Source organism: Corvus cornix, chromosome 3, assembly GCF_000738735.6.
Source record: "Corvus cornix cornix isolate S_Up_H32 chromosome 3, ASM73873v5, whole genome shotgun sequence".
NCBI lineage: Eukaryota > Metazoa > Chordata > Aves > Passeriformes > Corvidae > Corvus > Corvus cornix.
In genome coordinates, this window is record NC_047056.1 from 54,612,387 (window position 1) to 54,734,282 (window position 121,896).

The 121,896-nt window shown below is 39.6% G+C and overlaps 3 protein-coding genes across 7 annotated transcripts; 1 reads left to right on the top strand and 2 right to left on the bottom strand.

The window, feature by feature from the left end:
- Positions 1-3,827: 3,827 nt before the first annotated feature.
- On the top strand, positions 3,828-30,625 carry TFB1M (transcription factor B1, mitochondrial). 3 transcript variants are annotated; one of them, XM_039568859.1, is made up of 8 exons: positions 3,828-3,906; positions 4,618-4,775; positions 6,304-6,455; positions 9,989-10,097; positions 11,837-11,988; positions 16,271-16,390; positions 27,209-27,336; positions 29,779-30,625. In XM_039568859.1, the coding sequence occupies exons 2-8, from the start codon at positions 4,643-4,645 to the stop codon at positions 30,038-30,040; spliced, it is 1,056 nt and encodes a 351-aa protein (XP_039424793.1). In that variant the 5' UTR covers positions 3,828-3,906; positions 4,618-4,642; the 3' UTR covers positions 30,041-30,625. The 3 variants fall into 3 exon arrangements, with proteins under 3 accessions (XP_039424793.1, XP_039424795.1, XP_039424794.1); XM_039568861.1 differs by lacking the exon at positions 3,828-3,906 and adding an exon at positions 3,929-3,978; XM_039568860.1 differs by lacking the exon at positions 3,828-3,906 and adding an exon at positions 4,154-4,260.
- CLDN20 (claudin 20) lies at positions 18,138-23,623 on the bottom strand. The gene is made up of 2 exons (XM_010400471.3): positions 23,238-23,623; positions 18,138-21,263 (listed from the first exon to the last, which is right to left on the bottom strand). The coding sequence occupies exon 2, from the start codon at positions 21,177-21,179 to the stop codon at positions 20,520-20,522; it is 660 nt and encodes a 219-aa protein (XP_010398773.1). The 5' UTR covers positions 21,180-21,263; positions 23,238-23,623; the 3' UTR covers positions 18,138-20,519.
- A 2-nt stretch (positions 30,626-30,627) lies between the features above and the next one.
- TIAM2 (TIAM Rac1 associated GEF 2) lies at positions 30,628-119,881 on the bottom strand. Of its 3 annotated transcripts, none has more exons than XM_019287360.3 (26): positions 119,793-119,881; positions 117,528-118,730; positions 110,559-110,994; positions 106,535-106,707; positions 105,316-105,540; positions 95,748-95,933; positions 94,646-94,792; positions 91,113-91,175; positions 86,665-86,829; positions 83,914-84,018; positions 83,417-83,495; positions 82,429-82,521; positions 81,116-81,376; positions 62,158-62,261; positions 43,833-44,012; positions 42,295-42,363; positions 41,796-41,921; positions 40,536-40,644; positions 39,717-39,896; positions 38,238-38,356; positions 36,964-37,072; positions 35,293-35,351; positions 34,352-34,457; positions 33,541-33,628; positions 32,744-32,898; positions 30,628-31,879 (listed from the first exon to the last, which is right to left on the bottom strand). In XM_019287360.3, exons 2-26 carry the CDS (start codon positions 118,722-118,724, stop codon positions 31,236-31,238), a joined length of 5,178 nt encoding a protein of 1,725 aa, XP_019142905.2. In that variant the 5' UTR covers positions 118,725-118,730; positions 119,793-119,881; the 3' UTR covers positions 30,628-31,235. The 3 variants fall into 3 exon arrangements, with proteins under 3 accessions (XP_019142905.2, XP_010398729.2, XP_010398762.2); XM_010400427.4 differs by having other exon boundaries at positions 86,665-86,832; XM_010400460.4 differs by lacking the exons at positions 62,158-62,261; positions 81,116-81,376; positions 82,429-82,521; ... (9 more) ...; positions 117,528-118,730; positions 119,793-119,881 and adding an exon at positions 59,555-59,781.
- Between the last annotated feature and the right edge of the window lie 2,015 nt (positions 119,882-121,896).

Consider the following 121,896-nt stretch of genomic DNA (forward strand, 5'->3'; position numbering starts at 1 on the left):
AGAGGGAGTTATTTTTAACTTATAAAAACCTGAACATAGAACCAGTAAACAATTAGTATCTACGCATGAGCTCAGCAAGTCTGGTGAACTTGCTTAATGATGCTTTTTCATCATTATGGACACAACTTCGATTTCAACCCTTGCAATGCTGGCAGGTGATCCTGAACTGAAGCTGTAGTCAAGTAAAGAACTCCAAGTGATGCCATGATGGTGTCTCTGCAAAACTGTTCTCAGAACCTGATCCTGAGCTTCTTCAAATGCTCAGTTTATCTGCCTCTGGCATCCACCTGATCTGTGGAATATGTGCTGAATGTTTCATTGGCTTCAAAATTAGCAGGCTCTGCATGTAAGGTCAGGACACAATCAAATGATGAGACAAGCAGATGGTGAATGCTGCCATTCTCAAAACATTTCTCCAGCACTTCAAAATTCTGTATTATTTTGTTTATGATTTTGTCAACTGCTCTCACCCTGGAGGAATGAAAAAAAAAAGGACTAAGACCTTCTTTACTAGATTCTTAAGCCAGGTTCTACTATGAAAATGGAGTTGCCCAAAGTCTAACTTATGAGGTCACTGAAGTTTAATTATTGCTATTTATACAAGTTCTCTCCATATTCCATCCTCTTTTTGCACATTTAAGACCTGTCTTGATTGTGTTGCTCATAACCCCTTGTTGTTACACGAGTACCTTTGTGGTAAGTAATCAGAAATATCTTCCAGGGACAGCTCCAGCACATCAAAGTACAAAGAGATGGGAGAGTCCCAGGGTGGGGGTCAGGCATTCACAGGAATGGAAAAATTCCTTCCAGCTTCCTTCTTTCACATCTCTTTTGTGAACTTTGTTAGGACCATAAGAAGGACTGCTCTTCCTGCATGCCTTACCAAACTGGCAAAGGCATGAAAGAGCTGGAATAAGCAGAATGAATAGATGAGAGCTTGGAAGGCTTTTTTTGTCCTACTGCAGAATATGCAAGACTTAGTTGAAGATACCTTCTAGAAATGATCAGTTGTTGCGGTATAAAGCCAGCTGGAAATTAAGCTCCAAGCAGCCATTTCCATTCCCCCCACCCTCCTCCAGTAAGAAAGGGACAAAAGGCAGAGATTATGTGTTGAGATAATAATTTACTGGAAAAGAAGCAAATATGGAAAACAAACAGTAACAGCAATAGCACTAATAACAACAGTGTATCAAATAGTGTGGTTGCACGCAAAAAATTGCCTGCAGAAATCCGACTGATTCAATGTTACCACGGCCAGCAATGTGGTCTGAAAACATTTCACCTGTAAACAAGAATTGTTATTTTAGCAAGTGATTTTTTTACCAGAAAGTTTCTACAGGTAGAAGGATTAGCACAGATTACTGGATTTCATTCAAGTATTTAATTATAAATCTATTAGCGCTTGTTATTATTACAGTAATAGTTATGACCACATGAAATAACTTGGAAACTTCTATGCATGGGCATCTAATGAAAAAAAGTGTGTACTTTTAACCATGACAGAACAATACTTGCATACAAAAACTGAGGAGATTTGAGGTTGTAAGATGAAAAGCTTAGCCTTGGTGACAATCAAGTATGAAATGCATTATTAAAACAATGCTCTGACGTGACATTTCTTAAGTAGAGAAAAACATAAGTTGGCATATTTTTTTGCTTGAGAGATAAAACAGCCTGGATGCCTCAGCTGGTCATAAAGCTGATTGATCCCATGCCATTTTCATACCTGCTCATCCTGAGTCACAGCCCATATTCCTTCAAATTTCTTCAGATTTTAAATAGAAAAAAATCACTATTATATTAATTTCTTGTAAAGCCCTTTTGGAATTGAGCTATTATCATTGGGCTAGTAGCAAATATCATTTGAAATCCCACATTTTCACCAACAGGTGGAGCTTACATTTTATATTTAATTTATAATGACTTTAAATTCAAATAATATATATTAAAACTGACATACAGACTCAAAACTCCAGTGTTTCAGAGAAGACTAGGACCATGAGAGTTTATTCCAACATTCCACTGTATGCAAATAAACCCTAGGCTAGATCCTCTTCTTACTGATACCAATTGCAAAGTTCCCTGAATTTTTAACGACTGAGTAATTAGATCCATTTTTGCTTCTCTGTAAATGTGGTCCCTTCTCATGATATTCTCTCTCCTACTGACACGACCTTCCCCCAGCTCTTTACACGTGTATTATTTATCTCACATGCATAGGTTTCAACTGTGATAAACTTGATTGGTCTCAGAACACAACTGAACCCACACCTATAAAGAGATATTGATGCAGATATTGTGTATCAGCCTTCCTCCATTTAACTCTTCACAGGACAACACTAACAGACATTACAGCATCTGCCGTTATTATTTAACTGGAATAGGCCATTGGTGGTAGAAGCTACACCTAATGCAGAAAACTATTTACAGTTACACCCATTATTTCTCCTTGAGTGAGAAATTATGTTTTGCAAATCCTTTAATGTCTTTATTTCTTTGCATCTACCTAACAATATCCTTTATTACTTCTGGCTTTTTAGTAAGTCTAGCTTTCAGGAAATATCTTCTTAACATTCAGTTGCACTGTCACAGTAACACGGAATGATACGGGCAAAATTGAAAAAGAACCTTAAAATCCAATAGTTGTTTAAAAGTGCTCTGGAGATGGTAACTTGCTTAATCCACCGTGACAAAACATACTGTAGAAATAGTTTGCCATAATGGCTTTTGGTGCTACCAGTATACTTCAGGATGAACAAAACTATAAAACGTCTCAAGAATATATCCATAGATATAAATATACCTGCAAATATATGTAAGCATATGCACTTATATAATGTAATTACTCATATGATTACTATTATTGAATCTGCTTCTTCACTGCTAATTTCCTAGTCTGATCAAGATGTGTGTTGTGTAACTCCAATTGTAAAGTTCAGATATGCAAAAACAGAGAAAAAGATGAACTACAGGTTCTGATCACAGAAATGAGCACACAGATGTGTGCAGTATCCAGACTAGATGAAAAATATCCTATCTATGGCTCACTTAAATCAGAAAACAAAACAAAATAAAGCTCCATTGTAAATATAGAAGACCAATCCCATTCCAGACTGATGTGCAAATCTGTGAACATGTATTTCCATTCAACTCCCATGTTTTTTGGCAAGCATACCTTCCACAGCCTTCCTTATGCCTGTTACTGAAGCCCGCAGGTGACAGGCTACCCCCGTATACAGGGGTATCAGACAAACTGTGCTGCCACAGAAATGGATAAACTACACTTTAATGCACGATGACGAACGTCAACAGGTTTGGGTTTTTATTGCCCAGAATCATCCTTGCCAGGTACCACACTGGCACACCCACAGCAGTGCTATCTCATGGCTGTCCCTGCCAGCAGCGCAATGCAAGGTAAGCCCTCTCACTGTTACTCCAATGGGGCTTCCCGTTAGTTGTAAGTCATAGCTGTGCCAGAAGAGGTTGGACATTAGGACGAATTTTTTCACAAAAAGGATGATTAGACATTGGAATGGGCTGACCAGGGAGATGGTGGAGTCACCGTCCCTGGAGAGATTTTAAGGAAAAGACTAGACGTGGTAGTACTGAGTGCCATGGTGTAACTGACATGGCGGTGTTCAGTCACAGGTTGGCATCGATGATGACAAAGGTCTTGCCCAAACCGATTGATTCCCTGCTCCCTGGCAGCCACGTGAGGAACAGGGAAGGGAAAGCTTTCTGTAAGGTTTATGCAGAGAGCGCAGAAAAGCCCGAGCGGGCACAGGCCCGCGATTATCGCTGGGAGGGGCCGGGAAGCTCCCACACCGCCCGGCCCCGCCCCGGGGCCCACTGCGCATGCGCACCCGGGCGGTGGCGCGGGTCATCGCCTCCCCCGCGCACAGCCAGGTAAGGCGCCGGGACAGCCGCATGCGCAGCGCAGCGCCCCTTTCTCTTCCGGGTTGGCGCCCGCTGCTCCCCGTAAGGAGGCGCCGCGCTGCCCGGGCTCCGCTCCGCAGGGCCCCTTTCCGCTGGGAGAGGCGCGGAGAGAAAGCGCGTGCGGCGGCGGGGCGCCCCCGGTCTGGCCCAGCCCGGTGCGGGCGGCGGCGCCCCGCGATGCCCCGCCCGGCCGCTGCGCTGGGACTGCCCCCGCTGCGCTGCGGCGTGTGCGCCTGCGCACTCGGGGACGCCGCCGCGGACACGCGCGGGGAGGGGTGCGGGCAGGCTGAGGGTGGAGCTCTCCCAGCTTTTCTTAGGGCCACGGTAATTAAATACATTCTGCCTTTGCGTGGTGCCGTGAAGTCATCCTCGTTACTGATTCTTTTCTAAAGTAATGGAAGGTTGACATTGAGTAATTGTGAGAGGGCTTACCTGAGGCTTTGGCAGAGCTGCAAAATGAGACTTGCCCAAATGCCCCGAATTCGTGCCGAGCATAAGCACTGCATCCTGAAGTCAGAATTGCGATGCATGGAGTTTAGTCTTCCTATAGTCCTCCTCTAATGATTTGTAAATCACATCTTGGTTTGTAAGCTTAGTAACGTTTTCAATATTAATTATAACTTATTGTAATTGTATAATTTTTTATACTTAATTAGAATCATCTTTTCGGTGTCTCTCTAGGAGGAAGGACTGAGAGTTTTGTCTTATGGCTGCGCCAGGAAAGGTGGCAGCTTTCCGTCTACCTCCCCTGCCAACTATTGGAGAAATTATTAAACTCTTTCGCCTTAAAGCACTGAAACAACTTTCCCAGAACTTTCTACTGGATTTGCGATTGACAGGTTAAATATTTTATTATAATATTTTTAGCTAATATAGAACACGTATCCCAGTTTTGTCAAAATCCAGAGTATAGCTAAGGAGATGACATTTGCATAATAGCATTTGTCAGACTATAAAATGGCAGCTCAGTGGTAAACCTTTATAATAAAGGTCTCTTTTAAAAGTAGTTTTAGGTTTGACAAATTGCTCTTACTTACTCCTCAAAAATAGGTTTCTTTATAAATTGGAGGGCAATTTTTTGGATAGAAACTATATTCCTATATAAAATATGGGTTGACTAAAATGCAAAAATCTAAACCAAAGTAGTACTTTTACCATTTGGATACTATTTTGGTTTATAAATTGGACTTAAAAATTAGCATTTTTTTCAAATTACTCTGTGTCATATGAAGTATTTAATACATTGAGCAGTTTAGAATTTGCTATGTGCTGTAGTTACGAGAGTCATTTGTCTCAGTTTATCAGAAGGGCTGTAGCTTTTTTGAACCAGTTGCATTGTTCTGAACAATTCAGTTTTTTCCAGCTTCATGTCAGCAGTGGGTGACAAAGCTGGCACTGTTCTGTCAGTCAGGGGTGGGTGTCCTCGCTGGCTGACTTTTGCATTAACAAGTACAGTACAGCTTCATGTAGCTAATGATTTGGTTATGCTTGAAGATTCAGGCTGATAAAGATTCAGAACATGGAACTCAGTTCCACTTTCTGAACAACCAGACGCTTACCCCAGAATAAAAATGTCTGCATGCCTTTTGTAAAACTTTACAAGTCGACAGGTATTTTGGATGTTTTTTATTTTTATTGCATACATAAGAGATCATGGAGTGAGCAGCATAATTTCTATCAGTATCTTCTCTCCATGCTTCCTAAGGATCCCTTTGTTTCATTAGCTACATTTTCTAGTCCCTAATCTGTCTTCTTTCATGTCTATATTACTTTCTAATGTTGTATGCTTTAACTTACATACGGGTATTCCTTCCTCGCTCTTTCAACTGCCTTGTTTTCTAGAGCTACCAGTTGCCTGTGTTCCAGCTCTTCATTTAGTCCAGTTTCTCCCTCATAAAATTGCTCTGTACATAATAGAATCTTGATAGCGCTTCACTGTATCATCCTTACTTCTTAAATTGCTTTGAAATACACGTACTGTAGTGAAATACCTTTATAAGGACAAGTAGTGAGACCTTAGGGTGTTGAACACAAGTGCTTGCTTGCAGCACAGTAGTAGTACTAGTGTACAGATGAGGAGTGATACTCTCTTTTTATTTGTTTCTGTAATGAGCACAATAAATACCAAAGACATAAAACTAAAATTAGGTTTTTTGCAAATAGCTCAGTATATCTTGTAGTATGAAACAAATCTGAATTCTGTGCAGTCTAGCGGGTGTGAGGATTTCACTGGGATGTGTCACTGTTTATGTCTGTTCTGAGATGTTCTGAGATGCTTGTGCTTGTGTAACAGTAAACAATGAGGTTATCTTAGTGAGCTGGATCTCCTGGAAAATAAAGGCTTAGTATGTTCTTTGTGTCTTGCAGACAAGATCGTGAAACAGGCTGGCGAGCTGAAAAATGCCCATGTTTGTGAAGTGGGCCCTGGGCCAGGAGGAATTACCAGATCCATTCTCAGTGCTGGTGTTGAACAACTCCTTTTAATTGAAAAAGATGCTCGATTTATTCCAGGATTGCAGGTACCAACTGGAGAAAAATTTGTGTACATGTAACCACAGCACTGAATAAGAACATTTTGAGAACTTAGAGAGATTCCAAGTGTGTTGTTGGGATCTCAGCACTGACAATAAGTTGGTTCTGTGGCAGAAACCAGAGCTGTAATTTGCTTGCAGATAAAGATACACAGTATCGCAACTCATTGTTCCTGCTTTCTCATAGACCCTCTAGGGACCTGATCCTGCAATGGAATTACTGCCAAGGCTTGTCAGGGTTTGTTTTTAAGACTGAGATATTTCAGGTGTATTTCACCATGATGGTGAAATCATAACTTGAAGGCAGAATGCAATGTCCTTTTATATGGTCTTATCTTTCATTTTAATCCTAGTAATTATGCTTTATTAAATTGAGAAGGTGTATCTCCAGTTAACAGAGTTCAATGTGGGTTAACATCCAGATAAGAATAAAGCAAGCATCTATTTTACATTTTCAAAAAAACACTCTTAAGCTTTTCTTTGTTTCTTTTAAAGTTGGTATAAGTTCACGAGTCATTGTGGCATTTTCAAATGCTATCTACTTGTGTTGCTGGATGTTCATGGAGTTTGGCTGTATAAATCCAACAAGAAAAACAGAGTCCAAAAACCTTAAAATTTGACTGTGTTCTTATGTCTCTACCATCTCAGAGCAATTGAAAGGGCTTTCCTTAAATTGCACTGTGTCTTTTTCAGTAAATCAGCAGCAAAAATGAATAGGTAGTTCACTTGAGAACTGCCACGATCTCTTTATATGATAAAAAAAATGTAAGGTATGAATGAACATGGTCATATGCTTAAAGTTGAATGTGCATGTAATTATGTCTGTAGGCTTAGCCATTAATAACGTATAATATGCCATCTTCATTGTATGAAATGTGAAACTTTCATGTTTTCACTTGAGTGGGGGAAATCAGCATTTTTGCTTTAGATTTTAAGAACTGGTTTGGGACTGGACAAAATTTGAGATTAAATTACACTTGTTTTAGTAAAGAGAGCTTTTTAAATACTTGGATGTTTTTTCTGATCTTCCAAAAGCATCTACTGCAACAGATTTATCTGAATAAAAGTATACTTTTTGGCATCTAGAATGAGCTTTTGGTGTGTAATTATCTTTACTGTTCAAGTGACATAATTTTAGTCATTATTTTTAACTGCCAGTCTCCTCACAGTAGAAGTGAATGTCTGAATGAGGTTAGTGAACATAGAGGTGGTATAACTCAGTAATAGTGGATGTGAATGAGCAAGAAATATGTTGCATCCATTAGTATGGAATGTGGTATTGCTTTTTTCCTATACAAATGAGAAGATATGTAACAGTGTATCTTTCATTTCTGATAATGTGGGTTGTAATACTTTTTCTGGTTTTCCAAACAAACTATCAAAACTCATGCTCATAAAAGGGTTGAGATTTGAATAAGGGAAAATGTTAGAGATTAAAATAACAATTGGGGACTATTACTTAAAATTATGTCTGTTAGATACTTTTAAAATTGCTGCTGTAAAGCATACAGTATTTTTCATTAACTGTTTTTCAAGCTGTGGTCTCTCACAAAACTGAAGTTTTTGAGTTTTTACTGCAAAACTGAAATACAGTGAGGAACGTATGTGTACAGAGTTAAAGTTTACACAAGCTGAGAGTCTGCCAGTTCTCCTCAGTCTTTAAGAATCACAACCTCCCTATGCCATATGCCCTAATAGTTTTTAGGCTGGAAGGACTGATGAGGAGAGAAAGGGAGCGAGAGAATGTATTGAATATAAAATTATTCCAGGAACACCATTTCATGCTTTAAACTATGCCCCTTATGCTTCCTTTGTGCCCTTTTGGTTGTGTGTGAAGAATGAGAGTATCTGTATGATGGAACACTCTTGGCTGACGTCCAGCTCCTGGAGCTGTGTTAGCTGAACACATTTTCCCTTCAAATGGAAAAAGCTTCACTGGGTTTCCAAGTCTTTATTTCAAATTATAAATACAAGGCTATGATTTTGTGGTCACAAATTAAATGCAATTCTCAATTATGTAGAGTGTATTACTCAGCAACCCCTCAGCAACTCCTCTTGATAAGAAAACTGTTATTAACAAACGACACTATTTTCTTACTTTATTGATCTAACATTTTCTTTCATCCTGTTAGAGTATTTATAACAGCTTCAAAGAAAGATTTGACAAACCATGGTGGATTTTGTATGTCATATAATTGCTAGTGTAATGCTGAAAAGTCCATTAAGTGGTTTGGAGTTGAGGTTAGTTTTATTTTTTCTGTTTGGAAATAATTGCACTTAAAACATGCAGGAACACTTAGTTTTTTGTTAAGCTTTTATTGCTCTACATAAAATTTCGCTATTTTGATAATAAAAAACCCCAAACTTTTACTCAAAAAATTTCATGACAACATTTTGTGAGCAGTATGAGAAAGCAGTATTTTCCTTTGGCTCAGAGAATGGTGAAAGTTGTTTGTGCCCCTGAGCATCTAAACATCATTCAGATTGAAGATGGGATTAACAATGGTGAGCAGTTTATTTGTGCAATTAGCCACTGGCACTTAACTGTTAATGGATTTGGATTTCTATGCAAAAGCAAAATTGTTCTTTAAGCCATTTCTCCTTATTCTCTTATAGGATCAATAAATATCCCCAAATATTTTCACCTTTGAAAATGTTACCACTGCTTTTGAATTGTGCTGTTTGTGCATAATTTCATAGCATAGGAGAAAAGATTAGTACGACACTAAAAAAGCTTAACTAAGTTTCATAATGGGAACTGACACCAGAAATAAAAGAATTGTCTGCCAAACTATAACCAGTGCTGAATTTCCATATCAGCCTTTATTAAATACTAGATAAGCTGTGCAGTTGGGCTGCAGAAGCTGACAACGGAGATGATTTTGTAATGTCTGGAAGGATAGAAATTAGTGAGATCTTCCCTACTGCTAGGTACTCACTCCCTCTTTTCAGTGGATTCCTTGTTTTTTAAGGGTACAAGTGTAGACTACTACAGGGAATATTAAGAGAATCTCTTCCACATTTTTCATGTAAAAGCAAAAATTAATATTTCTACAGCCTCGTATCACATATGGCTGAAATTGGATAATAGGCCATAAAGCTGTGGGGGAAACAGAATAAACAACATGAGCCCTCGTTTCCATAGGTAATTGATCTAAAAACCTTTTCAAAACCTTGCTTGCACTACTATTAAATCAGGTGAGGTCCTGCTAGTGACCTGGGGCTTGTTAATTGTTGTTGTTGAAGAGACTCTTACCAGCCTTTTCAAGTTCGAACTCTCTATTAAGAATTCTACATCTGTGAATAGTTAAGTGTTTACAGAATCATACATTAACCTATTTCTAGTGTTTGCTTTTTGAAAGTAAATACTTACTAATAGTGTTCTCAGTTTTAATTCCTACTGTGCTTTGTTGTATATTGAAGGTAAATATATAGCAATGGTTTCATTCTTGCTGTGGCTGAAACTGGAAATCAGTTTGGTTAACACTCACTGTGGATTCTGCTTGCTTGCTTACAAACAGATGCTATCTGAAGCAGCTCCAGGCAAAGTGCGCATCGTTCATGGAGATATCCTGACCTATAAGATGGAGAAAGCTTTTCCAAAGCACTTAAAAAAGGACTGGGAGGATGGTTAGTATTTGCACTTGATTTATTTCATTTTTTAGTGCTTCTGAGTTAGTCTTAAGTAGTGTTAAAATTGAAGCTCATTCAGTGCAAGTGTTACTCTCTTCTGGTACATGTTGAAGATAAAGGGAGAACTTTTTCTTTTCTTTTTTTTTTCCCCCAGAAGGAAACAAAGAACTGTCTTCCTTTTCTAAGACAGAACAGTGGAATTTGTGTGACATTGACCTTAGATAACAGTGAGGAGCTTTGCAGTTATTAACCTTAGAGTTTCTTGACTGTACAAATAGGACTCCTGGACAGCATAAAAGGAGGCCGAATGGTGTACTTCTTGGCTTCTTCCTCTTTTTGAAGAAGTCAGAAATCACCACTGTTGTTGTTCCTCTGAAGAAATTTCTGTAACTTGCTTTGAAACTTCTGTAAAACTTGCCCTCAAAAATTTAGGTTTCGCATTGCTTTGCTTTCAGCTGGATATCTTTGGCAAAAATAGAATCTAATCAGTATTGTGGTTTTTTGCCTTTTTTTTTTTTAAAGTCTGAGGTTGCAATAGGATGCTATTTTCTATTGCAACCTTTTAAAATATGTAATAGTATTAGATAAATCAGAGATGATCTCCCAGTCCCCTTTTCCAAATTTATTAATTTAAGGTAAAGTCACTGTTTGCGGTGCTTCTTTCTGACTTAGGACATAAAAGACCATGGCATATCATGTTTACCTTGAAAAATTGTATATTGTATTTTTCTCACTGCAAAAGGTAAGTGCTTCACAGAACAAACTATGAACAAATGTATTTGTGACAGTGTAATGCAGTTTTAAAAATTTACCTTTCTTGAAGATAGTCACTATTGGGTTTTGAGCTGACTAGTTAGAGGTAAGATACATTTCTTCTGTGTTACTTGCCATATGAAAATCTGAAAGGCTGATGGGTTTCAAAAACCACAGTCTCTGATAAATGTGTAATATCACAGACTAGAAATATCACAGCCTAAAAAGTGCATAATAGGTAAAGTGTGCCAGAAAAATAGCTTGAATTTGATATTGTCATCGCTTATTCATGTTATTAAATATTGTAGTATCTAAGAAACAGCACACTGGCTTTTGGGTTTTGTCCATTTCTGTTTCACTTCTGCCTAGACATAAGGGTCCCTGCTCCCTGTGAAATCCCTGTGTTGTGTTGTACAACACACACACAGATACTGATATGATCCATAACTGAAAACCAGGCATCACTTCTTATGGCTAAGTCTTGTACTTTAATACCTTTTGATTTCAGAGGTCTCTATACAGAAGGAGAACTCGGTCCAGTGTGACTTAGGTGGTTGTTCTGAGGGTTGTTAGGACTCAGTTAAATGCCCCTGGGAGGATGTGTTGGACAGGAGTATGTGTATGACTATTTACTCTGTACCTAATAGTCGTAGTTTGACATTACAAGAACACTGTTGTAGTTTTGCCCTTCTAGAGTAGCTCAGCTGGAATTTACTCATCAGCTGAAAATCATCTGAAAGCTATTGATTTATTCAAATGTAAATGGGAACGAAACCTAACCACTTTTTTCCTAATAAATACTGAGAATAGTAGCACAGTGTGAGTATAAACGGACAGGCATCATTTTGGTGTGGCATGATAAAAACTGTTCTCATATTTTAAGTCTAGGCTGATAGGCCTGTATTTTTATTGTGTTTTATTTCTTCACAAAATCTTGGATAAAACTTCTTGACAGTTGTTTTTCTTCTTCTTAATGTTAACAGAACCACCAGATATACATATCATTGGAAATCTGCCCTTCAGTGTTTCAACTCCTCTAATCATCAAATGGCTTGAGAGCGTTTCGAAAAGGGATGGACCTTTTACTTACGGCAGGACACAGATGACACTGACTTTTCAAAAGGAAGTTGGGGAGGTAAAATTTTAGCATTTTTCCAAAAATTGTACAGATGCTAAATTGAACAAAAAATTGTTTATACGCAATCTTTTATTCAAAACTACAAACCCAGTCTTAGCTGGCTTTGAAAAGAGAGGAAAGGGTTGGGTCAATTTTTAGTTTGTGTGGCTGTAAATTATGAATTTTGATGAGTTAATTTTCTACTCTGATCCTTTGACAAGCACGTAATTTTTTAAAACCTCTTATGGAGGGTTATATTTCCTTGAGGTACTCTGTCCTTTTCTGAAGTCTGATTTCTTTAACATGAATAGATTGCACAGCACTCTTCGGTTTTTAAATATGTTTATTCTCTCACAGTCATTTGTGCAACATGCCATCAGTCTTGTTTCTCCTTAGCTTTCATTCATCTCAAGAAATACACTTATATTTATTTTCTTTATCCTCTTTATTAAAAATAATTTTTTTAAGAAACACCTTCCTTGAAATAAGAAAAAATGGAAGGTTAGCACTATTTCCAGTTGTGATTAAACACTTAAAACACAGGGGGTGTTTGTCGAGACCGTGGAAACTGGCATTGGCTTTCTTGAATGAGACTTGATACCAGAATTATTAATGTATTGCTGCCATTCTTGTGTGTGTAGAAGATCTTAATTGACTTCTGTCACCACAAGTCCAAGAGCAAATTGATATTTTACTTTATATTAATAGTTTCTTAAAGAAGGCCAAACTGATGTGCAGTGTAGTAGTGGTAATGCCAGATCAGTTGATACTCAGTTGGCTTACTCCATGGTGCTTTCAGACTTAAGAGTTTATTTCTGTTGCCATTGCATGAAACATGTAACAACATAGAGAATGGAAGGCTTTTTGTTTTGCAGTTATGGAAGCAGTCTGGCTTTTTTACAAGCATCTCACTTGCTTTTATAAACAAAAAAAGGAGTTGCACATCAGCCTGAAAATGGAATTTCCATCTTATGGCTCCACTGTTTGTAAATACTGTGTTTTCTTTGTGCAGCTTCAATGTGTATGTTGTTTTAATTTTAAGCCTTCAAAGTAAAAATTCGAATAGGAAAATTCTGATTTTTTTTTTTTCTTTTCTGTGAAAATTAGTAGTAAGTATATATGCAAGTGGAATGTCTGCTGTTGTCTTTTGAGTCAAAGAAAACCATATTGTGCTGTCATTGCTCTAGCCTTGCAATCAAGATTAAAGAAGTATTTCCAGTATGTGGCTCTAGAGAACACCAGGGACAAACATTTGGTATGAAATAAACCAGATTTCTTAGTTCAGTTCCGGGCTCATTTGGTTTCAGGCATTAAAGAATCCACATCTGTTTCCCAGAAGGTCTTCATGCCATGTGAGATTAGGCCTTGTTGCAAAATATGGCTAATGGACTGTGATGTGAAAGGCAGAGTGATGGTGGGTAAGATACATGGTTATGTTACAGCAGTGAAAAAATTCTCCTATCACTGTATGGGAGCACTCTGGGCTTTCTGTAGCTGTACCCAGCTGCGCACATCATTGGTGACATGCAGATTATAGTTTTTCTGCACCCAGCATAGCTCAATTAGGTGCAAAATACCATGCACACTTCACTTCTTCTACTTAAAACACTGCTAAGTTAGAAACACTAGGAAATGGAATGTGTTGTTTACAGTCATGCAGTGAATCAGTGTTAGTTGCTGAGTTTGCATTCTGAGATCTCTTGATTCTTGTTCAACACAATTTAAACACAGGTCTTCCTCTAAAGACAAAATTGTTCATGGTTTCTGGTTTGCATTTCCATTATTGATTTGATACCATGAAAAGAAATTGTTTTGAAGGTACTATTTTGTTTTATGATTAGGTGAAAGAACAGTACTTAGGCTCTGTGTCTTTTCTCCTGACCCTCTGGAGTTGCTTAAGGTAACCATTGTAAATAGGTGTATACAGGCTTATTAAGTATTGGGAAAGAGAGAACAGTGTAATGCAGATAATAGTGAGTTGCTGCTGATGTTTTATATATCTCTGAATTTATGGTCTTGATAGGGAAATGTCTTATACTCAAAAATCTGGCGTCGTCCCTGGGTATTTCTAAGGTAAGAGTCTAAATATCAAAGAAAGTCTGTGTGTATGTTATAAGCCCAGCAAAAACATAAGATGTGTCTTGGAATGAAGTGATGTGCTTTATAATTAGTTAGGATAACTTGATGTGAACAGTAAGAAAGTGAAGCAATGTGCTCTCTTCTTTATGGTCAGACTTCATTTTGCCAATATAATAGGGAAGTAAATACATTTGCCTTTCTTGCTGGTTGTATTTTCCTGGTTTTCTGTTTCGTAGCACAGCAATGTTGGTGTGAGTTAGGTCACTACGCATCTACTACTGGCAGCCCACTCTGTTCTGATACGATTTAAGTAAAGTGCTTAAAGCTGATGAGAACCAGCAGTTATTTTATATGCTGAATCTGAGGCCTGTTAAGGATGATAAGGCCAAATATCCACAGCAGTTAAAATAGCACTTTTGTGTGTCAAACAGATAATTTTTTTTCTCTGTAGTCTTAAATTTTTTAATTATTACTCACTTTGTGGGTAAGAACTTTTGCCTTGTCCCAAATTCCTCAGTGCTTCATCTCAAATCTGTCACCTAGGCCAGGTTCTTCCAGCCCGCTTACTCTAAAATCGATCCTCTAGCAGGGCCTGTTGCTACAGAGCAAGGAGTAATGGTTTTAAACCAAAAGAGGGTAGATTTAGATATAAGGAAGAAATTTTTTACAGTGAGGGTGGTGAAACACTGCAGCAGGTTGCCAAGAGACTTGGTGGATGCCCATCCCTGGAAACCTTCAAGATCAGACAGGGCAGGTCTCTGAGCAACCTGACCTAGCTGCAGATGTCCATGCCCATGGCAGGGGGTTTGACTGGCTGGTCTGTATGGGGTGCCATACACAGGTATGTTCCTGCTGCTGTAGTTGAAGTGGTTTAAGATGGTATTATCCAGATGTTAAGTTATCCATTCTGTAACTGAGAAGCAGGAACTTACTGACTGAGACTTGCTAGATGGTTTCTGGGAGAAGTAAAGATAGGTTTGTTTGAATTGGCATTGGAAGTGTTGCTCCTAGTGTTGCCATTAGGTCAGTTTCATTTTTACTGCAGTGGTGAAGGAAGTGCGTGTCTGATTGCATTGTTAGACTTTGCAGTCTGGGTTTTTTCAGAGAATAATAATTTCCTCTGAAACAACAATGAAGGTAGCTTTAAATGCTGGTGTAGGCAAAAAGAGTCACTGAGCATTCTTTCCAAAAAGTCGTTGGAAAGTATTTATTTGCTCCATGCAGAACTGCCTTTTGAAAGAGTTGTTTGAAAAAATGTGAAACTTTGGCAACAGGTTTAGCTTTTATTTTTCAGGGATAGGTTTAATAAGCATGTCAGCATTTCATGAATAGGCTTTTCATATGAAGCTACATGGTGTACAAATATTACCAGATATGCAAATTGGGGGTTAATTTTTATTTTTTATTGAAGCAGTGGTAAATACGAACAGGAAGCATCAAAATTCTGGTTTTGCGTAAGTTAGTGAAATGAGTTCTATAATTTGAAACTTGTTTTACAAGATGCTTTATATGTTTAAATTTTGTTTGTGCAAGCAAAACACAATAAAGTGTGTTTCTTGCCAGGTCACAAAAGTGTAGGAAACCTCTATCCAGGCTAGTATTTTGTAAAAAATTCTTGAGAAAATCAGAGAATACTTAAATTGAGTTTTAAGTATTAAATGCTCTCACTGTTAGGCATTCTAATTTTATGTAAAGTAGATCCAGCTTCCTTGCAAATATTGTAAGTGTAGAGCAGTTAATTATGAAGAGCTTTTGGTTTCTAGCTGATCTTGGGTTTATGGAGCTTTGTTTCATCTTGAAGAAGCAAAAAAGTGGTAATATTTTATACAGAAACAGTGGAAGGAAAGGATTGTGAGAGTACTGTCAGCTGGTGTTAGGTTTGTTTTGAATCCTGCAGTCAGAATAGTTTTAGTTTTCTCTTGTATCCCTACAAAATTCTTTTGGCACTCATTTAGTTCTGCAGAATTTCTAGGAGTTCCTTTTCATGTGCATTTGATTGCAGGATTGAGGTTGTAAATCAGCATGGTATGAAATGAAATGGTATGAAGTGCTGCTGTATTGGTGAAGAAAATTTTAGATGAACTGGGCATACAATTTGATATGAGTTTTTAATGATTAACTGCTGATGTTTTTTTAAATTTGATTATACTGAAAACCAAGCTTTAAGTGATCACTTTGTCAATTCAATATGATTGATGTGCATGTTTTGATTTTCCCATAGAGACTTACAGCTAATCCAGGAAGTAACCAACGTAGCAGACTGTCCATCATGGCTCAGCATCTCTGCACTGTGGAAAACTGTTTCATAATTCCAGGTCAAGCCTTTGTTCCAAAGCCAGAGGTAGGTTTTCCTGTATTTATTTGTGGGTTTTCCTGTATATATTTGTGGGTTTTGTTAATTTGTCAATCAAGCAACATATTTTATTTTGACTAAGGAATGTCGGTGTCTGCTCTATTTGAACATCTCCATATTACAAAGTAGAGGGATGTGAAATTCCTGTAAATGAAGCATGCTTACTCTAAGAAAGTGCTTTTTCTTTTTTGTGTTCCTGAGAACTTGGCTTTGACCTTCAAACCTATCTGCAAATTCAGCATACTTCTTTGGGTGTTCTGGAGAGGGAGATTAGGATTTAATGGCAGGATAGTCTGCTAGGATTGGAGTATTTTTGGAAAGCCTGCTATTTTACAGTTTGCATTTATAAACAGTTTGGGAATTGTGCCTTAAGAACTTGATAGGTCTTTTAAAAGACTGTGATAAGAAAAGCTTTTCATTTGTCACCTTTGTCAAACATCTCTAATTTTACCATGTCTATAATCTGTATGTTTCACCCCAGTCATCTTTAGCATATTTTATTCCCTCCTATTTGCTACAGCACTTTGTCACCTATATCCCACTGATTGTTTAAAAAAGTAACAATCTTTGCTTCCTCTTATATGTTCTTGAGTGAGTAGAGAACAATCTTTGTTGTCCTCTTATCTGCCCCTGATTTTTATTAATAGCCATTATGATTACAGGAATAAAAAATGAAAAAGTTAATCAGTATTTTGGACAAGAAGACTTTTTATTTTGGTTTGTACTTTTTTGTAAAAATTTGTGCCTGACTTTAAGTAAGGTCTGTGTCCCTGAATGCGTGTGCAAATCATAGGATCGCAGAAATATTTGGGTTAGCAGGAAGATCATCTAGTGCCATTTCCATGCAATGAGCAGGAACATCTTCAACTAGATCAGCTTGCTCAGAGCTCTGTCCAGTCTGATCTTGAACGTTTCCAGGGATGGACCATCCACCATCTCTCTGTTAGTGTTTTACCAGCCTCATTGTAAAAAACTTCTTTATATCAAATATAAATCAATCCCCTTGGAGTTTAAAACCATTATCCCTTGTCCTATCAAACTGCTGTTCTGTTTCAGAAATGAACTTGCAGCTTCTGAAAGTCCCTCTTAAACTGGTTGGTTCAGCTCCTCAATACATCTCCCTTCCCATTTATCAGAATCTCCCTCTTGGTCCTTTTTACTTTTCTGGCATATCTCTTGAGAACCTGTGGAAGGTTATTTTCTTGTTTATCTCTATGAATATTAAGGCCTCTATATGGGCATATTTTGATGATAATTTAAAATTCTGTTAGTAGTTTTTGAGCAAGTAACTGTTCAAACATGTTAAATTACTTGTTGTGACAGCAATCTGTTGTGAAAAAAAATGACAATGCTTAAGAAATCCTATTTTTTGCTTTGAGGTTTTGGCCTAGGGTTTTTTTCCCTGTTTCCTAGCTGAATGGAAAATAATTTCAGGATGCCATCTCACTGTCAAGCGTGTGAAATAATTTTAAGTAAGGCTAAAATTCCAGTTTTATGGTGGTGATTTCTCAGTGGTGGGTACAATTTGAGTACTAGTAGAGCTAGTATAGTCAGAAGTCTAGTCCAGACTGTGTCCCAGAATTGGGAAGCTTATAACTGATATTTCCATTTTCCTGTATTGAAAAGGCCATAGTTGACCAAGAGTGAGATAACACACAGAGTTGTGACAAATATCTTAGCATAAGCATGTCCTAGAGTCAGTTGGTGCTCTGTTGAATAAAAAAAGCAGTACAACTAAAGGCAGGAGTATTTTTATTTAATGTATTTTTTGGAGTTAAAAAAAGTATTGCTTATATTGCATAAGCAGAAAGTACAATTTTTTCACCCAGAGCTGGCACCTGTTTTCTGTATATTTTGTTTCCTTTGAACTCCTGTTGTAGACTGATCTTCTGTTTTGTCCTTGTTCTTTTAGCTGTAGACTGACATGGTTTTATATGTTACTGTTTCTCATAGAATCTGTTTACTTGAAGAGCTCTTGCAGTGTACTGTGAATGAAATGGCTCAGTGCTTGATTTTTGTTTCATAGCTATACAAAGTACAGGTACCTTTTTATAAAGTTTCAGGAAAAAGAATTTGCAGCATATGTAACCAATGAGCATCTTGGTTTGCTCATGGTATGCCATTACTACCTTTTTCTTACCCTCTCCTGTAAAAATGCCTCTTGGTTATAATTTTTGCAAACAGATTTATTTCCCATACATGGCAGTGATCATGGCTTAGTGTCATGTCAAACCCCTTTCTAAAGGTGGAGATGCAAGTTTGTGAGAAGGAGTTGTTTACTTCATTTGCTCGATGTATGAATATTATTTCGACATTTCTATGAGTGTTGAGACGTGAAAGACTCTTGGTTAATGGAATGGTGCTGCACAACATTGTGTCTAGGAAAAAAGAAACCAGCTTTTTGGTCATTGTGAAGTCTCTGCAATACCCAGTAACTGCTGATAGTTGCATTAGTATAGTACAAAACAAGCTGCTTGATTAAAACATAGGAAACTCAAAAGAGCTGTGTAACAGTAGAATAAAAGCAAGATGTAATGCTATTCTGTATGTGAAGAATGAAGGCTCTCTATGAATAAAGACTCCTTACATATTAAGTGCATAAAGCAGTCCACTTTCCCAAATGCTGTAACAGATTTTTTTTTTTTCCCAACACACTAAACATGTAATGTTTGGGCTCTTTCACAGTGTTTTAGCAAATTTCAGACTAGTATCATGGGAAATGAAAGTTGTGTATAAATATGCAGAATAAATGGCAGTTGATTTTATTGAAAGGCTCATCCAGCATTATATTCCTAAATTTAAAGGCCTGTATCATACCCCTTTTCATTCATTGATTTGGTTCTCATTTAGAGAGGTATTTAGGTAGAATACTTTGCCAATGACCAATACAAAACAAAATCTGCGTGGTGAAAGAAAAGGTTAAAGGATTTAAGGTAATTATTCAAAATAAGGCAGTTAAAAAAATAAAGAAGCTGTCTCTTTATCACTGTTGTATAGTAGATTTTATAGTAATAGAATACCTGGGAGTGGGCCTGAAACAGACCCTAGAAGAATAACTAACAGGAATTAAAAGGTTCTTTTAGAAGGTCAGAAATGTAGAAGACAGTAAGTGGTTGCTGTGTTATTTGAGCTGTTCATAGCTACTTTTAGCAAGTGTAAGCTAGAATGTTTGCAGATGTTTCTTGAACACAGATAATTTAGTTTCTATCCTGTTTGTTACAGTTTGCAGGTGTTTTCACAGTTATGGTTACATTTCTCTTGTCGTACTGCTCCTCATATCTAGCATTCACTGTGTAGTGATAGATTAGTAGCAGTTGGTGAATGTCCAGCACGCTTTCCTTTAACAATAATAAATGAAACCCTCAGCAGGTGGCAGTTTGGGGCAGGAGAGCTGTGTTTGGCAAGAGCTGAATGGTGCTGCTGATCCTTCAGCCTGATATGCAGAGTATACAGTGCAGCTAAGGTTTGGAGCCTTGAGCTTTTGTTGTGGATTTGTTTTGGTTGGTTGATTTTTTTTGTGTATGTATTTTTTGCTTTGTGGTTTTTTTTTTTTTTTACAAAATCTAGTTACCAAGGCAATTTAGAATTGAAAATGAAAGGCAGATATGTCTGCTTTTTAAAAACCTTTGAATTGCGCTTCTTGGACAAATAGTTTTTGGGTTTTTTACCTTGCATCATAATTAAAATCAAGATAAAAATGTAAAATACACTCTAAATGTTACATGTTATTGAAAGTCTAATTCACTAAACAGAAAGCAGTTAGTTTTTAGTCATCTTTGCTGTAACAAGACATCAATACATCAATTGTACAGTTCGTTATGTTTTTAAAATAGTTCCTTTTTCTTCAAGAAATGTTACTTGGGAAGTCAGGAAGAAGGGTTTGAAAAATCTATAGAATAAAGTACTCTTGTAGCAGACAAGTGTCTTTTCCTACATTTTTCCTTTTCATGGATGCCCCTATAAATTAAATGCCTTGCATGAATATAACTTCAACCCAGATACAGGAAAAGTTAAGTGCTATATTATACATTCTTTAAAATAATCAAACTACACTTAACACACAATCCCCCCCCCCCCTTGAATGGATAGAAATACTTCAATTGATAGAAGTAACTACTTATACATAGTCCTTCAGGTTGTAACCTGCATTGCTCTCCTGCTCTGTGGATGGGAAATGGTGCTGCTTTGGAGGGTAAGTCCATGCTCCATGCTGCCTTTTGAAACAGGAAGAGCAGAAGATCACACCTGCGATAAGCAGAAACCCTGCTGAGATGAATCCTGTATAAACTGCTCCTCCTGGTTCGTGTTTACTACTCTCTGGAATGGTCTGGTCCAGAAAATTTGAAATAATTTCTCTTGTATACCAGCATGTTGGTACTAATCCAAAGATTCCTGCAAGAATGAAGCAGACCCCTCCAGCAAAACAGGCATGATTTTTGCTGTCAGTGTCCCCTCCCAATTTTGTGCATTTCATTCCGACCGTAGTGATGCAGATTCCAAAGGCTGATAGGATACAGGACAGTACCATGGTGGTCCGTGCAGCCTGGATGTAGACAGGGAGAGAGAGAATGGAGTATTTCAGGGTACAGCTGAACATCCCAGTGCTGTACCACGTGCAGTCCATCCAAAGTCCTTGCATCTGTGTAATAGCTGTTATGATATTTGAGCCAACGTCTGCATTTACCTTCCAGTGTGGTAGCAGGGTGGCTGCGATATCTCCAAAAACACCAAACAAAGCCAGAATAAAAGCAAAGAACTGCAGGCTTGCTGATGCCATGATGGTTATCTTCTGTCACCTTTTGTCTGCGTTTTCTCTCCTGGAAATGAGTAACTGGGAGCTTCGTAGCCAAGCTGTGGCCGCCTGTGTAACAGGGAGGAAAGAGGGGGAGGAGAAGTACAAGGGGGAAAGGAAAAGAAATCAGCAAACAAAAAAAGCTTGCGTTTAAAAGTAGAGCTATCTGAATGAATATCTGAATATGACCCTGCAGCAGCTGAGCTGCTGTATGCAAGGTACTTGAACAGAAATGATGGCAAATGGACAGTGCTTTAGAACTGCTTGTAAAATGGAGCTGCTGCCCTTTTGTACATGATTGCAAGCCATCAAGCAAAACTTTTTACTGCAGTCGGTTTTGGTAATAGCACACAGATCGCAGGCTTATTAGATAAATATATATTGTAAATGGAACACTAGAAACTTGCAGAGTAGAAGTCACTGTGGTAGGAAAACACTGTGGTAGAAAATATATTGTACTCTTCAATTACCATGTTTAAGTGTGTTGATAGCTGTAGCCAGCTCCTGTTGACTATTTTATAACAATGGGTGCTGTTATACCATCTTTTATTTAAAGTATGATTAAAGGTAACCCCTTATTTCTGATTTTTAAATATTACCTGTTCATCTTTTTAGTAAGTGTTATAAAATATCTTGGGTTTGGAGGAGAATAAAATGGAATTTACTTTTTGCAGTATTTTCACATTAGTCACATATGACTTTTCTAAATCAATATTTTATTTAATTTTTATTAAAACTTACCAATTTTTTATTTTCAGTGATTTCAGTTCCTTGACTTAGAGCAGTAGATTTAGCAAGTCATAAGAGTGAGTATGATCTGCTTCTGTCTCTAAAACAATGTTTTTAATACCTGGTATGAAACAGCTCATTTGTGAAAGTGCCTTTTTTTAATCAGTCACCTGTCTGAAATAAGTTGCAAAGTCGCCATGAAGTGGCAGTTTAAAAAAATCATTAAAAAGCTCCTTGCTATTCTTTTACAAAAAGTCCAGTTTCATTTGACAGATGGGAACATTTTAGGCAGTATGACATCTGTGCAGCTGGAATGACAGAACTGTTGCTGTTGCATCAGCTGGACTATTGGGATTGCAGATGTAGAACAGGGGTTTGAAACCTCTGAGAGGAGGAATAGAAGGTGGTACCCTGCCTTGCCTTTTGTGTGGGGCTTTGTAGGGGTAGACAAAGGGCAGACTTCTTAGAAAGCATGATCCAGACTTTCTATCTAAATATGAACAATGATATTAAAATTGGTCTTCAGCATTAGAACTTTTTTTGAAAAGCCATAAAAGTAAGCAATGAAATTGAAATAAGTGGAATACAAAATATCTGTGGCATTGTACTCTTGTTTCAGTTCATTATACATAAGACAACAAAGTTTTGATCGATATGTATTCTATCAGTCTTCAGTGGTATTTCTGAAGTAATTAATATATTTATCCTCTATAGTACTGTTATCCTCTATAATATGTAGCATAATTCTCTATATTCTCTATATCATTTGTTTATACTCTAATCTTTTTATATTGTATTTATTTCGGGTAATTGTTCAAGGATGTGCTAATTCTGTCCAGCGTATATATATTAAAAATGCTTAAAGTTAAGGTGAGAATATTAACAGCTACTCATTCTTAAAATCTTACTTCAAAGACCTGCCTATTTCCAAATCCCTTCAGTTTGTTCAGGCTGGGAAGAGATGTTCTGGCAAATACATATCATTTACTGCACAGTCCCATGGGCAAGATGGCTTAACTTCCTTTTACAGAAGGAACTGACAGGTCTGGATAGCTCAAAACTCATTCAAAAAAAACTCATTGATATTCTCATTCCTATTCTGAAGCAGCTAATTAGTACCCTGAATCAGCCTTTTTCACTGCTTCCTTTTTAAAATGTCAGTATACACAAACATGCATAGAACACTGCAAATGGTAGCCATACATTACACTTAATGGGATGAACCAAGTTAAAGGCACGATAAATTCAAGTATAAGCATTACAATTGTAATTAAAAATACAGTTATGTTTCATTCCTGTTTGTGTAGGACTTACTGCTGGATGTGAGGTCTGAGATGTTTTCTTCACTGTAGATATCCTGGAAAATGCAGTTTCTCTTGAATGGAAGTATCCCTTCTCGTATAAAACTGCATTGGCATGTATTAACAAAATTTCTTGGAATGTTGTTTTTTTTCTGTTCTCCACAGCAAGTGCATTACTGCTGTTTGTTCTCTCTCTTAGTTCCATCTACCCGAGAATAAAGGAGTACTTTGTTTAGTGAGTTTTGTTTGAAAAACACTCAGTAAGGGAAAGCAAAGAGATTATGGAATGAAACAGACGGAGGCCCTTAGTCCTAAATACATAATGATACCCAGGTTCTATGATGGAAAGTGTGAGCAGTGATTAAATGGAGTAAAATCTTGAGAATCCAGAAACTGTAGACTTAGGGACTGGGGGGGAATAATTAATTTGCACTGAGAGCCAGAGAGTTTTGTTGCTTGTCAGTTGTTGTTTTTTTTGTCACAGATAATCTTACTAAGAGTTTAAATTTCCTAGAAAAGAACTGTGCAATTTATTTTAATTTGTAATTGGAACAGCAGGACGCTTCTATTCAACTGCAGGCTTTGCTTATCTGTTCCTGATAGCTTTAGCCTTCCGTAGGTTATCCTATAACTTTTTACCTTTATATGAGGCTGTCGAAAAGAATAAGGGAATAAAGCCACTCAATAAGGCTTCTATGGTAAATGCAGCACATTGGAGAAGTGGCCTCAACAAGTTGGTGTGGGAAAACAAGAAGCTGGGAGAAGTCTTGCCATTGCAGCAGTGATATACCCATAGGTTCTGTAGCTGACTTCTGGTCTCTTGTGGTTCTGTTTGTGAGCCTGGTGTGAATGGAGTTACTGCAGAGCTGTTCTTACATAGAAATTATTTCTGTTAGTGCAGGGGCATAGTTACTTTCTGCTGGAAGTAAACTCTCATTGGAACAAGATTGCTATGAGATGCACATATCTGGTGTTAGACCTAACATTTGTTTGTAGGAGACAAACTATTCAGTAGATAAAATGCTACTTAACACTTGGATTGTGAAAGTGCTGGCTTAGAACTATCTCAGTAGGATTTCAAGCAGTCTGTTTTAATGAAGTTGTAATATGTTCTGCTTAGGTTTCAGTTCCCTATGGGTAAATTACAGCTTGAGGAAAGGTTATGTGGGTTTGCTCTTAATACAGCCCTTTTGCAAGGTACACGTACTGCCCATTATGAGACCTTCATTGTCAACATTTAGTAAAAATTGTCTCATTTAAGCTTACTCTGATTTAGAGTGTTGATTTCATTAGCAAGGCTGCAGACTTGTGTGAATTAAATTGTACTCTGTTGTGTTCCTCCTGCCCTACCAGAACATAAACCTTCATTGTACAGATATACTAAAACAGTAAGGGGTGAATAATTACTGTACTATTGACAGTTTGGGGTGTATCAGTTGAATAATTTTCATATTCATTATTTTGTAAGACTTGAGTGTTATTTTGTAAATATGTCTAACATACTTGGTGGGGTGAAAAGTGTTACTAGTAAAATCATCATGAAATCAACTTGTGTATTTTAAGTGCTCTTGTGTTCTCTATTGGCTTTCATAATTCTACTCTCTATCTGATGCATATTAAAAGATATAGGGAAAATAGCATGTATAGTTTTAAAGGAGTGGCCAATTACAAATGAAAAGCTTTCCCCTGTATCTGTTGCTATAGTAACCAAGCAGCTTTCCTGGGGTCCAAAGAAAACAGCATCTGTAATGGAACTGAGGAGTGTTGTGTTTTGTTTCAGAAGCAGAAGTTACTGCCCACTGGCCTTGAGATTGCAAATTGAGCTGTTTGGCTCTGAAGCTGTACACTGCATCTAGATTTTGTTGTCTTTTCCTTCAGAAATTGTTGTTAAAGATGCAGCTCTAACTCCCAAAGAGCCCTCATTTCTCACTTAGGAAAATTTCTGCAAAATTGAGGTGACTTGGTGATGCCACATGGACAATAAGCTTGTTTTATTTCCTGACCAAAATATAGATAAACATATGCATGTGCCCTTAGTATTTCTGTACAAGGAGCTGATTGGACATGAGAATTATGTATTTGCTCTGTTCAAAAAGATTAACTTTTCTTATACTCAGTGTGAACACAAGTTTTTTCTATATCCCTGTGGTCTTCCTGACAGGAGCAACCTGTGGCAAAGGCAGAAGCTCTGAATGCTTGAAAAATTAAAAATGTGGTTTGGGAAATAACTTCTGTGTGTTTCACTGCGGTTTCCATGTGTCAAGTTTTTTTGTCACCTGATTTTTAATTAAGTTCTTGTGCTTCACATTTTAGTAATTTTAAGGGGGTTTTTCTGTCATATTTTTAACTCTAGCTTTCAGAGAAGGTGGACAACTAGAAAAAAACACTCCAGTAATATATACTTGGGATCAGTAGTGCTAACACTGGAAAGTTGCTGTGGGTTTTTTTTTTCATCAGCACCATTAATTGCTGTTTTCTTTCCTTTCTCTAGCCAGTATGTTTGCTCAGCTTTGTAAGTTCTGTCTACGTGAAAAACTTACGTTGTTTGGATTTTACAATTCGTTTGAAATACAGTAATTTGTGTTGTAGAAGCATTTGTACTTGATAGATTACTTGACAGCTGAGCTGTTCCCACGGAAAGAACAAAATGGATAGATGGTACCTTTGTGTCAGAATATGTCCACATCAGAGGTTGCTGTGAGCAGTTTTGGTTGAAGCAGTAGGAAAAACTTTCTTTTTTGAAGTACTCTCGTGCTCTGGGTTATCATGAACAATTGGTACATTGAGAGTGTGCTTCAAGCAGCAGCTGTTCTTTGGTCTGATTGTGTCTCTTATTTCTGTCAGAACTAGCACATGTGATGATAATTCATATTCTGTGAGTGCCAATATTGACTGTCAGATATTTTTAAAAAATTCAGTGATTGTCTATCATATTAGCAGACACTTTTTAATAAGAGACTAAATATTTTTTAAAATCTGGCACTTAGAAATTTTTAATCATTCAGTACCAGTACTTGTACACATTGTACAAATTTTCAATGTGCTTCTCCACAGAAATTTTTCCTTTTTCTTGTTGTTAATATCTAGTTTGGAAGATGAACTGCTTTATATATTGTTGTGCAGAAGGGGAGTTTAAATCCAGCTCGTAATTTTTAATACAGAAGTCTGAATTCAGGAAGTTTTCTATATAATACAGTGTCTCTATAATTGCATGACATATACACATACATATAAAAAACATAAAACGTGAACGTATTGTTTCATTCTCTTTTCAGACACAGGGCAAGTGACTGTTCTGTGAATGAGTCTGATTTGAGAACTATAAAAGAATATATACAAGCTTATCTCTGTGGAATCATTCAAACATAATTTTGGATGAACTGCATAACACAGTGTAAACACAGAGTTGTGTGGTCACTTAAACTGAGTGCACTTATTTCTACCTACCATTCCTTTAAATAGACTAGAAATCTTAATACATTGAAAAGCAATTCCTTGGCTTACAGTTTAGAAAAGCCCTGGAGTAACAGAAAACATATAGGGAATAGGTTTGATTTCTAATTATAATACCAATTTTCTGCAGCTGCCCTTCAGCCTGTATATCAAATATTGTCTAATTTCTGTATTATGTCGGAATTGTCTTGTGGAAGGATCTGAAGACAGAAGTGCTAATTACTTTACAGATTACATGGAAGTTGCTCTAAACGGACAAAGTGCCATGGGGGTAAAAAGTACCGAGTACTAATGGCATGTGAACTAATTGGAAATATGTAGATAACTAAGACTAAAAATCTGTAGGGTCCTGAAAGCTAAGGCAAATTTTTACATTCCATACCATGACATTAGTCACTGCACAGCCGGGTTACCTGCTGCTGTAATGCCTTCCTGTATTGTGCCTGTTTGCTGATGTCTAGCCAGGTAACTTAGAAGTAATGTGTCTCAGAGGAAGATGTCTACTCAAATTTATCTCTCTTTTCCATATAGGTGGATGTGAGTGTGGTGCATTTTACTCCATTGGTGCAACCAAAGATACAGCAGCCATTTGAGCTGGTAGAAAAAGTGGTTCGAAGTGTTTTTCAGTTTAGAAGAAAATACTGCTTCCGTGGAATTGAGTAAGTATTTTCAATGAAAAACTCCCAAGTAATGTTTTTGTAAATGCATCAGCTACTAAATCAGTTAGCTATTCATTTGATTTTATTCTTCCCATTTTGAATTTTTCATCATAGTTCATCAGATCTTTCCATTTCAGAATGGTTTCTGGACACAAAAGGATGAGATTAATATCTAATGTAATTATGAAATAATTATTTGTGCATTTTTGTTAGTGCAGTTGAAGTTGTTAAAATCACTAGGATAAAGTGGTCATCTTTTCAATAGATTGTCTGTCTCAGAAATGAAAAATACCCAGCCCAACCACAAACACTACAGAATGATTGAGTTAAAAACCAAAAGTATCAAAATCCAGAACCAAAGATGGCAGTTGGAGGAGATTTTGGTGGAAGTGTGAGAAGAACATCATCTGTAACAAATTTGACTTATTTGGGGATAGTGTCAAAAGGTCAAATTTTTGTTTCTGTGCTTGCCCTTTTATGGAGTTCTTACTGGCTCTTCAAAAATCCCCATCTCTTACTGAGGGAATTTATTAGCTTATCTGATGTGACAAACCTGAAGTCTCTTCTTCAAGGATCCTGTTAAAACTCCAGCACTGCCACGTGTCTGACTTACTATGGGCAACCCCCAGCATGCAGCACAGTAGAAGGTGTGACAGAGATGCTGTTGGGACGAGAGGCATCTCCTGAAGCCTGGGGTCCCTGAATGTTGCTGGGCATAGTTTTGGCCCTGATGCAGTCTAGAATTAGGGTGGATACCACCTTACTGTACTACAAGCCTTCATTGTCACTGTTTTAAAGGTGAGCAACGAACTTTGCATGTAGTTTTGGTTTGTTGGGGTTTTTCTCCTTGAGGCCATCAGTGCCATTGACGTGTGGGATGCAGACATTGGATCTAAAATGAGTATAGATTTCTCTGTGTTAAAGTTTGAGTATGCATTTGGAAATGTTTAGAAAATGAAGTATCCAAACTCTAGACTGGCTTGTTTTTGACTTACAGGGTAGTAGTGGTTTTCTTTTTTCTTTTCTTTTTTTCTTTTGTGAAGGAATGGTTCCAGTTGACAATGTAAGCAGAAGGCATGTGCGATCAGCATTATCTATGTTATGTACAATATTTTTACCAAAGTTTAAAAAAAACCCCTCCCAACTCCTGTGTAATCTCAAATTGCTAATAACTGCTTTACATTCTTCTGAGGCAAGGAGGGCGAATCTGAACTTTTGGACGTCACGTATTCCCCTAGCAGCTTATCATACTTTAGCCCTAGTGTGCAGCTAAGAAACAAAATCCTCTTATTCTTTAGCTGACCTGAAAAAAATAGCAAATTTTGGTGTATAATAAAGCTGTTAAGTTTGTTATAAGGTTATCTGTCACACAGACTGTATAAAAACAAGGCAATAGAATAATTTTATATTTGTATGAATTCTGGGATTTGAGATGTGAAATATAAGATGGAGCTATGAAGTCCATATTACAGTTTGAGTTGTGGTTCACGGACATTGATAAGATGGTTCACAGTCTGTAAAAAAAAAGGTAATAAAAATAGTTTTTGCTCCAGGTATGTTTTTTTAACTATCGAATCAAAGGAAAGGGGTGTCAAAATAAAAATTGATCCATTTTAACCTTGCTGACCTAGATGCTGAATTAATGGGAACATTTTGTCAAAGGCCTGAAGTAGCACATACTTCAGAATGGGTTTCCCAGAAGTTTCATTTTTCACTTGTAATTTTAAACCCCTTCTTAACTTTGTGTTCTATCCACCCAACGAAACTATCACTTACTTACACAAAGCCATACTATTCATTAAAATTTGGGGAACTTCTGAGAGAAAGGTGCTAATGCATCTGGCCCTAGAGTAAACGTACTGATATGCCTATGAACAGCAATAGAGCTGAAAACAAAATCTAGGACTCCTGCCACATTCTCCCACATTCTAAATATTAAAATGTGAATGGCAATTAAATACTCCTTTCCTGCTTCTTGGCTTTTTTTTGACATTAGAATGAGAGTATTAATGACAAGTGATAACTGTCTTTCCCATTGGAATGAAACAGTCTGAAAGAAAGTCATATGGTTTGGATCTGATCTGTTTTGTGCAGTTTAATCTGTTGTTACTTTCTAAATATGAGGCTAATTCTAAGAAGGCTCTGTGCTTGTATCCACACCCAAAGCTCTTTTTAATGTTAGCAAACATGAACATAGATGTGTTTAGTCTATAATGTAGGTATGTGCTTTCCTATGGTGTCATAATTTGTATTTGCAGTAAAAGGACCCTTATATGTTTCCATTGCTCAGATAATGAGCTATATTAGGAGTGCCAGAGCTAAAATAGTGACATAATTAATATAGGTTTACTATTAAGTAAATTCCATGTTACTCTTAAGGGAAATGTAATTGTCTGTCAGAATTGTTGACATTTGTTTATCTTCACCCCTTTTATCTTTTAGGACCTTGTTTCCTGAAAATGGACGCTTGAAAAGAACAGAACAGCTGATGATGACAGCAAATGTTGATCCAACTCTGCGTCCTTTTCAGCTCTCCATGTCACAGTTTAGAAACCTGTGCAATGCATACAGGAAAATGTGTGATGAAGACCCAAGCCTTTTTGTGTTCAACTACAGAGAAGAACTAAGGCAAAAGAAGATGACAGAAACTTTACTTGGAAGTACTGGTCATCCTGAACAGACTGAAGAGCAAAATCAGCTGTAACAGCACAAGTCTGATTTTTTTTTTATGAGTTTTAACTCCTTGATCTACAGGTGTTGACTCAGTAAAAGAAGGCTTATATGTTCCTACATCTGTGCAGATATGAAAGACCTACTTTAGGGAAAGCGGTAGAGAGGGCATCTCTCTCTATTCCGTTCAGCTGCAGACAAAAGGGAAAAGACAGTCCAGGTTCTTTTTACTTCAGGGAAATGGCCAGAACACATACCAAGAACCAAAGTATGTTGTGAGACAGGTCGTTAAGTTGCAGTACTTCTGACGTAATTGAATTTTGTATGAATGGAAGTGCTTTACTGAAATGGAAGAAAAATACTTTTCAGACTTAAGCGTATAAGATGATATTTGGGGTTTTGTGCTTTTTTGTCCTGGAACATCCTACTGTGCAGAGAAATTTAAAAAACAGTAGCCAAGACTCTTATAAATACACTCAAGTGACTGGCTTACAGGAGGATAAAGTGCACCAATTGCCTCAAGGTCTGTTAATACTCTTCTCATTTATGCAGAAGCAAAGAATTTGGGATTTAAAGCTCCAACTACAGAAAAGCAGCACAATAAAAAGTAGAAAACATGGCTAAGTACAATACTTATTTGTCTTTTACTGTACAGGCTCATAGAGAAAATAAAAAATAAAGTCAAATAAAAGATCACAGGCCAAGCTTTGTTTTTGTATTTACATATATGTATAAAGTATACACAGCATTGAAACATAAAAAAATGAAACGTCTGCACTGTTGTGCACTAAAACACATTAAAATAACTTAATTCTGCTTTAAATAAAGCAAACATGAAAACCAAAGAAATAAAATGCCCAAGGTATTGAAAAATTCAGTTTGCAATGCTACTTTCCATTGTAAACTCCTCTGCCACTCTCACTAGCACCTTTTCCACATTACTTAAAATACTAACAAGGCCATCCCCAAGAACACTACATCATCTTAATAACTGCTTGAAAGGGATGAACTAATTTACAAACCTGGGCCAACTTAATCTATTTTTGATCCACAATAAATTAAAATAACTTAAGAATCCTTTACAGCTGTTTTTGTGGAAAAATGTATTAGTGCACAAAATCAGATAGTAGTTTTCCTGCAGCTTCCATGAATTTACTAATTTTAAAGCAAAATGTTTGTTGAATTTTATGTGGACTTCAAATCAATGTTTTAATATAGTGCTTAGAAAGCTAGGATTTTCCATGCCTCTCCACAGCTTCATAAAAACAGTCCTCATTAACTACAGATGTTAAACTCTGGACACTAAATTCTCTCTCTAAAATAGAGTTCAGATCCAGGTTTGCAGCATCAGAGTGACTGTCAAGGGATTGGTGGCGTTCTTGCATTGCCATTAGAGTTCCTCTGTTACGCTTTGTGCTGTTTACTTTTCTCTTCACTGGGCAGAAGTGGCCCCGCACGAGCTTTGGATGCTCTGCTCTCTGGAAGCCATCTCCTTCCTCATTTTCAGCAGCCTGATCCCGTTCAGAGTCAGCACCGGGTTCCTCTGAGATCTTCAGCCGCTGGAACTGTATTTCAATGTCTTTTGTAGGGCTGCCTTTCTTTAGGCTCCGATAGTCCTCGTCATCATCATCATCACTGAGAATATCAGATTCTTTGACAAGAACATTAGAAAAGTCAGATGCAGTGGTCTCTGTGTGTTTATTGGGAGATGAACTTTTGGGCTCCTGGATGCTCTCAGAAGTGTGGCAGCTGCTGCTTTGAGTGCTGCTGCTCAGGCTGCACTCATCAGAGTCCTGGAAGGTGCTTTTCCCCTGGTCACCGTTCCACTCACTACTGGATGAGTTCTTCAGTACCTTCAAGGATCTTGTGGAAGCTGTGCAGAATAAAAATGCAAGTTTATTTTTGCAGCAAAGCATCAGCTGGTTATACCTTTTATCTTAAGATCCCACTTATGATGGCAATGTACATAGTCATTCCAAGTCAGATGTGCCAGCCCTCTGATACTGACAGTGTGATTCCATGTCACAGTTTTCATTACACCTATCCCAGGGCTCTGTGCTTGCTTTCACGTGTAATACATATAAAATCCTCCAAAAAGTGTAGTTACAATTACACACTTCTGCAGGAAAGAAAGACTGACTCAGGTACCTTGAGCACTGGAGGGCCAAGATGTAGGCAGAAGTTGAACTGAACTGTTCCAGATCCTGTGATGTTAAGGGGATTTTATAGAAAACTGATCAGATAGAGACTTGAAATATTAGTAACTACTCATTTAACTAAAATGTCTGAAGCGTGTACTTAATTACAGTAACAGCTGGGATGCAGATTTAATGCATTGAAAGAAGCAAGACCCCTGCCTGCTGCCAGTTGTTTTAGCTATAAATGTTATTAGGGCTGAGTTACTACAGTTACTACAGAGGAAAGAACACTAATATTGTATGCCAAAGGGAGTCTGTTCCTTCCCAGCAAAGTTAATTTGGGCCTTATTAAGTCTTCTCTAAAGAGAGCTAATGACACATCACAGTACAGGGAGAAGGGATAGCAAGCCTGCTTATCTCCTCTAGTCCTTGTCACACACTGAGTGGTAGAGAAACTACTCCTGCTCCAGTCCAAAAAAAAAGAAATGGGATTTGTGGGTCTGACACACGACACTCTATGGTCACGGTAATAATTGTGAACTCCCTAGCAGCACGGGAGTCCAGACAGTTCAGTTTTCACTTGAGAAGGTGTTTCTTACCCAGTTTGGCTGTTGCAGGTACACGATTCTTGAGTGGGATGAGGCGATCTTTACATGTTTTCTCCAGTGGTAGCTCACATTTTATGTGACGTCTGAAATTCTCACGCAGAATAGAACGGATGACCTTCACAATGTTAGTCTTGTTCTCAGAATCACTGCAAGTTTAAGAAAACACAGAACTTAATTTTCCTCTCTGAAGTAAGACACTGGGATAAAATGTTCCCAATTCCTTTCTCCTGATGTGCTTTAGTGCAGTGTTTTTATTCAAAATTTTGCTTTAGTAGTGGGTTTGCAGCTATCATAAAATCATAGATTGTTCTGGGTTGGAAGGAACATTAAAGATCCTCTAGTTCCAACGCCCCTGCCATGGGCAGGGACATCTTAACATTGTTAGAGATTTCACACACCTTGTGTTTTGAGATCTTGGTTACTTCCTCTTAGAAAATGACATGAAAGGTAAATTCTGTATGAGGGAATCACCACTGTAAGTGGTCTTTATGAGAAAGTAATCTCTGTTAACCAACTGAGATAACTGATATAACCTGTTACTGTGCCCATGCCATACTGGAACTTGTGTTCCTGTATCTGCAGATTTCTGACATTGGATCACTGCACCTAATTCACCCATTTAAATTTGTTATACTTCATACAGTTAAAGACTGGCATAGTGCCTGGCTTCAAATAATGAGCACGTCTTCAAAAGTGCTGATGCAAAGGTCACATGGGACAAAATATTTTCTTTGTTTTAAAATTCCATTAATGTGATTTGTGAAATACAACCTGCATGTAAAACTTACCTGCTGCACAACTGAAAAATTGTTTCTGGCCTGCCTTCTAGTTCTGACTTGGTGTGAATCAGTTCCCAGATACAGCTGTTCTCTGTTCCTATGCATGGAAGAAAATGTTACTTTTGCATAACACTCCACAAAACGTTTGGCATTAGAAAGACCAGCTTAGAGCTCCCCCACTCTCCTGAAGGCAGTGTTAATTCAGCCATGTGTGAAGCTACAGAAGATCTCACCCAAGGTGGAACCCAAGAGAAAGTCCCCTGAGCTCTCTTGTTGCGGCAGCCTAGCACTGCCTTTGGTAACTTGGAGAGTTGCTTTCCCCCATTCTTGCTGCTTCTCCCTGTCTTCCACCCTCAACAGGCCTTCACCCAGGTGTGCTCTAAAGACCTTGTGACACTTTACAGAACATACAGAAGTAGATAGGACCATAAAGATCAGCTTGAAAACAAACCCACAGCCCTCTACTACCATGAATTGCAGTCAACTCTCCTGTGTTTGAAAAAACATGAAGATCAGCACACGCACAGCATCAGGATGTCACCAGGATGTCAGCTGTGGTAAACCACCTTCCTTTTATTAGGGATTTCCATTCTGTCATTCCTTCACATCATGTTAAGATGTAATGATGCACAGAAGTCAACATACCAAATGAAGACAGTCTGTAAATGTATCAAGCCTGTACCCCCTGAGTGCAGAGATAGATAGTATTTTCTCTACACCTGCCTGTTTCCAGAGGCTCCAGAAAGACATCTGGAAGAAGCAGTATTACAGAATCCCAGAAAAGCATTCAATCCTAAAGTATTTACTGCAAGAGAGTTACCTGCTGTATTCCCCAGTCGAACTTGAAGAGCAGATAAAGGAATGAGCCAACGAAATTTAAATGGATCCAAGTCACCATAATTATGTGCAGCACGAACATTAGTAGGCTGTAAAAAGCAAACCAAAGGATAATTCTGAGAAGTAGAAAAAGTGGTGGTGTTTCATACTACTCTTAAAAGACCTGCCTCTAAAGAAAAACTAAATTCATTAAACTTTCCTTCACTACCTTAAAATGTGCTTGTATATGTAGTTGAAATAGTGATAGACAAAACCTTTGGAATTCATAATAGCTTCAACTTTTAAAAGCCATTCGATTTCAACAGATAAAAATAATACTTTGCCTATAAGTACTACCAGGGAAGAAGTTTCCTATGAAAGAACATGCAGGCTGTTGATCAGCAGAATACCTTAATCATATAGCTGCTGCTGCTACTTTTAGAGCCCCTCCATCTGTTACAATGAGCACAGTGCAGTACATCACCTCTGGTACTTGGAACATACAACTTGCTACCTGACTTCCACATTTCAGGTCTGTAAGTGGGTTGAGAGAAGGTTATGCCTATAATGTCCCTTTTCCTTTCCTTCCAGGATGATCAAGGGCTGGTAAAACAAAGGTCTTTCACCTACACCCTGTGGTAAGGTAGGCCGTCACAAACGCAATCTGGAAGAATTAATGATTTCTGCATGGCAATGTTTCATATTCCACCTGGTAAAACTAACATGGGGCTCACACAGAAGATGCTACTGCTTATTAAATAACAAAAAAATATTTATTGCTACACAGATACTGAGCACTTGTTTTAGCAGGGATAGCCAGAATTCCAGCCTAGCAAGGGAAAGTGCTGTTTCACGTCGGTCACTCCCCCTTCAACACTGGTATGGTCCATCTCCCATTGCAGTTGTATGCTGAACACCCACCACCTCCAGTGATACCAGACTTACCATTTTCTTCTTCAATTTGTAGTTCTCCTTATACACCAGTATTACAGCCCTCTTAAAAACTAAAAAGAGAAAGGAGAAAAAAGAAAAAGGAAAACTGCTAATTATAGGCATAATATCATAATATTCAATGAAAATACTATCTTGGAGAAGCTGATTATTATAGTCATGGGAATGTGAAGGCTGAGATAAGCAAACATTGAAAAGCATTTTCCCTGTATTAAGATGACGACTGTGTTTCTCATCCTGCACATTCATGCAGTGGCAGTATTTTTCCTTCAGATTTTGTTCCAGACATTTAGGATGAAGCCTTTCTGTACATTTATTCTGAAACTACCAGCAACCACTTATCTCCTGTAAGTCTTCACATAAACAAATACAGCAGATGTAGGTTAGATGTAAACATTTTCTTTCTGCAATCAGTGGACATTTTCAAGTGGACCAAGGGGCCTACAGCCGGAGAGTGCTGTGAAGGACACAGTTTGTTCTTCCTGCAGTTCAGCATTTCTTTAAGTTCTCAGACATCTCGATTCCTACTTTTCCTTCTGCAAGAATTCTCTGGCTTCCACAAAATCCAACTGGAGTGTCTCACTAACTTTATCTAGTCTTTCAGACGCCAGGGAGACAGGGGCTCAGGGGCATTACTCTCATCTGAAAGGAGGAACAGAAACACTGGGGCATTGAAGTTGCAGGTGAACTAAGGGATGGCTCTTCAGAGCCATCCTAGATCCCAGATTGGTTGCTAGGGCAGAATTAGCTCTATCCCTGCTCATGCATCCATGTTTCCTTCCAGAGGAGAGAAGGACAATAGTATGAATGCAGGATGCAGCCACAGCAAGCACAGTATTAACCCCAGAGCTTGTCACCTTACTTCAGTTCTACATACTGGATGCATTTGCTAAGCTGCCTGCAGAGAGTTCAAAGTGAGAATAATCAGTTTCCCAAGTGGCAGGTGACCAGTCCAAGCTAAGAATCAGGCCCAGAGTCCTTTTATTCATACAAGTCCTGCTGGAAAGTGTCCAGCATATGCAGATCACTGAGAAGCTCATCCAAGGAGCCTGGTAGGTAATTTCTGTTTGTTCTTCTGTATGAAGCATCCCCTCTCCTAACCATGTTTCCCAGGGAAGGAGTGCCCTGAGAAACTTGTCTGTCATCAATCTGGAGTTCTTCTGAAGGTGTTTATCCGCTGAAATATTAGAATAATAATTGTTTTAAGAAATGGACACTTGTTTGTATGCTCTCATTTCCACATCAGGTCTCAGGTTAAAATAATCTGGATGGGGATTTCAGTGCAGTAGCCGTAAAGCAGAAGTTAGTCTGAATTCACAAGAGTAGAAAAAATCATGATTTTCCCACAAGCCTCCTTTCAAAGCTTCATTTAACAGATTGTTCTAAAGACTCTAATATTGCCCCTTGAAAATCACTGATTTCTATAGTTTAAATATAGGCAAGACAGCAGCTGAGGGTGGCTCACAGAGCAAACAGTACCAACAAGCAAATAAATAGAAACTTTTTTCATGTTAGAAAATACACCTATGTGTTTTTTCAGATATAAGTCCACCCTAGATATCACATGACTACAGGGAAGGGAGTTTAGGGCTTTTATCCTGTGAGAAGATGTAATGTGGCAGTCTTCAGATTTGAAAGTGCAGAGTCTTTGAGGAAGGCACTTACCAAACACTGTAAGTTCAAGGTCTTTCCTTGCTTTGCCCAGTGATGGGAAAGGATTCAGCCAGGTAACTGTAGAATGCATCAGAAGTTCTCCCATTGAAAGCTCTGTCACCTGTATTAAATTATAACAGTAGATAATATAAATAATCAGTATAAATATATGTATCAGTGCTGCATTTTACAGATATGTAAAGCAATCAGTACACATCAATAACTTTAAGGTCTACGTTTTCTGTATTTATGTATAGAAAGAGATCTTCACTACAGCAGGAAAAGTGTGAGTAATCCCCTTTTTTAAAACAGGTTACAACTACACAAAGTAGTAGCCCCTAAGTTATGGAAGCTGGATAAGTTCTCACTATTAATAACTTCGAAGAATATTAAGCTGATCTGGTAATCTTACACTTACATAGAGCCAGTTGTGAACTGCCTGATATGTTAGCTGTAAGGATCTTTAATTTCTATAGAGTAATTAGTATTAATGACACTGCCAATGGCAGAATTAATGGAGGTCTTGTACTCCGAGACTCCTTTCTTCTGTGGGACACAACATAATGCTGAAGAATATGACAGGCTGTCAAGTTTTGTTTCCCCATAAATTATGAGAAAACAGGTAGTCAACGGGGACAATTTGACTTTTACTAGCAGGAAACGAAACAACTGAGAAGACATCTCTCATATCTGATGCCCAACTTCGCAGATTTGATCTGCTTAGTAATTGATGCAAACGGCAAAGTTGAAGCCTTGCTGCCCCAGTTCTGGGAGATGACTGCACACAGTCTGTATAACTAATGGGTTTTGCTCTGACAAATACCCATGGATGCCTCAGCACTGGAAGTGTAGAGAATGACAATAACAGACCTTAATGTGAAATCCATGGAATTGCCATTTTCATTTATACGGGTGAAAAAATATGTTAAGAATTTAAGAACTCAAGAACTCAACAGCATAAAATCTGAATGCCTTGGGGCATGGATAATCTCTGCAACATTTTGACAAGAGGAGTTTTTTTTCCTACTGAGAACTATGTCTACTCCTGCTCGCAATTCCTGTCAATCCAGAAGGCGGCCCTGGCAGCTGTCTGAAAATTTTACCATAACCCACTGACAGAAAGAAACTTGACAAGCAGATACAAAACAGAAGTCAAAATATTAAAGGAGAATAGAGCAAGCCCAGCACAAGTAAGTTCCCAAAATTACCTCAGGAAGAGATGAAGCCCCAACAGCAAGCTGGATAATGCTTCAAGAGTCAATGCAACATGTTGTTTCTTCTCTTACCTCTTTCTCTGTTCCACTTTGATCTGCAACCAGTTGGTCAAATACAGTGCCATAATCTTCATATATCTTCTGCATCTCATTGATGTGACTTGCTACTTTTTCCATTGCCTTCAGTGCTTCTGTAAGGTTTAAAAATTTCATAGACAACTATGTAATTCATCTGTATTCTCTAAATATGGTAATCTTAAACTGAATTCCCCTTGAGGCACGTAAAATGATGTTGCCTTCCCAAGGTCTGGTGAACTGAATTCTAGTTCTGTATCAGTACTTTCTCATAGCAACAGAAGAAGAAATACTTCCTGGTCAGAGTAAGTGAAAAATGAGCATGTGGTGTCTTAAGTGGCTGAAAAGGCTGCAATAAGCATTCCAGTGACAAGCCCCCAAGTGCATCAATATTTATAGCAGTATGATGGTAACCATGGTTAAATCTGGCATCTTGTAGATACAGGGCCACTAGGACCTCTGGAGTAATCTTGACTCATCCTAGAATAAGTTATCAAATGATCTTTAAGAGAAACAAATTGTTCTTGTCTCACCCCTGAATGGACAAAGAAATACAGTGTTAGGCTGTACAAATTCCTCATGGAATGTATACATGAAATGCTGGTGGCCAGATTTTGTTTAAATTTTGTTTTCCAAACAAGAATGTCACTAGATTCCATTAGATTTTTGTGTTAATTCAAAATGGAATTGGACAGGGATACTGGGTTTCATCAATTCTTAATGGTGCAGCGTTTTAGCAGTTTGGCATCTATCCTGACCTGCATATAAGTCACCCCCCTGGCTTGTCTGGGCAAGGGAACAATATTAGAAGCTTCTTTTGAAGAGTAAAAGCCTCATGAGTTTTTACTGACAATGTAGTTTGCCTGCATCCATTCTATGAAAACGACAATCGATCCATAAAATACATCTCTTGATTTTCATCCACAAGGTGCTGACAGACCTGAACTGGAATTTGCCAGGGTGAAGTCCCTAGAAAAGCAATCAACTCTAATGCATGTTAGACAAGTCTCTCTGCATGGGATGACTGCAAACATTTGACAAAGATCTCTTTGACACAAGCAAAAATCACAGAAAGACCTCAAACAACAAAGATTTCCATCTGTGGTGCTCTTAAACTTTGACATATTTCAAGAACTAAATAATAACCACAAGATGGAGCCTTGGTCAGCGTTTCTCAAGTGGGTAAAAGCAACACCGTGACCTGACATGTTCCTGTGCATGAAGATAAAGACCCCAGTCCTACTTGCCATGGCAAATCCTGGGCATAACTACTTCTCAAAGGGACTTGGACATATCAAGCAAGACTTCTAGCTGAAGGAACGAAAAAAATACATATTCTTTTTAAGGAGAGGGAGGGAATTCTCTCTAGGTTTTTACAAGTTCTGTGCTATCTACCAGAATGCCTACCTGTATCTTCAGAAAGGGCAGGAAATTAAACCTAACTCATATTCATTCCTGTAGAAGAAAGGAAGTTACCTGTCAAATGATAATGCTCCTCACTCTCATTGTCTGTCAGAGACACCAGCTCTTTTAAAAGCAGAGGATATTTCAGCACTCTCTGAACAGGCTTTATGAGATACGACTCCAGTGTAGAAGAATGTTGCTTTGTGGGATTTCGAGCATCCAGAAAGGTCTTAAAGGCACTATCTGTTTTGGCTAGATGCAAATTAAAAAAAACCAAAAAAACAAAAACAAAAACAAACAAACAAAAAAACCAAAGAAAACTCAGTTGAACATGGAAGTCACAGAAGCTACAATAACTGGAAAACATGGAATGGCAACTTGAACCCAGCACCAAAACTCTCACCCTTTTCAATGGATGGTTTACAGAGTAGTATACACTATTCCTTTCATAATAATTTCCTGCATTAAATAACATTCAAAAGGGCTGAGAAAGCAATTTTATGAAGGTGAGATTATTCCTCTAATTTTTCCACTGCATTGCAGTGAATGGCAGAGGCTGTTATTCCTGATTCATTCTACCATTTGTTGCTGCTTTTCTGGAGTCTGGGCCTGCAGACAGCACAAACTTGTGGAAGGTGTTTCTATAGCTCTCCAGGCTACTGCCTGGAGGTTACAAAAGGAATCTCATTCTTCAGGTCTATACCATACTTCAGCAGAACCTCTGATCTTAGATCTTCCTGTTGAAAGACACCTGATTAGTCCTTGTTTTATACCAATATTTATTCCTTGATTTTTTCCAATATTCTATGCAAGTTGACAAGATTTGTTACAGTAGTTCACTGCAGTTTGAATTCATGCAAATGAACTACAATAATGAAGACAAAAAATTACCTCTCTCAAGAACTTTCTGAACTTTGATGTGGTTTGCACAGAAGCCACTGTAGAGTTTGAAGTGGTCAGCATAATAGAGAAAGGAGCCTCCGAGGGAAAACAGCAGTTTCTGAAATCGACACAATCAAAAAATTAATTCACTACTAGAATCCTAAATAAATATTCAGGCACACAAGAAGCAGACTCAGTGGTGAATTATCTACCATCTTTCTATACATATTTCATATTATATATATACAACATGAATATACTATTGGTAGCAACTTGATGATATTTTTGTATATTGCTGAGTGTAAAGGTCAGCCTATTTAGCCATAGCCTGCAATTTTCTCCTTTCTTCCTGAGCAGGTATTCTGTTTTACTGTATATTTCAGGCAGCACAGGAACAAAAATCAGCAAACATATAACTATGTTGTGCTGGGAAAAATACATGAGCCATAGGAAGCAAGGCATAAAAGTGCCAAAGCCAGAAGGGACAGAGTAAAACAAATACAGGATTGCTTTCCACCTGTTTTCCTTTTTTCAGGCAGGTGGTAATTACAGGACACCTTGATGTTCTTGGATGAAGGGGAGGTTGGGAAGATGTGGGAGGGACTGAATCACAAGAGAGAGGTTTTTAGAAAAATGCCTCCCAAAGCAAATATAAGAAAGAGGAGTAATGAGGGAGGAGGAAAGCAGCCCTCTTCCCCTCTTTTAATCAATGTTTGCTCCACAAAATGCAGCAAGTGTTCAGGAGACCTGCCAGCAGTCATGTTCAGTCCTGAGCCAGTGACTCCATCATCAGGGAATTTACTCCCTCCACTCAGGACAGGTACTAGGTGGTGTACAGCCATTTACACTTCGCAGGCCCTCTTCTTGCACTTCAGAACATGGGAAACTCATGTGGCATTTAACAAAACCAGCTCCCAGTCTGTAGTGGGCTAGCTGGGCATAGCAGGGAGAAGCACATGCAGGGCAGAATTCAGCACAGTGACAATAAAGTCTCTACAAAGGAGTTCTGCCTCACGAACACAGCCAGTTTATCACGCACTCCAAGTCTATGCTGCCTTTTCCCATGTCGCAACTTCTGCACATGAGGAAGATAAGACCATGAAAAATAGCACTTATCTTTCATTGCTGAATAGAAGTCTGTAATCCAAAGTAAAGCTTCAAACATAAAAGCAACCCTATGAAATTCTGAAGAGCCAGAAACTTCTTAAAGCCATATTTTCACAAATATTTGCAGGCACACTACAAAGTATGAAATGATGAAATATTTACCCGGAACTGAGATGGTGTTTCCAATGTATTAAAATCTGAAGAAGAAGATATTCCATCTTCAAGGGTCTCCAAAAACACCTTCTGGAAATCCAGCATTTCTGGCAGGCTGCCAAATAAGGACTCCATCTGTGGAAAACATCAGGCTGTAAAGTACAGCACTCCATGGACCTAAAAGCGGTCTTTTGAAAACAGTGGACTAAGGAGATGTAACACACAGAGAGACTGCAAAGGCCAGTAATGTCTTTGTCAATACTCTTCAAACAGGTGTTATAAAAAATTCATACAGAAAGTGAAGGTTTGTCAGCAGTTATTTCAGAAGAACAATTACCCTTTAAGAAAAGGAAGTGATGCACACACCAGACAGGCACTGACTGCTGTCATTCCTATTGACATCTTTTTTGTTTGCTTTTTCTGTCATGCTCTAAGCAATGAAAAATCCAGGTGCCAAGGTCTTAATCCGTAAAAGAATGAAAAGGACATTTTTCAGCTATTCCCTCACCTCATCCTGAGTAAGGAAGGTTTCTTTTTGAAGGGGCTCCAAGTATAGCTCAAAGAGACAGCTCAAGTCCTGCAAGAAAGAATGTTTGTTCACTTTTTATGCAACATTTTGAAACTATTCATTATGTGGTAACCCTGAGAGAGGGGTAAGTTTGGAGAATGAATTTAAGATACAATTCCTTTTCAGTAACAAAATCACCTCCATGTTAACACTGAAATTACTGCTAAATTGGACACACACTGATTTCAGGGTAATGTTTTTGTTTCATCTTTAAGGCTTTAAAACTTTTTAATAGAAAAATATGTTTTAGCCTAGCCTGAGGAAGAAATGTTACAGATGATGGTTTTCTAATGAGTCTATCCGTATGAACAGCATCAAATGTTTTTAACATATATGTTAAATAAATGATATAAATAGCCACTTATTTAAACATCTGCAGTAATATTCAGAACAACATGTAGCATTTTAAAACCGTATAAGTTATTGAAGTGTTCAGCTATGTTGTCAGGTAGGTGTGACCAAGGGCTTTTTCAGTCACTTCTTCAGAGAATTGGTGCCACTTTTGAAGACTTACTACCCCACACCAAAGCATGACAGCCGGGCTGGGGCCCACTATGAGGCTTTCCAACCTCTAGAGACACATCAGAAGTTCTGTGTAGAAGCAGCTCCCCAAGAATGCCATAACAAGTATGTGCAACCTGCCAGGATTTTTCCTGATGCAAAATTTTATATATATATATATATATATATATCTGTGGCCTCCATGGTCAGGCTTTGTTCAAGCGATTCCTCTAAAAGAAACATCAGGTGGACATAAATGAGGGTCCAGCATATGTCTGTATTAGTGCATTGGTGGATGAACAAAGTGTTTTCTCTTCCACAAACATTATTGCAGCAAGTACTGATATCTGTAAATACAAGTTTTGAGATCCAGAAAAGGAGATCCGATGCCTTCTTGCTGGAGGTAAATGAAATCAATGTTTTCATGTTTCTTCTGGCATCCAGTCACATGATTTTAGGGTTTATAAAAAGAAGAGAGATACCTTGAACAAATTACAGACTTATCAGTCAGAAGAGAAGTAGCTTCCATGTGATGCTACAACTGGAGTTGTGCCTTTTAGCTTTCCTGATTGAAAACTAATTGTGCACTGTTTTCCACGATTAAACTTTTCTTTCTCATTTTTAGGAGACTATTTTGTTCTTCTACAAGATTTATTTTCATCTTGAAAATGGGGGAGACATCCTCTGGAAAACCCTTTTTTTTGCAGGTATCTTCTCCCCACAAATGACCACTCTCCAATGTGACTACAAATTGACTACAACTAATGCTACTACATCAAATCCTACAGCCTCAGCTACAGGAGCAAGTCTGCCAGAAAAAACAGGAGTAATTAGATAAGGAAACTTTGGAGGTTATGGTCCTTATGGAAGACTGGTTATATAAAGATAAGCTCAGAATATGTTAGGACTATCCACAAGTCATGGTCAGCCTCAAAAACAAGGCTGCAGTGAGCCACACTTTTTTTTTTGTTTTTTACCTTGACATAAGATTTCTCAGTGTCCATAAGTTCTTGGATGACTTTCCTCAGTCTGTCTGCATCAGAAAGGTGGCGAGCCAGTGGCCGTGGAGGTGGATCCTGGTTGTCCTTCTGTCCGTCCATATTGCTGGCTTGGACTTCTTGGAAGTTTCGGCACAACGCACTGATCTGTTCTGCACTCTGGTAAGTGAGAAGAAACAGGCAAACGATGATGTTTTGGAATACAAGTCGTGATACAATTATTTCTAAATTCCTCCAATATTGCTCCTGTTCCAAATTCAGGGGCCAGAGCATGCCATTGATTTTTTTCAGATGTGTATCTTGACACCTTTGAGCAGCTTTAATTTATAGCAGAACCAGATCAGAGCAGTAAAAATAATTTAAAATTTGCTAGTGATTTTCCAGCACAAATTATATTCAGTCTTCAGATACATGCTCATGAAATGCAAAAGATGAGAGCGCACTCGGATATATCACATACTAGCATCACACCATTTTCCACCTAGCATCACACTAGCATCACACGACACTAGCATCACACCGTTTTCCACCTCTCTTATTTTTGGTGGACCACGGTGTATCCAAGGACACAACTATGTCTCAGGATCTTTTGCTTTCAAAAAAGGCAAATGGTACCTAAATAGTTGAGACTCTTTAGAAGAATGATTAAAACAGAATAAAAAAAAGAAAAAAAAACAGAAAATTTTCAAGCAAGGTAGGAATTGAAGATAGAACAGCAACAGTTAATCTTGTAAGGCAAAGTTGGAAGATAAGGAGATATTTCTGACACTATGAAATAGTTACATAATTTGCTCTTGTATTAGTATTGCACCACTAATATCCAAGAACAACTTTGCAGGTAATGATCTTCAAAGCTTAATTTTAAAATTATTTCACTGTTCTCCTTCTTACGTGGTGTTTCCCTGAAAGCTAAAACATCACTATCATTACCCAATTCTGTGTAACAGCATTTGGTATCCACATCTTTGTACTACATGAAACAATTCTTCTTCAGTGCTTCTGTCATTCAGACACCTGCACAAACTGGACAGTCGCATATGCTGTGCCATTTATCACCTTGTATTTAGCAAGTGCATTCAAATGAGGACTACATGAATGCTGCCTTATTTTATGTGTAAAAGTCTTGTTTCAGTGATGATATCAGGACATGAGTGCATTTCAGAACTGTCTTAATTTGTACTAATTTATTCATAAGCTGTTTCAAGTGATCATTTTTGGGTGTCCTGATTCACCACTGATTACCTGTGTAGCTTGGTTCACCAACATCCTAGGCCATCAAATGAACAAATGCAAAAGTTAATCTTAAAATGAACTGAGCAATACAAAGTCTTAAGTAAGTGGAGGCTAAATGGACTAGGAATATTTAATCTCAGCCATTCCTGTGATAAAACACCTATATGACGAAAATAAATGTTAAATGTCAGATATTTGCCATGTAGTCCATATCACTCTGTAGCTTCCCAGCTCCCAGTTTTGAAAGATGCCACCACTGAAAAAAAAAAATGAAGTTACTTTGTTCACTGATATGTGCAACCAGCTTCATAATCCAGTATAATGACAGCTTTCAGGACTATGAAATTTAGATACATTTAGTATTTTCAACACTTATTAAGACCCAACAAAATGCAATATAAATTGAATGGTATTGGTTAGAATTATAGCTCCACACTGATGGAATACATTTAAAAATCATAGTCAGTCTATGACACTGAAATTAGTTAGTGGTTTGCAAACAAATCGTTTAGGAAGTGGGGTGGGTGTGTGGGGGTTATTTTAAAGCAGCTTCTAAACAACTGAATGCCAAAGCACTTCAGTTTTGTTTTCTTTGTTTCTGGTGTCAGAAAGGTTTGCATTTGTATCAGAATGTTTCAGATTTTACACTCCCTACAGCTCAAGATGTGTGTGGGCAGCTTGATTTACATGAGCCTGATGACTGATCAAGGACACTGGGATCAACATGCAAGGCAGCCTATTGAAAGCAAGTCACAAGCATCATCATCAGGCACAAGGAAGAGTTAGGAGTCCTTTATTCCCCCTCAACCACCTTTGCGTATAGAGCAGGCAGACACTGGGGAACATGCTGTTTCTACATCCCCTTGAGTTTTGGGGTCAGTGCTGCATCTGTCACCAAGAATCACTGTATGGGAAAGCATATGGAAATAGATGATACTGCTCAACATAAATACTTCCTGATTGCCTAAGCAATATAATTTTGCTGCCAGAAATTGTTCTGCATAACTGGCCTAAGCCCAAGGCACAGAATTACCACACAGGTACAGCCTGTGATTTTTGTAAACTTTAATATGTTCCTGAATATGTTTGCAAATTTGGCATTAAAAATATTGTCCTTGACCTCCCTGCTCACAGGATCTCGTCTTTCCCTTAAGTCTTGCTGCTCTGTGTCCTTCCCTTTACAGGAATCTTCCAGACCAGGCAATATCCAGACCTCACTCTTTGTACCCACTGTGATATTTACATTTGAGTCAAAGCAAGCATGAAACGCTACTTGATCACGGGACAAATGTATTTCACATTCACTCATACAAATTGCATAGACCACAGAAGATGAAGGAACCCATTTTGCCAGTAGAACCACTGGTTCTTGACCAAGAGCCTAGTATAAATGAGAAACTTCATAGCAACAAATAAGTAGAGAAGCATAAAACAATTCTTCCTCCATGTTTCTTCCCAAAACTCTCTTACCACCTAGGTCAGGATCTCTACCTTTTTTCCCCTACTGTTCTGGAAGCTACTTTCTGCCTCTGACACTAAACAATTTCTTGCTATTTTAAACTGTTTAAACCAGATCTTTTCTAGAAAGTCTCTAATGACAGCCCCTAGGACCACCTCTTTTATATCTTGCATGTGTGGGCAGGAGAGGCTTAGCCTCTGCCCTGTATTTGGGATTGCCCTGTGGCTGGCATTTCAAAGCCAGCTGGGCATTCTGGATGTCAAACTAGGTAGGATGATCAAAACTATGTGCCCTTAAGCCAAGAAGTCTCAAAAGGAACCCCCTCTTGATACTACACACATCCACCGCTATCTTGAATTAAGGAGGGAATTAACCTTGAATTTGCAATGGCTAATACAGGCAGATATGACTCTTAGATGAAACTGATAAATTTTTCACACACAGAGCTACTTTTATTTGCACAGGACCAAGACTGTTTGTACATAGTAAGTGTTAAAAAATTTATTTATGCCAACCTTACAGTGTGCAGCTTATCAGAAGAAAAACATTTAAAGCAGTAAAAAGAAAAGTCCAGATAACTGACTACGGACAAGACTGCAAAGTAGCTGGGAACAGATAAAAGCTGAGGAGAAACTATAGTGGAAGCAGCAAAATTCCTCCAAAATCCATCACTTGAACTTATGTATGCCCCTTTCAGCAACATGTGCAGGGGACTACAAGCAGCTTCAGCTTACCTTTGGCACTGAACAGCAGACAGATAAGGCTAAATACCCAAAAATTTAGATTAGAAGTGCTAGAGCTGGGAAAGACAAATGGAGTTTATAGAAAAAAAAAACCCCACATATACTTGCATTTCAGGGAGAAGGAAGCTAAGAAGCACTGTGCTGATTTATCAGCCACATTCAGGATTTTCCAACAAGGCTGTATAAACCATTCTACAGATCTAACAGTCAGGGGAAGCAACCTCCTGCCCAGTACTCTCTTGGTCTCTTAGAAAACAGAAGGATGTGTAGCCTGGAGAAACATTTCTTTCATCCCTGAATGTTTGAGACTCAGACTTAAGGTTCCACATCCTTTTGCAGGGAGTAATCTCTGTGACTGTGGACTGCTCAAAGTAATCTTTGAAGGGAAAGTTCCAGTCCACAGAGATGTCACCTTGACCCACAGCAGCCAACAACTGCAGTGGTGCTCAGCTTGTCAGATGGAGATGCAGCATATTCCACTTTCAATAATAGTTGGGATAAGAAGTATTACAGATTATTCCCCTAAAGTGAGCAAAAAAGATACTCTTACAAGAAAGCCTTACAGATTTTCTTTGCTCCTTGCGGACAAGCATATCATCATTTAAGCCTGTGCTATCCCCACCAGAGTAACAAAACCCCATAAAATTAATCAGCAAGAGAGCCAAAGACATTAATCAGCAGTGGTTAAGAACTAGCACAACGATTTCATGGTTATCCTGTGACTTTCTACTGAATTATAGTGATTGAGCATAAATGCTGCACAAGGTCAATTAGTGTTACAGGGTCTCTGCATGCTGCTGTTTACTTTACCCTCATTTATAAGTATCATGTACTCCGCCAGCCTGTCAGGGTTTGTTTGAAACAGTGATGGAAAGGAATATTCTGAGTAGACTTAGAAAACTCAAGCTTAACAAGCTTAAGAAAGACTCCTTGGTGATGTGAAAGCCAGGCATGTCCTTTGAAGAGTTCTCAGGATTCAGCATCCTTGTGCAGGACACAGACAACATCTATGGGCTGGATCACCAATCCTTTGAACTCCCTACCCTAAGAGGAAACATGCTCAGAAACATCCTGCAGAAATAGATTAGACTTGTGCCCTCCAAAAATGAACAGCTAACACGTCAGCTTTGTCTGATGTATGTATTTCCAGGACAACTGAATGCACCAGTCAGCAGAAGAAATACAATTACATAGCAGAAGAAATAAAATTACATGGAATTTTGGGCAATGAACAACTAGCCTGAGACACCTTTACATCGCTCTCTCTGTGTAAAAGGAAAGCTCTTGGAGATGACCATCCCTTTTGTGTTAGAAGGGGTTTTGCTCCACAACAAAGGTAGCCCTGGTGTTGCCGGTTTTTTGTGGACGAATCACTCTATGGGCATCTTTGGCATCTCCTCAAACTGGGAAGTACTTGCAACCAAGTAACATAAAAGGCTAGAAAGTTGCAGGCCTTAGCTTCCTTGAAGACCACAGAAAAAAGTTGCTTTATGTTACACACCAATACAGTACCTCGTTCCTCCAATTTGTTCATTAAAACTGAAAAATGCCAGCAGAGCTTTACTGAAAAATACACTGTAGGATTTTCACCACAGGTGTCTGGGCAAAAGTGCTGCTCAGCTTTCGGCAACAGAAACTAAACTAAAGCAGTAGCCTCAGTCATTATTTATCTTCTGCTCCTTCTCCTTCTTTTCTCAACTTCAAGGCCACTCAGAATATGAAATTGTTCCAAACTGACAATGAAATCTTAGGAGTCTGTTTTGTTTCACTGTGTCTCTTGACTGTCTTTTAATTAAAATATTTAAAACTTTGCTGAAAGAAGGGCATTTTTTCAGTGTCTGCTCAGATCCTTCATAGCAATAAGCAAAACATAGTTAGAGTTATGTTTTAAGGAGGGAGAAGCAAACCCTCTTCACCAAGGTATGAGAAGGAGCCCTGCTAGACACTACCAGATTATACAAAAGGTAAGGAATTAACAATGAACATTTGTCTTTGAGTTAGAATTTCCCAATTTCGGAGAGATTAAGGTTAGGAAATCAGCCTGTTAACACAATCAGATGTCACCAACCTCATTTAGAATTATCACAAATACTATAAGAAGAGGGAAGAGCTGCTGACCCAGTAATTCTTTCCAGAGAGCACAGGGTAAGGCTTGAAAGAAGGCTGAACATACAGCTGTGTAAAACAGCCAAGATGCAACCCCTGATGTGGTGCCTGAGCTATTGATATTTGCATGGTGGCAAACCTTCCTTCTCACCTGCCACACGGACAGATGCCCATCTTTCTCCTTGAATACAGAAGAACCATTGGTGGTGACTGAGGCACTTGACTGAAACTCTTGTTATAAACCAAGTCATGCATCAGGGTTCTGGGCCCAAGAGCCTGCACTGACAGGTCCCCAGGACAAGCAGCAAACACTGAGTTCATAGATGCTGTGCTCAGTTTCTCTAGAATCAGTCTCCAAAGTCATCTGATCCAACTCATACCAAAGTCAAAAGCAAAACAGAAGTGATTTCCATCGCAGGACACTAAATCCTGACTATACAAAATGTAAAGATGAGAGCATCAGGAAAACAAAAACAGGAACCACGACAGCCCAGGTCACAATAAAGGAGAGTCTCATGAGGTAACATCAAAGCACACAATAAAAATTTTCCCAAACCCTGATTTTGTAAAAACACTGTCAGTTCTTCCTACCCCAGGTCCTTATCCTGATGTTGTCAATTTTAATGCAGGAGGCTCATGTATTTTTCTTCCACCCATGTAATACATATATACAGCCTTCTTATATTTTACCAGCAATACCTGGATTGTAGATCATATTTCCCCTCCCTATTTCCACAATACTAACTTAATTGTGAAAAAACAGAGAAACAGTTAAAATATTCATGCTGCAGTTATTTCAAAATTCACATGAGGAATCTTTTTAAAACCTTACTTCTTGTCAAAATATGGATCTTACTTAGTCCTTTCTCTGAGAGATGCAAGAAATAACAATTTGCTTGAGCCCGGCAGCAAACAGTGCAGGTGACCAACCCATCCTTCCCTCCCCCAAACTTCAGAAACCCAAAAGCTTTTCCCATGCAGAGTACTGGTACAAACTCACCCAGCAACTACACATTGCCAGAATCCATAATTTGATTCCTAATGCTGGGACAGTCATTATTTATCAGGCACAGGCAGCTTGGATGCTCCTGCAGCCTCATCACCTCAGCCTAATTAAGCAGCACCCCCACGCCGCTGCAGAACTCACCACAGAGAGCATCCTGTGCAAGGAGCCGTAAGCTGCTGCTGCCTGCTGCTGGGTTTTGCGAGCCAGCGCTAAACTCTTCGCTCTGGTTTTACTCCTCCTGAAGGCGGGCATTGTGGCTTATGAATACAAACTTTGCCAAAGGAAAAGGAAGGAAGCCACGGATGTTGTGATCCCCCACGAACACACCTTCCCTCTTCCCTTGCTGCACAAGTTTCTCGTTTGTGCCGATTAACAAAATTGGAGATGCTGACAACATCCCAAAGCAACAAGGCTAAGCAGAGTATGAGAGTATAGACAGACCTGCCATGCCTCCCTTTATTGCTACAAATGAAGGAAGAAGATGCTAGATGAGATTTTTTATAAATAGCTTGATGTAGTGAGTGCAGGACGAAGTGCAGTTATGACAAGGGAAGATGGGTTTGATCTCCCCAGAAATACACCTGCCTCCCTGCCTGTGAAATTTACTGCATAAACAAAACATCAGGTGCTTTGAGAAAGTTAGCCAAATACCTAAAAATATCTAGAGGGTGCTGACTGCCCTGAAGGTCAGCATGATTTATCAATAGGACTGATGTTCTGTCAAGGGTATAAACTGCTAAATGTTGTGGCATACAAATGCTCTTACAATGATAAAATGAAAAACAAACAGGCAGCTCTCTGGATGATTTCTTTATATAATTATGCTTGTCCTTTGTTTGAACTTTTTAGCCATAATTACATCAATAAAAAGAAATTTAAGATGAGCTCAGTAATAAATTCAGGCTTGAAAGTAAGAGTTCTGATGTTGACATATTTACACAAAACCAATTGGATCTACAGATAGATTACCCTAAGAACAATGCAGCTTTAAATAAAACATTATAGGACATGAAAACACTGAACTGAAGAGATAAAAGACTGACAAGCAATTCATTAATAAAAGGAGAACTACACCAGTGGCATAATAAAACACTGCAACTCCCATGTTGCCCTATCACAGCACTCCTACAGTGCAATGCAGTTGAGCTGTAAGGCTTCATTCAACACTGCCCTTGGCAAACTCTTCTCTTGAACCCAAATGATACACCAAGCCTGGGTATCCATATTTTTGGTTACGTGTGCACTGCTTCTGAGGTTTCAAGGATATTCACCTTCATACAAGCAAGGGAATAACGCAGCTTTCTCCTTTAATTACTGCAATTAAACTTACATCCATCTCTTTCCAAGTCATTAGCACAACTTGACAGCTCAGCATTTGCCAAACTGTACAGCTCAGTCACTGAGAGGCTGCCTATCAGAGGAAAAATGATGCTGGAGCCCTGAAACAACATGCTGCTGATAAGACATGCAGAACACAACATGGCAGCAGGAACCTCTTGCTTAGCGGATGGACCGTGCCCTTTCTTTCTCTTGGAGTGAGATATCAGGTTCACTGGGTGAGAAGACCATATAACAGAAAATTGAGGAAATGGCCTTGAAGGAGCAAGAGAGGTACTGCCTGCTCTCTAACATTTCATTTTTCAGTGGATGTACAATCTGGTTTAAAAATCCAAATTCATAAACTACTGTGCGGCATGTACAAGGCTACTGTTCTTATCCACCATTAGTGTTGCCTCTGCAGTAGTCCATAGATCCTAGGGATCCACAGAGCAAGTCTGAAGATAAGAAACAAAATTAAATAGTTTGTGGAAATTAGAAGCTTACAGTGCTGTATATGGCATTTTAAAAATAACACAGGCCAGGTCACCAGATCCACGTGTATTAAGAGTATAACTATACTTTCTGGAGATGTACTGTTTCTTTGTTTCCTATCTGCATTAGTCGTGGCACTTTCAAGCTCTTTTTTTCTAATAGGTACTTGTTAAAACACAGCTCATCCACTGGGACCAAGAAAAAAAAAAAGGTTGCTAAATTTCAGGTCCAAGCAATATCGTCAATCTTGATGAAAAACAATGACAGGCCTTTTTAATTCCATATTAGGAAGTTATTCTTCCCCAGATTTGCTAATTAAGCCTGCATTATTAGCTAGCCATATGCCAGCTAAAAGATGTTACCAATTAACAGCTTTTTTTTAATGTGTATTCATTAGAAAAAAGACAATTATGTTTCAGTAATTTTTCCAACTCCTATTGAGGGACTTGGACAAATCAAAAAAGGGAACAACACAAACTAAAGCAAAGCAAATGAATGAATGCTTTTCATTTAGCCTTTCTTTTTCTCTAGAAGCACACAAGCAGCACTCAAGCACTTTTCAAAAACAAGTGAAATAATCCATCACTGTGAAATATTTTTAAGATCACTGGAAAAATGACATAGCCCTGTTGTTTGTTCCTGTGTACTTTGAATAACGCACATTCCCTTTACCAACATCTGGTTTTCATCTTTCCATTTCAGTGGCACCAGGCTTGATAGTTACCATAACAGTGACATCCTTCAAAATACAGGCTTCCCTCTATTGTCCTGATATGTGTAGGTGTGCTTATCTGCATCCAGTTCATTTCCCATCCTGCTTTTGCCCTTAATGCATGAAGGTAAAAGGCTAATTTTGCTCCATCGGTGTACACTTTGAATGAAAGGAAACAGTGGCTTGCCTCCAGGACAATCCTGAGCACTTTGTAACATCAGTCTGGACCACTGGTAGCACAGAAGCATAATTCATAGACACAACATACATATGTACACACACACACACACACATACATATATATATATACACACACACACAGAGCATGTACTTACACACCCTGCAGTAACAGGAGCTCTACGGTGTTAGTGGTCTCTAAGCATTATAAGCTCAGGATTAAAACAGCTCAGCTCCAGATCTCTACACTGATCTAGATGGAGCCTGTTTTTTACTTTTTATAACTGTGGGTGGATGATTTTTCTGCGTATTTTCTTGTCATGCTTATTATACTAATAACATGGTTTTTAAATGCCGTCAAAATGTATTTTCAAAGCATAATTGACCACAGTGAAGACACTTGCTTTAATTCCAGTGATACAAAGAATTAGCATTCCAAATGTTTAAAATGAATTATTGTTTTATTTTTAATTTCAAGCATCTTAAATATTGTTTGTAACATTCTCACTCAAATTGTTTTGTGCTGAATGCAAAAACTTTTCTCAAGTACTGAATTAGAAACTATGGCAACCACTGAGACATTATCTTTGCAGTTGCATTCATGTTTCACAATGTAGTTTTGCAGTGTGCCACCTTTGGAGGCAGAGAAGGCAACTCGTATCTGTTCTTGTTAGTAGTCAGCATTTCTCATTCCAAATCTTAAAAGACACAGTAACTCCCCTGTAAAGACAAATATAGATTCTCTGAACTCTACACCAACCTCTCCCCTGGTTTTGGCAAGGCTTTGTTTAGGCACTGCAGCAGGATTCTGCTGTCTCAGAAGGAAATAATCACCATGCGAGAGGAAGTCTATGTCTGTTCACAGAATGTGAACAAGAGACAACAGGTAACAAAACTTGAAAATTTGGTGGAACCTCCCTGTGCATCTGACTCAACTAACCCCTTACTTTTTTTTTTTTTTTTTCCTAAAATTCTTCTGCATCTTCCATTTTTCCATGTACCTTTTTGTTATCTTTTTTTTTTGCAGAATTTGCTGCAGGGAGCAGACGTTTTTCAGTTTTGGAATTTCAGGTCTACCTTTGTCATTAGATGTTCCTGACAGAGCAAAATAGGAATCAAAGCCTCATTGAAGTTATGATGGTACCCAGGATGCAGTATTTGTCTGAAATCCTATACTGAAACTTTGCGACTTTAAAGTGACTTGGTGTGCTATAGGTGACTGCTGGGCACATCACATACCTTGGCATGCACTAAAATTGGCCTTAGATGCTTTTGCATCTCAAGGAAAAAAACACATATGTTACTGTCAGCACTGTAACTGAATAGTATCTTGATTTTTAAAAAGAAGAAACAAACCACCAAATATTCTGCAGCTGGCATAGATGTTACCCAGTTCCCTAGGTCTGTCAGAAGCATGATTAGATATCTCTGCCTTTCACTGCAAAGTGAAATGCTGCTGTCATATCCTGCACTGCAGGTGACAGGAGTTGCTTTTGGAGGCCCGGGGTGGTGGGCTCCCAGGCAGCTTCCTGCCCTTCATCAATGAAGTCACGGGCGTCTCCAGAGACACTGCTAACCAGATCCTGTTGCAATGGTTCAGAGCTGTTGTCATATGTTTTCCTTTCCATCTGCAGGTAAGCCTTATGGATTTTTCCCAGATGACTACAAAGAAAAGCTGCGTTATAAGTCATCTCCCACTGGCTTCCTTCATTTGCAAGCATCAACCCAGCACAATTTCTTTTCCTGATCAAAACCATCTGCATGTTTTACACCAAAAGCCGTCTCAGTACTTTTGAGAGGACATTTCCTTCATTTGGAGGAAGGACAACAAATACCCCTTCCCCCCAGGCTGTAGAGAGTCAATGTAACAGCACAAAACAAAGCACCACAAGGTCACACCTCTGCATGCAAGAACTGCACATACTGTGGAGGCTCTTTGGTCTTCTTTCCTACCATTCTTGTGCCTCCCTAGCAGTAACCAGGCAAGCAGGTCTCCATCTACAGCTTGACCTGGTTACAGGCTCACATTAGATACAGCACTTTCCATGCTTTCAGCTTTGTGGTTTTGAAGCTCCTTTGCTGTGTTAGCCAAGACTCACGACTCTTACATTTGAATTTTGGGCCATCCCTAGGGGATGCAGAACTGCAGGGTCAGTGCAACAAAATGAAATCCAGTACAGGGCAGTAGCACTCACTGGTAGGTTTACAGCAAGTCTTCTGTAACCTATAGTCTACCAGTTCTGGTGCCTTCTCTGAGCAATCGATTAATATACTGAAACCTAGATTAATTAGCAAAATTCTTATGAACTTCTAACAGGCTACAGTTTCACTGATATCCTTCTCAAAAGGCACAAGAAGACAGCAGGGGTCCGGCAGCCTCTCTACAGAGCCACCAACTCTGGTAGGGGTCACTATAGGCAGGGCTATCTGCAAGGGAAGCACAATAATTAGCAGAACTCCCCACAGGCTTGTCATGCTTTCAATGCAGAACTGTCCCCTCCAGGCACAAATGAATCAAGGAAACCACTGCTGAGAAACATGCTATTTTCCCATGTTAGCTCTGCGATTCCCTAAATGCATGTCACATCTGGAAGAAAATGACACTTGGATTGCAGAGGTTATACATGATTTTGAGACTACCATGTTGTTAATCCCCCTCCTACGAAGGAAAAAAAAAAAAGATGTTAATTGCAGACTACTCCCCAAGCTTTTAGATCTCATCAACTGCTAAAGAGACGTTTTCATGATTAAAATAAAGGAAAAATCATTAATGTCCTATGGATGCTGAGTAAACCTTCAGGCAGGCATCTCTCCTGCAATTAATGACATGCTGAGCAAATGGGAAATGCCCAGGCAATGCAAAACAGAGCTAATGAGAAGCCATCACGACATTCAGCTGGAATTGCCTCCATACAAGAAATGGGTTTGGGGCTCTGTTGAGCTTCTGGTCATTGCTGCTTGGCTTTCTTTCAATAGAGCTCAACAATTGGTGTTTACTTGGCTACTACTAATATTCCCTTTCCAAGATTTTTGATTTTTACAGTCTGCTTAACAAAATTATTTCATATACACTGCTTGTAGACACATAGTCAGTCTGGTGATCTCATACTCATCTCTGAGAGTGATGAGTGTCATCACCAGATCAAAATAAATCAGTGAACTACCACATATATATTATATATAATACATATGATCCATATAATAAATAGGATTACATTTACTGACAGCAGCAGTAGAATGCAGTTGGGTGTGTTTTGAACAACAGTGCCCTGAACTACTCCACAGTACATCTACTACAGATCACAGTGTACAATGGTAATAAATCATAGGAATACATCATTCCTAGCATCCACTTGCATTCTTCTGGAAGATAAAATACCATTCAAATCTTCCACACATTGAACAGTTGCGTGAATTTTCTGTTGGGACTGGACTGAAATTGTGTGACTAATTATTACTAACTACTTTCCACCCCTGCCATTCCATGGCAACTACCACAGTTGCCCCCTTCCTCTCCCCAAAAATCAAACCATGTTTTTTTTTTTTCTTTAACAGCTGAGCATTCAGGCAGACCAGCAAAGAGATGATTTTCTCTCATCCAGGTTTGAACCTAGACCTCAAAGTATATTGTACCTCAGGATTTTTACCCTTAAATTATTCTGCATGAGAGGTTGATGGCTGTGGTCCTACTACTGGTGAAGGGGTTTTGAAATCAGCTTTAGAGATTTTGAAGACAAAATACTAATTTCTGCAACTTATGAAAACCACCCCTCCAGTGGGGGCTATACTGTATATACAAGAGGCCAAAACCACAAAATGCAGCGAACTCTTTACAATACTCACTGATTTTCATTATAGAAATAGCTGTGTGAAATCAACTAATAGGTAACAGGGATTTCCTTTTTGACATCCCAACACATATATTTTGCATCTGTTTTGGGAAGCCTCCTAAGATAGCTGCATGATGTAGAACTTGGAAGATGGGTTTGCTTTTGACTGCATTCACACCTCCTGGGCATCATCAGATATGGAAATGAGCTGCTCAATTGCACATGTACTTTAGACTGGAGCTACAAAAAAAACCCTGAACAGTTGCCCAAGTCAGGCATATGTATATGTTGGCTCCTTGAGCACGAAAAGCAGCACTGTGTGCAGGGAGACCAAAAACCAGATTTCTCACCACGGTCCCTGACATGCCAACTTCATGGAAATGTACTTCTCACTGCCCTGGCAAGTGGAAGAATGTCAACAATCGGCATCACAATAAACAGAACACACAAGCTTCAAAAACACTGGAAGGATGATTTGATATTACATAGGAAACTCAAGCATTCAAAAATCAGACTTCTGAAACACACAAGGACACATTTTTTCCACCCTCTTTTTGTCCGCTATATCTAAAAATGGGCATTTCAAGTTGTGCCATCATATTGACCTGGACCTCATCCCCATGAAAAGCTGAAAGCATTTGATGAAAATGCTCCATCCTGCAGGAGATGCAGATTTGTGTTTGCTAAAGGTGCCATGAACTCTGCTGATCAGACTTGCCATGAATTCTCATTTCCTTATCAGATAAAGGGAAAGTGAACATGGTCATGAAACAGGAGGGGAAGATGAATTAGTTGAGATAATCTAAATAAGCTCAAGCTAGGGAAAGGTGTTCAAAGATTTTTAACTGTAACTTCTGGTCATTGCAGTAAGAATGGTATTCCCAAGGGAAAAAAAAGTTTGTTTTCTGCCTCTGCAGTGTACAGAATTTTTTATTTCTTTTTTATTAAGAAGTGATGGGGATAGATTTGTCCTCATATACAGACATTCATGTATGGTCAATAACCAGTGCTGAGAGTAAAGTGACTTATTTCAAGAGGCAACAGCAAAGGCAATTTCTCCAAGTTTCTGTATTCAACTTACTCCCAGGATCAATTTTACTTCATTGTTTGAAAGAAATACAGCACCATTTCAAAAGCATTACAAAACTGAAAGCAGTTGACCACTCTTTAGAAAGCAAATTTTTGTTAACATTCAAAGTTTCTCACACGGCAGCTTCCATTTCTGCACCTGCAATGTTAATTTTTGAAGATGCTACCATAAAACCACTCTGCATTCATTGACTACTTCTGTAATGATTAAAAGCCATCACACCAGCTATTTTTACTGGGTTTCTTGAGTTTCTTAAAGACCTCTAAGATACGGCTGAGGATATAATGAAGTTATGTGAGATATTTGCAGAGAGTATACCCTAAGGTTTTTTCTTATGATCTGTAAAATACTTGAAGTGAAAATACATCTTCCCCTTCTCACACATGCATTTATATGAAGTTACTTCTTTATGTCTGTTAGAATTTAACATGATTTCAGAAATGCATCTCTCCAATGACACTCAAAAGATTCAGAGCAACCAAAAGTCAGATCACAGCAGTCTTTCTAGAGACCTTAAAATAATAGGTAATTATATAGTAAAATTTCCCCTTCTAGCTATGCTTCATAAAAGGTTATTTTTAATACACTGAAAGTACAAAGTAGAGATAAGCAAGTTAGTAACAGACTACTAAACTTCATCTTAAAAAAACAGTGGGCTAGAAAGGAAAAGTTGCATCTTTTGTTCATTCAGCTTCACGCTACTTTGATGTACAGAAAGCTTGATTCTTGGCAACTGCCAACATACCAGGATTTAACTAAGTACCAGGAGCACAGACAATTAGTTCTCAAAATGATTAAACACAACTAAACTTAATTACACCGACAGGTATGCTCAATTCCCACATTTTCTGAGGTCACATATTCTTCTGTCAACAGAACACCTACATACTCCAGAAACAACATTAGCAATGACAACATGCTATTGCCACATAAACAGTATTTTAACACAGTTTGAAAATGTACTGCAGCAAAATGTGTTAGAAGTACAGTATCTATCCCTATCTATAAAATTGAAAATAAGGTTAAAGGTATTAAAGTACAAATGACGTATCCCAGAGAATACAGAGCTGTCAGAACTAATGAGCATCTGGAATGGATGGTTCTTGATATCCATGTATTTTTAATAATATTTTATAACTTAAGGGACGGCTTCCATTTCTGGAACGATACTACCCTCTCTTGCCCTCCTAATTGATTTGTTAGCTCTCAGATGAAAGACAAACATATAACTATCCTAAATACATTCATTTCTCAGCCTACAAAAAAAAATCAATGAATGACTGACTGAATGAAGGTGCATTTGAATGTAGTACACATGCAACAAAAGACTTATTTCTTTGAGATTACAAGGCACTTCTGAAATGCCTCACTGTACTTGCAGTTAAGACGATGCCTAACCTTAGCTTGGTATGAGATGAAGAAAATAGTGAAAAACAGACAAACAAAAATGCTCCAAACAAGAAACACAAAATCCAGAAATCAGACATGCAACCATAAAATCCAAAGCTTTAAGACTGTTTTTTGTTTACTTACATGTTACGGGAAAATATCAACCAAACTTCAAAGGAGCCTGCTCCCTCAGAGCCAAACAATTACATCTACAGTTGCTGTCAACTGGAAAGTGAGCATCTCTAGCTGTGTCTCCCTTGAAATAATACCAAACTGCCTGTTGTTCCAGGCTATGCTCAGAACTCTCAGCACCGCCAGCCTCTCCTCCACAGAGCTGTGCTTACAGAGCTCCTCTCCCCCATACCTCTGCAGCATCGCCTACTTGCCTACTGCACTAATGGTGTCCTACAGGCGTGGGAGGTCAAGCCAGCACATGCAGGAAACAGAAGGCAAAGGGAAAAAAAATATCCACAACCCCAAATCCAGATGCTATGCTTTTTGAGACTGCACAATTTCCTCAAACTAGCTTTTATTAGCAATAGTTATTGTTCATCTGGTGAGCAGTCCTAAATTACAGCTATAAAAACAGAAATAATTTTAATTCCTGTTATACACAAGCACAAAAGCACATACAATATACACCACCTGAACTTAACTGTTAGGTTTGGGTTTTCTTTACTTCTACATCTATTGGAGATATCAAAAGGGTCAGATAAAAAGCTCTGACGGTAATAGGCACCCTCCAACAGAAAGACAGCAATCAATTACAAACCATTTGCAGAAATTGTAGAGCTGTCACAGACTCGTTTACAGCTGCAGTCCAAGTCAGACTGCCTCTGATTGCTAGGCTGTTTTCCACCCTTGTACCTACAAAACTAGGACAGCCTCAGATAGTTTTTAAAATGACACTAGCAGACCTGCATGTCAGTTCAAGAAGTGAACTGCAATACAGAATGGGCAATTACTTCAGCAAATCATGCAAAAGCCCTAATAACTGCTGAATCTGACAGATTTGAGGCTGGAGGGAGGGCAGGGAGCAGACCTGTCCATTTTCCCCTCTTTTTTTGAGCTTTAATTGCAGCATGTAATTCAGAGCACTGAAGCAAATTTAGTGCATTAGGAGCAACAACTAGTGTACATCAATTGCTCTCTGTGTATTTAAATCCTTGGAACTCTCCCTAATTTTCTGGCACCTGGTGTATTTGACACAGGCCATCACGACTGGCTTTGTTCTTCTGCTAAAGCAAAGCTGGTGCCCCAGAATCTCCTCCCATGCATCAGGACAGAAGGTCAGCATTTATGTTCATACAGTGCACGGGGGACAGCACATACTCTGGGCGAGCAGGACACCCCAAGGCACCCAGGGGAGTCTGGCCTGGTGCAAACAGCCATCAAAGCATCCTAAGCTCCAGGGTCACCTCTGCTGTGCTCCCACAAAGATCCCCACCCCTAAAGCCAGGTAGAAGTCCTAAAACAGCAGAGCAGAGAAATCCACTATACTCCTTTCAAAGGAACAACGTGTCCTAAGGGGAGAAAATCCAGTTTATTCTTTTCTGGTTGCAAAGACTTGGGGGAAGCATAAGCAATTGTTACACAGGATACAGATCATCCCTGTGGGAATCCCCCTGAGCAGCAGGAGATGGGCTGAAGACCCACAATCACTGAGCTTCTTATTCTCTCGGGAAAGGGCATAAAATCACCTATATAAGACTGAATTAGGTTACAAAGTAATTACAAAAGTAAGATTTACAGCTCCTCTCAGTATGGTTAGAGGCATAATGTATCTTCCCTATTCCAGTCTTCTGAGTTTTTACATCCTGCCTCATCTCTACCAATTTCTCATACAACCTAGCACAAGACAGTAATATATTCCAGAACCATAAAAACTCTAACGTCATTCCTGTTATGCAAGAGTGCTAACACAAGTGCTAACACAAATTTGCTTGAAGATACAACCAACTCATCAACAGAATTTAAAAACGCATTTCTGTTGTCAGAATGGCAATGCCAGGTAAAATCATGGCCACCAACACAAAAACACTACCCACACTTGCAGTTGGGAGGATCAAAACCATATGCACTTGAATTGGACACAGGTTGCAGTTTGCCTGATTCAGAGCAAAATGGACAAAAAGCTGCTCTTCGGAGACCAGTGCATCTGAAGGTGGACACTAATTCTGGGTATTCCTGCCTCAGCCCCCAAAGTCCTGGCTGAGAGAAGGACAACCATTAGTCCAGCCAAAGTCAAACAGTAACTGCAGACACATAAAGGGTCTCCAAATTAGAGAGTGGCAATCACTGTCTCTCAAACACTGCACCTCTCTAAGTCTGCAGTCCAGTATAAAACTAGTGACATAGCATTGCTATGGTCATTGCAATATTAATAGCAAGCCCTGGAAATATCAGCAAAAAGACAAAACAAACTGAATCAATTAGAAAGCTGTAGCAGCTTTACTGTTCTCTGCAGGAACTGGGCTCAAGCCACACAGAAAAATGAATTTGACAAGTCTCCTACCTGTTTGCCTTTTGCCGCCATCACACTGCTCCTGCAGATGCAGCAGCTGTGCTGTATATACTGACCTGTCAGGGCAACCTCAAGATACTAAAACATCAAGTACAGCTAATATGCATACAAAATGTTTCAAATTAATGCCCCACGTTCAATTCTTTTCAACAAAATGCAGAGCATTAACACCGCAATACTGCCTTTTGGTTCATAAGGATTGTTGTGTCAAGCATGTTCTTACCCTGAAAGGTGGATCAGTCTTCTCCCTGTGTGGCACTTGGTCCAGAGTGCCATCAGTGCTGCTCCTTTTCAAACTGGATGTGACATCAGGCACATTACTAAAGTCTGCATTTGAAATAAAACACAAATAAATTAGAGGGTTATAGAACACAAACAAAAGTATTTACTCTCACCTGCCAACACTTTCAGTGTCTAGTACAGTTACACCGGGGGAGAGAATCATATAATCAATTAGGTTGGAAAAAACCTCTGAGACCATTGAGTCCAACCTATGACCTAACACCACCATGTCAACTAGACCAGGACACTAAGTGCCATGTCCAGAAGGAATACAAAATTTGCAATCCTCCCCACCCCTCAGAAAACAATGGGAGAGGTCAAAGCAAGGAGCAACTATGCCTGAAACTCTTGCTTTCCCAACAGCAGCTGGACATCTGAGACTGTCTGAAGCAATGTGCATATCTGATCTACCAAAATAAACCTCACGCTCTTGCTAACAGCATGCTTTTGAAGGCAGCACTATCTATAATCAGCACACTCTGTGCTGAGACAACCAGTGAAGATTATTAAATGCACTCAGCAGTTCTCCTTGGATGAGCACACCATTGTTCGACATGACTTAGTCCTGAATCCTTTAAAGATTTAAGAAAAAAAGATAATTTTGCCCTGGAACAAACACCATAATTCATAATACAGACACATGCCCTTCTTCTTCCAAATAGTTTACCTATTTTACTAAGTTTGGGGTCCATCTATGCAGTAGCTGGCACAATGCAAAAACCAGAGGCAGCACTGCCCTGCTCTACTTACTGACAGACTGTAGTTTCAGTAACATTTACATACAAACTCAGGAGCTATCCAACAATGCTGAACATTCATATAAAAATGATGTTCTTTCTCTTTATATTTCCTCAATTGTCTGCTGAAAACCTGCAGAGATGTTCACATGGAAATTCTAATTAAAAATCCTAGAAGTTAAGAAGTGATTTTTGATCTGCAGTTTTATCAATCCATGTAGCTGAAAATTATAAAGCAACTGCCAAAAAAAAAAAAAAAAGGAAAGAAAAAGGAAAAAGGATTTTCAGCCACCTCACATGGTAAAACAGAAATAAAATAAAGGGGGGGTTAAAATTTGCTGCTTTGTTTCCTAGCCTTTAAGCCTCTAGAGTACAATACACAGTACATTACCACATTTTCAAACTCTTTCTCAACACCTACAAATGCTGGAAACTTATTTTTAAGTGAAAGGTAAGATTCTTATTTTATCACTGACACCAGCAACTGAATCTGTAATTAAAACAAATACCACCCATCATGAAGTAAAATCATGACAGTTTGCAATAAAGAAATTGGGAAGGACAACAGAATTTAGCTGCCTGGGTGTTGCCGTTGTCCTGTCCATGCAGAGTAGGACCAGCTCCTCTCAGAAAGAATTGACCAACATGGACTGAAGCAGGGAGGAAAATGGGAATTTTAGGCCCAAGAGAGAACCCTGCAACCCACAAGGAGCTTCCTGGTAAGACAAAACATGGCTGACAGACTCCAGAGACAAGTCAGAGAAAGACAGGCAAATAACTCAGCACACTGACAGCTTGGGGTTTTTCTATGCGTTACTAAGGCGCCCAGGTCAAGCTGAGCATTGAGGCTGACATTTTCCACCCAGAGGGCAAATTTTCTCATTTCCCTATCCTTGCAGAAACAAGGTCTCATCACTTTTCTCCCCTCAGGCTTTCTTATCTTCTCCTCCCGGAGTCAGGTGTGGCTCCTGATATGAAAGAGCCTTTGTAACATGCAGTACCCCAAGAGTTATCACTTTTGCAGAAAAACCACATTTTATACAACTCCACTCCAGCCATGCATCATCTTTAAGACCTTAAGAAAGAGTCTGTCTTGCCTATTTATTTTATTATGCTTTTACCTCTCTTCCTCCACCAAGCCTGAATAATTTTCTCCTTCCCTCTGGACTTTGAAAGTAATTTTGAGGCTCTCTGCTATATATGAGTACGCCTGAATGCCTGTTGACTTCCACCATTGTCAACTCCTGGGCAAGCCAACCCCTAAAACTTAAATTGACTTTTAAACAACAATTTTTTCAGGGTAAGGTGATGCCAAGGACATTATTTCCTATTGTTTCCCAGTTGAGCTCTTTTTACTTGCCCTCTGGGTTTTAAAGCCCTTCTCCCCTCTAAACAGCAGGCACCTGAGATACATTTTGCAATGGCATAAAGGATCTAGAGTCTGATCTCAGGTAGCTAGCTAGTGAGAAAAAAACCCTGTTTCACTCATTTTACAAAATGATCGTTAAACATACTTGTCCTTTACAAAGGAGTAAAACTAACTCACACAAGCAAAGAAGAGAGAGCATAAATGTGGGAAGAGGAAAAGAGGATAAAACAACCAGCAGACAACATAAACACTAAATCAGGATAACAACACACAAAGTAGGCAAATAGAATATTATATCACTTTTTCCAGATGACCCATCTTTTCCTGCCTTCACCCTCACTTTGTTTTTCCTTTGTAGTTCATAGGATTGTCAGAGGTAAGTCTATATAGTCTTGCCTATTTTTATAGCATTTGCTGTTGGCAGACTGAGTTGCTGACGATGGAGGAGCAACAGTAAATGTTATTTTAAATAGCAAAACCTAAAAAAAGTTATACGGAAAGAATCCAAGGTGAAAAAAGACATCCTACTGCATCCTACATTGTATGAAAGCTAACATGGGGAAGGAAGGAAGGAAGGATGTATGGGTTGTTGATCAGTTTAGCGTCCATATCCTGTCTCCTCTTCTTTCTTTTGTTGTGGAAGGGGACTTCCTTTGGATCTGCAGAGCTCAAAAAAAAAAACAACCAAAACCCCCCCAAAACAAACAAAAACAAAAAACAAAACAAACACCACACCACCCCCCCCCAAAAAAAAAACCCACAAAAAAACCTCAGAAAACCAAGCCAAACCTTAAGAACATAAACACAGCAAGAAGTTCAATACTGAAATTCTTTCTACTTCCAGTACTAAGTGGAAGGGGAGTGGCAAAGCCAAACGCTACAAAATGTATTTTCTTTAAACATTCAAATTTGGATTTAGCTCTACAATGGAATTCATACTATCAAAGATGTTCACAAATGGTAATGTGAAAGTGTTACCTTACAGGTTGGGGTAACCACTATTCTTTCAGGGAAAACTAGCAGTAGAACTGTAGAGAGTATGCACAGAATCAAGAAAGATGTTATCACTGTGCGAGAACAAATTTGTTCCAGTATATAATATTCTGGTTCTTTGCTGGGAATGAGGACGGAAAAGTATGCAAGGAGATATATGTTCCTAAAAATCACTGAAATTCAAGGTCAAACCAGCACATCCAGGCTTTTTTTTAAATCATTATTAAAAACAAAAACAACAAAATATCTCTGATGCTACTAAAATTATGTTTCTCTCTACTTAAAGAACACATGGAATACTTCACTGAAAACATTGCTTGAGAGGCTTTCCAGCATAGTAAATAGTGAGTGTATCATGGCTAAATCTGCCCATACAGCTCCATTACAGTTGTACATTTGATTTAGTCTACTGACATCCTTGTGATAAACTTGTCTGGAAGAAAAATGGGACTGATACTAATAAGTTAAACAAAACATGGTTTAAATCTTGTAACATAATTTTTCTCTGCTGCAGTACACCTCTCTGTCCTGTTTATACACACACATTCATGCTTGGTGAGTTGAAATGTTTATCACTTCCAGCTGGGATACAGGAACCTTTGAAGTAATATTTTTTTCCAGTCTAGCAAACAGGAGTGTCTCCAGACACAAAAATATTAAGTTGGTGTGGTGGGTTGACCCTGACTGGACACCAGGTGTCTACCAAAGCAGCTCTATTACTCCCCTCCTCAGCTGGGCAGTAGAAAGAAATATTCTGAAAGGGCCATGGGTTGAGGTAAGCACAGGGAGAGATCATTCAGCAGTCACCTTCACAGGCAAAACAGACTCAACTTAGGAAAATTAGTTTAATTTATTACTAATCAAATCAGAGTAGGATAATGAGAAATAAACCCAAATCTTAAAAACACCTTCTCCCAACCCTTCTCTTCTTCCCAGACTTAACTTTATTCCCAATCTTCTCTCCCTCCCCTGAGCAGCACAGGGCATGTGTCAATGGGGGGTTGTGGTCAGTTCTTCACACGTTGTCTCGGCCACTCTTTCTTCCTCATGGGGAGGGGTCCTCACACTCTTCCCATGCTCTGGTGTTATCCTATGGGAGACAGTCCTCCTTGAACTCTTCCAGCATGACTCCTTCCAATGGGCTGCAGTTCTTCACGAACTGCTCCAGCGTGGGTCTCTCACACAGGGTTTGTTCCATGTCTTCTGGAACAAACTGCTCCACAGTGGGTCTCCCGCAGAGTCACAAATTCAGCCAGCAAACCTGCTTCAGCTTCCCATGGGGTCACAGCCTCCTTCAGACATCCATCTGCTCTGGTGTGGGTCTTCCACAGGCTGCAGGTGGATCTCTGCTCTCCTATGGATCCCCATGAGCTGCAGGGGAACAGCTGCCTCACCATGGTTTGCACCAAGGGCTGCAAGGTCTGCTCCAGCACCCAGAGCATGTCCCAGCCCTTCCCTCTTCACTGACCTTGGTGTCTGCAGAGCTGTCTTTCTCAGACATTCTCACTCCTCTCTCCAACTGCAATCATGCAGGCTTTTTTCCCCCCTTCTTAAATATGTTATCCCAGAGGAGCTACCACCACTGCTGGCGGGCTCAGCCTTGGTCAGTGGTGAGTCCATATTGGAGCCAGCTAGCACTGGGAAGCAGCTAGAAGCTTCTCACAGAAGCCACCCTTGTAGCCTCCTGCTACCAAAAACTTGCCACAAAGTTATAGTGTAACCACTAAAAACTGAGAGAAAGCATACTTCTTAAGTCATGTTCCCCACTGCTCAACATTCAATTAAAAGAAGGCACAGAGCACACAGATGGGACAGTTGGTCTGAAAAACAAACACATGCAGCATATCCAAGAGCTCTGTATGCCTACCGGAATGTTTCTTCCCATGTTGATGCAGTGATACACAGTGATACACGTACAAGTGGTGAATGTGGAAGTTATTCATGTGTTTGTGAGCAGTGAGGTACAATGGAAACGCATCCTCTAGCAGATGTGTGAGACAATAATAATCTCTGCTACAATCCCAGCCAAGAATCCAAAGGAAATCAACTGGAAAACATCAACATCGACCATCCGGCAATTCATTTACCATAAAGAAGCCATCAGCAAATGCAAATGTCACTTATCTCTCTTCTTCTGTTTAATTAACAAAGAAGCCTTAATTACTTTCAAGTCAGAGATGCTCTTACCAGTTTAGCTGCTCACTGCAAAGGCAAAATCATCATGGGGAGAGAGCTGAGGATCCTGTTCCTTTATTCATGATTCTCTTTTCATAATGCATCAGAACTTGTTCCGTTTCAGACTGTTCTCACTGATTTACAAAAATGCCAAATAACCATCACAAGCATGTCAAGTGTTATCAAATGTCAAGCACTGTGTAGGTGGTGTAACCACCTCTTTTTTCAAACTATGGCAAGAAGGTGTGTTTCCACCTGCCACTCCAAAGACAATGATAAATTGAATAAAAAATTCCTTCTACATCTACATGAGAAGACACAGAAAAATTAGATGTACTCAGTCTCTCACACCAAGACAAACTAAGACCACTGCAGGGCATCATTTTCAGATCTGTGAGGAGCAGCAGCTCTGTACACTACTTGATAGCTATCCTGTTAGGAGAGAGAAGGCGAGATAGATGAAGTCACACATTTTGTCAGATTCAGGTGAGGGAACTGCACCTGGGTTTGTCTCAGCTAAGGTAAGAGGCTTGATTAACAGTTAGCAGCTGTGAGTCTTTCCTGGTATCCCTGACTTCACCTGATCCACTTACTGCATCACCAAACATTCACTACAACAAACAGATTCTGACTCTAAAGGCCATGGTAAAGCCAGTCCCATAGGACTTGGTTGAACCAGGCTGAAATATGTCTATAATCAACAAGGCTGAGTAAGGCAGGACAGCAATTAATGACCAGGAAATGACCATGTCTGAGGTTGGTGCAAGTCATGCTGCACTCAAGCCGCTCAGCAGAGGACTAAACCTTAGCTCTCAACATATAAAACCTGGCATATGAAGTTGAAACTCAGGAGCAAGGATTTTAATAAATTATTCAGCTGATGATGGGGAAAAGAGGATGAGGCTATACAGCTGGTGAATAACATCCAATAGCTATGTTTAAAGAAAGAATGAGAATGTTGAGGTAATCTAATGTTGGAAAATATGGATCTGTAACCTATGTAGTAACCTTAGGCTTTCACAACCAATTCAAGGAAAGAAAAATGAAAAACATGGAGATAAATGGAATATTACATACATACATTGTATGCAGATTGTGTTAAACTAATCTGACATCCACCTTTAATAAAAGATTTTTTTAAAGACAAAAATATAGGATAAATCTAGCCTTCTGGAAACTTAGTTTTAAAGAAAAAAGAAACAAGAAACTTTTACAATATCCCAAGGGAAATTGTTAGCCAAAATGAAAAGGATAGGAATTAAAACAAGACTGAACTGGCTAGCAGGTAAGATAAGAATAGATTTGTCTGAATAAACTCCTAGGCCTGGGAAAAGCTAGACTGTAGATTTTGTCCAAGGTGGGTTTGGGGAGTAATTTTGTTTGATATTTTCATTATTTGTCTCAGCAAAGAAAGTACAATAGGAATTACTCTAATTAAATACTCTAATCATTCAAAGGTAATACAGAGCATTAATTAGGAGCATGACTGCAGATGCATAAAGGACATATGGATGACCTTGAAGATGAAGCCGAAGTCCTAGAATGAAATCACATGGAAGGAAGTTTCAGGGACCTGTAAGAACCACTACTTCTATAAGCTGTGACTCATGAGCTAGAAACACGAAAGAAAAGTGTGGAAGTGTGGAGAAGGGGTTGACAACATACAGTTGTGAGCTAGAGCTATTTAAGCAATGGCCAAGGCCAGCAGATACTGATCAGTCATTACACTGGCCAGGAATATGTCTGTTCTGGTAATTAGAAGACTGGCTTTCAACTATCACATGAACAGATTTCTGAAACAGACTTACCTAGGCACAAAGAATGCAAACAATCTATTTTAAAATGGAATAGGATAAATGTATCAATAGGGTTGTCCAAAGCTGTAACCAGCAGAGGATTGAACATGCTGAGACTGGAAATTCCTTCCCATCCTGGGTTTGTCTATCACCAGCACAGCACAAATATTACACAGATACATAATACAGCTACACAGGTAAAAATGGCCAGAAGCCTCTTTCTGTTCAGTAGAGCACAAGAAATACTTTAAGTTTCATTAATACTGGTGCTTAAAGATCCTGGCAAAGAATGTTTATGACTAAGAGAACATTTATATCAGAAGTGCACGTGGGTTATGAGCCCTGACAGCTGTCCTACCCCAGTTTCTTGCTGACTCCAGCTCTGAAATTCATTAACAACTCCACTGCAACAAACTGATCTTCTTCTTGTTTGTAGTTCTCTGGCACTTGAAAGGGAAAGAGGACTCTCACTTCCTGTCCTCTCTGCTGCAGTTTTTAATCTGAGTAGTTAGATGCTGTAGATATAGTGGCACTCGAGCAGTTGTGATGGGCTTGGCCTAGTCTGTAAAAGACTGATATCCTGACCTCAGATCTGAGCAACTGACAGCATTTTTTAAACACTGGTATTGTCCAGTGATTTCAGACAGATGATGCAAAACAGCAATAAAGTGGGCATCAACTTACTTCTGAGATAGTAATATGTATTTTAGCCTGGAGAGAAAAAGGATCCACAGTTATAAAGGATTACAGGAGGTCCAGACTGTCCACTAGAAAAGAATATTCAATGTTTTCACTAATTCCCAAAAGTTCTAGAAACTGCCAACAGAACACAACACAGCTGATCTTCAGCATGTAGGATATTCTCCCTCTCCCTATTACAGAGAGTTTCCATAACACAGCTGCATGGTTTATCTGGAAATGAGATAATAAAGTAATAAAGTCTGGGTAATAAAGTTAAGCCAGGTGTATGGAAAGCTGCATTTTTCATTGTTGTGCAAATTCTCCAGACTGGTCAGTTAATTATGATAAGCTTACAGTTCTCATATTCTTCTAGCCAATGTTACTATCAAGAGAAAAGTAAATTTCCAAGAGAAGATAACAAATATTTCCAAAATCCCTGGTGCAAATAATACCAAAGTCTGAGCCAACTCTCAGAAAGGAACAAAGCTTTGTTGGTCTTCATGCCTTCAGACTTACTGAAAAACAGGGAGTGGTAGGTGAACCATTCCAGCATTGCCTAGAGAAGAGAAATATCAGCATAATGAGCTCTAAAAATGCTCTGTCGGAGACCACCACTCATAACTTCAGTTAAACAGTTCAGCCTGGCAGGTAGCATGAGTGTGCTTATTTCTTTTGATTTGATACAACTAAATATATTTCAGGTTTTCAACGGTATATTTACTCTTTTGTAATGAAGTTGAAAAAATAGATCTGTAAGCATTTCCTTTTCCTTTCTGAAAAACATCAAGAAATATCTTTCAAAAAGTAACAGTTGATCCAGAGGAATTTTTTGAATGCCTTTCAAGAGACACTCTCACAATCTCTGTTAAAGAAGGCATCCAAGTTTCACCAGAGAGATGAAGGGTTCTGGGTTCACTAGTTCACCTATGAATAACTCATATGTCTTGCTTATGCGAGGATAAGACCTTTCAGTTCTTTGGCTCATGTTATCCCCTGGGATCAGCATGGAAGGGGCACCCAGCAGCTGGTATATACGACAGAGCCCACACAATCTCTACAGCCCTTTAGATTTCTATCTAGGTTGCAAAGAACACAATAACTATGGTCAGGAAGAAGAAAAGCAATAGAAGAGTCCATGGAAGATTCATTAACTGACCCACAATGGCCATTTGCACTGGAAAAATTGCTAGTAAAAGCGAGGAGGGTCTAGAAGATGAAGTAAGGGGATACCCCTAGGTAAGTTTAGTAAAGTTGTGATACAAAAGGACACTGGAGTTGCTGCTCATGAAGGCCAAGGTCTGGATAAACATCAAGAGGTGTTTGGAGACATAGAATACAACACCTTCAAAGAAAGGCAGTTTTTTTCTCTAAACAATCTTTGGCCAGAGAAAGATTATTAAAAATTTGGTGGTAAGTCAGATGAAGAAAAATTCAAAGACCATAACACAAGAATGGTCCAGCTCAGGTAACAAGTGGAGATCTAATTTCCACCTAGAAACGGACTGAAAAGTCCTACTTTACCTCAAGGTATTCATCTATTTCCTCTGCATGTCATAGTAGCAAATAAATAAACAAACAAATTTTTTGCATTCTTGCATCCTACTAGTACAAGCCTCAACATATGAAAAATGGCTGCTACACACTGAGCTTATTCATGAGGAGTTTTTATGGCCACATTTGATTTCTAGGCTGAAAACTGTCTCTATGTAACTTCTGCATTAAGAAAACAGATTTCTAAGAGAAGGTGGGTAGATTGCAGCCACAGATGAGAAATATCTGTTGAAACACACCATATTCTCTACCACTTCAAGCTGAAAGCCAAAGCAATTTGATTGACTTTTTATCTTCATCAAGGTTCTCCATGGATTTGAGCAAGAGGCTGAGGTACCATGGACCCTAAGTGTAGATTCTTATTAATCTTCAATTAAGTTTTCCAGATTCAAGTGAGTGTTCATGTTAGCTCAATTCATAGAATTTATGTAAGTTTTTAGCTATTGCACAGTGCCAGTCCATTTTTTTTCCCCACAGCTGGTACTCACAGCCTTCACTCCAATGCTGGAGTAAATCCAAATTTATTTGCAGGCAGTAATTGTGGTTATTAACTGTACAGTGGTTTACAGCTTTCATGCTGCTTTAACCAACAGTTAAAAAGATAGTGAAACACTAAATTTATTATCAATTCAAAACCACCTTCCTCTTTTTGCCTAGGAAATTTTCAAGTTCTTCTGAAAGCCTTTGAACTAACTTCAGATACCAACTAGCTCAAATTCTCATTGCTAAATTATCATGACTTGAGTCTACTAGTACGAGCAACTTAAGTTTCTAGAAAACTGAATGTGTTAGAAAAACATAAGTAAAATTAACTGCATTTAAATAAATCTCTGTAAGATATTTTGGGTTTTATCACTTTTTGGTGATCTGGGTGTTTTGTAAACTATTTTGGGACTGGCTAGAAGGTATATTCTCACTTAGCTTCAAGGTTGTAACAACTGACTCCTTGGTGTAGCTAGAAACTCATTCAGGAATCCTTTCCATATGTTAAAATCTGGAAAGAAAATTAGCATACAGCTGTCATAATATCAGACTTCCTAGACAGGATTCTTAAACACAGAATTCCTAGATGCCTGTCACTAACTAGACTAATTGTTACCAAACAAGACATGCAATTACAGACCAGCCAAGAAGATTCCCTTCATGGCTCTCTCATCCATATGTTTTGGCTCCAGGGAGCAAACTATGAAACATCAGAAGGTGCCTTACATGCTTCCCGATGTACAGTGCAACTGGGCTGCTTCTTTTTGCACAAAGAGAAATTCCTACTTCTGGCTAGGATCTGAAATGATCAAGCAGGACAAGTCTTTCTCCTTTGTTCTTACCCTTCAGTGAGGAAAGTGACACTTCTTTTAACATTCCACATTTCCAAGTATAGAAAAAGGCAGTACGTTCATGCATCTTTCTTAAGACATTTTGGGCGACATGCTGAACAGTGGCTTCACTCCAATCAGCCACCTACTTGTGCAAGTTTGACATTCTATAGGCAGCTTTATGCTCTCTTATATTTCTTTTTCTTTTCTAAATATCTACAGAAACATCCATTTTGAAGCTGGAGCAGAGTCCTTTAGATTCCTTTGTCCATTAACAGCTCATGGTGAGGCAAAGTAATTTGACTCATTATCTAATTCAGTAATCAATAGGAGGTACAAATTAGCAACATAATAGGAAATAGCTGCCTGCACTTCTGCAGCAACGCCTGATTAGCTCCTGCACCTCAGTGGTATGTTTCTATATGGTTATTTAACATTCTAAACTTTCTCTGCCCAAGTATCTGCCAGTCGGGCAGCTGTTCAGGCTTTTCAGTTTTAAGCTTAACACTTCACACCAGCTTCTCAGATTGTTACTTAAATGCCTTTGTTTCCTAAGTGCATGACAAACGCCTTCTTCTGTACAGTCTCACTGGCGGCCAGTGCTAGCCACAGCTAGTGCATCACCCTTTTATTCCAGTTCAACAGCTGGAGATGTGTGGCTGCGGTACAGAGGAGGAAGACACAGCAGAGCCCAAGCCGGGTCCTCTACACCACCATCCTCTCTAAGTCAGCAAAGGCTGCAACCCACTGCTGCCATTAGGTCCTTCCAGGCTACAGCTGCTGGACATGCAGGGGTGCTGTCAGGGGTCCCTCTCCTTGTTTTTGTTCCTGCAGGATTGCTCACATGGGATGGCTTTGGCAAAATGGACAGCAAATGCAGCTAGCCCTGCCCAGGTTCCAAATATACCACCTCAGTGGTACATTTTCTTCTCCATCTCAAATTTATAGGCACAAAGTAATGAAAACAGAAAGGAAAAGGGGGAGAAATAGTTACTTAATGGTTTAGCAAGAGTTTGTGGCTAGCTTAGACAGTTTTTATCATTACTCAACGTACCTTACCTCTGTGAAAGAACATCTGTTGTTTGATGTGTTTTAAATCATGCCTACGGCAGTAGTCTATATGTGGATGTCTCTAACTTTATCATAATTAATAAACCTCCTTACTATCCATATTGTCACTCTACAGAATTCAGTAGGAAGGGCAATATGATGATTTATGCCTACATATCGCTGAGCCAGAAGGTGCAGCTATACAGGGTTTAATGAAGTTTACACCAGTATATAAACCCCAACAATTTGGCCCACTGACTTCACAGGGATTAAATCACAGCAGCATTTAGCAAAGCAGAACAGAATGCTCTTTCAGTGGAAAAGCAAAACGAAGAGCATTTAAGGCTGTCCCATTTTATAGCATAGGCAATCTTTTAATTTGCTGCACAGACATCTAGCAGAAAGCCAACAGGACAGTTTGTCAAGTGCCAGCAAGACCTCATTAAACTGCCACTCTTGGGAAACACTTGTATTGCAAAACATGCAGTAAGCAACAAGTGCTCCAATGGATCCATCTTCTAAAGAGACAAATGCTTTCTCTGAATTAATCTCTACATTGATACAGCCCCAGGTATTGTCACAGGTCAGACCTAGTCTTCCCAGCAATTCTCGAGACTGCAGGACAAAGACACTTTTGTTAACAGCACACAAACAGCTGGAGTAGAAGCCAACCCACCACAGCTGTCCAAGACTACTGTCAACACACAGCCTGCCCCTTGAGCTTGCTCTGATGAGCATGTCCTAGCACATCTATGTGGTTTCCTGCTGAATTGTGTAATAAGTAAGAAAAAGAAAGCCCAGCAGTCATCTATCATCAGGCAGATAAGCAGTTATGCTGCATAGACAACTATATGTCTGTGTTACAGAGAGGCTTTCCTAGTATGTTGCCTTACACCACACAAAAACCATTAGATACCTGGCATTAGATCTACCAGGCAAGAGGGAGCAATGTATGCAGACCACCATTAACAGAGATCAGGGCCCATATCTAACAGGACTGTAGGTGTCCTTGGGACTCGAGAAGTGAAGAAGCAATATTCACCTCTTCTGAGCTCGAAGGAATTTCCTAGGAAAGAATGAAGACAGGTTTCTTTGATACCTCACACATAAAGCACAAGGAAGGAGACGCCCTACAGCACAATGAAGAGAATTTGTATGTTGAAACAGCAGCTAGGCAAACAAACAAGACCTCATCTGAGCAGAACTAAAAGTAGAAGTCCTTTTAAAAATGCTTTTCAGTTAAGTTTTAGTTTTACTTTAGTTTATAAAATGCTTTCAGCAATACATTAAAGACATTTACAAAAACCTATAGACAAACAGCAAGAAGCAGAGTGGTCTGAACCAGTGGTCCAGGCACAGCCCCCAGCTGTCGGAGCTAGAGGCAATGTCCTCCTTACTTTATCTCTTCTCTTAAGAAGGACACACAGGTCTGTCATACCCTGATATTCAGGGTAGGTTGCAGCTGAAAGAGAATGTAGGGTGCTACCTGGAAAGGTGTGCAGTGACATGCAGAGAGACAGCTGGCAGCAGACCCAACCTCTGTCTTCCTTTTCCTCCCTCAACTCGGTGGTATCTGACAAAGCTGAATAGAGCAAAGTTTTCTGGAGAAGCAATGAATTGTAATTACACTTTACAGAGGCATCTAGAACACCTAGCAAAGTGCATTACAAACAGGAAGTACCTTGGAGTTGAATCAAAATCAGTTGTTATTATCAAGATCACTTTTTAAAAATAATTTAGTCATATAAAAATTAAACTTGTGGCCAACTGATGTGCTTTGCTTCTGTGAGTGCTTACTAAGATTAGAATCAGAAGCTGCATATGTCTTGGTGAACAGAAGAGTCACTTTCCATGTGAGGATTCAAACCCCTGATCCTCCTCCTGAAGCACTGGCACTTTGCAAAAATATCTCAATGTTTAGCAGATCAGGAGCTAAAATGTAATTGCTCCTCTCCAGCACACAGCCCAGACATTTGTCAAAAAGCACGAAGCCTGACTCTCTCCCTCCCTGACTCCAGCCGTGCCTTGTACAGCACAAAATAGCTTCATCAGCAGTGACTCAAACCGGCATGTCCCAGACTATGCTGCTGCCCAGGCATCAGTGCAAGGGGAAGGAAAGCAGAGAGCAAAGCCCTTGCTCCAAAGTGGCTAGAACAGTGTTCTGTGGGTAGCTCAACTTAAAGAGAACTTGCTGCCTCTGAGAGTAACTCTCCTTGCAACCAGCTCTCCCCTGGCACCCGCCTGCTCCCCGCTCCTCCTCCTCCTTACCTGGCTCTGGCCCTTGTCAGAGCTCTGCACCCATCAGTTCAACTCTCTGAGGGTGTGGGGGCTGGGGCGGGGGAGAAAGATTTCTCCCTGATTAGCTGCAGGGGCTGCAGCAAGTGCTGCTGCCAGCACAGGGGTGGGAGGAGTGCTATGGGGCTAGAGGAAGAGGAGGAGGAGCAAGCCTCCTCCTTGTCAGCAGCACCCAAGACTTCTTCACTGCTCCTGGGACTACACTTCCAGAAAGATGGGCCAGAGAGGAACCCAGGCCCTACACAGAAGGTAAGCACTGTACCCCACAGGTGAGGAGTACCACACGGAGCACAGGAACAATATGTCCATATTTTTTTTTTCTTTCTTTCTTTCTTTCTTTCTTTCTGTGGTTTCTTTCTGTGGTTTCTTTCTGTGGTTTCTTTCCTATTTAACTTTCTAACCCTCATAGATGAAAGTGTTTCATCATGGAAACTTGTTAAAGCATATCCAGCCTGCCATACCCCACCTTTTTTTTTTCTTTTTCTTTTAATCACAGAGTTCTATTTACAAATTAGGGTTTATTTCAACAGTGTCAGCTAACCAAAAATGACAGCTTTATTTGGCAAAAACACACTTGCTGAGGAAAAGGAAAAATTGCCCAACTCTGACAGCAACTCACATTCTGCAATGGGTTTTCACACCTACTAATGCTTCTACCTCCTACCTCACACCATAGATGTGGTGTATCTATAGCTATAGATACACCATAAACCCACACAGCATTGCCCTAAATATACAGTTTTCAATTCTTGTGCCTTCCATGTTGTTTATTCCTCAAATATCCATGCCATCTTAAAATGAGGCTTTGTTGTTTTGGTTTTTTTTGCTCCACAGTAAGAACTTCAGTCCAATTTCCTCATTTTTTAATTCTACATAAATATTTCTTTAATTTCCTTAGCACTGGAGCTTGGAGTAAATTTAGTTGCTCTGTTATTTGGTTTTCCACATTTATGAGTGCATTTTAAAAGTATTTCATCTCATTTCTTTTCCAGGATAAGCTTATTACTCGCCACACAGCTAAGCAGCAGGAACATAGTGGTGCCATGTGGGAGATCAAATGATACAACCACAGCAGGTCCAAAATACAGCTACAAGAGTATAACAACCTCTTGGAGAAAATGAATCACTCCCACAGAAAATTCCCTGGGAATAATTTTCAGGAGTGGCAGAATTAGTGGCTTTGGAGAAAGTCAATCACTTCCCTTCTGTACAGTAAAAGCTGCCAAAGTTTGCCACGAGGTATAATTGGGTATCCTCAACACAGCAGAATATGTAGGAAAAGGCATTCATCAGAGTTATGACAAACAGTTACAAAACTGTAAACAAATGTGGACAAACTACTACCATCCAAGTTATATGAAGCCAGTGATTTTAAGTTCTGTTTTGCTTTTGCATGGTGGTCATCGCCAAGCACTAGGCAGGGCATTACTGTGTGACTCAGCATTGAAAATTTCCACTTTCTAAGCACTTTGTTAATTTTAGCTCATTAATCCTCATAGCAGTCTAGAAAGACGAGTTAATTTTTAAAAACAGGGAGGTAACAGCAGAAACATTGAGGTTTTTTAACTCCCAGTATGTACCTTCAGCCAAATTGAGCTTGATTTTTTAAAACGGTCTGCTCTTCCAGCACTAGCTGATTTTCAAAGGTGCCACTTCAGAAGAACAGACTCAACATGGACAAGCAAATGTTAGAAATTATTTTTGAAAACTAGGGTCTTAAGAGTGACTCAGTCAACTCCACCCAAGCAGACAGAACAGTTTTAAACAGGACAATCAGGGGATCAGGCCCAGCCAGCTCAGGTTTAGGAAAGGCAGGTCCTGCTTGAACAACCTGATCTCCTTTTATGACCAGGTGACCCAACCAGTGGGTGAGGGAAAGGCTGTGAACATAGCCAACCTGGCTTTCAGTAAAGCCTCTGATACGGTTTCCCACAGCATTCTCCTGGAGGAACTTCCAGCCCATGGCTTGGACAGGTGCTCTCTTCACTGGGTTAAGAACTGCCTGGATGGCTGGGCCCAGAGAGCAGTGGTGAATGGAGTTACATCCAGCTGTAGGCCAGTCACAGGTGGTGTTCCTCTGGGCTCAGTGCTGGGGCCAGTCCTGTTTAGTATATTTATCAATGATCTGGACAAGGGAACCAAATGCCCCCTCAGTCAGTTTGCAGGTGACACCAAATTGGGTGGGAGTGTTGATCTGCTGAAGGACAGGAAGGCTCTCCAGAGGGATCTGGACAGGCTGGATCAATGGGCTGAGGCCAGTGGTGTGAGATTCAACAAGGCCAAGTGCCGGGTCCTGCCCTTGGGTCACAACAACCCCTTGCAGAGCTACAGGCTGGGGCAGAGTGTCTGGGAAGTGGCCCAGGGGAAAAGGACCTGGGGTGCTGGTCAACAGCAGCTGACCATGAGCCCGCTGTGCCCAGGTGGCCAAGAAGGCAAAAGGCATCCTGGCCTGAATCAGGAATAGTGTGGCCAGCAGGACCAGGGCAAGGATTGTCTCCCCTGTACTCAGCCCTGGTGAGGCTGCACCTTGAGTGCTGTTTCCAGTTCTGGGCCCCTCACTACAAGAAATACACTGAGGTGCTGGAGTGAGTCCAGAGCTGGTGAAGGGTCTGGAGAGAGAGTCATATGAGGAGTGGCTGAGGGAGCTGGGGGTGTTTAGCCGGGAGAAAAGGAGGCCCAGAGGAGACTTTGTCACTCTCTACAACTCCCCGAAAGGAGGTTCTAGCCCAGAGAACAAGTAACAGGACGAGAGGAAATGGCCTCAAGCTGCACCAGGGAATGTTTAGGTTGGACTTCAGGAAGTATTTCTTCACTGAAAAGGTGGTTAAGCATTGGAATGGGCTGCTCAGGAATGTGGTGGAGTCACTATCCCTGGAAGTGTTCAAGGAACAACTGGATGTGGCACTGAGTGCTATGGTTTGGTTGACACGGTGGTATTTGGCCAAAGGTTGGACTCAATGACCTTTAAGGGCTTTTCCACCTTAATGATTCTATGAATTTCCTAAAGACTGGATATGAATTTGAGAGTCCTTGGCCTCCAAAGCCCTGCTTGGATCATTAAATATCCCCTATGCTAATCTAAAATCTTATTGAATTCCTGAGTGAGTAACAGGACACAGAACAGTTAAACCCTTTATGATTGTCTATTAATTCAAAGTAATGCCATTTTCTTCTGTTTCCATTTGAACTGATCAGGTGATCAAACACTAAGCACTGAATTTGATTAACATAAAACTTCTTCTCACAAAGCTTAATTTAGAACTATTTGTTCCCTTTCAGAATAAAATAAATCTTCCTTAACTGCTTTTAAGCAGAAGAGCAAATATAATATGTCCCTTTATCCACTAGTGCTTAAAGTGTAATACATACTACAGTAATTTCCTATTATAATGGAATATTTGCACAGGTTGCAAATTTATCCCGGAGGAATGAGGAATCTAGTGAATGGACACAGACATTTATTACACTGAATACTCGAGGTAATGCTGGCCTATGATATCAAGCCAACAAGCTGGATGATAGCCCTGATATAATTATGTAATTAATTAGCTCTATCATAATTTTTGGTTTATGACACTAACTTTTATGTGCCACTAGTCAATTTAATGGCATTTTAAATTGAAATAAGGCCCCTGAGAGAGATGCTACTTACTGAATCACAAATCTTGTATTCAGATTTCTTTTAATTTCAACAGATGACCTAATAAAATTGCTTTATAATTAAATCCATTCTAACAACTTCTCCTATGTGATTCTTTCTCTTCTCCCATTTTTAATTACGAAAAAAATTCCAATCAGAAAACATTCGCCTTCATAATTATATGCAAAAATCAGCAATCTCTTTTTGTGTCTCTTACTGCTCCCTTCACACAGTGCTGCATCCGGGCTAGCTTTCCTGCAGAATTTTACTAGCATCCTCCAGAGGCAGAGTGAGGAAACTGCACCTTTTACACTGAAAATCTAGTTAAATTTGCTTCTATCTTGTTTGAGAAATAGTCAAGGCGTGGGAAGAAAGGGGAGCAAAGCCCCACATACTTTCTATTTCAGACAGACATTCACAAGAATTCTGGTAACATAAGACGTGGTTCTCCAGTGAAGTAACATCAGATAAAGGAAGGAAAGGGAGTCCATGGCTCATCTCCACCCAGAGTGGCAGAGCCCCTCTATGTGCCACCTCCTACTTTCCAGCTGAAGAGGCAACCCAGCAGTGGGCATTGGCACCTGCTTGGGGCTGGGGAGTTGTGATGTCATCCAGGAGCAGCCCTTACCACATAGGCACCTTCCCTGCCTGGTGCTCCCCACCAGGATCTCACCCTGACACAACACTGTTAGAATACGTCCTCCATCCAGTGCTTAATACAGTGGCATTACATTGAGTAAGGAATATGAGCAGGTGGAAGCAGAACAACCCCCACAAGAGCTCTTTTCATAGGCTTTATTCTACACAGTGGCCGCTGTACCCAGTGTGAGCACAATATCCCTGGATGGGAGCAGAGCTAAATGACTCCTTTCCGAGGTGATGATGACTACTGCATTGAAGGTACCCTTAATGAATGTGGTACTTTGCCACACAGAAAGCAAGGCAAACACAGAACAGTGCTCTGCTTCTGAAAGCCATCACATCATTTCAGCCACTGATGCCTGGAAAATGGATGTGTTGGAGATAGTCAAGATTACACAGAACAGTTAAGAGAACACTTGATAATACTGGATGGTACAGAGAAACAGATTAAAATATTATCATTTCCCTGCAGACATAGTCATATTCTGTTCCATTTCTGCTCCCTAGAAAATAGTAACAGATATTGAGCATAAATGGAACTTAAATAGCTTGTATTTGTGTTTTTAAGTCAAGCACATAATTTTAATCATGACTGAGTTTTAAAAAACAGTGATATTCAAAGTGAGGTGAAAGTAATAGAATTAACAAATTTCTTACCATTTGCTGTGTTCTTTTTGAAGTTATCTAGAAACTCTTCCAGGAGCTGTGACTGGTTTGGAGGGGGCAACAAACTCTTTGGGTCCCTGGAAATGTCACCATCTGACCAGGACACACACGTGGGTTGCTGGGTCCCGCAATGGCTTGTTCTCACTGTAAGCATTACACTTCTCTCAGAAAACAGTAGCTCCATCTGCCTGAGCTCAAGATCAGACACAGCCTTTCCATTTATGCTCAGGATTTCATTGCCTACTCGGAGCCCTGGCAGCATGTGAAAGCAAAGAAAGGAAAAAAAAAAAGAGTTAATATAATATAAAAAGGGTCACAATGCAAACCTTATGCTGACTTGTCTTTTATCTTTTTTGTTAGAATTCAAATAGCCTAATCCTACCACAAGTCCATTAGAACCAATGAGAGCTTTATTTGTGCTATATTTATACAGACTGACCTCATGCTTGCTTACTTTGATAGGTGCTACCCACAGTACAACAATCAAGTTGGTTTTGTTTAAAGATGCTAAAGAATTGGGTGGGTAGGAGAGCAGCACAGCTTTCAAGAAGCTTAGAATAGAGGCAACTCTCACAACCAGATACCATCACTATACAGCACCATAACACATATTTCATCATCTCTGAAGAACAAGGCACTACTCACACAGATCAAATTATTCACACAAAGCTGCAACAACTAAGGATGGAGTTTTTATCAGCTTTTATATAAATCTAAACAGTGGCAAGTGCTGTCTTTCAAAGTCAGCAAAACCAAGTGGACATTACTATCAGGTAGCAAATTAATATCTCTGTTTCCATTTCTCTGGGTTTATTTTTCAGAGAGCAGAACCCACGTGATCCTCACATGTGCCGATGAAGAGAGGCACAGTTTCTGAGCAGCACAGTGGGAAGGCGCTCACAGAAATGTATGCAGAAAACTATTCTGGGGAGGAAGGCTTTCTGCCAGCAAAAGTGGAAGTGATGGGTCATGGAAACTTATCAAGCCCATGAAGTTCCCTAGTGTGAGAGGAACTCTTTCTCCAGTTTGTTCCTCTGTGCAAAAGCACTCAGTTGGATGGCTAAACACAGACTTTGTCTCCGAGGGTGAACAAGAACTCTTCCCTCTACACTGAAAGGATAATTCAGTTACTCTGTGTACACTATTTTTCCTACTATTACATACTTTCCATGGACTTCAGGAAAGAAAATTGTGAACAGTAAATGCCAAGAACCATTTCGGACAGCATTACTAAAGCTCCTTCAAGTTTTTGGACTTGAAAAAGATAATGAAGAACAGTTTTAAGCACAAACAGGATACAATACCTTCCTTGTATGCCAGTCCATCAGGGAGAACGTCACTTACAAAGATATGGGTGAGATGCTCATTTTCAGCAACTTGGGCTGTGACAGCAAAGCCTGAAGTAAAAGAGGTTTAAATCAAACAAACCTTCTTGGAAACATTTCCCTGTTATTTTGTGTATTTAGTAGACTTTACATGAGAAAGAAGATTCTTCTCATGAGAACACACCCACAGAGCATACAGAAGTTATCACATGGTTTCCCAGCCATTGTAAGGCCTGTTAAAATTATTAAGACTTTTCAACTCCCAGAAAATGCCATGCTCTGCTGTAAAAAAAATTACATTTCATAGAAAGAGTTTTTCTACCTCAGCTCCATGACATTTCAATAACACAGCACAGCTCATCATTACAGTAAGAGTTCTGCAGAGTGTCCATCAGACATACAGGTGTCCTAAACCATTCCAAAAACTGGAAACTGAAACTATAAAGCAGCAAACTATACAGACTAGTAAGTGGGAAAGGCCAGAAAATAATAATTTAAAACAGACTTGCAGCTAAAGAACAGCACAAAGCTGCCTTACAAAGGTATCCTTGCAAGGTATCTCCCTCCCATGGATAAAAAGCCTGTCAGAACTTGTTCCAAAATATACTTTTGATACTGTGCCAACAGAGGATCCCACTACAAAAAAAAAAAGGCAGGCCTTGACCACTGCCTAACTGAGAGCCCTTTTATTAGTCCTGGCAAAGGACATTTGTTTTTATGACCAGTCTGTGCTTCAATTATTTGGCCAATGCAGCAAAATTAGAAAGTGGACCCTTCCAAAACACAGGAAATGCACCTGCCAGTGTAAAACAATCAGTTCGTGTCTTTGTTATTATGCACCAATTTCTTTGCAGACTCACACTTTGAGCTATCAAGGATGGCTCTATCTGCTCTCAGAAACAAAAACGCCCCAAAGAGAGAAAGTAAGCAGTGAGAAGAGTAAAATGAAGCATTCCTGAGAGCTTACCATAATCACTTATGTTTTCAGTCTTTGTAAGATGAACATGATAAACATTTAATGGACAAATTTCTATTTCATCATACACCTGTTAGAAAAGAAGAGTAGCAGAAGTCATCAACTTATGAAAATGCAAGCATCAAAGCCCAGATACAGCATGAGAAAGAAGCACAATATTCTTGCATCAAGACTTGCTGTCCTTACATAGAGAACTGTGTTACTGTGTAAGCATCACTGCTATCAGTGGCACTAAAGCTGAAGATCAAAAACCCACCCTGGAGCACAAGCTGGCACTTTGTTTTTGAGCTAAAAGCCTCATTCAAATCTTCAAACATTTCTTGAAGAAAGTGTTTGCAGTGCCTAGCCACCTAAAACTGTGAATCAGAATGCAGTCCCAGAACAGCTTTAAAACCTTATTTTAGATCGACATTTCACATATTTGTAGGTGATAACTCAACTGCAGCTACAGACATCACAAAACTTTATCTAAAAGGAGTCACACTTTCCTGGTCTACTATGTATTCATATGGTTCAGGAGCACAATACTCAGTATTTTCATCAACCAGTCTTCTGAGTTGTAGGCCATAGTGTCTTGGCTCCAGCTGTCTCATCTAAAGAAGAAAAAGAATGGAGTTTGGAATTTGTTATTTATTTCCAGAATCCTAAAAGACAGAGAAGTGACACAGACACAACAAGCTTCTAAAATCATGCAAAAACAATCTCAAAAAGTAATTTTCTACCTATTTTTGTAGTATAAACAAAACTAGATGCATTACTTAAAAGATAAGGTTCAAGTGCAATTCCCATTTTGCTTTACAGTCCTTCCAAGTCCTTTCATAAACACTCTGTCTTGGCTATCAGATTAACTGAGTACTAATATATGTTTCCAAAGATATCACAACTGTCTTCTGTCCTTTTGAACTTAACACTCACAACCACCTTTTTCCATGACTACTGCTAATGATTCAGTTCTGCTCAGCAGCTTTTGCTTCTGATGTAGAAAATGTATATGCACATATGGGCAGTTAGGAGAGGGGATGGGATGGCAAGCAGGTTCCCTAAGGGTTTGCCTTTATTAGATTTTATTTTTATTGCTGGGTTTCTTCTATGATCAGAGAGTTTCCCCTATTTTTTTTTTTTTAACCACATGAAGTCAAAGCAGAGATCCTGTCTCAACAGGAAATAAAGGGAAATAGGGATATTCCCAAAGGATATCAGCCTGAAAGTGTTGAGCCCCTGATGGGAGGGTCTGAAAAAGTCAGGATACTGGTGACACCATGGCACAAAGCATTTCATTTTAGCATATTAACAGAGCAACTATTCTAACACAGGAGGAAGCAACATTTCCAAAAGAAGAGGACTGACTGCCTCCATGAGTGTTATTTAACCCCTTTAAGGCATCTCTGCAGCTTACAAAACCTAACTCTACTGAGTAACTAGTAATTAATTAATGTTTTATTGCATTCTACAGTTTACAAGTTACATGTGTTCTGTATCCTGAAAAACTGAATTCAAATGTACAAGTTTTTGTATATGTGCTATCCAAAAACCTCAGATGGAAAACAGAAATGAGAAAAGTATAAACCTCATAAAGCATGGATGAAGGGGAAAAAAAAAAACCCTAACAACTCTTCTGAACTTTAGCCTTATCCACATAGCATTCAAACATTTTCTGTTAAGAAGAAAGATTCCTTACACTCACCAGAGCAGAATGAAAATGTAAGAAGGAAAAGAACCAGGATAGATGAGCAGAAAGTATTCAGCATTAGAGAATGCTTATGAAAAGCTTTACACACAGAATAGAAAGACAAAATAAAACAGAAAAACATTTAAGAAAAAAAATCAAGGAATTTAAAACTAAATTTTCATGCGATACAGACAATGAAAATTAAAGGCCAGCTTTACAATTACAAATATTTTGGAGTGATAGAGTAAGAGACGTAAGGAATTTCCTTTTCAACTTAATTTTACTTTTGTAAGTTTTATTTCCTCTTTCAGGGGTCTTGCAAGGCACTGTAAAAACTTCAAAATATTCTGGCTCTTCCGTGCCACCTGGCGGCCAAATCGTGTTTCAGATAATCCCTTCGGCCTGACAGGGTACACCGAAGTTTTTAAAAGTAAAGCCAAACATTAAACATTTTCTCCAGGATTCGGTCTCCACCAGGAGAAGCCACAAGAAGCTACTTTCTTCTTAATGATGCCCTGGAGACACATTTGGACTTGCCTAAATCAGAGTGCTTATTTTGATTTTAAAACTGTAGTTTACTCTGGATTGTTGAAATTTTTCTTCTTTTTTCCTTACACCCAATATTAGCATGTGAAAAGAGCCATCAAATTTGGCCCTGTCCTCCATTAAAAGCCTCAAAATTCATTAACTTCAAGCTAGTTCACTGAGTTGACATGGAAATTCACTGTAACATATGCCCAGAAAACAGAACTCAGGGGGTAAAAATCTATTTTTTCCAAAAAGCTGTTTAGCATAATTTAAGTGACTTGAATCACAAAGTTATAGAGCTAAGTTCAAGTGCTGACACGTGTGGAGGCAGAAGTGTTAGGTATATAACAGTGTTCCAGAGGTGCTGGTGTTCTGTTTGTAGCTAAAACTGGTATTTCTATTTTACCTTCAACCTGTGACTCAGTTCTCTGTTCCATGATCTGTAGCAATCCCCTTCAAATTGCCAGCACTGACTTGCAGAAGGGAATTCACTCTTTGAAATCCACAAGTAGAGCTTGTATTTAATTAAAAGCTTAAAGAGGTCCTTTCAGAAGCGAACATACGTGATTGCCTTTGTCACAGCAGTCTTAAATATCTTAATCTCCTGGCTCTAACTCAACCAGTCCCTGCTGCTGCTCTGTGATTAATCTGCACAGAACAACCAGGTTTGCTGCAAGGACAACACAGAGTGGACACGTGCTGAGACTCCTCAGGGCTGACTACCTGGCACACTGTCACTGCTCTTGAAGTACCCCGTGTGCTGTCTCCAGCAGCACTTTCTGAAAACCTTTCCACAACCCTGCTGCCTTGGCTACAACACCTAAAAACCACAACTAAGGAAAGAGAGCAATGTGCCTGGAGACAGTGACAGGGAGATGCTTATTATGTATTATTAGTATTATATATTATCTCATTACTGTATTATTATATATAATGATAACCTTATCACAGTTTTCACTATTTATGCATCCACTGATATACTGTGTTCCTTCTCAAGTCCACAGCGATTTACAAGGTGCAACTGTGCATGAAAAATAAGTACCTTGCATGCCAAAGACAAAACATCCTCCACCCTGTGCTCTGGCTTGAGTGTCAGCGCCACTCCTTGGCCGTCACCGAAATGAACATATGTCTGTGTTTCCCAAGCATTCTCCTTCTGGATGCTCTCTGGCACTGAGCAGTAGACATTCAAAAAATCGTCGACTTGCTGCTGGAAACAAGGGAGAAAAGTATAAAATATGAGGATGCTAAAAAACTAAAAATAACAAAAACAAAAAAACACCAAAACCCAAGAAAAGTGCAATTACATTAGCAGTTTGAAGTGGCTATGTATTCAAACAGAGTGCTGTGTATTTTCTCCACGGCAAGCCAGGGAAAGAGTTCTGTTACCTGCTCTCATTCACTATTGAAGACTTGATTTTCTAGAGCTCAGATTGAACTTGCTGTGCTTTCCTATTATGGAATTTTATGTCTTTATCTCATACTAATCATTGAGTTAACTCCTTGTGGAAATATGTTGCTACCTGGTATTATATCACAGTGGAAATAAATCTTTTAAGAAGAACTGACAACTACAATTTTACCTAACCAATAATGTAAAATAACTCTGTAAATAAATAAATAAATGGAATTAGTGTCATTTTGACAGAAAATAACAACAGAATTCCAGCAGAGAGCACTGTGGAGCAAGGCTAGCCATAACAAAATAAAGGACTAAAGCAGGAATTAAGCGCTGCTATTCTATTTCCCATTTGAGAACATCGTGTTTCATTGGCAGCACAGGGTATCTGCCTGTTTACCATTTTGCTCCACATTCTCCCTCTTTCCAACACCACTCCACCTGATGAAATAACATCGGTCCTAAACAAATTCCCTGTCACTTTCTCACCCTTCACTTTCACACTTTGTCCTGTACTGCACTTCAGGCTGCATGTTTCAAAGGAAACCACACAAGAAGACAAACACCAAAAGCTGTTCAGAATTTGGAGTTTCACATATTATTTGGGTCAGCCTATTCAGCACATCACTTAAATACCTATATCAAGGCATTTAAATTTATGCAGATGGGGTCCCTTAATTCCCCATGCAGTCACTGGAAAGGGACAAAAACTCCATGAAGTGGCAGAACTTCCACCCAAGGCATATCTTAAGATATCCTGAGCTGTTCTCAGGAGTCCCTACCTCCTCCATGCTTTCGCTTAGTATTTTTGGTTTGTTTGTTGGGCTGGGTGGATTTGTTGCCTACTTAAAGACCCTTGATTACACAATTCTCCCTCCTCTCCACGGGGACACAAGCCCAGGGGTGCATCACAATTAAAAGCTGCTGTTAAAACTGCACAGGGACTGTTTCCCTTGCTGCAGGCAGCAAAGTTATTGACAACAATCTGTCAGTGACAACAGAAAGACCAATATTATTCTGTTTTTGCAAATAACAACTGTGGCTGTAAAAATGATGAAGCAAGCAATCCTATGCAGGTAATTACCAAACAATGCAGAAATACAGGTTGCAGACAACCCAGAGTGTGGCATAGTAATAATGTGATGCCAGAGTAACGCTGGTTTGGTGGAATAATATTAATGAACTAATTCTATTCATTAATCTTGTCTGTCTTGCTCAATCATCCCTTTTAACTAGTTGAACATGAAATTTCAATTAACACAGGTGAATGGAAATCCTACTGAAATCCAGCAACTTATACATAACAGGAATCATATTCTGCTACTGCAATTAACGCAGTGTTGAAATCTACACCACGTGAAGTTTGACCTCTGCGGCTGCAGCTACAGCCTGCTCATAATGCCAGTGATGTTAAAGAAGATAATTCCTGTGGAACTGTAGTCCTCTCAGCACTAAATCAAGTGCCTGGGAATGAAGCCTGACCTACCTCCACAGTGTAAATAACAGAACGGAGAAAAGGGGCAAGGCAGGGAGGCTGAGAAAGATCAGCACAAATTAGTCAGGCTGCATTTCCCTGGTGGCTTCCTCCAGGGAAAACCAATGCTATGCTTGCCTCAGCAAGGGAGGTTTGCAACTACTACAATGGTTTATTGCCCTGCAATGGTAGCTCTTCAAATCTGTGCAGCTGAAATAAATCTTGCTATTGCCAGAGATGAAAAAAATCCATAACCTCATATCATAGAGGATTAAGGCGATGAGAAATAGGTTCAAGGCCTTTTGATGTAAGCTTTTATAACAGGACAGAAAGCTCTGCAGCCAACGTGAGCTACATCCTTTCCTTGCCAGGTACACTGATGCTCAAGCATACAATTTGAGATAAACTTCCCTCTGTTATTAAACATGACTGTGTTCCTTAACTGCAGTCAAGGAACTGTTGCTTCATCCACATTTTCCGTCTCAGAAAATCTGACATGAAAAGAGATTTTTTTTTCCTGTTATGCCTGCAGTGACTAATTCAACAATAGTTCATTCATTCATTGCCACATGAAGTTATAACAACCCATCCAATTTTCCAGAAAGAGGCGCCAGGATTTGCAGACTGTCACACGTTGTGCTACAGGGCTGCTGCAGGACCAATAGGTTACTTCATAATTTCCTCCCACTATTTGCCTCTGGTTTTATCATCCTTTTCAGGGAAAATACAGCTACCCTGGCAGACTTCACTATTTGTCATTCCCTACCCTCCGCAGGCAGCATTTTATAAAAGTTTTGATGCTGTTTTTGTTTTTTTCATTTTAAATCAGCCAGTGAAACCAGGCTGATGCCAGACTAACGGTTTTCAAAGTTATGATGAATCATTTCTGAGTTGTCGTATGATTCACCAAAATGTCAGGATCTTAAAAATGCCCACGCTGTATTTAATACCCATTGAAAAAAGGTTTCAGAAATAGGGTTGAAATAATAAGAAAAAAAATGTTTTTCTAGCTCCAAGCTCTGCTCAGCACCTCAATTGTGTGGGTTTTTCTAGTCTTGAAAGACAACCCTGCTAAATTTTTAAATCCTGGCCCAAAACCTGCAGCCACATTGTCCTCTGATGGTCCCCCTCTACCTGGGGAACGGGGCTGTGAGCCCCTGCCTGAATCTGGAGAAGGCTGCTTTATCTAGAGCTGGACAAGAAGACAGACCTTGTCCCTTCTCTGACACTTCACCAAAGACAGAACACTTCATTCTGCCTGTTCCCTAGTGCCTTCAAAGCATTCTTCTGTCTCCTCAGAAGGGTTCAGGAGGAGTAAATGCTCCTGTTAGGCCCGAGGACAGGAGACACACAGCAGACCCTGTTGTATAAGGCAGCTCTGTCAACCTCCCAGCCTCAATAGGGTTGGCATCCAACTGACAGACTGGTGCCACAGCCCTTCAGGAGAAACCTTTCAGGGCCTGTGCCCAAGAGATTTGGTCACTTCTCATGTGGCAGACCTTTCCATGTTTTAGCACATTTGAAAAGGAATGAATTGTTTTTGCTGTCTCTGAGATAGGCATGGATGCCATCTCACACCACACACAGTGGTACATTCTAGAGGAATTTGTTAGGTGTTTTCTACAGGAGCTGATCTTAACCCCATAATTATAATTTATTTTGAAAACAGAGGAGTGATTTGGTTTAAATATTTTCCCACTCCCGGAAATAACACGCAAGTGGCCAAGTAACAAAGGGAATTCAGGTATTTCAATACACTTTTTCAAAGAACAGACAAAATGTGAAGATACTTTCAGAAGGCAAAACAGCCTTACAGGATTAGCTCCTGTCAGTGGAAGATGTCCTTCCAGACTGGGGGATGGCAACACTATGCCCCAGGGAGGCTGCAGGAATGGAGAAGGACCACGACTGAGGCCAGGCAGGGAAAAGCACCAGATCTCCTCCTCCTAGGCATCAGAGAACATCAATCACAGCTATTTACTGGGTAATGCTGCTGAGGGATGCTCCATCCTTCTCCTTTACTTGGGCAATCTCCAGCTTTATATTAAATCTCACTTCTCTGATGGGACAGTCCACAGACTTTACATAGATTTCATTGCCTTAACACTCAAAATACAAAGGTTCTGTTGAAACAGACAACGGGGAAAAATATACCTTGGGTTTCATCCTGTCCCTGGATACCATCAAGGTCAGATTGGACTGGACTCTGAGCAATCTGATCTCGTTGAAGAGTTTCCTGTTTATTGCAGGGGGTTGGACTAGATGACCTATAAAGGTCTCTTCCAATCCCAACCATCCTATGATCTGCCATACTGTGAAGGATGCTTTCAAACAAGCTCAGCCTCAAGTCCCTCTCACAGTGTACAGACGGTATGCATCAGTGTGTGAAGAAGCTTCTAGGGGTTTGGTTTTGTTTTGTTTTTAAAGACTACCATGAATGCTCAGACACTTATGGTTAAAGCGGTTTCATTAGCAGAATTACAATCTCACCATCTAACAATAAATACATTTTATGAACCTCTTCGGGGTATCTGAACCAGCCCCACCATTACCTTAGAAAAATGCATTCAGGAATTCAAAAACATGATGATGCAGAATGAGAATGGGCATATCTTACCTCAGCAGAGTTGGCTGAATTCTGCACGCCAGCAAATCCATGTCCTCCTGCTGAATCAAAAACCTATTGAAAATATTACAGATAAGTAAGTAGGTTAAACAAATAAACACCTTTACTTCTTATCTGTTCTGGGTAAATCCTTTGAAAAAATAAAGATTAAAACTAAATTAAGAAATATATATCAACCTGCTAAGACCCAGGGATCTTTTTGTACTTTTTATTGCTTTATTCCAATTAGAAGTAATAAAGAAATACAACTCTCTCCATATACAGAAAATTTAAGCAGATTTTCTCTTTTAAGATACACGCACACACAGATTCATATACGTATAAAACACATCCTTGTTTTTTCCTATCTACTATTTAGTAATAAGATTAAAGTCATTTACCTTCAAACCATGCACTATAGTGGAATTATAAATTTCACCCTTTGGTGAAATTTATAATTCTCCTGTTAGGGAGAACTACAAATCTCATCATGACTTCAAGGGACTATTTCAAATCATTGTTGCTGGTTTCTAGAAGTCCTACCCTACAGTTTTTCATCTCTTCTAACCAGTTTTCTATATGTGACCCAAACCCCACACTATTAAGTAATGAAAGTAGCTGACTACTGTGTCTGCTTTGGAACTGATGAAAGCAGGACCTGAGATGTACATTGCCCATATGCTTTGGAAATTTAACTACTGGTATCTCGCAAAGGTGCTAGGTTTAATAGTTAATTTTTTTAAAATCCAATAAATGACTATGGATACAGATATTTCAGCGATAAGGCTGGTGTAAACACATGGATAGATCTACACTTTATACGTGACACTGAGATTTGCAAGTAATAACATTACCCTCCTAAACTGCAAATTTAAATAGCATTTCTTTAACTCCTTCTGCAGTCAAGAAATCAGGACAATATCAGACTTATATCTGAGCTTCTGGAGGGGGCTGGTATTAGCAAAAGCCTTTCAAATAATCCAAGACAACAACAAACTCTCTCCAGATTTCATACAAAATCCAGGTTCTGCCAATGCAAATAAAGGGTACCACTTCTGAACTTTCTTGTCTCACCCACAGATGTAATCAAAGTATGTTATTGCTTATGATTTCTCAAAATAGTTCACCATTTAGACATAAGAAAGCAGATAAGCATTTAAGAAACTGAGGATAATGTGAGCCTAGACATCCCCCATCTGGTACAGTGCAGTTTTATTAACTGATTTGTAGAGGACTGAGCCACTTCATTAATGTTTACAAAAGCTTCCCAGCACAGAAACTCTGAACATTTTTTATTAATGCCATAAAAATAAACAAGATAAAATTAAAAACTTCTCTGACACAATGATGTTCAAGAACATACCATCTGATTTTGAAGCTAGGGTACTGTAAATTAAAACATATCATCTACAGTCAAATTAACTTAAATCTAAGAAAGCAAGATTTTTTAAATCTATTGTTTGACAGAAACACCTCAACACAATGAGCAGAGAAGCAACCACCACTTCTCTACTTAACCCAGTTGGGTGAAAGAGACAAGAAAGTCATCCTCAGGCCTATTCTGATTTTGATATAGAATTAGGTGCATATACACAAGCCTGAACAAGGATGTGGCTCTCTTTTCAGCTATCTTCTAGGTTCATGGGTCAGTTTTCAAGCCATGCCCATAAACATTCCTTACTTTTATGGGCTACATTCAGCATTTACACTTCCTTAATTGTATTGTAGAATGTTTAATTACCAAAAAAACCCAAAAAAACCCAAACGAAAAAACAAACAAAAAAACAAGAACCCCAGCTCATCTATGAAAATGAAAACATTTTGGGGCCAGCTGGTTGCAAGGTTTGGAACAAGAAGGATGAAGACACATTCGGGCCACCTCTGCCTGCAATAGGGCTCCCTTCTCTTTGCACAGAAAAGCACTGCGAGGGCAGCAGGAGCCTCCCCTCCTTGCCACAGATATGATTCCCTGTCCCTGAGCTCCACAGAATCCCCTTCACGGGCTATAAAGCGTATGAGAAGAAGTATTACCCAGTTAAAAACAGTGCGAGGTATCAGCTCTGCTGGGAACGGAGCTGAAGGGCATAACATTCCTTCCCTCAGGGCTCATAGTAATAAAGAAATAGAGGTTCAGGACTCGCAGACCAGACTCAGCTGCTGGGGAACACAGGGGAAATCATGTGAATAGGATGACCTAGGGAAAACTTCTTCTTTAGTTCTTTCTTTTGTAAGAGACACTTGAGTTTTATTAATCAATTTCACCATGTTAACACATCTCAATCAATACGCTAAAATGTGTAACAGGTGGAAGTTTAATGCCAGTGTAATACATAGATATTTACCTATTAAAAATAGAAACCACTATACCAGAAAATCCTGACATGTTATTTTGCAACATTGAATCTGTTGCATCAGCTCTGTGTCTATTGCAGGATGTGTACAGATAGGCTTGTTTAAACACTCCGCAACAGACTACCAGGCATGCAAGAACAGCCAATTTTCAAACGCTGATCATAGATTTTTTGAGTAATAAAATCAAGGGCCAGGGAACAACAGGAAAAAAGTTACCTAATGAACAATGCACAAAATGCTACTTTACAGAAGTAACACCAGACATGGCAGAGGCTATTGAAAACAATAGTGTTCTGGGTGAGAATGCATCTCTGTAATTTCTGCCTCACTGCCAATTAGTGTCTCTGCTCTTATTTACCTTTTTTTCAGGGAAAAAGGCAGCAAATTTTTGTTTCACATATAACTGAGCTTTTATTGAGAAAACACAGACTCCTGAAGTGTGGAGCTTGCACTAAATGTGAGCACGGGCCATTAGTTCCACAAAGAAAAAAAGATGCTGTGGTTTCACCAGCAGTGCATCCCTTCAGTGGGGGCACACATCAGCACAGCCCCTTTCCCAAGAGCCAGTCTGACCCTGCACATCAAACCTGAGCCAAGCCTTCAGTAAACTGGTCTGGCATTATTTGTCAGCTGTCTATACCGAGAGCTGAGTCCCTGCATGACAGCAGTCTTCTCCCGGCGCTAAAATGTACTTCCAGGCAGTGGGTGTTGCTTTAGGAGGCCATGCCAAAGATGGCTGTCTTTGCAGCAGTCTCTTTGTTCCTTGAGTGACCTATGTCACTCTACACTGAATTGCAACAGTGCTTCAGAGTCCCAGTCACAAACAAGCACACACTGTATTCAGGACTGTGCACAGAGACTATCTTGGAAAAAACCCTACTTCCAAACAGTTTGCAATGTGCCCGAAGAGAAGTTTTGTTATAAATTCCAACCTGATGGTCTTATGCTGATGATAATTAAATTACTGGGTCAAAACCTGTCATCTATCAATCTTACTTATCACAAAAAAACCCCAAATTAGATATATACTCTTCACAAGCGATGATCCCATTGCAAATTTGCCACACCTACTGAAACCCTGGATGCAAGTTTGATGGACAGATGTCTTCTACCCTGTGCACCAACAACACCTTGCAGGATGAACCCCAAGAGAAACAAGCCATTCTGTGCTATCCCCAGCAAATAAGATCTACCTGAGTTATGGAAGGTCGCTTTTCTTTTCCTTTTCTTGCCAATGTGTCCAGTCCTTTTAGAGAAGAAAATAATCCCTTCTTATTTCGAACCCTTTGTGACAGTGACAGTGTACGTTTCCTGAGAGCAGCTTCATCCCTGGAGCAGATCTATTTAAACACAGAGACAGACCTTCCTGTATCACTTTCATAACAGCAAAATATTGAGAGTTATTTCGACCTGCGGCATCAAATGAGGGTTACTTCTGTTTATCTCAATGTAACATGCCAAAGTGCAAGGACAGTGTTTTAAACTTTCAGCAGCGATGCTTGTTTCAGTATTCCAGTGACGTGGCAGAATAATTTTTTTGTCATGGGGCAAAATTAGAAGTCATAGGAAGGGAGACTCTGAGAAAATACTGCTCTGTAACACAAAAGAAGCTAATGAAAAGGATCTGAAGAAGAATGATAACATATCATTCAGATATGAAATTGCTAGAGGAAGACAGACTCAAAATTGCCAAACAGGAGATAAATGTGCTGTGGCATTGAGTTATTAACAAGGAACGGCACAAACCACATAGATAAAAACAGTGGCAGAGAGGAACACACTCCCTGATGGGACTTTCAGTACTACTACTCAGACTTCACATGCAGCAAATGTGGTCCAGGTCTCTCTGCCAAGATCAGCCTTGCAGCCCTGCCAAGGTCAAAGAGCAGAGGCAAACCTGCTACTGTGGTACTTTCCTTGAAGCCGATGGGGTGACAACAGGTTACAGCAGCTCAGGATCTCACTCATTCTTCTTTAGAAATACAGCCCACAGTTCTTAAAAAAAGTGACATATAATTTTGAATTGTCTCTAGTTTTAGCCTATTATAAGAATACTTCCTTTTTAGGAGGGACTCCAAGTCTGGAGTCCTTTGGGGCCATAAAAAACAAAGTCATGGCCATATCCTGTAGAAGAAAATTTATTTGCAGTCAAGGAACAGGCAGAAAGGGTGAGAAGGGAACAGGGCTGTCTGAGCAATGCATGTGGGTGCAGCCACATATTTTCCCAGCACAATTCCACATCTAAGCACATGGTGTTTTTGTGTAACACACCCATGAAAGTGCATTTGGACTTACCAGTGCATGGAAGGATGAGACAGAGAAAATGCCGAGCCTCCCCAGTGCCAATTTTGAAGGACGACTGGCAGCAGCCAAAAGGCTCTTTGGGTTTGGGAGCTCCCCACCTTGCAAACTGGATAGGTAACATCGCATTCGGAAAAGGTCCATGTTAAATTTTTCCAGGTTCTGTTCCCATTGCTGGATCTGTTTAGATATAAAAAGGGACAATTAAATGGGGGAAAAATAACTTTGTGGGCTGCACTGAAAATTCGAGCTCTTCCCCAAACCCATAGTAAATTGCTTTCATCTGGTAGTATATGGATTAGATTAGTTATTCCCTGCCAAAACACATTCAGTCATATTGTGTTATATCAACCCAAAAGATGACTTGAAATAAAACAAAGCTGGTGGTCTTAAACACATACTGACAAGATGAACATACCATGAACTCTGGGTAGTTTGATAGCCACAAAAACAGTTACATAAAAACACAACCCTGTGGTTCACAAAGGCCCTTTCTTTTTTTTCCCCTCTTTCTTCCCTCCCATCATCCCCTCCTTTCTGAAAATTAGTCTTGGATTTTTTAGCTTAGACTGTGTAGCTGGCTGGCTGAAAGCAAAGTAGCGCAGCTACTCTAACAAACTGTGCAAAGCAAAGTAGTTCCAGTGGCAGGTTCTGTTCATTCTCTATTACCATTCTACAGCTCCTCTAACGGTAAACAGGGGACAATACTCATGCTTCTTGCTCTGACTAATAAGGTAAGACATTATTACACCCAGGCAAACTGCAAATAACAGCTATATAGACTCAATACAAACCACTGGACCAAAAGCAGGAATGTAAACACGCTTAATTTTAATTCTAAAACATATCTAGCACAGGTACATGAAGATGTAACAACTTAATCCAGTTTCAATGTAAAATTAGGAAAGTGAACAATCAAATATTTACTAGGCAAAGCTCTGAATCAAGGTTTAGATGACAGATTTTAAGTATTTGTGTAGATACACACTCATTTAAACTAACATATTCACACTCATTTAAAACATACACACTTATTTAAACACATATTCTTATGCACAGCACCAAAGTCAAATTTTGCTCTTCATTTCCCCAACTTACATACTGGTAGTTGCAGCAAAAATCTGCCCTGCAGGTTGTACAATGAACGTACCACATACATTAATACCAATACGTAGTACAAATAAAAAAGGCAGCAAGCACATTGATACAGCAGAGGCAGAAAAGGCATGTCCATTAGGTCAAGGTACACCAAGATTGTGTGCTGAAGACTGTTGAAATCCCCTGACAATACTCATCTTCCAATGTCAGCTCCAGTCACTGCACGCTGCATGTTCCACAGGTGGTTTAGGGCTGTGGAGAAAGTTCATCACGTTTTCTCTAACGAGTGTTGGCTTTTTCTGGAGCACCTGCCTGCCCCCACGTGCACAGGACGTTATCACCTCACACTGAGATTAGCCAAGGCTGGGACAAGCACCTTTGTGACTCGGGAAACAAGCTGACAAATATAAAACCCTCAAGTGGACTATGCCCTTTAGGCTCATGTAGAAGTAAAATCAGTTCAGTTTCTTTATAATGCTGCCAAATATTTCAAGAATTAAACCAGTATTTTGCCACTTTACTTTCAAGAATGAAGAAGCAAACAATGAAAGGGCGAAATAGGCCTTGTTAACAAAACAGTGCTAAGGTCTGTGCTACGACCGATAGAGACCTTAGCCAGTCCAGCTTCCTTACACATGTGCTCACAAATTGTGGCATCAGTTACTTTTGGAAGTAAGAGGTAAATCTTATTCGTTGAGTAGGGTGAAGAAATGGAAGACAATATACCATTTTGCACAGGTATGAATGCAAAATTGTAATTTACAGTACACTTAAAAAATCTTTCAAACAGTGACTATTAAAAACAAAAGAGAGAATTTACAAAAGCTTATCATGACATCAATTCTCAGAAGTCTAGTGAAAATGGACAGAGACATACATATAATGAAGATGCTTTGTCTAATCTCTCATCACAGACATTTGAAACATGCATCCTCTGCACTCCAGAAAGAATAATCTTTTTTTTCCTTGGGTTTATTTGAAAATTTTCCCCTTTTTTTTGCTTTCTTTGTGCTCTCAGGCACTTCTCACAGAGCATTTTTCTGCATGCCAGTACTTTACGCATGGGACAACTCCAATACAAGATTGCGAGATGAGCTCTTTCTCTGTGTCAACATCCCACCAGAATGAAAACATAGTTGTCAGCTTTTCACAAAGCCAAAAGCTACAAGCTCAGGTAATGTCTTTCCCTTTGAGATGACATCTCTGTGGGTACAGAGCCAAGACAACTTTTAATAGCTCAGGAACAGAGCAAGTCTTGTTCTGGGCACTGCTGGAGTGGAGCATCCTGTCCTCATTGAACACAGGCTGAGTATCTTAGACCTTCTTCAAAATCCCCATTAAATATTTGCATGAAGTTGTATTTTAAAATAAAGATAATCTAAGGAGGGGGAGTGGGGTACAACATGGGGGCATTCTGAAGAAATAATTAAATTACAGTGTTCCTAGTCACACAGGATACTAGCTAATCAGCTCCAAAAGCATCAGTAATCACAATGTTACATTTAATGGCATTACCAAAAGCTGTAGGCAAGGAATTTCTGGGATTGTCTTGTAGTCTTATCAAAACCAGGGATGTCTGGAACCAATTGGAGACCATGAACCAATACCAGCTGCTATTTGTCTGAGCCTTTTAAACTATGATAATTCTTCCTAGAGATTTATATTCTTGAACACTAAAAGGGAGAAGCACACAAATAAAAAAGTAACAGCTTCAAAGCACAGTATGACCTGGTCCACCAAGTTAATTTACAGCCTGCAGACTCGCTGCTGCAATCCCTATTCTGCTATTGTGTGAGGCAAATCTCTGCCCCACGTGGGAGGACTACCCGAAAGAAGGCTCAAGGACTTAACTTCATCATGCACAGACAAAATGGCTCTTTTGAAATCTGCTCGAAAGCAAACAGGAAAAAGTGGATGCATCAGACAGCTGTGGGAGCAGGAATGGGCAACAAAGGCTAACAGCAGCATGAAATGAGTCCAAAAAGAGATAAGCAATATGGCCCAAAGTGAGGCATACCAAGCAAGCGAGCACACACGAAACGTGAAAGCATTAAAGGGTTTTTCCAGAGGAAAGGGAGGGTGTCATTGTCAGTCCAGGCAAAGGTTAAGCAAGGATTTCTCGGTTTAGTGGCAGCATGAAAGAGCTTGGGAGAAAGGCAAGGGAGGGGCCACCCAAATAAATGTATTGAACCTACTAGGATACTCTAAGAGTGGAAGGAAGCTGTGGTAGAGAGATAGAAAGGAATAAAATGTGGGAAGCCTTGAGAATTATTTAGCCTGGGCCACCAGGAGAAATCATGCAAGGAAGCCTGGTGCAAGGACAACACAGTAATTATGTGAGGGGATAAGCTTTTGCATCAAAGACCTAGTGCAGGAATGAGTTAACATACAAAGGAACATCAGCATGGTACTGGCAGTACTTGCAGTAATGATCATTTTCAAAACATAAACAGTCAATTCTTCTCCAGGTTAGTGAAAAATCTGTTCAGACACTAAGAAACAATTGCAAATTAACTACATTTTAAGTCACGCACACAGAGGAGCTAAACGAAGTTGTTTGAAAGAAGGTCTCTCTCAGGTCAATAAACCTGCTAGGTTTTCTACAGCTAAACTTTAAAGTGGGAGCTTGGGAAAAGCAAGGGATAAATATACAGACCAATGGTTCCTAGTAGGTGATTTGGGGATCCATAGTTCCTACATGCTCTACAGTTCTGTCTGCAGGTAATATTTACAGTGGCACCAGCACCTCAGCTGGAAGAGGTTTAGGGTTTGCAGACTGTGAAAGGGAAGGCCTCAACAGTCCCAGCAAAGGCAGTGTGGCTCAGGGATGGCCCCTGGCCTCTCGTCCTTCGTACACTACAGTGCAACCAGTATCTTTTGGGAGGCTGAGAAGGACTGCCTCATTTGCAATCACGTGTTCTGTACAAAATAAAAAGAGCTCAGTATAATAAAACCCAAACCGGTGTGTGAATGCTGTAAAGCTGGGTCAGAAATGACACCATATCAACTCAATGTAACAATGCTTCAAGGACCTAGAAGAAGGATGGAAAAAGCTTTTTGTTATCAGCTCACCTGATAACAAAACACCAACTTTTCACTTGGCTCCTATTCAAAGCAGCACAAAAGAGAAGATGCACAGGAAGGAGGGCCTTCTCTCAAAGCTAAGCCTTCAAAATTTATTTTATTTAGTAGTAGTTCTTATACCATGCAGCAGCACAAGGGCCTTGCTGACACAATTCACTATCTATAGCAATAAAAATTCTCAGTTTTTCCCTACACAGTATCTTATTTCCAGATGGAAAGTGTCGCTGGAAGCTGATGTAGGGAACTCTGTGGATTGAGAAGAAACTTCTGCTACAGTTTTATATGTACAGCTTTTCAACCACATTACAAACAACACCAAACTCTTTGCATTCCAGTCCCTGGTTCTCAGACACAATTCATATTGTATCCATCTGGAAAAATGAGTCACTTGGTTTCTGGGGACAAGGAACAGATTTTTATTGTCATTACTTCCTAAAGAGAACTTGAAGAAGCAAAAACATCACTCTTCCAGAAATTCCATTACTTTAAAAACACTACTATCATAACTTTTACTTTAAAGAAATAAAAAAGGCATTGTAAAAGAGTACAACACTCATGTTCAATTAGCGACACTTTATTCTTCATTCTTCATGGTGACTTAAAAAAGGTTAAGAAATCTTCCTGAAATAACAAGACAATGAAGTTTTTTTACAATAAATGTCATCTTTCTAGTTGCACTGGAAGAATAGAATTTTCATAATTTTTAACCAAAATAGGAAGAGGAAGTCTTATTCCCAACACCACTGATAGCACACAAGTACACACACATGTGCCCAATTTACTTCTTGTTGATAATCCCATTGAAATTGGTGGTACCACATGTATGTCTATAGCTAGGGATGTAAGTAAGGAAGCCACTGAATTTTATTACCCAGCTGCCCCTCCCCAAAACCCAGACCACCAGCCCTTTCTGCACACGCTTCCCCACCAGCTCCATTGTATGAGATAATGCTATATAGCTCCACATTCATTTTTCATTATTTTATGCTAAACCTTTGCAAAACAAAGAGGGAAATTCACTCATCTGTAAAACAGTAACAACAGTGGAGAGAGAATGGAGATGAACTTCCCTAACTTTCTGTCTGCCTACTCACTTCACTCTCAGTCTACTACTACTTTAGAGAAATATTTTGCTAATGGTGTAGGGAAGGACCATCCTTACTGAAGAGTAACACCTAGAAAGAAGCTGAACTGACCTCTCAAAAAGCAGAGCTCTACTTTAGCCAGTTCAAAGACCACACAAACTGAAGAGCTGTCCTAGTAGGCTTGGATAATGGGGTTTTTTTAGTTTAAGAAGATATGGAAGAATGAAAAGTTACTATGTATTGAGATTCCAGTTGAATTTGTTTGCAGCAATGCTGGCATGTGCTAGCAAAGTTCCCCAAAAAGACTCTCTTTGAGTGTTGTTGAGAATTTGGATCTCAATGTCAGAAAATACTTCATCAGATGCTTTATAGAAAGTTAAGACGTGAAATTTGGGCTTTGTGGAGCCTGAAAAATAAATTCCCAGCCCTATTTCAATCGTCTTCCCTCAAATGTGAGAGAAAAGATAAAGAGTCAAGTAAATTTTAAAAACAAAGAAATTAAGTTATGCTCTTTGTAAAAAGCTGAAGACCACTACAGCAAAAGGAAGAAAGACGAAAGGTACTATTGGATTTAATGACTATCCAGAATAAACAGATCAGCATCTTACTGATCCCTTCATTTTTTTTATGACAACAGACTTTTAGGTGGAGGACACACAAAAACTTACAAAAAAAGTATCTCCAAGCATGTGCCTGTTCTTCTCATTTATGCTTCACCATTTCAGTGCCTACAAGTAAATACACATGCTCCTAACCCTCTGAAAAGTTAAGAATCATATGCAGAGAAAATATGAATCACATCAGAAACCTCTGAAGAGCTTGGAAAACATGATTATACCAACATATTAAAATTTGAAGACAAAACTCCATAATGCTTTCAAGCAACTATTAATCATACTATTGTTCTAAAGTGAGACATCAGGATAGACTTATGTACCAAGTACATAAACAATTACACCCAGGGCTGCAGTGCCCTCTCTTGCAAGATAGATTTTCCACCCCATTAAAACCAGTTCTGCAGTCAGAGGCAGCTCCACTTCTGACTTAATATCTAATATTTTGCTAAAAGAGCTCTGAAAAAATGCTAAAAGTCCCTTTCACTAACAGTTCGACAGGGTTCCATATTCAAAGCAGACACTGGTTTCTCTAACAGGTTAAACATCTAGGAAAACTAGAAATTTTTTAAAGAAAGGCTTTAAAATTCATCTCATCACCAGGAGATTTTCAAACTTGCTACCTTTTAGCCTAATTACCTGCACTTTAGGGGAGAAGTTACATGTTGGGATAATACCATCACACACAATGTATTTATTTCACACAGTAATAAAAACCTACGTGGCCCTAGGTGGCACGTGCAGGCTTGAGATTTCCAGCCACACTGCCAGGGGCTGCTGTATCTACACTGCTCTTGCAGATGTTTCATTGATCTCTTCTAAACTGACTAGCATTACCCATAGTTACCATTTGCTCTTAAACACTTACAAAGTCTATTATTTTTATTATAGTTATTGGGCCAGTAAACCCCGATAGAGAGAATCCCTCATGTAAGCCACAAGCCTGAAAACCCTTCCCGACCAGTTGGATAGCATCAAGTCCATAAAACAACAATTTCTCTAGAAAATCGGGTTTTTTTGTCTTTTATGTTTGTTTGTTTGCACTTCTGTTTAGCACTGGTTTTACCAATTGATTGCCTTCAAATTCAAAAAATTTACCAGATAGTATCAAATGAGCTTCTCCAGTCCATTTGCTGGACACCAAAAAGAAGCACATGTAATTATATCAAAATACCTATAGCAACTTTAGAAGTGCAGGTTTCCTTACTGCAACTGCCCTTCAGGTGGTGGTAACTGTGAAACAAGGAAAGGTTTTGCTTGCTTGTAAAGCCCTGAGAATTATTAAGTCTTCAGCAGAGAAGTATGGATTTTAAGTCTATACAGAAGTGAAAGAAAAGAGCAAGTTGACGTTTGGTGGTTGCTTTTCTGAGGAAGAGGAAGGAAAAGGAGAAGGGCTATAGAAATCAGAGCTTCCATGATAATAGCCCAGTGAAAATAGGTCTTTCTACACAAAAAACCACCACAGTCCTTCTGAAGTCAATCACACTATTTGCGCTGGCTTCCCAAAATAAATCACCAGTGAAAATTTCCAGCACAGGATGCATGACATGCTTATGAAATACAGTATTGGCAATGCTGTGTACTTCAGCATGAAGGAATAATATCTGCCACATGACAGAAACACCATCAAATTTACACAAAACCAAAACCAGAATTTATATTCTCTTGTTACTCAAAATAGGCAAAAGACAACTAAACAACCACAGTTACTAAACAACTACAGCTACATATACGCAAACTATTCCCTCAGGAATAACGTTTTCTCAAAATCATTAACTTACTAAGCATATTAAGAATTCTCAGTTACTACATCAAGATTTTCTTTTTTTCTTTGCAAAAGCCAATCTGAGACAACAAAATAGAAGACTAAGCAACCCGGTTATCTATCGACTTTTCTCTGAAGTGACTTCGCCAGCAGACCTTAGGCAATTGTAAGGAGCGATTTTAAAGAGATCAAAGGGATCAAGAAAGGAAAAAAGTCTTGCTATAAATTTATTCTTTGCTAACTAGTGGATGTTTGCAATGATCCATTTCATTCTTTGTGTCAATGGTCTGCCCCCATTCAATGTTCTGAGACACACATAGACAGAAGATTAACAGGAATAAATCTTCTGCACCCCTAGAGATGGGTTTCAGTTCTACAGAATGAAGCCAGCTTCTCCCAGAGCTGAAAAACAATGAAGGTTCTTCAAGGACAGAACATCTAATTAGCAGATATTAAGATAGATCATTAATACACTTCATCTAACTCCAAATGAAATACTAACAGGAATATCTGATGAGGGAGGGATAAATTAAGTTAATATACATCAGGATTTTTCCTCAGTGCATCACGTTACAAGCACTAGACAGCTATAGAAATCTGTATATTCTCTAGGTCTGAAAGCCTACTGCAATAAAAGAATGCTAAGCATTTTTCCTCCTCCATTCACCTCACTCAGCTCTGGACCATGAAATAAAGTGACCTGGAAATAAATTATGAACATCTGAGCACTTAAAGGGCTTATGAACATCTGCACCACAAACTCCTACACAAACCTGCATGTTATTTGAACTCTGCTCATACAGGTTCAGACTCAAGTGTGCCACAACAGCGTGGCAGTGAAGTCAGTACCAGTCAGTCTGCTATTCATTAAGTCCAAGCCAGTAGAGTAAGAAATTTAAATATTATAAGCATCAAATCCCTGAAACTATGAGTGTTTCGCTAACCAAAAAAAACTAATTATGCTGTATTGGTTCAAAGGAAATAAACTTCATTTGCTACTCAAGGGGCCATAATATGCAGCATGAAGTACTGACAGAGGAATAGTTACTCTGACTGGAAAGGCAGGTAGGGATGGGCTCTCCAATGGTCTCCAAGACCAGTCAATCAGTTCAAATTATCAGAAGTCTTCTGTAACTGGCCTAATAAAAGTAAAGATACAGCAACCTCAGTCCACAGACTTCTTTAGGCTAAACTACTAGATAAGTTTAGTGCACACAAAGCCATGGGTAGTGAGGTCTTTGCCTGAACACTAACCATGTCTAAATAATTAAAGCATCTTTTGCCACTTACTACCTGCAAAACTGGGGGCATGGGCAAGACAACAACACTGCAAAATGTACTTCCATAAGGTATCCCTGGAGTGATTCCTGGTTCACATGCTGGAAGTGAGAGCAGAGTAAGGCTTCATGTTTGTTCACCACCACACAGACAATCAGGTGATCATTAGTCATGGCTAAATTTCAGCTGGAAGCACAGGGTTTTGTCTGCCACTATGCAAATAAAGTTGGAGGAAGGACCAAGTGTTCTTCACATCCTGTCTTAAGGTGCAGAACAGTATTGCCAAGTACCTACTCTTCAATCTCTTCTGCAATACAATAATAAATTATTCACAGGACATACTGTATATTCTGTGGTATGCAATGTAACAGCTAGATATTATTAACATAAAACAGTGAAAATTAATTGCATTTTCACACAAGAGAAAAGAAATAGCTTTGTGCTCATAAAACAGACCAGTCTGATGCTCGGCTTTGAGGAGCCTACCTTCTGCACTGCTCTGGATTGCTGTAGAAACCTGGCAATAATTACAACCACTGTGCCAGCTATGCCCAAGACAACTACTCTCAGGCCTAGAAAGCACAAATAGGGACCAAAGAAAGAAGTAATGATAAATATAAAAAAATTGTTTCCAGTACCTGATTTTCTATGGCCTTTCTGTTTTTTGGATCGCTAACAATTGAGAGCTGCAACTCTGCCATCTTTTTCATTTTGCCATCCATGTCAATCTTCTGGAAGAGACTCTTGGTTTGATTTTTCAGCAGCCTGACAGTGTCCTCTTTCCCAAGTTTCTTCGCAAAGAGCGAAGCACAGGCTGAATGTATGGCAGTAACCCAGTTTTCCAGATCCGTCTGGCTTGTCGCCTGCAAAACCAATCAATGGTGCAACATTATGAGCAGATAAGAGGAAAAAAAAATAAATCAACAGCTCTAGGACCTGAAGTGCTTGATGGGTTCACTGTCATCTTAGGCACTTTATCTAGACCAAGTGAAATAAGGTTTTCTTTAGAACTGTGTAAACAAAAGAAGTGTAAGATTTTCCTGCACTCCATCATGACTTGTCTCCAACCTTCAGTTTCTGCTTCTTAGACCTGTGAGGTCTGAAAGCCGCAGGAGCACAAGAGCCACAGAAGCTGTGGGAAAGATGTGACTTGCATCTTTCATCCCTCCAGATAATGAAAGTAAACCCTACCAGATATCAAAGACAAACCTTCACTGCTGTGACAGCAGAGAAGATTTTATACGTGAGATTCTGAAGCAGGTATTTGCTTATTGAAAAAGTGCCAAGTTAGTGGAGAGGCAAAATCAAGGTAAAGAGAATGCAATCCGCACAGAGTATCTCTGGAGACACGTACAAGTGTGCCTATGAATCAACATGTTTCTATGCAGGCAGTTCCACATAATACTGTTCTTAACATTTACAGTGGTGCACTTGAGCAGCCCAGGTATTTTGATTATTTTTAGCTCTCCTTCTTGAGCATCTTGCCAGCATATTCAGGGTTGAGCACACTATTCTGTAAGGGTGGAATGCTAATAGACATGAAAAAATTTGATAACAAATTGATTTTTTAGAAGCTTGTCATCAACCAGGTACCCAGAGATTTGTGCAGATTTGTGATCCTTGTTCTTTTTGTTTCTGAACCACAAATGACTGAGCCAAGTGGTGTAATACTTGAAGTCGTATCACATATTTAATATTATAATAGTGTAATGCAACAGTGCAATTGTGCTATTATTTTTAAGTCAAAGGCACAAATATGATGTGTGTGTGCATGTGTATATACAATCTTATACATATATGTGTGGAGTCACATCCTAAAATGGAAACAACCACAAAGTTATGCATGCATCCTGTTACCTGAAATAAGTAGACATCTCCAAAAGAATTGCTGAGACAGAACACATTTTCTTTCTTGGGATCTTCTGGAACAGACTGAACTATACTGTCTTCTGCAAACAGGGCGTATCGAGGCAAACTGCTCTGCTCCATTGAATTCCTTCCATAGGTCTCATAAAACAGTAGAGTACAACCTTTTGCAGTTCAGAGGGACAAAAAACATAAGGAGACAGTAAGTCATGGATGTCCCAACATTATATTAATATTTTTGTGAATTAAGACACCCTTCAGAGACAGGGAACAGCAGTTCTGCTCATCTTCCAAAACAGAAAAAATTGGAAGATCTGCACAGAAAAATAGGCAAAGTTAATGATGAATTTGCCAATGAAAAGTTGAACCAGACATCTAATAGGGACACAACAAAAATCTATGGACTTAATAAATAAATCAGAACACCTTAATATGGAAGCATCCATGGATCAGGGTAGGCAGGAGTTTGAGTAATCTGGTCTAGTGAAAGATGTCCCTGCCAGTGGCAGGAGTTTGACTAAAGATTCTTTCTGATCCACAATATTCTATCAATAAACTCAGCCTATTAAAATGTTAAAGCGTGTAGAAGAGATTAACTTCTGCTTAGTTAAATCAGCTTTTGTGGTTTTTTTATTAAATTGAACCAACTCTCTCGTAACAGCCACTTAAGAAATCTTTGTATTTGCTGAAAATATTTGCAGAATCTTTTGTTTTCTGCAACATGCTTAGTGACTAAACTTCTCAAATTTAAACCCGATTTCCTTGAATCTAGCTGAAAATTGAAGACTCAGAAAATTCTGAGTAATTTAAAACAGTTTAAAGGGGCTGAGTTTGAGCATGTTCAGTCTTGTAAATAGTGTAAAATCTAAGGTACGAAGCTTGCATCCAGAAAACAAATTTCATCCTTGGTGATGAAAATCCTGAGTGTAACAAGTGGAATTACTTCTGGAGGACAGTGGAGGAGACTTGATCCCAGCAGAGGACACTTGATCCTATCCCACAACAATATGACTACAGTGCAATGTTGCCTTTGGCAGTGAAGCTGGCTCATCCCTGACAGCTTTTTCTTCCTGCCTCATGCTATAACCCACGGTCCTCTGAGACGCACCAGTTTGCCCGTTCAAGGGGTCATGGACTGAACTGCACTTCTAAAATACCATTACAAAGGGAAACAGATATCAGAGATCTCTGATCTAATCACACCTGTTGACTGAAAAGTTTTTAGAGTAAGGAATCTAATACATAGAAATACCTCTATACTACATAAGTGCACCTTTTCCTATTACTGTCCGAAGTGACTGGCAGAATATTTTGGGTACGAACAAGTCCTACAGATTTGGTCCTATCTTTTCCCTTGGGCAGCCCTCACTTTATCTTCTTTATGCCACTGAAACACTTGGGGATCTCTGCAGTTGGAAAAAAGGACGCAGTTTGTTACACTTTGCATATCAGAAATTGCATTTGAACACAACAGGGCAAACTAAACCAGCAAAACCAAGTCTTCTCTTGTATTCAGCAGCAGCAGCAACATACAACCACTTCCACTTCTGCATTTTAGGAAAGTGCATACTAAGTTCTGTTTTAAACTCCCATATTTCTCCTATTTGCTCTAATTGAAGATAAGTCATATTTTATCCTGAGAGTTTATATGTACATAAATAAAACATTTTGAAGGCCATGCATGCAGCCTTGGGTGTATGGCACCCCAGGTATATATTTGGGTCAAGTCCAGTGATCCCTGGAAGCAGCTAGTTTCATAAGCTCTGTCAGACCCACTGGGACAGATTATTGTCTAAGTATTTTAATTAAAACTTGAACTGAAGGGGGAGGGCAACGGGAAAGCAACTTCCCTTGTTAAAGCAAACTAATTGGACAGGACAGATGGAAAAAGAGTTCCTCTTGGTACACGGTTACTATTCAGGCTCAGGTCGTGGTGGCCCTGAAAGTGGAGCAGAGGCCTCAGGACATGTATACTTTTAAGTCTGGCAGGTAACCAGATGGTTATAAGCCTTCTGCATATTTATAATTAAACACATCTCAACAGAGTGCAAAGAAACATGCTGTTCTCCATTTACATATGTGGCTATTTTAAGTCATGCTTTAAAATATCTTGGCTACTTAAACTTCAAGAACAAATTAAATACAGATTTATTCAAAAACCTGTATAAAGAGAACCAAAGCAAGTGCCTTGATCTTGATATAGCATATTATGAAAACAGAAGTATGCCTTGATATCCAGACAGGCAAGTTTATTTTGGCATCAGAAGTCTCCACAGGACAATAAAGATAAGAGATCAAGGAAATGAGGAATGTATATTCAAAACAGCTAACAAAGTGGAAGAGACATCTTACCATGAATGCAGCCATATCAACCACTGAAGTACAAAGCACTGTATCTAACACTTATAATGTTAGAAGTTAATAAAGCTTTTTACAAAGGATTTTATTATTCCTTCTTTGTGTCTGTGGAAATTCAGGTAGGAACTTTTTCAAGGTCACCAATAAGCCAATTTTATAGCAAAAAAATGAACATGAAGCACCTGAATTCCTTGCCAGAGCCTTATTATCCCAAAAATGCACAAACTGTATGTAACATATTTCAGTTTAGAGTTTTGACAGGATTCTTTAGAAACTGAATTTTAAAAGAGGCAGATCAAACTATAGTCATACTCCATAACACAAACACACACAATAAGAGGGTGGAATTCAGGTACAGTTTCTGCCTTTGTATACACTGCTTGTAAGCATGAATCATGCTATCTGATGATTAGGGCAAGTGATTTAAACTGTTAAGCCTGCCTACATTTTGATCCTTTGATAACAAGTCTCTGAATTATTAGGCAGAATTGCCTCATTCTAGCAAGTTTGCTTCTTTTAAATCAGCACTATCAAGGACAACATTACCAGCACTTACTGTTTGCTGTTCATTTTTCTTCAGGTCTACACCCATGCACTATTTTTAAAAGGGCAACCTGTGGGAAAGCTTTTATTTTCTCTCCTCTAGTTCCAGACATGATAGGAAATTATCAAGTTTGACCATTTCCTTAGTCATTAACTTAGTATTATATTTACTGAAAGGCAAATACTTTGGATGCAATTCAAAATTTAAAAAAAGGCCTATGAACTCACCCATTAAATTTCCCTTCCTCCCCACAATAGATGTCATTTTCCTTCTCACACTTTCTGACACCCATACACTTCTTACAGCACCCTCTGAGCCATTAATGGAGCACAACAATCACACCTGCAGCAGACCCTTTGAGCAGATTCCCTTCCCATGGGGCTGTTTCCACAACAGAAGCAGTTGCAGGAGATGGGAAGCTGGGCATGCCAAAAGCCAGAAGGGGTATTGCTGGGAGTGGGGAAGGTGAAAGACCACCCAGGGAAAGGAGGGAGACCTGCAAGTCCTGGGAATGGACTATGCCTTGGGCACCACAGGGCTTCCCCTGCTGCTGCTTCAGCTCCCTCTGCTCTGAATCATACATTTGTCTGTGTAAATGCTCTGGCACAGGGAGTTCACCTCTTCATTATATTGCCACCTAAAGCGTTAGAAATGAATTAAATGTTTTTACATTAACCTACCTCATCTTTAAGTAAATTTCATAGCAGACCCTAAGGAACTGTGTGTCTGTAACAAGGAACTGGGCACCAGCGACTTCTCCCAACCCTTAAATTTTGGTTCAATTTGGTCTTTGACCTCCAAACATCCAAAAGCATCTTTTAAGTCCCCAATCTCATGTGAATACACAAACTAGGAAGTCAGACAAAAGAACTCCCACTATGGCATGAAACACAAGGCTGCACACACAATCCCAAAGACATTGAGCAGCACCTCAGTTCAGTGGGCTGCTTAGGCCCATGCTCCTCTTTAAGTGGTCAGTAGACCTTGTAAAGTTAGGTGTGATTTTCTGATCCCCTTAAACCCACTAACAGAAGCCAGCATGCGTGAAATGCTGCTGAGACACGATGGAAAGAACTGCTGCTGCCAAGGTGAGGGATCAACGTGGTGGCTTACCTTTGAGTGTGACCCAGTACTGCTTCCACTTCCGTCGTGCGACCAGCTCCAGCTTCTTCTCCTTCTGCAGGGTCACCAAGGGTTTGAAGAACAGCCACCCTGCCTTGCGTACCACTCCTTGCTCTTTCTCATACAACAAATCCAGCTGCTCCAAGGAACTAAGGGACTCACCACTGGAGTCTTCTGTTTCTGATGAGGTCTCTGTATTCTCCAAGTTCATCCTGCTCATCTCCAGCTCTCGCATGAAGTTCTCATAAATGTTCTGCCTCAAGGCATCACTGCTGACTGCGTTGGTGGACTCGCTTCTCTGGGACAGGACATGACTGGAGCCAGGAGACCACAGTAAATTAGAGAGCTGTGATGGTGCCAGGGTGTCCGTATTGAAGTTGTCCATTCTGCTGTCAAAGTATTCACTCCCATCTTTACACTTTGGCTCCTGTGCATAAAAGGAATTTATCTGCAATCAGTCACCAGAGCTACGATCAGAAGACACGCCTGATTTGTCAATTAAATTTGTTTCATGTTTAGCCACTTCCAGTTCCTTCATCTTTTCACCATTACCTCATAGCCTTTGCCTCAGCCACTGACTCCACCACTGCTACCATCCAGTTTTTTTCAGCAGAACCCCATTAAACCCTAACCACTAAGTCTGAGTACTTTGGTAATTCCAGCACCTTCGAGTAATCTCAAATTTCAGTAGAAACTACTGGCTGAAACCTGAGGTAATCCAGGAGACAACTACGTCCTCCATCTGAAACCCAGGCACCATGGCTTACATCTGTCTGAGTACAAGCAGGAACAGCATCATGACGGGTTTTTTATTATTATAGGGTTTTCGATACTTTGGTGCTATCACATTTGTGCAAGGTGGCTAGGTTTAGCTTGAGCACAACAAGGCTGATTTTAACCTCCACTTTCTATTTGTCATATAAACTGTGCTTAACCAACAAAAAAAAGGTCAAAAGTTGAGAATATTTTAAGGTTGTTATTATTGATCAAGTGACTAAAATCTAATCTAAAACAATATGTGATTTTAAAAAAGACACACTTGCTGACTAGCATAAATCCAGTCTCCACACTGCAGAGCTGTGTATTTTCTGAGTTGCTGGGAACACCCTGAGAACTTGATCATCCCATCAAGCACTGACAGGCCTTTCTCCTAATTGCACTGTGCAACTTCATCCCTTGGATTGAGAGGGCTGGCCAATTTTATTTGAAATAATCAGGCCCGATGGTATGACTTCAACCTTGCCTTTGATATGGATGCTAGAGCAGGCACATTTCTTGCCACTGCTTGTCAACGTGGGACTTTGTTGGCAGATTGGACCTTTTCTCTCTTAAGTCTTTCCAAGTACTGTCCTAGCTCTCCCAGGCTCCAGGGATGGACAGGGATTTTCCTACAACCCAAGACAGAGCTCCTTGCACCACTACCTTCACTGTTGAGAACCACACCACCCATCCTAAGAAGCCATTTATTGTCTTCTGAACTCAAGCGTTGCCAATGCTATTTAAAGAAAGCATGATTTAAGAACATAAAAACAAAAGACAGGTTGGCTTTTGCAGTAAAAGTGAGAGGGAAGAAAAAAGAAGAGATTGCAGTAAACTATTCAAGAAGTGAAGCTATTACCCTCGGTAATAATAAAGCCATTATACTTTCAAGTTTAGACTGTCTCTCTAAAAGCATTTATTTTCTCACAGACTACTGTACTAAGAACAAAGTAAATAAACATTGGTCTCCTGTGAGCTGTTCTCACCAGCAGCTGAAAACAACTACTTTTTTGTTTCTTTGCTTCTTACTTGATGCTCTTCAAAACTGCAGCGGAAAAGCTGTGCTGCGTTTTGATAGCATCAGGACCTCTGGTGTGCAGCCAAGACTGGGATTGTATACCCTCCCAGGCAATGCCAGGCAAACCACTTTTCCAGCAGCAGGACACTGCTGGCTGTGGCCTCACAAAAGCCAATTTGAACTGAAACCCACATTCCCTTATAGTACATTGAACTTCAAGCCTGGCTTCTCAGATCACTGCCTGGTGATCCAATTCTCCTGGTAAAAGAACACCTTCCTCAAATCTTCTTGCAGAGTGTTAATCAGTGTTGTCCAAGAGTAACTCCCTAAACATCAATAGTTTAGCTGGTTTTTATATGGTAAAGGGAGGAAGATCAGCACATGGAGTGCCAAACCAGGATATAATCCTGCATGTAATGGATTTATGCCACAAGCAACTGTAGAACATGGATCATACAGCTGTGCTGGCGATCTGCATTCCAGGGGGAAACTGAAAGCTTTCTCCACCCTTGTTTTAATTACTATCACTGTACTTGTGTGCCAAAATCCAGCTTTTTAATTGACTATTCTCCAGCAACTGCTAGTGTCCCCTAGAAAACATTGGTATAAAGCTTATTAAGAATATGTATTTCTTTCAGTCCCAAAGCACTAGAAAGAGACACAACACAGGGCAAATACATAGAAGGAGTCTGTTGTGAAGAGCCACCACTGGAACAACAAACATTAATGAAAAGGGTGGGATGCAACCTGTCAATGACCAGCCACTACCCAAATCCTGTGTTTTCTCCTCACACACAGAAAGGGTAGGAATGAGGAAGTACCAGAGTAGAGAAAATGGACAAAGAACCCAAAATTAATATATACACTTCACCAGGACAACATCACTTGTACTTTTCTTTCCTTAAAGAACTGAATTGGCAGAGTGAGGCAGTCTGTTGGTCCTTGCAGAGGCTGTCATTGTAGCAGTATCTGCCACCACTGAAAAAGTTTAACCTAAGTTTTACTCCAGGTGGTTTTCCTGCCAAGCAACTTTATGCTGGTTTTTGCTCTGTTGAATCTAGTGATGATAGAGAACTATCACTGTTTCTGCTCAGCTGCATTCAAGAAAATCTCTCAATCTTTGAGATAGTGCAAAAGATAAATTGGCTAAGATACCAATTAGACAAAGTGACACATGCAATAATTAGCAGTAAAGAATAGCACAGGAAACAATGCAGCCTGCTACAGTCATTAGGACCCAAGCTAAAAGGAGAATCTAATACTAATTTTCAAGTCAAGTAAAGAGGTACACTCAATATACTTTTCTTTTAAATTCTCTTTACACCCCACTTCAGGGCTCTGCCATATAAAGTCAGAAAATTTCAGATATGATTCCTGAAGTGAGGCTATTTTACTTAATTGAAGAACCTTCCTTCAGTAGCTCTTTCTGGTGGCTGGATTTTCATTTTACAGAGCATTTGCTAATTTTCTCCATGTTAAAGAGTTACACAGAGTTTACATCACCATCTTTAGCAGTATCTGGCTGTGCAGCAAGTCTGTCTAAATTCTGTCCACAGGCCTCACATACATCACACAAACCTTTCAGCTCACACACAGTGTATTGTGATACAGCATCAACCCAGTGCCATTTCAGCATGAATTAAACTAAATGAAGACGTGTGCTTCAGTAGAGTACCAGTGATGCATTGAGGGAACACTTTAGGACACCCTAATGCAAGGAAAGCTACGTCATGGAAAAGATGACTGCAAGTCTTGATGCACAACCATTATTAGAAAGGCAAGCTCAATTCCAGGATACATCAGATCAATTCAGACATAAGAAAACATCTAAGTAACTGGACAGGGCATAGCCAAGGACTTCTCTTAAATATCCCATATGCGAATCCTTTTGTGGATGATTTAAAACAGGTGCGGAGGAAGGGTGCCGGAATGAAAAGGAAATAGACTACCAATCTTAACACAGGAGACCAAGGAGCGTCTGCATAGTCCCACAAATGCAGGCCAAGAAAAGATACCACTTCTCCCTTTAAATAAATCATAACAGGTTAAAAAATAGGAAAGAATAACTAATGTAGCAGGCAATACTGACATCAGAACAAACTGGCTGTTTACATTTACTCTGCCAATTAGCAAGCATTGAGTAAGAGGGCCTGGTGTTGGGGAAGATGAAACGGGAAAGCCTTATAAATATGATTGCCTGATAAAAGATTTTGGGAATATGAAAACTACAGGCAACATCGAAATGAAAGCCACTTTTGAAATACCAAGTCTTAGTTACTGAACAACTGGAAAACAATGGTATGGCCAACTGAAGGTAATCCCCTCTTGATGGAACAATACCCTCTGCTTGCAGGCAGGTCCAAGGGTCAGAGCAGACCCTACTAGCTCAGCAGAAGGGGTCCAAAGAGTAGTTTTTAGAAGTTAAGATGTAACACTCTATGGCAATATAAGAACTCTTATAGGCTGTATGTAAATGCTATAGGATTTGTATCTTGTATTAGATTGGTTAGTGACAATTAGAATATTCAGTACAGAAGATGATTTATTGTATTGTAACCAGGACTTCAGACACTCTTACTACTTCTTCTTCACTCTCTTTGCTCTTACGCTCTCTCTCTCTTTCTCTCTTACCCGCTTACTCTCTTGCTCTCTTGGGCCTGCTCCGAGCTGAGTCTGGCAGCTCTGAGCAGTGCCCCTATACCCACGCCCTTTGCAATAAACCCCATGTGTCCCAAGATCTGACTTCAGAGATCTCTCGTCTCCGACCGTCCTTAACCTACAGTCTGGCGCCCATCGTGATTGCCGAACCCACACCCAGAACCTACAGCCTGGAAAGAGGCTTCAAGATGGAGAAAAGCCTACCTGTGTTTAAGCTGCAATTTGTTCACAAAGGGGATTAAACTCCACTGCCTTTCTAGTGTCAAGGGTCTGGCCTCAACGTTCCAAGCCTGTGCCTCCTCGGCCTGTGTTCCCATGAAGCAGGGCTTTGGCTGATTTGCTTCCAGTGGGGCAGCTGGGGGGACCCACCACCGGCACTTAGGCCCACTTATAGGGAAATATTCCAGCTTTCACCTACGTTCAGCCCAAGTGACTCACAGTCAGTCATTACTAATGTACGGAGGAAGGCACGCATTGTTCAGAGTAGAGCACAGATGCTGCCTTTGACGAGATGAAGTCACACAAACAGGGACCAACCATCTGACAGATCAGAACCATGCATGACACTTCTGGGTTTTTAAGCTGAAGGACCTGGTAAAGAGTATAAGCATTGCCAAACTACAACACAGCAACCCCCAGAAGAGATGGCAGGTTACTCAAAGTGTGAAAGATTGAAAGGAACCAATCAAGCCACACAAGGAACTGCTAAACTGTAAAGCATTCACTACCTCCCTCTTGCCCTTCCTGTTGCTGGATACTTGTCTGATTAAAATCAATGACTAACCACTTCCTATGCTTTTTTCTAAGAAACCACCATTTTTGGAGCTAGGACTGTTTTCCTTCTACCAGAATCTGATTCAAACTTGATGCAATCTCACCAGCCAAATTTCCTTGCTGTGTCTGAAGTCAGTTCACTGCATAGTGAATTCAAAACAGCTATGAATTGTGCACCACAAATGCCATTCTGAAAATGTCATAACTAAGTAATACATAGTAAAGGTCTGGGATGCAGAAATCATATGCAGAGCCTGGCAGTAAAATCCAGAACAGCTACAGATGTTGAAATCAGTGAAGAATCCTGGAACACAGCACTGAGGCTCTTCAGTGATTCCAGGGTTTTTTTGCCCTCTCTTTCACAGCTGAGTAAGAGGTGAAAAAACAGCACCTGATAAAGCACATGAGCACCAACTCGCAAAAGAAGTGATCCAAATAAACAGCTTTCATTTTCATTTCCCAGTTCTGTAGCCCCCAACTAGGATGCACACCAGCAAACATTACGCTGACCTCATTTCTGAGCCTAAGGGTCTGTCAGAGTTTCACATTGCAATGACAGATGGACACGGTTAAGCACAATACCTGTCTGAATTTCCAGCACAGGAGACAGCATTTGCTCTACATGCCACATAAAGCACGTGTTATAATCTACTGCTTAGCTGCTGCCTAAGTTGCAGAAGTGGGTGTTCCCTTCATTCTCTGCTAACTTCTGAAGTGACCAGCCCATCAATGTGCTGAAAGGGAGCATCCTTCATTTAGGGAAGCACAGTGACTGTTCTTGTATGAGAAACACCAGGGAAGATTCAGGACAAAAAGAAAAAAAGAAGGAAAAAAAAAAAAAAAAAGAAAAAAAAAAAAAAGAAATTCAAACCAAACCAAATCCAAAAACAGTCTCCTCTCAGCTTGCAAACTCTCACACAGAGACCAGGCACAGTCTGGTATTTAAAGATCCAATTCTGGGGCCTGCAGCTAGAGATGAGAATTTCATTCCTGACCACAGGCATCCTGAATTCCTATTAATGGGATTAGTCTTAAATTCTTCTAAAGAAACATCCCTTCCCTCCCTCTTGCTCTCCCCTCCCATCTCCTTCTTCATACTACAATCTCCCAGTGAGCCAGATGGCAACTCAAGTTTTTCCTGGTGAACTAAGCTGACGCATAACAGGAAGGAGGAGGTTGCTGCATGTAATGCCTTCAGAGGAGATGGAGGCAGAACACCTCTGGTCAAAACAGCTGCTTCCCTTGCTAGAAATGGATGGACAGCAAAAAGTGAGTGTGAAGCCAATAAAACAGACAGGGAACATCTACAAAGATAGTTATGTCCTCCTTCTACTGCCCTATCCACACTCTTCAGATGATGTATGCTAATTCATAGCATATAGAGCGAGAGAGGTTGTATTTTAATACTTGAAATAAAAAGAAAGTTTAAAACCCAAGTCACTTTTTAAGTAATGCAACAATTTCAAAAGAAAATTCAAAGAGATATTAGGCTGCAAAGACTGCAGTTAACTTAGAAGGTGACAAAATAGGAAAATAGGAGGGGAAATTGGCACAAAATAACATGTATCTTTTTCTTCTGCTGACATTTCAGACAGCACCAGGGATGCAGTCCTTCTCAAAATTCCACAAATTAATAAATGAGACAAGCAAGTAATTATCCTGCAAGAAAGACAAACATCATGCAATCACTATGCTTATAAGAGGAATCTAAAACCCAACTTTCAGACTTTTAGGCTGGGGTTTGTACACACCTGCAGCTTCCTTTTCTTCCTTGAAAGACTTCCCGTCCAGTCACTGATGCGTCGCATTCGGTTCTTTAATGTATCCTTCTTGGATGCATCCTCGCCGAGGGGCTTAGACTTTCTGCACGGGAGTGTGTAGGAGGTGTAATGTGCAGGACTTCCCTGCTCTACCCTGGAGGGAACATCAATGTCTGAGGCAAACGAGACACGGTTGCTTAGGCTACCAGGAGTGTCGATATACTCGTCAGACAGCCTGATCCCAGGTGGAGGAGTGCTTTCCAAGTTTGTATCCTTATAGAGATCTCGGAGCGAGGAAAGAGATGAACTTTGGTTGAAGGACTTCTTGTTGTCACTTGATGGGAAACTGGCATGAATGCTTGTATCTGGAGTGCTCCTGGTCAAATAAGAACCATCCAGCTCATTGATATCCCCAGCATTTCCCCAGAGAGAGTCATACCATGAAGACTCGGAGCTGAGGGAGCTTCCTTTACTAGACCGAAGCCTTGAATCGGTAGGTGACAGACGATGGCTTGAAGAACAGTCTGCACTGGAGTTCCTCCTGATGTCAAGCAGATTATTTGGCTTAGATTCCAAGGCAGGGGAATACCTTAGCAACTGCACTGGCCCACTGGACTCCTCAGTCGGTACCTTGCTGTTGTTGCTGTTGTGGAACTCGACCCTCAAGCAACCATCCAGCTTCCCCAGAGTTTTAATGAGAACTTTTGGGCTCCTCCTGTCCTCTGATGGGGAGGCTGATGCAAGACTCTCATTCTTTCCATAGCAATTTAAAATGTGGCCATTGCATTCTCGAGAGGCAGCATGATTACTTCCAGCTTGGAGGCCAATATAGTGGAAACCATTATCCGGCAAAAACACTGCATCATTCCCTTGGCAGTAGTCCCCTGAGGCATTTGTCCTGTGTTTGGCATGGACATTGCTTTTGGAGACCTTCATCACAGTGTCACCAAGTCTAGAGGAATAGGGCTGACTGCTCTTGAAGTGTGAAAGGCAGCTTCTGGCAAGGGACCTTGATTTGTAGTTTGAGCCGCTGCTGGTATGTCCCCATCCATGCATAGAGCAAGACTTTTCATCTTTAGCATGAATGCTGCGAATTTTCAGAGAGCAAGGCTTCTGCTTGGCACCAGCTGTAGTAGCAGCATGATTTTTTGATCCCTGAAGACTGTACTGGCTTTCTGAATTCCCCATTTTCCACTAAATTAAGAAGAGTTTCATTAGAAACAATGGCTAAAAGATTGAGCAAAAAATAACAGGCCATTTTTACCCTCTACACAGGAAAATGCTTATTTAAAAAATGATATGAAACAATTGTTTCAAAAAAAATCCATTAAATGGCCATGTTCAACATTAAATTCATAACCGAATTTATTTTAGGGGCAAGCTAGGAAAGCCTATTTTCTCTATGGTTCATTACCCTTCTGTTATAAAGCTGGAATCCTACTCCATTGAAATCCTGTCAACACCTTCCTCCACCCACACCCTTGGCAACATCCTTTTCTTATAACTTACAAAATCTCTGGCTCCCAAGAACAATGGCATAATGAAAGGGAGACAGTAAGATAATCATAACTTAGATGTAAAGTGAACTGTACTTTCAGGGAAATGCCTTCTGCCAGCAGACAAGCCCACTGCAGTTTCAGCTTGACTGATTTCTGTGCAACCAAGCGTTGCCTCAATAAAATGTTCAGTAAACCCCAGCTATGTGTTTAAACGTAGCTAATCTAGGAGAAAGAAAAAAATCCCATGCCAAAAATCAGACAAAAAATGACTTGGTTAGCAAATAGCCTCATCTTCCACTACAGCACAAAACTGCATTATGTTCATTCAGTTCAGCACAGTTTGACAGTTCACTTGGTAAAATGCTCTTCAGCTTTTCACAGTGTTTGCAGTGAATAGCACACACTGGAGCAGTTAAGTTTCCCCACTGAGGTGACTGAAGATTTCAAACCTACATAAAGTGCACCCCAAAGTAAAAAAGATCGTTCTGTTCTTTTTGTTACTCAAAATGAATCTCCAGTGTTTGTAACATACAGGAACAACACCAAAATGCTTTTTCCATTGGCACTATGCTTCTTTACACATCATATCTCAGACTATCACGCGGAGGAGGATACACTGCTGCCTCATAAAAATTTCATCAAAATAAGCCACTGCGAAAGCACAATCTTATCTTCTAGAGTTTGTGTGTTTTCACATCCCTACTTCAAGCCCTTAGCACTTTTAGGTTAAAAGTATAGTATAAAAGAAAGAGCAAACCTGTAGGAACACTCTCAAGCACGGGCACAGTTAACAGTCAGCATGCTCTGCATTGTCTTCGTGGCCAGCCACTATGCTTGCCAAAACCAGAATGGAGTTGCACACAGCCTTCCTAGAAAACACAGAAAAAGACAGAAAAAGGTCTTCAGTCAAATACAACTTACACTTCAGTCCAGCTGTATGTAAAATTAATAAAAAAGAAAAAAAAAATCAAAAGTTACAAATTAAGAGAAGTCTGATGAAGAGGATTCCTGAACTTTAGACATACATTTTTATAAACAAACTTTGACAATTGACATTGAAGTAGTAGAAATAAGTCATTGAATAAGTGTTTCATTTTCTAATTTTGTCCTTCTCTCCTCTCACTGACAAGTGAGGACAAACTTTCATCCCTCTACAGTTTTCCTTTTGGAAGACCAATTACAGTTCATGGTACTGTGCAGTGGTCCACTACAATGTGGACCAGACTGATCAGAGCAATGTCCCACAGCATCTGTTTATCTTTCCCCATGCCTGGATTCCAACTGTGACCTTTGCAGTGAAAGGCCACCATGAAATTCACTCCAGCACCCAGTAACCTCCCTCTTTAGGTTTGTTCTGATTTTAAGTTAATCTGCCAGTAAAATAAGAAAAAGGCTGCACCAAGCATTGCACAGACCCAGACGTAACAGGAGCCAAGCTCTTCCTAACCCTCTGAAAGTACTGGCTCTTCACTTGGCACACGAAGATCGCAACACAAAGCAAAAGAACCAAATCTGGATCTCACAGAACACACCAGCAGTTTAGGGATTGAAATGCTCCATAGAAAAGAAGTAATACAAGATCTTAGACTCAGTTTTGGAACACAGAGTTTAGTCAGAAACCAGTCTTAATACACCACCAACAAAATTTTTCCTTTCTGCCTAAATTCCATGGCTACTGTTCGTAATTTTCAACTGAATAGCTACTTCATTTGAACATGCTGGGTTTTGCTCTCATTGACCCTATTTCTGGCTATTTACTGTATAAGAACCTTGAAAGGGTTTAAAATAACTCATTGGTATGTAGCTAACCTTCCCAAAAACAAAGGTAAAGGTTGCAGACTAGAACTAAAAACAGTCTTAACAGCAAGCCTAGAAAAATTTTAGCAAATAAATCACTTAGAAGAGATAGAGCATGATAGAGATGCTATAGACCTATAAACATGAATTAATGCCTGTTATCACAAAGGTATCTGATAAAACAGATAAGCCACAGAAATTTCATCTTACACTCAAAAAAAAAAAAAAAATCTGTAACTTTCTTATTCCCTCTAACAGTTTGGAAATTTGCTATTTATGACACCCTTGCCTGTGCAGGTTTGATCTGTCTATGCTGCTAAGTGCACTCCTCTATGTGCACAGTTTTTAAAGTGTCATATGCAACTTGGATTGAACAAACGACTATTGATTCAAGGTTAGCAGAAGACAACACACAAACTTCCTAAGCTCCAAGCTCCTGAACAAATTGCGAACACCCTGCAGAACTCTCTTCCTATATCCAAGAGGCACAGACAACAAACAAGCAATGAGTTTACATTCGGAATTCCTCATCTGGGAGAAGAAAGTACATTCAACAAGTGGGCTTTGAGGGGCTTATATCTATTCATAAGGAAACACTGAACTCAATTTGTTTTAAGAAACAGGCAAAAAGACCATCTGGTCTCCATAGCGATTGTGCAATGGTTAGCTAATCCTTTTAAAGGAGTAGGTAGCGAGCAAGCTGCTGTCATGAACCTCAAAAGACAGACTTTCAATTCTTCAAGGCTCAAACTGTGGCTACCAGGGTCCACTGTACATGTCTCCAATACACAGGCCACACAATGGGTGAGGGAATAAATTTATCTCCGGGTACAATGTCTACAAAACAGTGTCTCAGTCTGTGCAGGAATCAGTCTGCACTACAACAGAACAGTCAATAAATTCCATAGAAATAGCCCCAAGGGATTTTTATCAGCATCCCAGCCATTCTGAGTGTCGATAGGCTCAACATCCGGGCATACTGCGGTAACACATAGGGGCATCTCTGAAGCTGCACAAAGACCATCTACCCTGGAAATCAGCTGTCATGCCTTTCTGTTGCCTCA

Bases quoted from the DNA above. Each gene is read 5' to 3' on its own strand.
- TFB1M (XM_039568859.1), top strand. From the start codon at position 4,643: ATGGCTGCGCCAGGAAAGGTGGCAGCTTTCCGTCTACCTCCCCTGCCA. The intron at 10,098-11,836 runs GTTAGTATTTGC...TAATGTTAACAG, and splicing joins AAAAAAGGACTGGGAGGATG to AACCACCAGATATACATATC. The intron at 27,337-29,778 runs GTAAGTATTTTC...TTTATCTTTTAG, and splicing joins TACTGCTTCCGTGGAATTGA to GACCTTGTTTCCTGAAAATG.
- TIAM2 (XM_010400427.4), bottom strand. From the start codon at position 118,724: ATGGGGAATTCAGAAAGCCAGTACAGTCTTCAGGGATCAAAAAATCAT. The intron at 44,013-62,157 runs GTAAGAACATGC...CTCACTTACCAG, and splicing joins AGACTGATCCACCTTTCAGG to AGTGCAGAACAGATCAGTGC. The intron at 31,880-32,743 runs GTAAGAAACACC...TATTCTGCACAG, and splicing joins ACCTGCAACAGCCAAACTGG to CTTCCACAAGATCCTTGAAG.
- CLDN20 (XM_010400471.3), bottom strand. From the start codon at position 21,179: ATGGCATCAGCAAGCCTGCAGTTCTTTGCTTTTATTCTGGCTTTGTTT.